The sequence below is a fragment of the Python bivittatus genome, unplaced genomic scaffold, assembly GCF_059951505.1.
Source record: "Python bivittatus isolate LINGU-HERP-01145 unplaced genomic scaffold, Pbiv_v1 ctg000680_np1212, whole genome shotgun sequence".
NCBI lineage: Eukaryota > Metazoa > Chordata > Lepidosauria > Squamata > Pythonidae > Python > Python bivittatus.
The window spans coordinates 6,126,071-6,267,517 of NW_028277095.1; the positions used below are offsets into that span (position 1 = coordinate 6,126,071).

At 45.6% G+C, this 141,447-nt stretch overlaps 2 protein-coding genes across 13 annotated transcripts; both read left to right on the forward strand.

Moving 5' to 3' along the window:
- Positions 1–15,694: 15,694 nt before the first annotated feature.
- Positions 15,695–121,684, forward strand: ANK1 (ankyrin 1). Of its 8 annotated transcripts, none has more exons than XM_088152105.1 (46): positions 15,711–15,785; positions 29,886–30,010; positions 38,936–39,037; positions 54,650–54,748; positions 55,301–55,399; positions 58,420–58,518; positions 59,948–60,133; positions 62,342–62,440; positions 63,100–63,198; positions 64,898–64,996; positions 66,260–66,457; positions 66,544–66,642; positions 68,930–69,028; positions 70,276–70,374; positions 71,380–71,577; positions 72,381–72,479; positions 72,575–72,673; positions 74,758–74,955; positions 77,958–78,056; positions 79,467–79,565; positions 81,106–81,204; positions 83,219–83,311; positions 83,406–83,478; positions 84,777–84,800; positions 86,855–86,951; positions 87,930–88,011; positions 88,470–88,567; positions 90,552–90,776; positions 91,621–91,775; positions 92,774–92,985; positions 93,865–94,069; positions 95,733–95,829; positions 96,258–96,486; positions 97,687–97,812; positions 99,265–99,384; positions 100,855–100,939; positions 102,400–102,480; positions 103,785–103,916; positions 104,737–104,883; positions 108,445–108,834; positions 108,928–109,000; positions 110,152–110,422; positions 112,286–112,369; positions 116,333–116,389; positions 116,660–116,787; positions 119,531–121,684. In XM_088152105.1, exons 2-45 carry the CDS (start codon positions 29,969–29,971, stop codon positions 116,756–116,758), a joined length of 5,565 nt encoding a protein of 1,854 aa, XP_088008231.1. In that variant the 5' UTR covers positions 15,711–15,785; positions 29,886–29,968; the 3' UTR covers positions 116,759–116,787; positions 119,531–121,684. The 8 variants fall into 8 exon arrangements, with proteins under 8 accessions (XP_025025463.1, XP_088008231.1, XP_088008232.1 ...); XM_088152106.1 differs by lacking the exon at positions 119,531–121,684 and adding an exon at positions 119,298–119,409; XM_025169695.2 differs by lacking the exon at positions 29,886–30,010 and having other exon boundaries at positions 15,695–15,785.
- A 2,874-nt stretch (positions 121,685–124,558) lies between these two features.
- Positions 124,559–136,353, forward strand: NKX6-3 (NK6 homeobox 3). 5 transcript variants are annotated; one of them, XM_088151992.1, is made up of 4 exons: positions 124,559–125,181; positions 129,205–129,374; positions 130,051–130,158; positions 132,453–136,353. In XM_088151992.1, exons 1-4 carry the CDS (start codon positions 124,800–124,802, stop codon positions 132,678–132,680), a joined length of 888 nt encoding a protein of 295 aa, XP_088008118.1. In that variant the 5' UTR covers positions 124,559–124,799; the 3' UTR covers positions 132,681–136,353. The 5 variants fall into 5 exon arrangements, with proteins under 5 accessions (XP_088008118.1, XP_088008120.1, XP_088008121.1 ...); XM_088151994.1 differs by lacking the exon at positions 132,453–136,353 and adding an exon at positions 131,157–132,446; XM_088151995.1 differs by lacking the exon at positions 132,453–136,353 and adding an exon at positions 131,157–132,446 and having other exon boundaries at positions 130,079–130,158.
- The last annotated feature ends 5,094 nt before the right edge of the window (positions 136,354–141,447 follow it).

Below are 141,447 nucleotides of genomic sequence, written 5' to 3' on the forward strand. Positions count from 1 at the left end.
TTGCCTCCAGTGTCCAGCTGCTGCAACTCTCCCCTCCTAGATCATGCAGCATCCTTTCTCCCAGCTCCTCCAGTGGCTTTGGTGCTCACAGCCTTCCATGTGAGGTGGGTTTTGCTGCTGCAGTTGAAGCAACCTTCCAGATCTCAGCCTGGACTTGGCTGCTGGTCCTGGCCCATCATGCCTGGAAGATGCGATCTAGCAAGAGTGATCCGTCTGGGGCAGTGGGCTGGCTGCAGCTGTTCGGTATGGAGAGCAGTCCTTCCCCACCCCCCACCCAGGAGGGCTGTTTTCAAATGCAGGATTCCCAATTTGCAGAAAGATGGCAGAAATGGGTGGCCGACAATAGGAGGGACAGAGATAGAGGTCCGTTACCTGGATCCCTCCAAAATGTCACTGAGTGGGGCCGGATGAATTCTCACAAGGTTGCCTTCACACAACCTGGTTCCTGAGTCAAACCATTTTCTGTATTCACTCAATGTCTTTATTTTTTAACCCCCCCCCGCCCCAAATGAGGTTCAGATGAACTGAGTCAAGCATCTTGTGTGAATGCATCTTCAGTGTCCTTAGCTGAGTAAATATGCTGTGTGAACCCAGCTAGGAGTCCTAACCTGAAGCATCTTGTGGTGGAAGCAGGCTGAAGTTTTTAGAAGACGCAGTTACAGGGGTAAGGTGAGTTTTTCAGCAGTTTATTTCCCCAAAGTCCTCTTAGGGGAAGTTAAAAATCTGCTTAGTCTATAAGAGAGAACTTGGGGGAGATATGATCGTGGTCTTCACATGTCTGAAGCGTTGTCATATAGTGTCCTATATATTCTCTGTTGCCCTAGAGGACAGGACCAGTGGACTGAAGTTACAAGGAATGAGGTTGGGCTAGACTTCTAAAGGAGTTCCCTGGGTATATGAGCTTTCAAACGTGATGTGGTCAGTTTGCTGGGGGTCTTCAAACAGAAGTTGGATGGTCATCTGCCAGATGTTTTTGTGAAAGTAGGTGATCTTTAAAATCCCTCAAACTCTCTGATTTCTCCCTCTATCACACCGTTGAATTGAAAAGACACTCAGGGTAAACAGGAGTTCAGTCCAAACCAGATCCTTGACCTGAATTCTTTTGCAGCAGCCTTTCATTGATGGTTCTCAGGAATCTAATAAACAAAATCTAAAATGTTCAAGCTCCTGTCTTTGATTATGGAAATAAACTCCATCCTCTTTAGAAACAACCATTACAAAAACAAAAGGGTTTCTCCAGAGTCCAGATAGTCTCTCCTTCCTGCTTGTTAAATGAGACACAGACGTACCCTGTGGCTGGGTTCACACGTACTTAGCTTTAATGTGGGCGCTTTAGTTTTGGGTTGGGACGTGGTGTGAATCTAGTGATTGTGGTTTGTAAATGTTGGTTTACAACAGGGACCTGTGCCATTTTCAAGGCTGAGGGCTGTGTGTGGCCTTTGTGTGGCTTACTGGATGAGTAAAGGATGAGGTCAGGACAAAAAAAATAAAGATTTCAGTTAAGTTTACATTTCATCAAAATTAAGTGTCGTTAATATGCAGTCATAGATAGGAGTGTGTTGGACTTTGAAGAAATAGGATAGAAAACGTATAGATGCCTTTGAACTTTAGTGTTGGAGAAGACTCCTGAAAATACCATGGGCAGTCAAGGAAACAAACAAATGGTTCATTGATAAATCAACCCAGGGTTTTCACTCAAGGCACATATGACCAGGCTCAGATTATCTTACTTTAGAGACATTATGTGAAGACCCAGCTCTCTGGAGAAGACTGTAATGCTGGGAAGGGTGGAAGGAAAGAGAAGAGGATGACCAGCAGCAAGGTGGAGGGACTCAGGTACAGTGGTGATGGGTGCACCATAGGAAGATCTGAAGGACCAGGTTGAAGACAGGTCCTCCTGGAGAAGGTCAGTCTATGTGGTTGCTAAGAGGCGATACTGACTTGTTGGCACATGATTGTCAATAGGAGTGAGGAGCCTTTGAAATTTGAAGGGAATTCTGGGAGTTGAAGTCCATACATCTTAAAGATGCCAAGTTTGAGAAACACTGAGTTAGAGGGACTGCGCATCCTTCTGCTTTAAGAATATATCACACCTGACACGAAAATTACAAACTCACCCACCTCTTTATCACAGCAATGTGGGTTTGCCAATACAGTTTGGAGGTTAGGAAAGCATATGCCAGCTGAGACATCAGCTAAGAGTGTGACAGTAAATAATTACATGGTAATTTTGCACTGTCCCAGAATTGCTGTTAATTCATCAAGCCTATAAACAAAATGCTGTTTGTCTTGTGAGCGTGGGGATGAGGCACTGAGCAAAATACCCGCTGCGTGGGATTGAATGACCTTCTTGGCACAACCTGGGTCCAATGGTCGGATAAGCATGTTGTGTGAATACTAAGACAGGAGGAGATTTGTTTTATCCTCACCCAGAAAGCTATTTGGAGAGAAAACCCTGAACCAGTAAAAAATGGGGCTGTTTTCAAAGCCTGCCCAAGAAAAAGAGTTAGCGGGACACAGCGGCTGCAAAAGGAAGCTCACCGTTACATTGCTGATGTTTGGGAGCACAAAATGGCCCTAGTTGCATCGGTGAAGCCATAGCTACTGCCGTCTGTTTAACTAATGGGGAAGGGGCTATCCATGCAGTGAAGTATTCTCCAGGAATAAGAGCTCAAGAGGAACCAGGCTCTTCCTGGGAAAAATTGGCAGAACTCTGGAAAACATGAATGGCCATCTTACCAGGCTTGGTGGACTTACAAAAAAGCTAGAAAGTGTTGGGTTCAAATACACACGGTAATACAAAGAATTTTAAAGACGAATATCCAACAGAAACTAGAGCTTTTCTTGCTGGGACTAATGGACAGACAGCTAGAAAAGACTTATGGATGATTGTTTCTGTACCTGGTAAGATTATTATATGCACAAAGGTGGAAAGACTCTGAAATAGCTATGATGGAGGAATGGTTGATGAAGACAGAATTTGCAGAGATGGCAAAATTGACCTGTTTAATTAGAGAAAGGACAATAACTACATTTTTCAGTGACTGGAAACCCTTTACTGTAGGGACTTTTTGCTGAAAACAGAAAAAAAAATGAACTTGTGATTTATGGATTTGACGATTAGAAAGGGTAAATTATGGAAAGAAGGGAGTTATGATGTGACCTTAGAGAGAGAGAGGATAAAATTTGAGTGCATTTGTAACTGCTGTAAGGAAGATCAGGAGCCACTTCTTTATATTTTATATTTTTTTCTTTTTTCTCTTTTATTTCTCTGTTCTTGATACATTTGCAGATCCTTTTCCGTACTTCTCTCTTTGCCTTTCTGGACCTTACTCTTACTTCTCCCTCTTTTCCACCTAACTTTAGGGTCTCGATTTATGGTGGTGCCAACTTACGGCAGAGACGGTCTGGTTATGCAGAACAACGTGGAGTGCTTTGAGATCCAGACTTGTATTTTGTGAAGGGCTTGCTTCCTTCATTTCGTGCGTGTGTGTGGGGATGATGGTGGTGGTGGTCTCCAGCTGTCTTGTGATCTTGGACTTGTGAACTTCCATGTCTTCCATATTTGTTTCTGATCATGGAAATTCCATTGAAAGTGGAAGAGCGATGCGATCTTTTTGACAATGCTAGGAGCTCCCGTCTAATGGCCCTCTATTGCTTCACCTGAGTGGGAGGCGGTGACCTCTGAGACAGTGGAATGCGGTCATTTTATTTTCTTATTTCCTTTCTGAGTTACATCTGCACAAAGGTTTCTAGGACTTTACCCCCCTAAATCCATAGGCCTTTTATTTAATTCAGCTAAACTTTGGACAAAAATAATCCCCATGCTCCAAAGTGGTTTGGGATGAGCCTGAAAGAGGTGTATTGGATGCTCTCTCTCTGGAGTAGAAGCTCTGTAATTTCACTAGAGCCTCAAGTACACGGAGGTCCTACTAAATCTGTCCACCACTCTCATTGCACTTTCATGGAAGGTGCTCGGCAAAGATTTGACAGGCCAAATAGTCAGTTATGGATCACAGCTGAAATTACTTTCAGATCACAGTGGTTGTATGAACCTTTCCAGTGGTGTTGTAAAGCGTGTCCCAGGATATGGTAAAAAAAGTGAAGATACTAATGCACATAAAAATAGGGAGAGCTTCAATTACATCATCATGGACACCATCTTGATGGTTTTGGCCATACCCCGCAGATGGTCCAGGGCCTTTCTCTCTGCACACTTTTGCTTGAGGCAGACTGGAAAAAATGCTTTGTTGGTATTTAATCACATCATGCAGAGTACTTTCTGTAGGAGAAAAGGACAGGTTCCTGCCCCAAGATCTTACAACCTTTCTTTAAATATGATACAGGAAAAGCAGAGAAAGTGAAAATGGGTGGACTTGGAAGTCAAATGAAGCTGTATTATTTGCATGTATTTTTCTCTTGGAGTTTAAATAAATGATACAAATTAATGCCCATTTTTAATAACTGTTGAGAAAACAAAGAGGGCTGGATTTCAGTATCCACATGTGTGTGTGTGTGTGGGGGGGGAGCCTAATTTTTCCCCCCCAAATTCCCGTGACTAAAAAATCTCTCCCCATTCAGGAACGGGGTCAGTAACAAAGAAATGAAGCGCTGATGGAATTTTTCCCCCAAACATTTGCAACTATAAACAGGGGATGAATTTTGATAAGCAAAAGACATGATCAGACTTCTGTACATTGTGATCCTGACTCAGATTGGGCCACCCTGAATAAGAAAAACCAGAAATGCAGCTGCGTGATATGTATTAAAAATACTGCTTAGCCCTCATTTGTTCAAGGCAACGTGGAAGGATTGCTGGGGGCTTGTGCCAAAGACATCACAGAAAAAAAGATGGGTTTTGACTTGAACCAAGAGCAAAGGCTGGTATTCTGGGAGGTTTCTTATTCAGATTGGTTACTGCTCTCCGTTGCCCTCCCTTGCCCAAACCAGCCAGCAATCCGAATTGTCTTTTTCTGGGTTACATGGTGGGACAATGGCTGGTTTCTTTCGTTTTGCTTCTGTATAGTAGTATGCTGGGAGCAAATGGCTCCATCCAGAAAGACCAGAATACATTGGACTGTGCTGGGGTCCCCCCTCCTTCCGAGAGCCTTGGTGCAGCTTGGGGCCCTGGAGTTCATCGGGGTCCAGCAAGAATAGAAATTGCTCCTGTCTTTGGCAAGGATGGTTGGAAGACGTCTGCAGAAGCAGGTGAAGGATTCTGATGGATGCAGAGAGAGAAGAGAAGCTCCGTTGGGTGGGGGACCTTTTCCCCTGAATAACATCTGCGCCGGGGGAGGGGGAGAATTATCTTCCAGAAAAATAGTGCTGAAACATCAGCCTTTCTCACCCTTTGATGCAGCAGACCATTAAAATGTTGAGTAACTGCCGTGCTGAAGCATTTAAACGCCTACCTCTAATTCATGAGCCATCCAGGGACCATTGCCTTCGTCCCTTCCCAACAGGGCCCGACCTCAAGTACATCTGGGGACTGGCAGTCTGTCTGTCTGTCTTCTGGATTTTATGAGTGGGGTTTTAAAGCCGTTTTGCTGATTACGACCCCTGGGCGAATGCCTATGACCCAGCCCAATTTCAAAAAACGTCTGCGAGGGAAAAGTTCACGCTCCCTGATGGACCTCAGAGAAAAGATGGGTGCCTTGCTTTCTTTTTCCTGCTTTCATTGATTGCTTTAGCCCCACGGCCCCCATGGGACCCCCAACCTATTATGCAAGAAGATGCAGTCCTCGATAGAAAAAAGGGTCCATTTGCTGCTTTGGACTTCCTCTGAGCCATCTCTGAGGTTTCTCTCTCTCTCTCTCTGTCTTCCTTCCTTCCCCCCATCATCCCCCATGTCTCTTCTGCAAAAGAATTTGCAAGCGGCCTGTCGCATCTCTTATTGGGGGGGGGGATGCTGAATCAGCTGCAGCTGTTGGGCAGGGGTCTGCCTATTGATTGGAAATAAATTGGATTGCTGATGGGCGCTTTCCAGCTCCTGATACCGCAGAGGACCCATTCCTCTGAACGATTCTAGAGGTAAGAGGGAGAAGGACAACAAGACCTGCAGGAACTTGGCCTGATATGAACGGTTATGGATTATGTCATACTTATTTCTTAGACTTAGATCCTGCCTTTATTCCAGGAGCTTAAGGCAGTATGCCTAGCCCTTCTGCCCCCATTTTCACCCCACAGCAACAACCCCATGAAGTAGCTGAATGAGTGGTCTGAAGTCACTGGCTGGGGTGGACTTAGAATCAGGATCAACCCTTCGGCTCATGGTTTGGCCTTTAAGGGGCAGTTGGAAGGAGAAAGTTATTCCTTCAATGCAGCTTTCCTGTGCCAGGAAAGAGCATGGTCTTGGAGGGAGTGAGAGGGCTGATTTTGGTAAGCTTAGCCAGGATATGTTTAAATATCACTTACTGGACCAACCATAGTTAGCTGGGTTCATACAACAAACCACCTCAGGGCTCAGCACAAGGCGTGAACCCACCATGAAAGAGCAAGAGAATTTTAGTTTGATTTAGGGCTTTAGTTTCACTACCAGTGAGCAGGAGACCCTCGCAGAAGGTTTGACCCAGATGCTGAAAGAAAGAAATCTGGGTTCGGTGCTCAGGGTCTGGGTTCACAGAAGAGCAAGGAACGGGCAAACCCCAAGGCAAAGTCTAAGTGGACTTGAAATGTATTGAAGGTAAACCCAGAGTGTTCAGTTCCAAAAGCTGAAATGCTAAAAAGTGTCAGATTTCGAATCTGAAGCTTGACTCAAGAATGATCAGGGGACGGAGAAGAATCCATCTTCCTGACATGCTAATTTCTATACCAAAGGATTGGTTTTGATGCAAGAATCTGTCCTTTGGCAGTCTGGATGGCTGAAATTTGGGAGAGCTTTTCTAAATTATGGGTCTCCAAAAGTGAACAGTTCCCATCGTTTAAGGCAGTGTTTCTCAACCTTGGCTGCTTGAAGTCCACACATCTTCAAGCGGCCAAGGTTGAGAAACACTAATCTAAGGAGTATGAAAACTTTAATTCAACCATATCTAGGTACTGAAGGTGGGATGTTGTAATACAGGTAGTCCGCGGGTTAAGAATGCCTGGTTTAAGGATGACCCATAATCAAGAACGGAGCTTATTGTAGCAAAATTTGAGTTAAATACATGATGATTCAAGTTAAATACACAATGGTTTGAGTTTATTACATAATACATTATAATATATAATATATATATTATATATATTACATAATACATTATATATACATAATTATTATTATATAATAATACTGCATACAAATTTGACTTAAGGACAGACCTTGGGAACAGGACTCGTTCTTAAATTGAGGACTCCCTGTATTTCAAGTTTGGATCTCTCCCTGTTACGCTTTCACTGTTTTCTTCTTGTCCTGCCTTCAGGCACTATGGAGAATAAATCCACTTTCTCTTTCCTGTGACATCCCTTCAACTATTGGAAGGCCGCTATCATGTCTCCTCTAAGCCTTCTCTTCTTTAAGTTCAACATAGCTAGTTCCTCTAACTGTTCTTCATAGAATTCAGCCTTTGAGCCCCTCAACCATCTTTGTTACTCTTCCTTGTGCCCTCCACTCTTGATAGTTTCCCTCAGTGCACAACTCTGTGGCTATCAGTCTCCAGCTGTTTGTGTCAGCCTTGCAACCCCAACAACTGATAGTTTGCATGCATTTATAAGTCAGCAGTCACTTTGAACAGCACTCTCCAACTATCCTTCCTTCCTTCCTTCCTTCCTTCCTTCCTTCCTTCCTTCCTTCCTTCCTTCCTTCCTTCCTTCCTTCCTTCCTTCCTTCCTTCCTTCCTTCCTTCCTTCCTTCCTTCCTTCCTTCCTTCCTTCCTTCCTTCCTTCCTTCCTCATGGATCAGTGCTAGGAGTTTGGTTATCCATGGGCAGAAATAAGGGTCTTGGCATGGCACCAGGCCTGGCAGCTAAAAGCAGAAACCTGCACTGTAAGCAGTAGTGAAGAAGCAATTTTGTCTGAGAAGAATTTCATTCTTAGAGCTGGAACTGTTCAGATGTGACCAAAGCTGAAGGCAGGGGAAGAGCAGAACAGCCCCAGAATGGTGAGAAACTGCCTGGACCTGCCACTGCAAACGTGGATGCTCTAGCAAGGTCTGTGTGTGAGATGTTGGTTCCATTCACAAGGCTCTGCACAGATCTCTGCTTTTCTGCTCTTCCTTTCTTGAGCTCTCCTGAACATTATGCAGCTTAATTGCATTTTATTTATGCCTGTCTGGGCAGATTCATAGCCAGTTAAATGGTTCTTAAGAGTTCTTTCTTATTTACTGAAGTGGACCCCAATGTCTTGTCTCCATGGTATGCAAGGCAGTTTAATATGGGTATGCAAGGCAGTTTGACAGACAACAATGGACAGAGCAAAGGTGGTTCTGAACTTCTGGGGTTTCAATATTAAACTCTCCCACATACCCAGTAGTCCGTAGAGCTCCTGCCGCAGCACAGAAGTGAGAAGTGGCCGACCCAAGCCAACCTTGGTCGATCTTGAAAAAAGCTAAGCAGGACTGAACCTGGTTGGTATTTGGATGGGAGGCTGTTGGCAAAATCCCAAAGCTGAGAAGTTGAGAAAACACCCCAGAAGAAGCGGTGCCAAACTAGTCCTGTACTGTTGGCTAGAAAACCACATGGCTAGGTCCCTGTAAGCACGAGGATCTGAGGAAGTCCTACTTACTCCTGTACTCAGTTCTTTTTTTGTTTCCCTGGCCTTGCATGCATGGGAATGGAATTTATCTGCGCTCCAGGACAGGTATGGATTCTACAACAGTTTAGGAATGTCTTGAAAGCCAGATGGTTCCATAGGCCTGGTCCGTGTGTACCCAGAAAGAGACAACTGTGGAGTCCTTGATGCTCTCTGAGCTTGGCTGTTGGCTTGCAGATGTTTCAGATGTTTATATACAGTAGCTTACCCTGCCAGTGTTGGTGGGGATGTGATTTTCTCCTTGGTAGTTCCTTGATTAGGGTATTGTTTTTGTATCAGGTTGAAACTGTGGTCGAAGTCTGTCCATGTGTTGTAAGATGAAGGGGTTTTCATTGTGTCTCTTGACTGCTAGTTGGTGTTCATGGATGCGCTCTGCTAGTTTTCTGCCTGTCTGTCCTACAGAATCAACCATAGTTTCAACTGGGAAACTGTGAGCATTTTAGACCAAGCCAAATCCAAAAAATGCTGGGGAATTCCTGGAAGTTTGGCATTCAGACAAATCAGCCATCAGTAGACACATAGCAATAAACCACATTTACACACTATCCAAAAGAGACAATAAAAAAGCTAAGAAGGAAACAAAGACCAGAAACATCCTCTCCAACAGCCAACACCCAGATAAGCAGGGATTAACACCAGACAAACAATCTAGCAGAAAACAATACCCTAATCAAGGAACTGCCAAGGAGAAAACCACATCTCAACCAACACTGGCATGGCAAACAACTGTATATAAACAGGGAACAAACCTCACACTCACCAGCACTTGATAATGTTACCTAGGTGGGTAATAAAATAAGCCAACAACCAAGCTCAGAGAGCACCAAGGGCCCCACAGTTCAACCCTGAGCTACACAGATTCTTTTCTATTGGAGAGGCAACAAGGAGTTCCTTCCAATTTTAACATCTACCCTTGGATTATATTTATTTTCTATTTATTTAGGATTATTTCATATGGTCATTTTAATTTATTTTAACGGCTTTGTAAACCGCCCGGAGTTGTTTCTTAACAAGATGGGCAATGACAAATTTGATAAATTAATAAATACATACATACTGTACATACTCTGGAGAGTAGGGAATGCTTGAAGGTTGGACCAAAGAGTGGAAAGCAAAGGCTTCGTTTAGTCCTTAGAACTTCAAGGAACTCCAGCTTGATACAGATGTGTAATCAGCAGCCGCCGCAGGTGGGGTCAACATTGCAAGATGGTGGGCGTGACATAATGTGATTATGGGATCATTATGACCGACCCTACCCCTTCTGCATGCACATGGGCCAACCCAAAATAGCTCCATGAAATGGAGACATGGGCCCAAGGTCACCACTGACTTCAGATGCCCTGTAAACATGGTAGCAGTACTGACTAGAACAGTGTTGTCCAAACTTCGCCACTTTAAGATGAATGGACTTCAACTCCCAGCTGGCTGGGGAATTCTGGGAGTTGAAGTCCACTCATCTTAAAGTGGCCAAGTTTGGACAACACTGGACTAGAACAATGGCTTGAATTAACTACAGTTGGCCTGAGTTCACAGAACGTGCTAAGTCTTCAACTATGTTTTACTAATGACGTAAGCCTTGGGTTGCTACGCCAAACTCAAACAATGCTTTAGGGCTTCGTTTGATCTGTGAACTAAGCTAGTTGTGGCTTATCCATCAATGCATAGTTAGGTAAACCATAGTGTAGCATGGTGCTTAACAGTTATAGTGAAGCATGATACATAAGCACAACAAAACATAGTGGTTACAGAGTTGGACAACGGGGGTTGAATTCCCCGGCTTTCACTGGGCAATATCGGGTGACCAGTCGCATTTTCAAATGATGGTTTAGTTTAAAATTTAAACCCTGCATTTTGTAAGAGGCAGCGTTTGAGGGTTTTTCATTTTGTGTTTAACCGTGATTATTTTAGGGATATAAAATAAAATAGCAACTTGTATTTCAAGATATAAAGCTCAAATTACAAAGCTCAAGTTACAAAGCTACACAGTTTGAACAATAACAAGCAATTTTCCAAACAGAAGATGGAAATTAAGACAACACTACCTGGGACTTGATACAAACACAAATGCTGAAATACGAAGAGTCTCATAAATTAAAAAGTCAAGTTACTTAATTGCTAAACTGCTAACTCTAAATGATAAAGTAGATAAAGCAAGCATTTCAGAGAAAAGGCTTAGGCAAAACAAATGCTCTTGGTTTTCTAGCAGCAGAGTTTTTACTGTATGGAGAACCATCGCGTGAGCTTCCAGCTGTTCGCTGTTGTGCAGTCCAAACCCAACTTTATCATCTCATCTGCTCTTGCAGATAGTCTTAATAGTCTTATGAGCTAAAAACCTATTTTGATTGTTGGATTTGAAGCAACAGATAACCCTCCCCCTCCCAGAAATCGGTTCTGCTCCCTGGTTCCACATCTGCCCTTTTCCATATTTGAACCCAGGCCCAGGATATGTGGCCTAACCATTCTGTCCTCAGATCCTTTAGGCCGGAGGTCCTGAATGTAATAAAGCTGAAGCTGCCATCTGTGTGATCTTGCAGACCTTGAATTTAGACATGTCTGTTGCTCTTTTCAAAATACGCAAAGATGACTTCAGAGACTTCCTTAAAATACAAGCCAGATTTGTGCGCAGAGCCGGTATCTCTCCCTCTCCCTCTCCTGAATAGCCGCCTGTGATCTGCCCTGCCCTGCATCGCTCTCCAAGAAAGGATGGCTGAGTAACTCAGAATGATTGAGGGAGATTTTGCTCCTTTCTCCGGCTCTGATAAGCAAGAAAGATGGAGTGAAAGAGGTGAGATGGAACGGGGCCAATCGATGGGTGAGAACAAGCAAGGGCTGTGATTAAAGGAGGAATGGAATTGACAGCAGAAGGCAAAACTCATCCCTCTGGGGTTGGCACCTCTGCCATGCTCGCCCAGCAAATAAAAACAATTAGTGATTCACGGAGGAGGCGAGTTGTTTCTCTGCACTGGGCTAGGAAGAAGGGCCAGACTGCAAAGGGTCAGAATTTGAGGGTTAAAGAAAAGGTGGGTCTTTTTTTTTTCATTGACATTCTGGAAGTACGGTATTCTGGTATCACAGAGCAGAGTATGATCTCAGTTCTGCTCGGATGGAATTGGAAGGAATGGTTTTTGAGCATCTGCAGGAGGGAGAGGGGGAAACAGATGCCTGCCTTCTTGTTAGACTAGGCTTCTGCTTGGGCGAATGACATTGGTTCGCTCCCTTGGCTTTCATTTCGCCTTTTTCAAGCTGGAATTTTGGGATATGAAACAGCAGCAGCAGCAGCAGCAAATTCTGACCTGCTCCAAGTCCGGAATAAGAACATTTAAAAAAAGAAAAGACATTTGTAACACCTGCTCAATAGGTTCAAATAAGTTATTTAGGGGAGGGAATTGGGGAGGGGGAGTATAAGTATCAGATGTTTCCTATCCCTTTTTAAACACCTCCAGGAGCAAAACATCCTTGAATAGTCACACCTCTGGGAGTTTACTGCTTCCCATTTTAGTCTTCGTGCCTCGGTGAATTATCCCCATTTAGGGAGGAAGAAAAATGGCCAGAAGTGAGATAAAGCAGAGACTAGTGACCGCCGCATTGTTGGGAAATGCTAGACTGCAGGATGACAAGAGTGTCTGCAGACACTCTTGAGTTGCTGTCACACACCATGCACACAAAAGCTGGGTTTGCACCATACATTTTGCTAAATTGACCCATTTTCCATGTCCACATAATACATTGAACTCTGCATTAATTGGACAGGCTGAGTTTGCTCCACTTGATAAGCCACAAAGAACTAACCAAGATTAGCCAAATGTATAAAGGCAGCTGTTAGACTTTTAATTGATCTGTTAAACAAGTTGGGTGAACAGAGTCGGGGATCCAACTAAACAATACAGTTTTCCTCTGTAATATCCTACAGATTCCTTTCCTTTGCTGCATCTTCCAGCTGTTTTAGACTTCAGCCATTTAGCCGTGGGTGTTAGGATCCGAATCCACTCCTCCCCCTTTAAAAGAAGGGTCTGTTTTGTCTGTGGTGAAGATTTTTCATATGATAAACTCACCATTCAAGCCTTTCCCCTCCTCCAAACTAAATATATCTACTTCTATTTTGCTTTTTACAGCATTCTGCTTTTAAAAAAACCTCAATATAGTTATTTCCCACTCCACAATCTGCTCTAGCAGAGAACCTTCTGGTGTTCGCTATGACGTTTTGTAGCTGTTTGGCAATAAGGATAAATATGGCGGGAGTGATGTTATAAATTTATATTTAGGGGTGCATCCAGGTCACCAAGCATATTTTCACTTAAATGGGTCTTCTAATTCTCATGAGAAACAAATCCTCCCCGTGTTTCTCTACAAACTTTAGGGACCCCGGGAAAGGAATTGGTGGCTTGAGAAGGACTTGCAAGATCAGAGTGTATTTTCTTTAGTCCTTCTTAATATGATGTGGGAGAAAGCATACCAGAAATATCTCTGATGTCACATCAACTGAGCATTCATGTCATGCAAGCTGTAATGGGAGCAGCGTGGTGTAGCATGAGGACTGAAAGGAGCCTGGTTTAAGAAAAACTCCCTGGGTTATGTTGTATTGGCCCAGCCAGCGTTATTAGGGAGATAAATGGAGTTGTTGGGTTCTTGGCTCCTTGTGTGATATGAATCCTAACATTGTGGTTTATAAACTGTGGTCTATAAGTTGTAGAATTAGAGTTGGAAGGAGCTATTTGGAGCATCAAGACCCATCCAAATCAAAAGTCTCCCTGATTGATGGCTGGGCAGCCTCCACCTCCAATCAAGGGGGATCCCACTGCCTCTCTGGGTCATGGGTTCCATTCTCCAATTGCTCTTACTCTTAGGAAGCTCTCCCAACCCCCAACGTCCAGTTGGAATTATCTGTTTTCCTGTCAGTTAAATTCATTATTTAGTGCTCCTCCCTTTGGAATAAGAGAAGAGGGCTTGACCTTCTTCTGTGGGACGTCCTTTCATCTATCTCTTCCTTCTCATCTCCAAGCTAAACATGGCCAGGTCCTCCACTAGTTTTCATAAGACTCGTTTTCTAATCCCCCGATCATCTTGGTTGCTCTTTTCTGAACCTGGTCCAGCTTGAGTCAGCTCCATCCCCTGCCCAGGGCAGGAATCCAAATCAAAACTTCCCCAAGGGTTGGCTGTCCAACCTGTGCTTGAACCCCTCCAAAGAAAGGGAGCTCACTAGTTCCTTAGGTCAATGGTTCCATCATTAGGAGGCTTTTTCTGATGTTTCAATGGAATTGGTCTTCCTGTAAAGTTAAGACATTATACTGGGTCTCTGTAATGGTATGTGGGAATGACCTTGGTAGACAGGAGGAAGAACCACAGACTGGACAAACATAATGGAAAAGGTATCTCAGCCCTCAGAAGGAAAAGGGGTGTGGGAAGCATTTCAGAAGGGACCCTCCCTAGTTTTTTGGAAAGTAAAAGGAGAGGAGGGGAGAAATGCTTTCAGACTTGTAAGATACTGTTACTGCAACCTCACAAAAAAGATAGTATTAGTACTCATGGTTTGTGTTTCTTGACTACCTTGAAGGGCCAACAGTCTTGTACACCATTACAATAAAACAGAGTCAGACCCACTTTCTGTATAATACCCGTTGGCTCCTTGAAAACTGGGTTTGTAGACCTCACTAGACCAGGTGAAAAGTGGAGTAGGTATTTGTGAACCTGCATATTCTGACCCCAGCTGTTGTCTTAGCATATTGTATAAACCAGGGCATCACATTAAACCATAATGGACTTTATTTCTTTGTAAATAGCATGTTATATGCATACAGCAGCTGTGTTTTGTTAACTCAAATTTAGCATGTTTTATTCCATGTCCAATCTTTCTGTGGGTCATCCTTTCAGGTCATTGAAGAGATAATTTTTCAGGTAATTTTCTCCTCTCTTTCCAAAGCTAAACCTTTCCGATTTCTTCAGCCTCTCTAGTTCCTTGATCAACCTTGCCATTCTGCTCTGAACCTCTTCCAGTTTGTAAGAAACCTTCTTACAGTGTGGGGCCTAGAACAGGATGCAATTCTTAAGATGAGGTCTGACCGACACAGAATAAATGTTTAAAAAGTAGGGAGCAGAAAGTTTTCTACTCGGGCAGAAATTATTGTTCAGTAAAACAAAACAAGCTTCAAAACAGTTGCTTCTTATGATGTGGGCTGTTTCTTTTTCTTTAAAAAGAAGGGTCTAGGATTCTGACACACCCTGGCGTGACCAAGGAACAAGATGTGCCTCTGTAGATAAGAGCAATCTCTACTCTCACTGGATCCTGTTGAATTCAGTAGTTACACAAAGGCTCTTGCAAGGAGGTGGGCTCCCAGCATTGCCCAGTGTGAATGGATGGAGCCATTTGCTGCACACAGAGAGACCAGCTTCACTGCCCCATCAATATCATGTAGAGGAAGAAAGATCCATGGTGCTGGTGAGGGCAATGGAGAGCAAGGACGAACATAAATATGAATGTTCCTAGAGCAGTGTCGTTCAACTTTGGCCACTTTAAGATGCGTGGACTACAACTCCCAGAATTCCCCAGCCAGCACGGCTGGCTGGGGAATTCTGAGAGTTGAAGTCCACGCATCTTAAAGTGGCCAAAGTTGAACGACACTGAGTATCAATTTGATTTACACATTTTAAAGCTGGATTAACCCTTTTTCTTAGCTGGCACAATAAATTGAGCCATAAACTAACAGGCCAGGTCCAACACTTCCACCCCACCCGCCCAAAATTAATGCTAACTCATGCTTGTAGGGGATGATGGACAGGCTTGGAGGAGGAGTGGCTGTTGCTGCTTAGGGAAAGCTGCTTCTTGCCAGCGTTTGAGCAACTTGTACTTTGGAGCAAGTCTGTGAGCTGTTGATCTTCTCTAATCTCAGGAGCCCAGAATTCAGGCTCCTCCCATCTTGGACCACCGGCATCTGCAGATAAAGGCTTGCCCCTGGTTGATGCAAAGGGTTTGGGTTAGTGGTGACTTTGCTCCTGTCAGTGTGCAAGCAGAAAGTGTGTGAGAGAAAGGGAACATGATGTCCAGCTTCAAGTGGCCCTGGACAGTAAGTATCTGGGTCATGGATGGTGGACTTCTGTTGGAGGTTTCTTCTGCCTTCACCAAAGCTTTATTTGAGGCCATTGTGGTTTGGTGGGCTTTGCCTTTGCCTTAACAGGTCTGAATTGGTGCAGTTAGCAAACCATGGTTTATAGAAAAATGTTTTGGGTGAAGCTAGCAAATTGCTGTCTTATCACAGTATTTTAACTCAGCCTTATTCAATCTTTTCCTCTTTTTTGTGGTAAGAAAAAGACAGAAGATAGGAAAAACACAGGAAAAGTACAAATACATAGTAAAAGTTGGTGAATGAGGGCATTACACAGAAAAGGCATTATTTTGCTTCTGGGTAGAAGTAGACAATGGCAGTTCAGTACTGCAAATTCTTGGGCCAGGTTTACATCTTGAATTAAACCAGTCTGAACTATGGTTTGTTGAATAATTCCCAAAGGCTCCATTTAGGCTCCCTATTCATTCTAAGCCAGAGATTACAAAACACGGTGCTTGTGCTCGGATTCCCAAATGTTAAGCCAAAACTAAAATAACTTTATTATGGTGCGAGTTGTATGAACTAGAAAGAGGTGGGCTTGGCTCTTACCTCACACTAAGTCATTATTTGAATCATGGCTTGCTGACTAAGCCACACTTGGTTGGACCCACATTACTAAACCATAATTCATGGTTTACAAACTACAGTTGCCAACTTTACAGGCTGCACTCAGGTTAAACTAAACCAACCTCTGTGTTTTGCTTCCATTAAGCTGAATAAACTGAGTTTATTAAACTAGGTTGGAATTAAAATGGCAGAAGGAGTAAATTCCAGAATGAATGGTATCCAACAATTTCAGTTTGTTTTGGCTTCTCTTCCAGGGTCCCTGATTGGTGAATAGTGTAAAAATGTGGGAGGCAGGAGTTGTCTGATAGAGCCTGTCCAGAGATACTTTGGAGAACAAGATGAAAAACCCAAATTGTTGCACCCTCTTCCCAGAGAGCTGGGTTCCATTTTCAGGGGACAAATAAGGGAAGTTTCTGAAAATAGCAGGGATACTGATGAGAAAATGAGATGGCTGTTGGGGCTGTTTTGTAATTGGGGAGCCAAGGACCTTAAGGGGCTTCTTCTCTTCATGTTCAGTCACTAAGTCGCTTCCAACTCTTCATTAACCCAATGGATGTCATTTAATCAAGATTCCCTGCCAATAATGGCTTTTTTGAGCTCTTATAAGCTCCTGCTAGTGTCATCATGAATAGTCTCTAGCCACCTTGTCATCTTTTGCTGTCTTTTTTGATTGCTAGTGACTCTTCTAAGCATGAGGATCTTCTCCAGTGACTCTTGCCTTTGAATTACGTGCCCAAAAGATTTACAGTTGAAATATACCAGGAGTAGGTGTATCCAATCCCAAGACACCCATTTATTCAAAAGCACTTTGTTGAGGTCACTCCTCGCCCCAACACGCTCCCTCTTCCCACCCCAGCTTGTCTTTGTCTTTCTTCCTGAGCTGGGGGGGCACACCTTCAAATAAAACCTTGGGATGAAGTCACCTACTGTTTTCATTTGTAAGAATGCCGGGAGGTCAGCTTGGGTCCTGGGGCACCTTTGGAAAATAAAGATGGTGCTGAGGTTTGGCTGCTGCTGGTGTATGGGTTTGCAACAGTTCAGCTTCCTATGCAAATTATCTTTGAAAGATGCTTTGACTTTTAAAATTAATAAGAATCGGGTGGGAGCAATGCCACACTGCCAGTAGCATGTTCTGCAGAAGAAGAGGCTGTCGCAAGGCTGTTTGTTTGCATGTTTGTTTATTTAATTTGTATGTTGTCCATGTCCAAGGCTCTGGGTGGATAACAATTAGAAACATTCTGTTGTTGGAGATATTTAAACAGTTCCTATCCATTAAGCTGAAGACTATATTAGATGACCATCGAGACACGTTGTAATTATGCTTCCTCAATCTGGCCAGACTGTGGAGTGACTGGCAGGGATGTCGATGGGTGAATGGGTGGTGGTGGTGTGGATAACAAAAGTCAACATGACACATGTAAGAAAGAGGTGGAGTTTTCTTGATCCCCCCCATAGATGGTAACAGGTCTTGCAGTCATGCTAGTAGAAGATGAGAGATGGAGCTACACTGGTTGAAAAGCCATGCTTTGAAATGTAATCAGCTCTTTGCTGCACACTTGACATAGAAGGAATAATTCTGAATGAAAAAAATGAGGTCGAACACCTAGTTTATTATAATGCTTTGTGTTTTTGGCAAGTGAGAACAAGCTTGGTTTTGACACCGTGGAAGTGGCAGATCTTTCTGGTTGTGCAGTTGATTCCTGCGAGACTGAGCTGTAATGTTGCAGGGCTGTTTTTTTGCTTTTGCTTTTCCAATTACCATTGTGGGTGTCTTACGTCTGAAAAATAAAGGTTGAGTCAAAGGAATCTTCCGTTAAGGGGATTGCATTTTATTTATTTATCCAATTCATATGACTGCCCATCTCGTGCAAGGTAACTCTGGGCGGTGTACAATAAAACCAACTATTAAAACCAATTATAAAAACCAACTAAAACAATTAAATAATGAACATAAGTAAAAACAAGATGCTGTTTCTGGGAGTCGAAGACCATGTATCTTAAAGTTGCCAAGGTTGAGAAACACTGGTTCAGATAATCAACCACTGAAGTCTTGTGAAGGTCCAGGGCTATTTCTATGAATGGGGGTAAGTTCATGGTGGGGTTCTACTTGTCCTGATGGAGTCCTGTTGAGGAGTGTTGCAGACGTGGGGTTGAGTATCTGTGGAGCATTGCTTGAGATGTCTTTGGCACGAAGCAGGCAAACCCATACGGCTGCCTAGCTCTGATGGTCCTTATCGGTGGCAGACAGCTGTCAACTTTTCTGAGAGGGTAGAGAGGCCCCAGCAAGGACACAGCTTATGCTGGGTAGGTCTTTAGAAGAATGCAACGCAACTGTATGTTACATTCTTCTAAAGACATACCCAGGTATGCTACTTCCAGTCGAGGGAGGAAAGAGCTTGCTCCAAAGGGATCACTCTGGATGATCATTTGAAGCTGTGAGAGGATGTGGTAGGCAAACTCATAAAATGGCATGTTTTCTCAGTCACTTCTTGGGGCAAAATACTCTGGATTGAGGTCCCCTCTCCTGCTAATGAATTCTACTAAGCCCCTTTGACAAGTGGGTCGGGCTTCACAGCTAACCGCTTGGGTTTTGGGGATGTTTCTCAGGGCAGAGGGGTGCAACCTGAATATCTAGGGCCCGCAAAGCCCTGGGTAGAGCCTTCTGAGAACTAAAAAAAACTTGCTAACAAATAGTGATTTGCAATGTGGAAGTTATTAAATATGGGAATAGAATAACAATAATTTTCATTCAATGGAAATGAAACTAAGTTAAATTTTTGTCCTGGCCCCAGACGCTACCTTTTTTGGAGTATGGCTCTTAGCAAGCTACTTGGAAGCTAAACAAGATCCTTGGCTTAGAAGAGCTTGCACAGCCGTGCAAGAGCATGGGTTGACAATACACTGACTGCATATGCCCTCCAAATCCAAGATTGCAGTGCTGAATAATTGAATTGTAATGGCAATTTCCCCCCAATTTTCAGTGGAAAAACTCTGAGTTTTCTAACAGTAAATGTCCTACAGGCTTAAATACTCTAAAATCCCCTCAAATTTCTGAAATGTGACAATTCCCCAGCCCCTAACTGCACTAAAAATCGGTGCTTTGATCACTTGGTTGTGGCCACAAATTTGATTTTTTTGATCCCCCCTTCCCTCTGAACAACCCAGTAATTTGCCTACCAGTTCTCATTCTGTTTGAAAAAGAAATACTTCCAAATTTTATTCCAAAGAAGCAGCACAGTTTGGTGAACTTTTTATGGGGGCGACGGGAGATTCCTGCGTTTATTTAGTGACGAGATGGCCAAAAGTCGTGCTTTCTGTCAGGATTTTCTTTCTCATGGGAAAGGATTCATCCCGTTATCTTTACAACAATAACAAATAATATTTTGACTACAGAGACCATGTGAAAAACACCTGTTATTGTGTGTTGTGTATTGTGCTATTTACTGCCACCTATTGGCGTGTGTATGCTAGTTACCCAGTGGGGGTGGCATAGAGCTATAATACAAGGGGAGGAAAATGTTCAGTCTTCTCTGAGTAGTTGTTAGTTGTTTTAGTGTTAGCCACTATGTAGGTTTTATGGGCTACTTAGTTGTAACAAAGTACCAAGTAGCGTACCTCTTCTCTAAGAGTTTGTAGCTAGAGATTTTGTTAAGCTTGTGTTGCTAATAAGTCTTGGATGCTACATTAAATGAGAAGATGTGTTTTTCTTTATATTTTGTATGATATTTGCATTGTATGGAATTTTGCATTTTTATCAATAAACACCAGTTAGTATATATTTTCTGACTGGATTTCTTTGGGAAACAAGAAATGGACATTGCATTGTGTTTGCTGTCATGGCTAATATTTTCCTGGAGTTTTTGCTGCGCTCTGCACAAACAGGAGTGTTTGTGATTATCACTCTGCCCGACACTTTCTTGGAGTCTTCCCCTCACCTGTGGTCTGTAGCCTCTCTGGCTTCCGTTAAATCCCAAAGGAAGGTCCTAGAGGAAGTCATCCCATACAGAGGCGTCCAGGAGAAGCCACAAAGACAAGATGTCTGTCATCCCGTATCATCAGGCAGTGCGAATGATGTAACTTGTATCAGTTGTATCATAATCCAAGATGCACATACATATTTTGCATCATTTGTGCAATGATGTCATGACTCGGGTTGCATTCATTCCCCAACATCTCCAGGCAAGGCTTGGAGAAATCTCCTTGGCCCTTATCGTGAAGAGCAGGAGAACTCACCACTTTGTGTGGTAGCCTGTTCCACTGGCTGACAGCTTGTACAGTCAGAAATGTCCTCTTAACTGCCAGTCTGAACCTACGTACTTATAGTTCTGACTCACTGGTCCTTATCCTGCCTCTCGGGCAACAGAGACTAAGTTTCTTCTGTGAGCTACTCCTTCAGATATTTAAGGATTGCTATCACATCTCTCTTTAGTCATTTCTTTTATAGGTTAAATGTACCCAGATCCTTCCACCATTCCCCTTAGGGTAATAAGATCCAAGATCTGGACTCGAAACAGATGGCTCCCAAAACAGCCAGTCGTGATTTATCCTCTGTAAGTTATATGTGGACAGCTGACTTTCCAAATGTATCGTGGTTCTTATTTTCAGCATCCAAATGAGAATATGAAGTGGGTTTTTTTGGGGGGGGGGGAATCCAGTTCCCCTGAAAATCCATTTGATGCTCAGCAGAGTCATTAAAACTTTCCATTTTGGAGATCATTTTATTTCTTAAGTAGGGGTTGGATCTGTTTATTTGTCTTAATTGTCCCTTTGTAATCCCTTTCCTGCACATGTATGTGCTGGTGGCATATTTAAAGGAAAAGCAACCTATTGCAACAGTTTTACACCATAAGAGCAAAGCTTTTCAATATTTAGGGGAGATAATTACGATCATCGGTTGCTCAAATGCTGTAATGCGGTGAATGAATTGGAAGAAGCCTTCTGATACCAGCTTTAAGTTTAAATTTAAACAAAATGATTAATATCGGTGACCAGAAAAGGCTTTTAAAAAATTATTTTGGTTGTCCGTATTCAGAATTCCAATCCTGTGTATGTCTTTCACCTAACCCCACATACATATGCACGCACGAAAAGCATTTTAGCACTCAATGAAAATATTAAAAATGGGTGGGCATCAGTGTCACCTGCCAAGGTTAGAACGAGCATCTTTTGAATGACACAAGGTTCAAATGCTAGATTCGTCCTGGTGGAGGTACAGAACTTTTGCTTCTCACAATTTATCCAGCTTTGGACGTGGCAAACTCAGACCGTTATAAGTTTACGGCCTTGAATTTAGTTGCGACTAACCTCATTTCGCCTCGTTCCTTGTGCTCCGGGAGCTGAACAAAATGAAGCATCTTCTGATTTTTATATTTTAAGGTCCTTGGGGAAGCTCTTCTTTTGATGGTTGCAGATACTCTGTTGAGTGCTAAATGCCGTGCTGTAGTAACTAACAGTAGTCCACCTTTTCTTGTTTAACCTAACACCCGCTCTGCTTTCTGCCCACCGGTAGTAAGCAGTCGTAATGCTTACTCCTTGCTGTGTAATTCAGGTTTCAGTCGCTGAAGAAAAAAGAGAACGGCACGCAGCTCACCTCCAGGAGGAAGGACGTGTGGAGCAGGATGCTATTAAAATCTTAGTCAGGGATGGTGGGGGGCGGGCGGGGGGGGGGGACAGGTTTTGTAATGCGACACTGAACTAAGAGCCAGAGCTAAAAACTGCTGGTGCCGTGAGTCTGTGTGGGCATTGGGGGGCAGTGTGGAACGTGTTTGGGCTTGGGGAAGATGGCACCGAGCTAAGCGCAGGAATTAACGCTGGAGGAGCCCGCTTGTACCCGGAATAGATGCAAGCTGTGTTTGTCTGGAAGCTGGACCCGGCAGCTTCTTTAGGGCTGAGCAGAAAATAATGTTAGGAGGCCACGTGCACGAAGCCTCTGGCAGCCAACCTTCTTGAGATGGGTCTAGGCCCAGGGGGCTGACGCCAGCATTCGCCAGAAGAGACATGTGCTTCAGGATGGAGGGAGATTATCTTTGAGAATGTGGTCTGGGTCGCTAAAGCAGGTTCATTTTTTTTTTTTGAAAAATGGTTTAAATAAAAGAGAGGGGGGAAAAAAGGGAAACTGGCTTGTTGAAAAGCAGAGCACCAGCCTCTATTTGCAAGAATGCCTTCGGGTTCCCCCAAAATCCCATGAGGATGGTAAAGCCTCTGAGGAACTTCTTGTCTTCTGGTGGTCACTAGGTGTTTGGTGATGGACCATGTCCAACATTTTGTGAGTGCATCCATTGCGTGCTCTCAAAATTCCCCAAAGGCCCCTGCTTAATATCTTTACATTTCATACATTTCAAAGCTATTACAGCCCCAAAGTACTAACATCTTGTAATGCATGTTGGATGAAGTCTTGGCTGGCTGGCTGGCTGGCTGGCTGGCTGGCTGGCTGGCTGGCTGGCTGGCTGATTGATTGAATGATTGATTGAATTTCCATGCCACCAGGCTTGGCTCCTTTTTGAAACACCTGGCACAACCTCCCTATATCTTAACACCAGTGGTTAGGTTTCCATGTCACACTAGGCCATGATTTAACCTTGTTTTGTTGAAGAAACCAATATGGAGTCCTTGAGGTTCTCTGAGCTTGGTTGTTTGCTTGCAGACATTTTGTTATCCATCTAGGTGACATCTTCAGTGCTAGAAGGGAACATTGTGCTAGCACTGAAGATGTTACCTAGCTGGGTAACGAAACATCTGCAAGAAAACCACCAAGCTCAGAGAACCCCAAGGACTCCACAGTTCGACCCTGAGCTACAGGGATTCTCTTCTATTGAAACCAATACGGGCTAGGTTGTCACAGCACACTAAGCTTTAAAGCCTGGTAGTCAGACAAGAGCGTCTCTATCTAAACAACATGCCTAGTCAAAACCAAACATGTTGCATTCCAGCTGAACATGTGAGGACCTGGACTTTCTATGGAGGCTTCTTTTTGGTTCAGTGGTGGCTGCTGCTGCTGCTGCTGCATGCTAGGAAAAAGGAGCAAAAACCATCTTCCAGCTCAGTTGTCCTGGCTGTCTCCAATGGAGTGGAACTGCATTGGGTTGAGAGCTTCTGAAATCCCCAGAGTTGTATATGGGAGCATTTGCATTTTGCAGCAGCCTCAGAGCGGAGAGGTGGTAGGGATTCTGGAGCATAGCACCACGCCTCTGGTGACTGAGAAATGTGTCGTTTCTGCTGTCTGTTCTTGACTCTGTGCAAAGTCTGAGATCTTGGTGGAGAATGGCAGGCTTGCTTTTCTCTGTCTGTCATCTCCTGGGAAACCCAGGGCATCATCAGTTGGAGCTTAAAAAGATAAAGGTGTGCTAAGCGCATAGACCAGTGTTTGTCAACTTTAGCAACTTTAAGATATGTGGACTTCAACTCTCAGAATGGCTGGCTGGGGAATTCTGGGAGTTGAAGTCCACATATCTTAAAGTTGCTAAGATTGACAAACACTGGTCTATGCACTTGCAATTCTTGTTCAGTTTGATTGAGAGATAAATGGTTTTTGAAGTTTTTTTCTAAAGAGGAAAGCATTTTGGTTAAATTCTTCTGTTAGGAGGCGTGATGTTCTTTGCACTTAGCGGACTGGACTCACACAACAAGCAAACCTTTAAACTCGGGATAAGAAAACACAGACACTTTGCTAATAGGTGATTAGCCAACCCATGAACTATGACTTCACCTTATGGCCCAACTCATGCACCATGCTAAGAAAAGAGCTGGGTTCCTCCAACAATGAACCACAAACTACCCAACCTGATTTGAAGCTAGCATGTAGGGTGAAGCCAGCTATCATAAGATAGGTAAGGGCTGTGTGTGGGAATGTCCTGTCTTTCACTGTATAGTCATCTCCCCAATGGTCTATAGTCCTTTGCTTCAATACTATATGGATTTTGGATTGATTTTTGTGGATGAATAGCTGGCTGGGTCTCAGCAGAGGGCAGCACGTGCCTGACCTTCTCTGGGCTGGGAAGGGAAGTTGGGTAAGCCCAAAGAAAGCAAGAATAAAGCAGTTTTACACTGTTGCTGAGAAGATGATGTGGATGTATCAGTAGTCCTTGGTTAACAACGGTAATTGGGATTGGAGTTTCTATTGCTAAGCAATGCAGTCATAACGTGTGATGTCACATGACCATGCTGCTTAGTGACAGCAGTTCTGGCACTTCCAGCTGCCATCGTTAAGTGCAATGTCACATGGTCACCCTTTGCGACCTCCTGCCGGCTTCCCCATTGATCTTGCTTGTCAGAAGCCAGCAGTGAAGGTTGCAAATGATGATTGTGTGACTGTGGGATGCTGCAACATTGTAATTGTGAGCCGGTTGCCAAGCAACCGGTTCACAATCATGTGACCTCGGGGACACTGCAGCAGCCGCAACTATGAGGAGCAGTTATACGTTCAAATGGTCGCTGAAAGAGTGATTGTTAAGTGAGGATTACCTGTATCTATGAAGCCACCAGCAGTTGATTTGAAGAAGATGACTTCAGCTGGAGTCTCTACAAGAGGCAGTACATAGTGAACCTTGGCTGATCCCTCCAAAAGCCAATAATGCTAGGGCAGTAGACTAAATGGGTAAATATGGAAAAATCCCAAAAGAGGACAGCAGCAAACCTCTTCTGTATCTCCATTCAGAAAATGATGTGTCACGTGTATATAGGTATCAGGCATTCAGGTCAACGTGAGGGATTCATTCCCTTTTAGCTCTTTGGACATATGGCAGAACATTTGACTGAGTTTATTTCATTTTCCCACTCGTGGCTCTGTCCATACAGTTCTCTTGGCCACAGTAGAGAAGTGGCTTGGCCTTGCCTTCTTTGGGTTTGATTCTGTGGTTCCATTGCCTCGGTGGTCTCTTGCCTGCAGGGCCCTCTCGACCTTACATCCACTGTGGATTACCCTTAGTTTCTCCGCTCTCCATTTCCAACCTGGTGATCCTGCCAGGAGCTCGTACTCCCAACAGCCTTTCTGTCAAGGTCACCGGAGCTTATTGAGCACTGCCAGAACACCCAGGTGGTAATTCCCAGAGAAGATTCAGGACCATAGAACTGAGCCTGTCATTTACTGACTTGCAGTGCACATGGTTAGCAGGTCAGTTCATTCCTTCATAGAGATTCCTGATTTAAGGAATGAAGTGGCAGTAATACTCAAGAAGGACATCACTAGATATGCACTCAGTCCAATAAACAACAGGATCGTATCTATTAGAATTAATAGAATTAATTAAGGTGGAAAATGATAGAATCATTGAGTTGGAAGGGACCTTGGAAGTAATGTCATCCAATCCTCTGCTCAGTGTGGATGTAATGGAAGGCACGTGCAAGGAGGATACTGGAATGGAGGACCAAGGTTATCAGGAGGGAGGGGGAGCATTCCTGAGCAAGCGCTTCCTCAGCCCGCAGCAGGACCGCGAGAATAGGAAGAAGCTGAGGCTGGCCCCTCCCTGGAGTCTCACGGGGTATATCCACTAGTTGCTTTAGCGTAGGTTTAGTCTGGAGAGATTCTGTCTGTTAGGTGCGAGCTAATAAAGGAACTATACTGGACTGGACCATTCTTGGGCTGGGCCTGACAGTGGGATCCACCAGAACATCTCTGATAGATGATCACCCAGCTTCTGTTTGAAGGGCTCTAGTGAAGGAGAACTCACAGCGTAATGTAGTAGTCTGTTCCACTGGCTGAGAGCTTGTGTAGTCGGGAAGTATCTTCTCATGTCTAGACTGAACCTCTTTCCTTGAAGTTTTGGCCCATCGGTTCTGGTCCTGCCCTCTGGGGCAGTAAAGGGTAAGTTCACTCGCTGTGACAACCTCTCAGATGGTTGAAGATTGCTGTTGTATTGCCATTGTAGCTTCTGTTCTGTAGGCTAAACATATCTGTATCCTTTGGCTATTCCTTATAGGGCTTGATTTCCAGATTCTTCACTATCTTAGTAGTCTTCCTCTGAGGGCTTTTTGAACTGTGGTGCAGGATGGAGTAGTGTGGGACAATTACTTCCCATGATCTGGACTTTATTCTCTTGTTAATGCACCCCAAGATAGCATTTGACTTTTTAGCAGCTGTTCCACACTGTTGGCTCATGTTTCACTTGTGATTGACAAGGACACTCAGGTCCCTACCACGTGCACTACTGCCATGCCAGGTCTCCCCCATCCTATACTTGCACCTTATATTTTTCCTACCAGATGCAATGTTGCATTCCATTCTGTCTGTCTGTCTGTCTATCTCCAGATGCAATACACACACACAGACAACATATACATTCACACACACAAGGAATCACTACTGAACTTAAGCTAAAAATGAGTAACAAAGACCCTGGTCAACCAATTATAAATCATTGAATGAAATTGTGCACTGTAGTTAAGTTCAGTTCATATTACTAAAAATCTGTTCCGATTTAGGTATTTCATAAAATTGAAATATAGATTCTACTCATAAATAAACCCACATTTTGGATGTGGTATGTTTTAGATTGTAATAGAAGAACGGATCTCAGTTTGAGCTGAAATCTAATGAGCTCTTGTTTGATAAGATCATTCAGCCAATGGTGAGTCTACCTAACAGCGGGGTTACCTAGCCTATATTTTACCATTTTATAAAAGAGAATTATCACGAGGCAGTCTGATGAAAGCTCTGTGGAGGTCCTCGTGTGCTGTGACTATGGCATTCTCCTGATCTACAAAGCTAATAACTCTATCAAAGGGGATAAATTTAGTTAGGTATGATTTTGTTACCAACCAATGCTGGCTCCTGTTAACTGCAGCACGCTTACCCAGGTACTCACAAACATGCTGCTTGATAATCAGTGTTATACAAATGTATGCACTAATTAAAGAGATAATGAAGGAAAACATTAAGGAATTGCATGATAAATTAATAAATAGCAACTTCTAGAAAGCATGTGATACTACCAGTAGGTGATTGGAATGCGAAAGTTAGAGAAATGGAGCAACCTGGAATCAGAGGAAGGTTAGGATTGAGTAAATGCAATAACACTTGATTTTTGTAAAGAGAATTCTTTACTGCCAATGCTTGCTTTAAGCAAGATAAAAACAGGTTCTACAAATAGTCATCACCGGATGGACATTGTAGGAAACAAATCAATTAAAAAGAACAAGAGGCAGAAATGCAATCTAATCAACCAGGACCCTTCCAGCTGATTGTACAACAGACCACAAATTATTGGTGTCAAATGTGCAGGCCAAACAGACTAGTTGCCCACATACCTGCTTAATATTTATGGTTGTGATGGAATGGACTTATAAAGGCCAGGCTCAGGGAGATAAGCGTGTTCTTAGCCCCCAGCAGGAGTGTGGAAGTTCAAGAAGATGAGGCTGGGACCTCCCTAAGGAATTCACGGTGTTGTGGCTGGCTGGCTTGGGAACTTGGGTTCAGTCTGGGGAGATTTTCTGTCTGGAGGTTGTAGCTAATAAACGCAACAGAACTGTACTTGCATTGTCTCTTGGAGTTCTTTGGGCTGAATCTGACAATGGTGAATGTATTGTAAGGACAATAATATTAGAAGGCATGACAGTTGCAACCAAGTTGGAAGTCAGCATTCTAGCAACTTGGCATATGCAGATGACACCAGTATGCCAGCCAAAAGTTAAAAAAAAAAGATTTAGAAGGGATGGTTGTGAAAATAAAGGATGGAAAATTAAAAATCCAATTTAATGTTCAGTATTAGGAAGACAAAGGTAATGTTAGCTTTATACCTAGTGAACTTCCAGATGACTGCAAAAAAGTGAAGGTAGATTAGTTCTGTAGGCTTGGGCTGAAGAATTAAGATGGATAGGGTGCTGGAGAAGTGATGAGGAAATTAATTCTGGAAAAGAAGACATACATAGACATGAACATGAAGGATAAGGATATTTCTGTGCCACAGAGATCAGGATAATTAAAGTATTATTCTAGTAAGGTAAAGTGGTAACATAGAGCTATGAAAGCAGGATGTTGTGAAGGAGCCAGGAAAAGAAAATAATCTGTCAAGTTACAGATTTGAAGATGGTTACTAGGAGTATGGTGGTTTGCAAGAATAACCAATCAATCAGTTCTGGACCAAATCAAGGTTGAGTTGTTCCACTGGTGATTGATGTTCAGCAAATAGAAAGCCACATGAGCAGATGAGGGACAAAGTAAAATAACTCTTTTTGACAGCTTTCCTATGATCCAGAGAGGGGACAGGTCTCAGACTAATCCTGGCACTGTTCACTTTGCACCAGCATCCCACTCACTGCCTATGCCCCTCATTCTTCCCCAAAATATTAGTCCTGTCTCTGCTGTAATCGCTACACTGATCAGGGCAACATAGGGGCTGCACTGCTCTGATTCTGTTCTGTTCCCCCCCCCTTATCTCCCCAAATGCTGAGATTTGATAAAGTTCCAAATAGCCCATCTTAAGGTGCAGGAAAAAAGGCTCAAACCACTTCAGATCTCTGAGAAAACAGCCTGAACAGCTAGTATTATATAATGTCATTCTGGCCTTTGCTGCCCCCGGCTACCCAAAATAGTATTTTTTCCAAAGTATGGTTCACAGCCACAAACCAGTTGTCAATTCCTCTGGTGCTACATCATCCTGGGCCTCCATCTTCACCTTCCTCCAAGCTCTTTCTTCCCAAATAATTTTAGATCCTTTCCTGGTGCTGCCCAACGGGACAGTGATTTTTAAAATGAAAATTGGCAGCATGTGTGCCCAGAGTATGTTCTGTGCTGAACACGTAAGTGTTCCCATCGCATCTAAGCCTTAATTGCTTCCATTACTGGTCTCTGGGGCCACCTTAGATCAAAGCAAGCTGCCCTGAGGATCCAGGGCCGTGAGGTGGCATGGCTGTGGTCCTCTTGGCCAGTTGCTGTCTCTTCTCCCTGGAGTTGTGGAAGATGGGACTGCTCGGGGCAGAGGCCAGAACAACTGTGTGGTGTAGTCTTGGCCACATGCTGAGCGTAGCCCAAAGGAGCCACATGACGTCTGGCTCTGAGGTTGAAAGCAGGCTGCTGGGCCAGGCCGTTCAGCGGGAGTCCCCAAAGTCCAGGTGGTGGTCATGGCCGTGCAATCGAGCCTTACTTTCTTTACATCTGTTGCCTCCTTGCCACTGCCGCGCATGAGCAAACCATGGCTCGCTGCAGAAGAGCCCACTGGGGCCACTCAAGCACGTTGCCTTTTCACCCTTGTTAGTGGAAGGAGCTGGACCAGGCTGGCCAATCTCTTGGGCCAGCCCTGGTGTTGATGGCAAAGTTCCCTGCCCTGCCCTGTGCGCCCTTCCCCTGTGGCACTGGCACCTGCCCCTCCCCCAGCAGTTTGTTGCTGAGATGTAGGGAGCTATTAAATATCCCTCCTGACATAATGATGGGGCGAGAGAGAAAAGAACACAATCCATTAGCATCTGGCTCACCCTGCTGCAGCAGCGGTGGTGGTGGTGGCTGGAGGAAAGGCGCTTGTATTTTTAGATAGGATGCAATGCAACTTTCTGGCTCTCCTGAAGGTGGGGAATAGCGAAGGACGGACGGACGGAAGGAAGGAAGGAAGGAGAGGGGCTGATCGGTTTTCAGCTCAAGCCACTGGGCTATGGCAGCGCGACAGAGCAAGTCCTATCCAGACACTGCTGTTGTGAGTATCCACCAGGCTTCTTCTCTGTGATAGCCCCCCACGCCTTGTCCTTCATTTGGGAGCACTGTCTTGCCTTTCCAAAAGCTTCTGCTCTTGGCAAGCAACTTCTTGTCCCATCCGGAGAGCCCTTTGAGTTCAGCATGCACAAGAACGTGTGGGCACGGGTGTTGTCTTTGTGTTTATGTCATTCTGGGTCTCTTACGGGCAGGAGAAGCTCACTGGGCTGGCTGAGGGCAGAAGGGATCTGGGGGCCTGCGTGTGTTTGTGTGTGAAGAGCCAGAACTCGGAGGAGGCTCTTTCTATGTTGTTGATGGCCTCTCCCTGACCTCAGGTGAAGAATTCCTCCTGAGATGTTCCCAGCGGTGGAACCCCAGAGCAACAGTTCAGGTTCCAGGTCCTGGCAGGAGACTGCAGAGCTTGGGAGTGGCAGTGCAATGCCATCCTTCAGAGCTCCTAAATTGATTGCTGCTCAGAATGAAAAACCCACCTTCTGGGCCTTTCCCCCCATCAATTTTGGGGAGCTGGGCATTTAATTTCCAAGGTCCTCCTCTCGCTTCCCCTCTCAGCATCCTGTACTTACCTGTGGAAGGCCACCCTTTCCATTCTGAACAGAACCCCCAGTGCTACTAGGCAGCCTGGGTTCTTGGCTGTAAAATCCTGATGTCGTATGGGACGCAGATCCCTCAATGGCCCGGGTTTGCCAGCCACTTTGGCTGTGGCTAGGTAGCACGTTTGCCCAGCCTGAAAGGAGAGATACTCCCTCCGTCACCATCTCCATTTTTTTTTTTTTACTTGAAACCTTCCCCCCAACTTTGCTGGCACACCCAGACACCTCTGGAAAAGGTGTGGTGGGTCTCTGTCTTCATGCCAGGGTTGGATGCATGTTCCCACAGCTTTGCCCTACCATTGCAGCCAGGGATGAAAGGGGAGGCTGGCTTTTGGATGTGGGTCAGAGAGTTGGGCTGAGTTGGGTGGAGCCAATGGCCAACCCCAGAAGGAGCTGTTCAGGCCAGGCAAATTGTAGGGATCAATCTGTCTTGTGGGAAGATGGAGGAAGACATCTTTTATTAGGTCGGTGCTGTGTCTGGATTCTTGCCCTGAAGAGGAGTTGTGCCCAGTGGTCGAAAGGAGCTGGCTAGGGAATTCTGGGAGTTGAAGTCCACATATCTTAAAGTTGCTAAGGTTGACAAACACTGGTCTATGCACTTAGCACGCCTTCATCTTTTTAAGCTCCAACTGCTGATGCCCTGGGTTTCCCAGGAGATGACAGACAGTTAGAGAAAAGCAAGCCTGCCATTCTCCACCAAGATCTCAGACTCTTAAAGTTGCTCAGGTTGAGAAACGCTGGTCTCTTGCAACCTGCGGCTCTCAGGCTCAGTTGTCAGAATGCTCAAGTGTCGTTGGGTCATAGGAGATTCAGTAGATTGTGGGGAAAACCAGCTGTTGCCTTGGTAGCTGGGCTGTCACAGGAAGGCATCAAGTGGTGGATTTATTTAGGTGTAGAATGTTCTGTGAACCAGTCATGGTGTTTTGTTGACTCGGGTTGAGGGTTAACCCAGTGTCTAGAACAGCCTTCCTCAGGTGGCTACCAGGTGCTTTGGAACTACAATTTCTCAACATGAGGGAACTTGCCCACAAACATGTTATAACTGGTATTTGGGGTACATCTAGGGACTCTCACCCCCACGCCTCTATTTGGGCACTCCTTCCCCCCTAAGTTGCTGAGAGAACATTGGTTCTCTGCAGGCAGGAAGCTTTGCTGCAATGCTTTATCATGGGTAATTTATTGCAAGAATTCGGGTGTAAAACAATGAAAATTGCCTTCTAGCAAGGTGCATGAATCTGAGTCACGTGTATTTGTGTATGTAGGTGAGGGGGAAGTCGCCCTTTTTGCCTTGTGCCCAGGGTCCCAACCTAAATCTCTTTGTGCCCCCACCTCGGAGGCTCCTGCTTGATTCCGTTCACCCAACACATTCAGCCGAGACATGTATACGACCAGTGACTGAATTTGCACATGCTCATCTTGGTTAGCTTTAATTGCATTGTTTTTGTATGGTTACAAAAGTGTCCACCAGAAGGGAGGGGCAAAAAAGTGGGGCGATGACTATACAGAAGCAGCTGCCATCTTGCCTTTTTTGATCCCCCACCCACCCCCCATGGATACCCCTGTTCAGTGTTTTGGATAAACCCAGCCCACTGTTTATTGACGTGCTGGCTGAACCAAGAAGATCTGGTTCACCAAATGAAGCGTGTGCCCATAGACCTCTTGCGTTGGGGCTAGTTTACTAAGCAGACCCCCTGCATGTTGTTTTTAGAAACATTAATTAATAGAATCACAAGAGAAGCTGGGATGTTTATGGAAGAACAGCTCCCATTTTTCAACCTGGCGCCCTTTGCTGGCTCAGTACGCAGTTCTGAGGTTGGGACATTAAGTGGTTGTCCTCGCTAATGAAAGGGTGAGTGCATTAGCAAACGGTCTTTCAGACAGCATCTCTAAGTGTCTCAGAAAAGAAAGTGAAATAGGGACTGAATACAAAACCAGGCCCCATCTTCAAGAACCAGGAGCAACTGTAGTTGTTCGTGTGCAAGGACGTTCGGCGATGGTTTTTCTGACATAGTGAGAAAGCTGGTCTGCCATTGCTCTGATTGAAACGGTCCAGCCATCTTCGACCTGGTTGCCTATCCAGAAAAGTGAGGCTATAGCTTCCCAAACCCTCAGCCAGCATGGCATTGAAGGATAAATTCCTGTATTATCACCCAAGAGGTAAAAATATTAAAAGAAGAACCAGGCAGTCTGGAATCCCCTTTCTGCATTTTTTTCTCTCTTCTTGGCCAGCTTAAGAGTGTTAAATTATAACTGGATATGCTATTGTTCTAATGCTTATGATTGTGTAGCATCAATATTTATAATTACAGACAAAGATCATAACAATGATTTGGGAACGTGCTTTGACACGTTCTAACCTATCAGGCCGTTGCAGCAAAACCAGCAAAATCTTGCGGTATCTAAGAATCCCAAAGATGTATTGCAGCCTCAGCTTTTGCAGACTTCCCAGGCTGGTGTCTTCCAAACAGGTTGATCAATGACTGAGCAGCTGGGGATGATGGGAACTGTCTAGTACCTAAGAGCAGGGCTCCTGAAGATGCTCCCCTTTTTGCTGGACATAGGAATATGGGGCAGGATTGTTTGCTCTGATTGACAGGGGATCCATCAGAGGTTGGTGGTTTAGCATGAAAAAAAGATCTCTGATTTTGGTCCTCAGGAAAGGTTGAGAAAACTTCTCATCTGGAGTTCTGTAGATTAAGGTCTGAGTCACTCAAAGCCTGCTTTGTTCTGGTTTCTACCTCAGGACACAGATGGACAACACACGGGTGTGGCTTACATACGCCCCCATCTTCCCAGCCTTCCGTGTTCACACCCTCAGCTATGAGGGAAAGAAATTCCAGAGTATGGCACTGTTTTTGAATTGAAGGTGCCAGGCATTGAAGCGGGAGACTTTCTGCATGCCAAAGAGATGCTCTGCTACTAACTTCTGTTCCTTATTCAAAGCAGGGAGGCTGTTCTGGACCATTGGTTTTGGGACGGGTGTAGTGTTTTAAGGACTGTGCTCTCTACCTGCATTTAGATGAGAACTTGCCTTTGCTTTACTTCACTCGATCGTTCACCCTGAGCGGGCAGGAAAAAGGCGATACTTCTTTGTCCAGACTTTTAGAGTTGAAAGTCTTCTGGACCAGTTCCATGGGCTTGGTGTCTTCAGGCATACTTTGGATATATAAGCTGAGTCAGGGTAGGCAGACTTTTGGGGACCCAGGAGCACATTTCGACTTTTGGGAACATGTTGTAGATGCACCACAAAATGGTTATCATGGTTGGTACGGCCTGTTGCAACCCACCCATTTACCAGAAGGCCAGCTACCCTCCCAGAAACCCCCAGGGTGTTTTCTACCATCTCAGTGGGTCTTTGTGGAGCTCAAAGGCCTTGCTATAGACAAATATATGGTTCTTGCTTTGCAGCAGACCAGTAACCAAACTCCTTAACTGCAGAGCAGGATCTGGGAAGCCAGATTTGCTCAAACGTGAATGAATTTGAATGCCAAGAATAAGGGTTAGAGAAGAGAATTTGGAGAACTGAGATAGGAGCCTTCCGGCCCTCCTTTATTAGTGACTTCACTAAGGTGGGGTTTCTTTGAAGCTTTTGAATTTCCTTTTCCCCTGCTGTGTACATGATGGACTAAGAAACTGTTTCTTGGATAAGCTAGTAATGATCTCCTGATTGTTTATGTGTAGAGATATCCCCCCTTTTCTCTCAGTTTCTGCCCAATCTTGCAGATCAGCTTTCTATTTTTGTTGTTGTTGTTGTTGAAAGATGGGGCTGGGAGCCAGCTAGGTGCCAAGAGAGATGTTGGGCAGCCCTGCCCCAAAGCTACCCTAATGGGAAGAGACCCATTGAGAATTTCCCAGCCTTCTCTGGAAGTGGAAGGAATGGAACCTTTTGAATGCAAGGTGAACTGTCTACTAGTGAGACTGACACTTTCCTTGTGTTGACTTAGCAGTTTAGGAAAGTTGTTCCAAATGCTTTGAGGTTGTGTGAGGTCACTGCCCATTCACAAATCTCTCTCCTTGTTTACTGCCAGCTTTTCCTATCCATCTATTCTTTCTTTCCCTTCTCCTGGAGGCCTCTGTACTTTGGACCTGGATCTGACATAGGAAGTGCGTGGCTAAATATAGCGGTGGCCTCTTGGTTACCTCCTCTTTTTGGAGATCTGGCTGCTCCATTTTCTTTTTGGAAATGTTAAAAGAAGAGATGAGTTTCTATTTCTGATGGCTTGTGCAAGGGGCCAGATCCAGTCTGTTTGTCTTGGGCTGAAGAGCAGAGGATTTACCCATGCCAGTTTTCAGGACTAAGTCAATGCCAGCTGCCTTGGCTACAAAGTCTGTTCCCAAAACTGGCAGTTCCTACTTTTGCAAATAATCCAAAATGATTTAAGAAAGAGTCATTGCTCCATGTTCTTAGACAGCACATTACTTGTAGCCCACTCTTTCTGTTCAAACATTTTTGCAAGCCGCTAGACCTCTGCAGATGTGTTGAAGTTCATTCCTATCTTCCCCAGCCAGCCTGGATGCTTCCTTTAGCAACCCTTAAAGCCAGCCTGACTTTAGGATGATGGGAATTACAGTCAAACCCCATGAGAAGGTGCAGGATTGGAGGAAGGCCGGACTGAACAAAGGCCAAAGGAAACCCAGACTCTCTCTATATGGCAGAATTCTCATCAAGGAGAACATCTCCCTTAAAGATTGCTTCAGTTTTGTACAAGGATCCTCTTTAGCTATTGCTGAGGATTTCGAATGAGAATTGTAGTTCATCACATCTGGAAGTTGGCTGGTTGGATCTGTCATAGAATTTAATTCAAAGTAAAAACCATTCCTGGACTATACTTTTAATACATGGATTTGTACACCATCCAAACTTTGGGTGCTTTTATGTATAGAGTTCATACTTCAACTTCATGTGATATTTAAAGCAGAATAGATTTTCAATTTTAACTTTTTGTAGCTTATAATTTTATGGGGTGATTTATACTGGGTTGGCCATGGCCATATTTGCACTTGCTTAAAGCTGAATAATGATCTTAGTCATTTAAAGTAATATGCTTAATCTTTCACAATTTATCAATATGATAACCTCCTTGGCATTTTTTAGATCCCTTGATTACTCATTTGTGCTTTGTTTTATTTTCTGTATCTGCTTTCTATTTGTGTTTGTTTATATACTTTCTCTAAAAAGTTAAAAATAAAAAAAAGATGCTCAGTTGGGGCCATGGACCACTCTGGTTTTCAACTACTAGTATTATTTTCCCATTTACAGAAACATATAGACACATACATCTTACTTTTGTTAACAGACTGTCAGGCACCGCTACCTGGTCTCCAACCGCTGATGGTCATTCTCATTAAATAATTCTTGGCCACCAGTGGTTGGAGACCAGGCAGGTGTATGGAGCCATGCAGGTGACCTTGGAGAAGCTATCCAGAGGCTGTTAGGACAACAACAGGTGCAGAAGCAGATGCTGAGCCCAGGGAGGTGGGAAGGTATTAGAAGGTGACTTAGACTGGCTCCCCTCTAACTGTCTAGAATATAAAGGGAAGGGAAGGAAAACATAATCAGACTTGCAAGATTTTGTTACTGTAGCCCAGTGTAGTTCAAACTTGGCCACTTTAAGATGCGTGGACGTCAACTCCCAGAATTCTCCAGCCAGTATGCTGGCTGGGGAATTCTGGGAGTTGTAGTCCACACATCTTAAAGTGGCCAAAGTTGAACGACACTGCTCTAGGAACATTCATATTTATGTTCGTCCTTGCTCTCCATTGCCCTCACCAGCACTATGAATCTTTCTTCCTTTACATGATGTTGATGGGGCAGTGAAGCTGGTCTCTCTGTGTGCAGCAAATGGCTCCATTCATTCACACTGGAAAAAGGAATCCGTTGGGCAACGCTGGGACCCCACCTCCTTCCAATAAACTAGGCTTCTGGTCAATGGATTTCCAGCATTCTTATGGAGTCAGTTTCCTGATCTGGTCTACCTCAGCAGGGTGTCCATAGGGTATGGTCAGAAAAGTCAACAGGCAAAGCTTCCATCACACCATCACTGCCACCATCTTGACTTTATTGACCATGCCCTGCAGGCACCTGCACACTAGAATCTGGCATGCTTGTTCTTTCCATCAACCCAGAGAAACACGCCATGGCAGAGGAACATCGAAAGGGGTATAGAGAGGAAGGAAGATGACCTTGATGGAGTTATGCAGGATCCGTTCCCTAGGCAAAAGGAGCTGACACGTTTTTTAAGTCCAGAATGTCCAGATAGTGTTCAGAAGCAGCTCAGGCAGACACCTCCCTAATTCACTGGAGTATAAGAAGGGGGAGAGGTCCAGCACAATCAGACTTGCAAGATTCTCTTGTTATAGCCAGTTTCAGTAAAAGTAGTTTTAGCCTTCCTGTGGAGTTGGTTTCCTAGTCTGGTCTAGCTGGTAGAGCTGGCAAACAGCCATCAGATGTTCAAATTTAGGGGCAAACATCGATTTTCTCTTTTTCTGAGCCTAATTTTTGGCATCTTCTTCCTACCCTCCCTCTCGCTCACTGTTGCCCTGTCTTCCTCCTCACATAGCAGACAGCCAAGAGAGACAGAGGGTTCTTGCCAGAGATCTGAACGGATCCCTTGAAAAAGGCTCCTGGAATTAGGCCAAAGACCTCACACCGCTATAGGGCAGCCACTTACCCACCCCTCCTGTAGTGAAAGATTCACTTGGCAATTTGTTTTTGGCAATATGGAAGAAAAGCCATGTCTGCTGTGACTTGTGTATTAAGTGAGTCTTCCCTTCTGAAATGTGTACAGAAGTAACTTTAGTGCGGTGAGGTCTCCTGCTCCTCTCCTTACTCTCATGATACCTTTATTAGAACCAGAATGAATTTTAGTTGGAAACGTTAACTTCCAAGAAACGCAGAGAACTTGGGGGGGGGGGGGCACTACTTTTCTGCTATTTTTGGAGGATCTGGGGGAAAAGTTTAAAGTATTAAGTAGACGTGTTAAGCTTTGGAAACTATTTTTGCACAATTAAATTCAAACCAAATGGAAGGCGTATTTTGCACACACACACACACCCCAATTTGGCAGTTTTATTGCTTAATGGCAACTCTGTGATTTTGGGGTTCCTCTGGGGAACCGCAGAAGGAAGACTGGAGTCTGCAGTTATTTATCCTCAAAATAAGTAAATAATGACCTTGAGGTGTCAACCTAGAACATTTGATGTTCCGTGTCAGCCTACATTGATTAGGATGAGCTTCATCATCAAAACATGACTTTGCAAGTTTTAAGATTGTCAGACTTCAGGAAGATATTAGAATATGCAGACAGGAGTTGAGAGCCAGGCAGGGGAAGGCTGAAGAAAAAGCATAATATAAATCTAACAAAAGCTGGGTTGAAGTTGAAGTGCGCATGGCCAGATGCATGAAAGGAGAGTGGGAGGAAGCTGCCAACATTCAAACTAGGCCCTGTAGCAATATTTACTTCAGAGTTTTCAGAATTGACGTTACAGGTTTTTGCTTTTTTATAAGCATCTGCTGCAGTTTAACCAGTTTTGAAATGATAAAAAAAACGTTCGAAACATTAAACGTAAACTTCGAAATGTTATCAGACTATGACTTGGTTCACTGGTAGTCTAGATAATGGTTTGTTTAACTGTGGTTTATTGAACAAGCACGCTAAAGAGAGATACTCAACTGCCATCAGCCTGAGGTCCACACCAGGCGTGAGGCAGGGAAGTTCAAGAGTAGTATTAAGACACAGATTTTAACCCCCCCAATGCCCCCGAGAGGGAAGAAACATCCAGAGGTTTAGCTCCACCTGAAAGAGGGATGGGATGCTAAAGGACTGTATTATCTCCCAGGCTGTGATTTTGTATCTCGACACTTAGCCACAGTAGTTAGGTCCACCAGCATGCTAAGCCAAAACCAACCAACCAACCAATCACATTATGGCTTACCATCTTGTGAGAAACGTGCTGGAGGAAGGAACCAGATTTGTTTAGGTGGTGTTACAGATCATGAGGAACACAAGACCCTGCTAAAAAGAACAGCCCCTTATCAGGGTCAACATCATGGATGGTCCACTAATTTCCAAAGGAGGACCAAACTGTAATCTTGTCCCTATATGCTGGTCTTTGACCATAATACAGATGTGATTTGATTTGTCCCTGACAGGCTCAATTTTTACAGGTAAGGGAATTCTATTTAGAACACACACACATTAGGTAAACCTGCAGTTGGAGCTTGACATGGGCTAATTGAGCTTCAGCTTAAAAATCTCAGCAAGATTCAGGCCTTGCTTATTTAACCAGCTAACCATTTCTTTCCCTTGCTCTCCAAGGCTGATGCTGCAACCAGCTTCCTCCGAGCAGCACGATCGGGGAACCTGGACAAAGCTCTAGACCATCTCAGGAATGGTGTGGATATTAATACCTGCAATCAGGTAGGTCTTCACTTGCATTGATCTTGTCTGGGCCGGTTAGTGGAGATTTGCATTTGGTCCTTCGTGCGACTCAAAATTGTTTGGGTCTCACCTAGCATGTGTTGAGCCAGGATGCTGAAGAGGAGCCAGGAACACAGAACAGCCCTCTCATTTCTAAAAGCTACTGCTTCCTGGTATTTTATCTCATGGGACATTTTAATCCCATAAATTTTAATTTTTCCATTGGGTACCAGAGGGGATTTTGTTTCTCAGAAGCCTGTGAAGTTACAATAAAGAAGAATGTTGCTCTGAATAAACCCAGCCGCTTCTGTACAGTTAGCGCACATCTGTAGGGTTGTAGTCTGGGGGATTTTTAGGTGTCAGGTCAGCAAAGAGGGCATTGTCTCCTGCAAGTTGAGAGTTTCCTTTCTACAAAAGGTTCCCATATGGAAGTTGCACCATTTAATCAGGAATGAGGGAGGGTGTGATATCTTCAGCAAAGCCTATATTAGAACACTGGATCTGTTGCTATTGCATGGAAGAAGATGAGACTGAGTTCAGAATTCAACTTCTTTATTTCCTTAAAAAATCCAAACTGCTTTTCTAGTGTGAGGAGCCACCAGGGCTAGAAGTCAGAGATGTTAGATCTGCTGCACCAACTTGGAGGGATGTACCTCCAGGCCTGTGAAAAGAAGGGCCCATGTGACTGGTTTCGAGAGGACCTTATCTGCTTCCTTGTTCTAGAAGGGACTGTAAAACAGTCTGCAAAAGAGAGTTGTATGTGCTTAGACCAGTGTTTCTCAACCTTGGCCACTGGAAGATGTGTGGACTTCAACTCCCAGAATTCCCCAGCCAGTGTTTGAGAAACACTGGCCTAGACACTAAGAGGAGCTACTGCCTCCTTTCCAAAGTTACCAGCCATTGGTTATTTTTTAATATGATATTTTAATATGATGGAAGGAGAAAGGCATTAAATGCAGAGCAAGGAATTAGGTTTATACATTTAATTATCCTAAGTCAGCATTTGTTTCTGTTTTGAATCTGTCCACTTCAGGATATATGGTCCCAAAAAATTGTCAAGGGGCAAGTGTGGGCTCAGAGCCAGATGTAGGCATATCTAAACAAACTATAGCTTAGAGCCTCGCTGTCTAAAAGAGGCCTCTCAAAATGTTCATTTTTGTAATTTGTTATGGTTTTATTACAATTTCATATAAGAAAGTCTCCATAAATGATTGATTATGTGCCATCAAGTAGTTTTTGACTCCTAGTGACTGCATAGATAATGTTTTCTCCATGATGATCTGTCTCCAACCTGGTCTTTCAGGTCTTCCAATGATACTTCCATCACCACCTTAACTGAGTTCATCTACCTTGTTGCTGGTCATCCTCTTCTCTTTCCTTCCACCTTTCCCAACATCAGAGCCTTCTCTAGCAAGATAGGTCTTTACATAATGTGTTCAAAATAGGATAATTTGAGCCTGGTCATTTGTGCCTTGAGGGAAAACTCTGAGTTGATTTGTTCAATGGGCCACCGATTTGTTTTCTTGGCTGTCCACAGTATTCTCCAGGGTCTTCTCCAACACCAAAGTTGGAGGCGTCAATACTCTTCCTATCCTACTTCTTCAGAGTCCAACTTTTGCTTCCATAGAGCGTCACACTGAAAATTATACCCTCCTGTTAGCTTACATGACCCTCATTCATTAAGATGGGCTTTGTTTTTGTGTGTTTTGGCACCTTCTGCTCAAGGAGGACCCTTCCCTGTTCATCATGAGTTGATGATGCATTTTGGTGGCCAAGTTCACTTGTTACACAACTTTTTTTTCTCTTTTAGCACCTGCTAAATAGAGCCTCTACAGCTTTCCATAACGTAGGGCCTCTTCTTGTCTAAACTGGCCCCATGCGGTCCATGGGTTATAGCCTCTCACTGGGCTTGGTTTGAACATCGATAATTAAAAGATAAAGATGCCGTCAAGTTGCTTAGCAACAACACAGTAGTGGCGTGCCAGTGTCTTTTTCCAAGATAGAGTGCCTTGGAATTTCCTGGAAGTCTCCCATCTCAAATGCTAACCAGATCCAATTCTACTTAGCTTAGCCTCAGTATAAACAGTAGCATTTCCCAGTGGCAGAAAGTGACTATTGTTAGTGATTGATTATGTGCCATCAAGTTGGTGTCAAGTCCTAGCGACCACATAGATTTTCTCTGTGATAATTTGTCCCTAACCTGACTATTGTGAGTGAGCGGGCCTAAAAATTGGCTCTTTTTTAAAAAAAAATGTTTTGGACACGACTTTTCTCTCTGTTCCCCCCCACTGGATCAAGCCAATGTCCTCTTTGTCCAGGATTCTGAACTGGAGAATGCTTGCTCCCTTCCACTGTTTTTCTCTAGCAGCTAAAATTTAAAATATGCTGCTTGTGATTCAGGAGGCAGTAAATATCCATCGAGATTTATAGCTGTTGATGGACTTATCTTCTGTGAATTTGCCCAGTCCTCCTTCCAGATTGATAGCCATCCCCCCTGAATTCCATTGTTTATGTTGAGCAAAGATGTAGTTCCTTTAATTGGTCCCAAATCTCCCTGCATTAAGTTTCAGTGCATTTATTTAACCTCATTTTTCATACCATACATGATTTTATACGTTCCCTAAAAAGCTGCAATCCCTAATTGTTTGGGTTGCCCTTTTGGTGTACCCTTTCAAGCTTCCTAGTCACCTTCTTGAGAAGGTAGCCTCCATGAATTGGCCTTGCCCCTTTGAAACCCTTTAAACTGGGATCCATCATCTCCACTTCAGTGGGACAGGGACTTTTATCATTCACCTAAGTGTTGCTGAAAGAACTGCAGAGAAATGGAGAGAACAGAGCTCCAGTTTGGAGAAGAAGGCAGGACAGAGCCTGTGTCCTTCAGTCTTCATTTGTATTCAGTGCTGGTGCTGCTCATAAGTGAGGCTGGAGGTGGGGAATGCCTGTGCCATCAGACAGTGACTCACCTTGCTCTTCCCAATGCAGAATGTGAAACTTTGGAGCCACCAAGAAGTGGATGACCAGCTAAAGCAGCTGCGTTTTATTCCCTCCATGTTCACCCCATGGAGGCTCACCCAGCCTACTCTCTCAGCTGAAAACAGGCAACTTGAGATGAGAAGTAGCTGCAGCAGACAAGCCTGGTGGACAAGGACAGCCTTGAGGTTTAATTCCACAAGAGGCTTTCCAGACCACCTGTGGCTTGGGGAGAATTTGTAATACAGTGGTAGAGTCTCTTGGCTTGCAACATCTTGGTCTGTTTTCAACCCTCAGCACAGTAGACCAAGGAGACCCTTCTCCAACTATGTGCCTTGGAGATGACTTGGGCTGCAGTTTTGCATCTGGGTTCACACATCATGCACAGCTGTAAACCTGGTTTAAGAAAGCTAAAAAACTAAGAAAACACTCTTGCAGTGTTCATATCATATTCGGTTCCCCAAAGCATCAACCAGATTATGATGTATTTGATGGCTGGCTTTTGCATCCAGCATATGTAATGCCAAACTAGAATAATAAAACATATTTGCTGGATTCCTAGACATGCCATGCCCACCATACATTGGCTTAATGTGAGGGGGTGATTCATAGAATGTGCTAAGACAATTGTTGACTTCCACCATCATGATGAACCACCCTGTTTTGGTCTAGTCTAGTGTGCTGTGGCAATCCAATCTGAGTTAGAAAGGGCTATTTGGACCACCAGGTGCAATGCTTCCTCAGTTCAGGAATCTAAATAAGGCAAAGGTACAGGAATAACTTTTCCTGTGGGAGATGGAACAGCTGAGGGTCCAGCTAATGTGCAGGCATTCTCTAGTAAAAATTTAGGGAGCCACAGCTCAACCTGCCAACCCTCTGTAGACCTCAGGAGACTGTCTGAAGATGCTTCTTCTCACCAGAATAGACCAAGGCTGGTTTGGCCTGTTTTGGGCGCTCTTATCTTCCCTCAACACTTAAAACGATGCAGAGCTGCGCTTTATTCAGCCACTTTTAAACCAAATTTTGTCAGCCTAATCTGAGGATTTTGCAAACGCAGTGTGAGGGGGCAAGGAATTATTCACTTCCACTTGCAGCTTGGCCTGAACCTTCTTGCTTATCTGATGTAATGCATGATATGCATTACCATTCTCTGGCTGCATTCACACAACACAAACCTGGATCCTGAATTAGGCCATTTTCTGGATTCACCCAAACAGTGAACCATAAACTAACCAAACGGATTGGGTTCCTATATTATAGTAAGCAACAAAAAACAGGTGGAAACTAATCCTGACCCAGTTTAGGATGTTACACAAATACAGGTGCTGGGTCTTTAACTGACCCAAGTAAATGTTGTGTGAATGGAAGTACTGTTTAAGATTCCCTTCCCCAAATCCTTGGAGTAGTGTTTCCTAACCTTGGCCACTTTAAGATGTGTGGACTTCTGGCTGTCCTACATGGCTGGCTGGGGAATTCTGGGAGTTGAAGTCCACACATTTTAAAGTGGCCGAGGTTGAGAAACACCGCCTTGGAGATTCACTGCTGCTATGTGAGAGAGACAAGCAAGCATTTCACACCTCTGATATGTAATTAATCTGCTTCTCAATCTGTAGGTGGCAAATTATATCACTCCCCTTGACCTTTACTTGAGGACCTTGGTCATCCCTGGTTGTTGTAGTGTATACTGTGAGCTGCTCCAGACTGTCTTCCTTCCAGAGGGCAGCACTTGCATCTAAGCAATGAAACGATTGTGCCAAGAAGATTTGAGGAAAGCCCAAGTCCACAAATCTTTCTTCCTATGGAGAAAACTGGCCAGTGGCCAGATAGACAATCCAAACAGCATCTCTCCATATCACACCTTAGCCTGAGGCACAGAGGTTTTTTGTGTATCTTGGACATGGCCTGCTTCAGGCGGCACCAGAGGAAGCAGAATAGATAAAGGCAAGGAATGATGTCTGAACACTGCAGCAGGGCTTAAAAATGTTGGCTGCCTTGGACTAAACCTTGGTTTATTTCTAGGGGTCTGACTTAGCAGAAGGCCCGCATCTGGTGGTGTTTCTGTGGGTGTTCAGCCTTGCAAGGTCGTCCAGAGACAAAGCACATCCAGAAGTACTAGCTCTAACTTTATTACAAGGTTATATTAACAGAATCTTGCGAGTCTGAAAGTACATCTCTCCCCCCTCACCTTTATACTCCAAGATACCAGGGAGGGTCCCTTCTGAGATGTTTGCCATGCCCCCATTCCTTCTGCAGCCTCAGCTGCCTCTTATCTGACCGTTGTCTAGTCTGTGGCTCTTCCTCCTGTCTCCCAAGGTCATTCCCACAGACCATTACAGTGGGGTTGGTTGTCTTCCCCTTAGACGTTCCTGATCACGTGCCAGAAGCCATCAGAATCCAGCTCTGGGATCTAACCTTCTTTACATGAACTTCCTGTGTCGAGAGCTTGGCTGGATCAAGCCAAATGCCCACCATGTCAGCATCTTGCATCGGGGCATTTCTGATAAGTCTAGTCAGGAGTGTTATCACCCACTGTAGTTGTCCACAAGGGGAGTCAGCAAAGTCAAGATGGCAGTCAAGACACACTTGTACCAAAGGGTTCGAGCTTCCATGACCACATTGTGACTGCCATCTTGTGTTTTTTGATACACATACACACATACCCATGAATGCCACAGCAGCTGGTATCTGTGTTACGATGCCTGGCATTCAGTGGATAGTAAACCATCTGAAGGCTTCTGACCAGTAGTATTTGTCTCCCGTGAATTTGTCCACCCTCTTGAAATCCATCCAAATTGCTGGTCATTGCCTCTGACAGCTTTCAATTTTACAGGTGAGCACTGTGGATCCTTTTATTGGTTCTGAATCCGCTACATTTAAATTCAGCCAAAACTCACCGTGAAAGGAGAAAATCCTTGTGTCACACAGGTTTTTGCCGCCTCTTGCCCAGCCCTGCTCTAAGCAGACCCTCTCAATTCTGTGGCCTTCTCTCCTAGAGGAGCTGGTCTGGCCCCCCAATCATTTGATGCTCAACACGAACCTCTTGGCGTGGTTTGGGCCTGTTTATCTGCAGCCAGAGCGGTGTCCAAAGAGCCTCTCTCTCCAGCTTGCATGCAAGTTCAGATCCAGCCCTGGGCTGAAGGCAGTGCTGTTCATTCATCCTTGGGAAAATGTGATTTATTAAGGGAAAGCACAAGCGGAGAGCCATGCTTTCAGATGAGTCAAGCAAGCAAGGGAGGCCTTGCGGGAACAGTTCTTGCAATGCTTCCTGGATGGATTTCCTTGTCTAGTAGTCATTCAAAGCAGTCATGATCAGAACAGGGAGAAAAGAAGAGTGTGGGGGAGTTTATGCTCATGAAAAATACCAGGATGTAGATATGCCAAGACTTTCTGACTTTAGGGAGCCAGCTCTAAACTGTAGGGTCTGACGAGATATGTCCAGACTTAGCAAAATGATGTCCTCGACAGTGTGCTACAAAGAGTGTGAGGGGCAAAAAGCCAAAAACTCAGAAGGCGGGTCTGGAAGGGAGAGAAAAGAGACTGGGAAGGAGGAATAATTGCTGTGGACATTTTGCTTTGGAAAAGGGGCTTCCAGGTGATTTGCACAAGGATGTAAACATGTGTGTGTGTTTTGAAAGGGGGAAAAAAGGGCATGGGGAGTTTTGCAGCAAACAGCAGAAGGAGAAATTTCATGGGGTCGCATTAATCTTTCTTGTGAAACATGCAAACTGTTGCAAAAAAATCAGAAAGTGTTTTTTGCCTTTGGGGTAAAATTTATTAGTTGGAAATGCTATCAGACTCCTGATTTTTTGGTACCAGAGACTAACATCGTTCTTCTCCTAGAAGGTATATTTCTCCTTTGAAAGCTCCCCGGGATGCTGTTCACTGAAGGAGCACCTACTTTGACCCCAGTTCATTGGAAAATTACAGTTTAGAACAGTTTCTCAACCTTGGCAACTTTTAAGATGCTGGCTGGGGAATTCTGGAAATTGAAGTCCACACATCTTAAAAGTTGCCAAGGTTGAGAAACACTGGTATGGGACGCAACAGCACCAGCATCATCAAAGTGGTCTCTCACTCTTTGTAGCACACAATCAAGGGCATCATTTTGCTACGTCTGGACATACCTTGTCAGACTCTACAGTTTAGAACTGGCTCCCTAAAGTCAGAAAGTCTTGGCATATCTACATCCTGGTATTTTTCATGAGCCTAAACTGGTTGACCTTGAGGGCTGGCCGGCCTTTTCATTTTTCCTCAGTAGCCTTGGAAACTCTTGCTCTCCGGGAGCTGGAAGAATAAAGAGGATCAGCTTTAATGGCTCAGAGTTAGGAATGAAGCACCTATTACCTAACCATCTATTTTATGGTCCCCAAGGCCCTCCCAGATTCAGCAGCAAACACCCCGATTTTTAGCGCTGTGATCCCCCCCCCCCCCGTTTCTCCCATCCCTCCAAACCAAATCGAATTGTTTGGCTGTGACAACTCCATGGCATTCCTTGCACGGTGGTTATAACCCCTGAGGCCAAAAATTGTCCCAAAGTAAAAGGATGCCCAGCCCTGGTTTCAGGGGTGGCTGGCGATTCTCCCATTCCAGAACGAAAACAGCATCGCTCTGGTTGCCAACCATTGATATCTTTCACGTTGCAGCCAGGATGATCTTGCTTTTTAAAAGAATTATTTATTTATTTGTATCTCAAATTTATAGGGGCACCCATCTCACAAAAAGTGACTCTGGGCGGTGTACAGCAAGAGTATAAAACAATAAACCTATCAAAAATCAAAAGTTTTTAAAAAACCGTAAGGCATACAAGAGATTAGATGTTAACAGCCCTAATGGAGCCACCTCAAGATCTCATCAGTGCCCTGGGATCCCCCAGGCCTGATGACCTAACGAGGCCTTGAGGGACTTCCAGAAAATAAGGAGGGGTGGAGATGACCTCACTTTGGGGGGGAGGATGTTCCATAAGGCGGGCGCCATGGTTCCGGAACATGGAAGATGCTTAATCAATGGGCATGAAAAGAGATTCTTTGTGGAACTCCCCATCGGTGCTTTCTGGACCCCACTGCCCAGAGCCAGGAAGAGCTCAGGAGGTATCCAGCTATTGATCTGTTCCTGGCCCAGGCTTCCAGCTGCATTAGGCACTCTTCCCGGAAAGTTCATTTATGCCTTGATGGGAAAGGGTTCCTTTGGCTAACAAGCCTGGCCTCTCTGTCGTTTCTGCTGCCACGTTTAAGGCATCGTTGTTGCCAATGACACCATCCTGTTGGCTGAGCCCGCTGGGGAGAGCCTCACCGAGGGAGGTGGGACTGGAATTCCCAACGCGCCCAGCCAGAAGTGCTGCCCCTTCCCCACGTGCGTAGGCCTTGGCAAAAGCCGTTCCGGAAACTGAACGGTAGCAAAATCCTTATTTTGGTTCCCCGATTGACTGAATGTAATGAAAACAATTAATTGAGCAATTTCAGTTGATTAATTCAATTCAGTTATTTATTCATTAGTTTGATATCTTGATTTTCCTCCAAGAGTATAAGCCGCATAACTAGCACCCCCTCTCCTTATTACCCTCCAACAACCACGTTGCGAGCAACAGCACCGAAGGTTGGTGCTGCTTTTTCATGCCACTGCACCGCCGTGTTGCTGGCTCCATATGTGTGATGTCACGGTGCACATACAAAAGGGGTGGGGCTTACATTGCGATGCTGTAATGCTGCTTGTGTCATTCCACCCTCCTTTGTCCTCTCCCCATGCTCACTGCTGCTTGGAGGTGGGTTGGGCTGAGAGAGAGGGGCCTGCCCCACATTGCCTGCTAGGTTTTTGCAACAGATTTGAACCTGAATCTTCTCCAACCTAGTCCAACACCTGAACCGATATGTCATCCTGACTCCCAGCAATTTCATCCTTCCACATTGTTTGCAGTATGAAAAGATTGTGCCTAAGATTAGAGTTCAAGGCTTCAGCGGTGTCCCTTGTTCACTCTCCTCACTGGTGTAGCGGTGAAGGCACCAGGCTGGAAACCAGGAGATGGTCAGTTCTAGTCCCACCTTAGGCACAAAGCCAGCTGGGTGACTTTGGGCCAGTCCCTCTCTCCCAGCCCTAGGAAGAAGGAGGCCAGGGCAAACCTCTTCTGAAATCTTGCCAAGAAAACTGCAGAGACTTGTCAGGCAGTTGCCAGGAGTCAATGCTGTCTTCAAGGGACCAAAACAACAACAACAGAACACTACCCTAATGAAGAGATCTGTAAACTAAAAAAGCTTGCTCCCTATTTTGTGACATTCTGTTTGTCCTGATAAAGCAATGAATTTTGAAACACTTCTACATAATTAGTCAAAGTAGGCTGCATTACTCCAACTGCTGCTCCTCAAATTCTGACCCTGCAACTATTTTGACATTTCCCCCACCCCGTCTTAGATGTACTTTCTTAAATCGTAAGAGTTAGTAATGTAGTAGTAAAAAAATGCCATTTTCAAGAAATAGAATTCTGTGCCCAGTGCCAATTTGCAACTTAGCAAACTCTTCTTCAGGGCCTGGAACTGAAAAAATAGCTTCTGGAGTGAAGGTTGGATGAAAATGGTGCCAGAAAGAGGGAGGAATCAAGGAAAAATCTGGGGTCTAGAGCAATAACTCTAGAATACTTGCATTCCACTACATTTTTCACTTTCTAATTCCTCAGAAGCAGCCTGAAGCCAATTTGTGGTTTGATGCATTGATGCAGGCCCTAAAATGCAAAGAAAACCAAGCTTACTATGAGTCCTTCTTCCAGCTGACCAATCGAAGAATGTAACCCTCTCCCCCATTCAGTAGTGTGTTGTCCATTCATTTCTTCATTTCATGTTGTGTGCATTTTTCTGTTGAATTCTGAGAAAAAAAATCAAAGCAGTTGTGGTGCAGGGAAGATGCAGAGCTGCTAAGACACCATTCCTCTGCTGTATCTAAAATTCCTGTGATATAATAGCAAGTAGCAAAATGCAATGGTGGCTGAATCTCTTCTGAGAGGGATTAAGAAGCTGGGAGGTGGGATGGAAGGAGAGGTCTTGCCAATAGCAAATCAGCCTGGCCCCAAGTTTTCCAGAGCTCTAGCATCTCAAAAGGGTAATCGTTGTGATTGTGATTTGAGATGCCTTGCAGCTGAACTGGAAGCTCAGCTAACGAGTGTAGATGGCAGCGTGAGATCAACCACCATGGAAACAGTAGAAAGACTGTACGCCTAGGAGCATAATGTTAGATCATGTATTGAATTCTGCATGGGATTGACTGCTCACCAGTTCTGGGAAATTCTCAAGCGTGTTTTGTGAAGACCTCAGTGCCTTTGCATGGTCAACTTTTCCCATCGTTCCTCCATAGTTCGATTGCATCTTTGTCTTTTCTACCCTGGGGCATGTCACACTTGTGGTCAAGGTCCAACCTCATGTGTCCTGTATGCAATGAAAGTGGGATGCATGTGGTCAGACCTAGACCACAAGGCCAGTGGCCTCCACCCTACCATCTGACCATCATTGCCATCTGCACCAATCTTGATTCCATCCTCATCACTGCCAGAGAAACAAGCGTCGGGCATCTTTCATCTGTCGTGGGCGGCTTTAGATGTTCGACAGTAAAGGAAAAAAGAAAACATGGATTGCCAGAGGACTTTTCTGCATAACAAAATGGAAATGGGAATCTCTGCATGTGTATGTGTAAAGGGTGGCAGATTGGTTGGGTTCACACAGCACATTAGACTCGAGTACAACGGGGCTGACTAACTTCAGTGAAAAGAAATCACAGTCATGCAAATAAAATGAGTTTGGAGATCAATAGAGGCTCGGGGTGTGTCGCCAAAGAATTGGCTGGCTGTTGCATATGGGTCCCTTGATTTCTACAACAAATGTAGCACTAAACCAGATTAATAAAACATAGTTGTGTTCACTGAGCATTTTGTGCTCAGAAAAGTAAACCATATTTTGGCTTAACTTATCCGTTTCATGCTAAGATAATGGCATGACAGGTAACGTCTAGTTTCCGGTAAGATGTTGAACCACCAACTACCCAACCTCATTCTATCTTGATTAATGTGTTGTGTGAACCTAACCAATCTGGGCACTTTCCTCTGTGACACCTCTTATCCATGACTCTCAATTCTGCCTCTTCTCACTGCTTTTTTCTACTCAGCTCTTCTGTTTCTCAATCTTCTCTGCCATTTGCTCTTCCAACCATCCTTCACTAAACCTTCCTCTTAAGAGTCCCTCAGACAATGGACTTCCCAGACGACCTGCTGCTTCCCCTTCTGGACCCTGGCTTCTTTTCTATAAGATGTCTCCATTGAGAAGTCAGGCAGAAGCTTTGGTTGCAATCCTGCAAAAGTGATTATTAACTTATAATTTTTAATGTGGAAAAAAGGGAAAATTGCCTAAGACATGACTGAAATCATGGTAATACTATTTGAGAATTTATTCAGTGTAAAATAAATTAAATCTGAATAGGTTTTGACCTGGCTATACCTGTTGGTTTTTAGTCTTTCCAACCCAAATTATGTAATGGGGATTGGGACTGTCTATCTGCCTATTCACCAGCAAGAGAACTCTGAAAATTTAACAGAATGGGATCAGATTTCAAGGGGGAGAAAAAGCTGGGGAAAGAAAGATTGAGTTTGAAAATATAAAAACCAGTCTTCAGTGGTCATAAGCAAACAGCCTAGAACCAAAGTAGTCCTTTATAAAAATAGAAGGCACACGAAAATGGTTCCTCCCACCCAGAAGAGAAATGGCTTCATAGTTGTTACCCTATGCAGGTGGGAGAAAGAAGTACAAGAACCTGAAACTTGATTTCATTATAAATAAGGCTTGTGTTTAATACCTAGAAGTTAATGGAATTCTTTCATAATGGCTCCATAGCTTTGCTACAATAAATCTTCTTATCAAAGCTCTGTCTTGGAAATCTGTTTATGTCAATTTCTTGCCTAGATTGTTAAAAGAAGCCTAAAAATGGATTGGATCAGGCCAGGGGCTATGGAGAAAAACATTACCCAATGCATTCTTATGGAAGGGTCAGTTGGGCAGCAGCTTGGAAATTTGCCAACTCTTCCATTCTTCATCCCCTACTTCCTAGTCACATGACCCAGAGCAGCGCTATTATTAAAGGTGCAGAAAGAATTTCAGAAGCCATATTCTGCAGGATTTTCATTCCTTGTTTACAGTGACAGCCCATTATTCAGCCTTATGTGCAAATTTCCCATAATGACCTAGGATAAATGCTACCTCTAAAACATTGTAGGAAATCAACTTGGCAGATTCCAGTCTCAGTTGGGAGCTACCTAAAAATGTGATATGCTCAGCTTGGACCTGCTTGTGTTCTGCTGTTCCCTGAAGCCCAGTGTCAGGGTCATCATCTTTCTCCATCAGCTCAGTCAGGATATATGGCACTTCCTAGTTTCCCTTCCCAGCATCAACTATAACAGCCCTATGACTGGGCTTAAGAGTCCCCCCAGGGAGCTTAGTGGTGGAGGGGGACTACAACCTGGCACCTCCTGCTTCCACTCCAGCCCTTTCACCACTACACCACCATGGGCTCTTGGGTGTGAGGGAGGAACTGGTCCAAAGCCTCTCAGGGAGCTTCTAAGGCGTATGTTGGACTTGAACCTCTCCAGTCCTGGTCTAACATGTGTACTACAGTACCACACTGGGACTCATGGGGAGGGTCTTGCTGCCAAGGAGGCCACCTTGGTATTCTTGATGTTGAGCAATCTCCTCATTTGCAACTTGCACTTCCCAAGATCACATGGATAAAGCTACTATGGTGTGCAGTCATGATGGTTATGTTTTGAGACCAGTGTTAGAGGCAGTGCGTCATGGAGCACCAGTTGCTGGAGAACAAGTACAAGAAGATGCTGCTCCACTTGAGTTGTTCTTGCAGGCATCTCATTAACCTTTCTTGTTCACAAGGAGTGTAGAATGCTGAATTCGATAGATCTACCACAAGAATACAGTTTCTTCTTTTTTTTCAAATAATCTTATTAAGAATTATAAATGAAAAGAATAAAAGCCAATACAAAATACAAAAAATATGAACAGAAAAATACAAAAGGAAAAAAAAAGGAAAAGAAAAAAAATAAAATAACTTCACCCTTCATCTTAGCAAGTAAAGGCAATTTTATAGTCTCTCACCATCTCTAAATACAACAAAATCTCTCTCCGTAGCTCATCTCTTAAGTGAAAAAACAAAATCCAAATACTTCATTGATTGTTCTTCATCAGCAAAAATCCAATAAGGGCAACCAGATGTAACTATTTTCCTCTTTTAGCCCTGATCGAACAAACCAACCTTGTATTCCTTCCCAGAGTTTTTAAAAATATTCTTTAACCCCTTCAAAGAGAGTCCCAGAGATAGTTTGCTGGTCATCTGTGTTTCAAGGCAAAAATCTTTAAAAGCTTTAACAAGTTTCTTTTGAATATTCAGTAAGTAGAGTTTATCCTTTTGCTTGTCACTTGTAATAAAGTCCTTCAAAACCTTAACAGAGCTCTTTTGTATATCCAGTAAGAAAAAATTATCCAAATTAATTTCCTGGTTTGGTGTCCTTTAGGGAATAAGTCATCCATCAGATCCATCTGTGTTACATTTAAGTCCCTCTTCCAAGTCAATTCATAGGTATCCGTTGCAATTTGTTCTTGTTCTATAACTTCATTACAACACGCTCTGTCCATCTTATCAAGCAATTGATCCATTCTATTAAGTTTAATAGATATTCAAAAGTTTGCAATATAGATTTCTGCTCCATATTTTCTATCCTCTAGCGCCCTCTAATGTCCAACCCTCAAGGTCTCCTTAACACACAAAAAGCCAAAACAGTCTCCTTACCATTAAAAAAAAACACCACCATTTTCACATGAGAAATTATCTTCTAATTAATTCAAAGCTATAATTCCAAATCCCTCTGGCCCCTTAATCCATTGTTAACTTTACAAAATCTATATACTAAGCACCCTTTTCCTGCGTAGTCCGAAAAATCATAGATTTTCAAAACTTTTAAAATCGAATTTACACCATCGTCTTCTAAGGAGGAGGAAACTCACCCGATGAATACACTAAAACCTTAATCTCTCCAGTAAACAAACAAACAAAAAAATTAATAATGCAAAAAAGTGATTAAGAAAGGAGGCTCGGTCGAGCTTAATGCCCATGAAAAGCTGCTTTGCGAGTGTGAGTTTGATGAAATCATGACTTCCAGCCACCCCACTCATAAGCTGACTGCAAAATGGCAGTTTCCGCACTCTGCTCATGGGTAACGGCTGTCTGGAGTCACAGGGATTATCTCAACGATTTCTCCTCCTTCCGGAGAAATTTCGCCAGTCTGGATCCAGCATCCAGCTGCGATTCCCCTCGCAAAGCTGTCCTGCTAACGAGCAGGACATCAGCTCACCATGGTGCTTAAAGGAAGCAAGTCCACGAGAATACAGTTTCAACAGAATAGAGTTATAAAACAAACCATTATTAGAGGCCTCTGGTATTAGAATCAAGCAGCATGCTGGGTTCCAAAAAATCTGGCCATCTTCAGAAATGGAGGAAGAGCAAGGCAGAAGGAAAATACCAACCTTGGAAGGCGGGGGGGATGTTGTCAAGAAGGAGGGTTTGTGCTAGGGGACTGCCTTCCCCAACCGGGTGCCCTCCAATTACATATCCCCTCTCATCTAGAAGGCATCCGGTTGAGAAGGCCATGATGCGAAGAGTCAGATTTAGGTAGCAGTGAGTACCAGACATTGGTTGGCTTGGCCTAAGTATTAAGAAGCAATTCAGGTATATGGTTGACAAATTCCTTGGTACGATGAGGGCGTGATGGGAAGCCAAGGCGCGCATGCGGGGGGAGGCGATGGTGATTCTTCTCTGTGTAACTCTATGAAAGTATAGCACGTGTGTATGGTATGACCCGAGGCATGTAAAAATGGGCCAGGGTGTCAGTCGCACCACATGTGGCCACAGTCTAGACTTTTTGACACCCCCCCCCCCTTTGCAGGTGCCACTATTCAAAATGCAGCTTCTCACAACAGTTGTGATGGTTTGACGGTCATATAAATTGCAGGAATATAGTAGCACATTTAAAGCCGGTTCCCCATCTCCCTTCCCACCCCGTATTCACTCAGAGCCCTTAATCTGGTGACGGAAGTGATCCATTTTCTGGATTTGCCCAATAGATGGAACAAACTAATAAAATGGGTTGGGTTTGCAAACATGCTACTCTCCCAAACAGCGAGCTGAAGTTAAAACATTGCCCAAATTTAGCATGTTGTGTGAACATAGCCTTTCTCTCTTTCTCTTTCTCTCTCTTGTCTCACACACAGGCTGTGTTTGCACAACAGGTTTACCCAGACTTAGCAGCTGCATGCGTACAGTAAGCTAAGCTTAGTTTTAACCTTGGCTTTGTGTGTGTGTATGTGTGTGTTGCAGTACAACATAGTGTTTTGTACAAACCCAGCCTGTTTGGTTAGTTTATGATTTAGTGTATTGCATGATTTCAGAAAATAGTTTAATTCGGTAACCAAGTTCAGTGTGCTGTGTGAATGCAACCACTGTGTTTTTTATTGTTTTTCCTCCACCTCCCACCCTTAACCCACCCTGGCTGAATCTGTTGCGTAGCACAGTGAGCTGATCGCCTTCGTTTAATGCCCTGTCTCCTTTTTCCAGAATGGGTTGAACGCTTTACATCTGGCCTCCAAGGAGGGGCACGTGAAGATGGTGGCTGAGCTGTTGCACAAGGAAATTGTGTTGGAAACCACCACCAAGGTAAGGGTTCCAGAGCAGCAGGACTAAAGACATGGTGCTGGAGCTAGAACCTGCGAAGCAACGAGTGTCTGATCTGATTCATTAGAAAGGTTTCGATCCAGTGGATTTGTCCCAGGACAAACTCCCAGAATTCTCAGCGGTCCTACTGGCAGGGGAATCCTGGGAATTAAAATCCATTCATTCGTCACTCTAGGAAGAAGACAGAAGGCCTTAATCTTTGAACGTTCTCAGCATTCTAGAAAATCCTGGAGGTGACCGAGCTGGCCAAGGATCTTGACCAGCAGCTTCTCCCCCAAATGTCCAAGACTCTTTGAAGGACATGATGTCAGTGAAACCAGGATACGATTACTCAGAATTGTAGATATATTCAGGAGCGGAGTTCATGCAACATGCCAGGCTAGGCTGAAAACAGTTGCGAGAATGAGCTTTTCAGTATAGAAGTCCAGTTGCTGTACTGGCTTCGTCAGATTCGTTGTTTCTGTTTTTTGCTTTTAAAAAAGGGTTTCTTTTCTAGGTTGGCTATAACTGTGATCTTCCTCCTGGCTTTTTCAGAAAGGGAATACCGCTTTACACATCGCTGCCTTGGCAGGGCAAGAAGACGTTGTGCGGGAGCTGGTGAACTTTGGGGCAAACGTCAACGCACAATCACAGGTGAGGAGGAGCCATCCCCGACAAGCAGTGGTTGACTGTTCTGAAAGTAGGGTGCCACAGCAGAAAGGGCACTGCGAAGAAAAGAGACCTGCAGTGACCAACCCACATCTACGTTTGCAGAGGGAGAAGGACAATTAAACTAAGCAGTAACTCTGGAGGGCTGTGTTCACAAGATCACCAAACCATGAATTAGCCGCCTCTACTTTATCCTACACCAGGCAAACCCAGATCCCATCGCCATAGTTTAGAGTGGCATGCAAACCCGAGAAATGGGGGTATGGAGTAAACCCTTCTTACGTTAACTACAGTCATGTATGCCGAGGGAATGCAGCTGGAAAGTCCTACGAGTCTGCCCAGTTGGTGTCCCTCCAACTACACTTAGTTTACTAAGGCTTTAATAATGGGGATATTACCAAGAAGGAGTTAACCAGAATCTCAGCATAGCTGGTGAATTCTTTGGGCTGTCTATTGGACGGATTACTCGTATGGTTCACCAAGGGATCAGCTTCTAATACTGAGATGAAAAAAATCGGCTCCCCACTTTCCGATTAGCCAATCAGTCAATAAGATAAAAAGCAATATGAAACATATTAATAAATATGAGCATTTCCACTGCTTGAGGTAGTTAACTACTGGCTTTTTAACCAATTGGTCCAGTTTCTATATTATTCTCCTAGCCCTCAACACGGGCCCTGTTATAAGACAGTTTTAGACATGTGAGTTCATTTCCATATATTTGATCCAAGAATATCCCCTTCATTGTTGGAGGGGAGTTTATCATTCATAATTTCCTTTCCCACTTGCTACTGTAGTACTATATGAGATGAGGATAACCAAAAGGAAAAAAAATGTCCTTATTTAGAAGACGCTTCAGTTATTCTTTTTAACATCTTTTAAAAAATGCACGCTAAGCCTTAAAACCTTCGTTGAGCACAAAGCTGGGTTCCAAACAGGAGGTGGGGAGAGAGCAAAGTGCCAGGACAGTAACGAAATTGGATTTGATTCCACTTAAATTTACATTTAAATTCAATTAACGCTATACTCAATTAATTAAGCCAAAGTGGTATGTCTCAGTGCGTTGAATAATTTTCCTCTTCTGCCACCTGAAAAATCACATGCAGCAACCCCTTTTGAACACTGGGGATGCTCCCAAGGCTTTTAGGGGCCCGCATCCAGCAGAGATAAGCAGTCTGGTCCCCTGCAGAGCTGTGGACTTCAACTCCCATCAGCTTCTACCAGCAGAGCCAAGAGCAAGGAACTTTGGGAGTGGTAGTTCACAAACTTTCTGCAGGGGCCCAGCTTAGCTCTCTCATGCCCTAGTGCAGTGTTTCTCTCTCAATCTTGGCAACTTTAAGATGTGTAGACTTCAACTCCCAGAATTCCCCAGCCAGTGTGAGAAACCTGCTTGAAATCGAGCAATGAAAATTTGGTTGATTGTTCTGTGGACTGAAGGCTTGCACACAGACATAAGCCTCCATAGAATTTAAGTCTGACTAGGTTTACTTTTCCATTTTCCACACACACCCCTTTGTTTTTTGCTTGGAGTCAGCATCATTTGTAGATCCAGAGCCTTCCAGGGCCTCTGTCCAGCATTCTCCTTGCATCCCGCTGGTGCTTTTGAGAAGCCCCAGCTGTTCTCAGCCAACCTTGCCAGCATCGCTTGCTTTCTGCGAGTTAGCCAACCAGCAGAGCTGGGAGAACAGTCAAAAGCTTTCCTGTGCCTCTTAGATGGACGGCGAGAAGATGAGTCTGTCAGGCTGGTGGTGACCAGGATGGAGAACAAGCACAAGCGCCCTCTGCTGGTTCCTGAGCAGCATAGTCTCAGTGTAACCATCTGGGCTTGAGCATTTTTGGGTTACATAAGCTGATATCTGAAGGTCAGATAAATATTGGGGAGAAATAAGGTTGGGAGGCTGTGAGACAGCTGGTGGAAAAATGCAGAATGGCAAGCTTAGGGGGACCAGAAACAGGTTCTCTGTCTTCAGAGGTACCATAGTTGGATGTCGATCGTTCTTGGCTGAGATCAGCAAGCAAATGTCCTTCCAGCACCTCCCCCCCCCCCCAGCAATCTTTTCAATCCTGGTTGCAAGTCACACTTGTGAGTCATTTTCCAAAAAGGAGAGCAAGAGGGCTTGCATTTGGCTGCAAAAACACGAAAGTCCCAGTTGGATTTCCAGCTCTTAAAACAAACTTTCAGCACCTCTGGAGAAGTTGGTGATACATTTTGCTAAGCAGATGAGTAAAGAGCGGTGATTCCAGTCGCTTGATTTCATCGTCTACTCAGAACTGTGTTTTTTTTTGCATGAGAGCTGTTGTAGTTTCTTTCCTTCTCTTTCTTTCCCCTTTGCTGAGCCGGATCATAATTGAAGTTGAAATTTGTGGAACGTTTATCAAGAAGCCCCAGTTACATTTTTCTGCATTGACCACCAACTTTCTCTTACCTACCAAACCCTTCCTTGCCTTCAGTCCTATTCCAGCCCCACATTATCTCCTTCCCTATTTGCCGTGGGTGATCTGTGACACTGAAGTGTCTGAGCTGAGAGATTATTTGAAGATATGTAATCTAGTGTACTCAATTGCACTCTTCCTTTGTTTAAGCCTCCCTTGAAACAAACAGGATCTCTTGCTGTGAACGGCTAGATCTAATAAATCCTGTTTATCCAGCGGTGTCCCCAGCTGGAATGTATTCTAGTCAAGTTCTCCTTTTTAAAATTTTATCCCAGATTGTAACCTCCTCATGAAGGTCAGCAGGCGCCACTGACACTTCAGCCTACTTTTGTACTCCGATTTTCCTAGATCACAACGGAATGTGACTTAGAATCACCGTCCTGATATGCTTTCTATTTATTATAGCAGCTGGGTTGCTGATGGCCTTGTTCTTCACAACCTGCCCAATTCGTGCCCTTCATCCCCTGGCTAGACAACCCATTCATCTCTCTGTGCCTCTCCTCATCTGCTTCTGCAGCGATTGCCTTATTTGTGTGGAGCTTGAGGTCAAATGGCTGATTCTCTCTTTGCAGAAAGGCTTCACGCCCCTGTATATGGCCGCACAAGAGAATCACCTGGAAGTTGTCAAGTTCCTCCTGGAGAATGGAGCCAACCAAAACGTGGCCACAGAAGTGAGTATCTTCCCCAAAGGTCACGTCGCCTGTCAGAATTCACTAACAGCAGTCAGGATCGGAAATGAACATTCAAGTCTTTCTGGATTCTGATTAGTAAGATTTATAGGACTCTCTTGAGTGCCTTTCAGATGCGAACGTTACATATAGACAATTCAAACCCACTCGCTTCTTGCTTCTTTCTCTCACCTGTTCAAAGAAGAGCAGAAGGAAGCTTTTGAGAAGGTGGGCTAACCTGGATCTTGTTTATCTATAGTCTGATTGTTAGCAGGGAGATCCATTCTAACATCATCCAGTGTTTCTCTGCTCAGTTCAGATGTGGGAATGGAATCAGGCAAGCCCAAGTTCAGGTGCCCCCTCTGGCTCAAAGGGTTGTGTTTGTGAGCATAAAAATAAAATAGCTCTTTGTAGCAACGGTGTGCAACTGTTTGCTTGGAGGCTCTAAGAGGTCATACAGCAATGGCATGAAGGAAATGTACTGGAGATTTTGGAAAGTGTCAGTACGCCTTCTCCTCGTTTAGTAACTGGGTTCCATTCCAATCACTTGGTCGTTAAGCGAAATGGTCGCTTAGTGAACACGTGACAGAGAGAGAGACGCTGCAAAGATTGCTGGTTGCTACTGTCTCATTCAGATAAAATTCTCCTGTACAATGTCCTGTGCCTGACCTGTTTTTTTTTTCCTTTTTTTGCCCCCTCGCAGGGCGGAGAGATTGCTTAAACAAGCTATCTCTTCCTGAGCTACTTTTCTCTGCAGTGCAGAGGGTCCCTAAAAAGTACTAAGGGTTCTGTTACCTTAGTTGATTAAAACCCTCCTGCTGCTTGCACTGCTGCCTGAAACTGACCAGACCTAATCAGTTTCACACTGCAGAGGTTGGCTGTCAGGCACACAAACTTTGCTCCTAAATGGCTGCATTGACTGGAAAATGAATTTTTTATTACTGTTTATTACTGTCGTAATTGTGAATGGTAGCTAGCCAAGGTAGTCGCTAAACGAGGAGTGGCTGTATGTTTATCCCCAGAGGCCTCCCTCTGAGATTTTCACCCTTATTTTCATGTTTTTGCCCTGAAAATCATGTCAGTGAAATATTGTATTTGAAAAAGAGGGTGGTCTTCTCCCTACCCCAGGATACCTATAGCTCTTTCTCCAGCGGAAACAAACACTTGCTATTTTGGTGAAGGATGAGGAAAACGAGCAATTCTTATCCTATTCTTATCCTTACATGACATACCTGAATTTTTGGTCTCCAAAATTATTGTGGTGATGTTGGGGTGCTTTGGGTGTTGTAAATAAGGTGCTGAAAGGCCCGTGTTGCTCCCGCTGCCTTCCAGGAGCGGCAAGAAATAGATGTTAAATCTGTGAGTATCTTGGAATGATCTACCCCTGCCAGTTTTCTTACCTTCTGTCGTCCTTTCTCTCAACCTTTGGCAGGATGGCTTCACCCCCTTGGCAGTGGCTCTACAGCAGGGCCATGAAAATGTGGTGGCCCACTTGATTAACTACGGGACAAAGGGGAAGGTGCGCCTTCCGGCGTTGCACATAGCCGCCCGCAACGATGACACGCGAACAGCTGCCGTGCTTTTGCAAAATGACCCCAATGCAGACGTCCTTTCCAAGGTCTGCTGTCCATGCTCAAGGAGATCCTGGGTCAGGGTGGTAAGGGGAGGATCCTGGTCCTCTAGGGTGCCTGGCTTTAATGCTTGAAATAGTTCACATTGTCAGTCAGTCAGTCTTTATTATGGTCTAGGACCAGGTATGTGATATTTCACAGAGGAATGAAGAAAGGAATTCTGTGGTCTTGCCTGGAGCCAAGAGGCTTAGCATAGCACAGAGGGAGGAAATCTCTGGTTTTTTGGAGGGTTCTGGAGGACCACTTTCATCAAGCCCAGACACCGTGATGCATCATCAAGGATGGGGCAACCTGTGCAGAATCACGGGTTCCCCACTCCGGATTGACGCAGCAGATGGAGTGTCAGAAACGGCCTTGAGAGATGGAGGAGTGTTCACCTCAGGCCAGAATGGCATGGGAAGATGTTTGAGGTAGTCACTGTCTTTCAGATGAATCTACTCTCAGGGTTGTTGTGAGGATAACTGGAGGAGGAGGAAGCTTATCAACACCACCTTAGCTCTTGGGAAGAAGGGTGTGATCAAAATAAAAAGCAGAAATGCCCTTCTCTTGAGTGAGACTCCTGGAGGCATGCAGTTTTCTTGGCATCAGTGTGAAAGTGATTGGCCACCACCTACTTTGGGGATTTATAAAAAATATCCGTAGTTTAGCCTATACCAGGGTTTCTCAACCTTGTCAACTTTAAGACGGGTGGACTTCAATTCCCAGAAGAAGCTGGCTGGGGAATTCTGGGAGTTGAAGTCCACCCGTCTTAAAGTTGTCAAGGCTGAGGAACCCTGGCCTATACAGTACAGTAGTCCTGTGTTTCTGGCAGGTTTTCCATTTCTCCCTTTCAAGTTGCAGCCAGAGTTAACCCTGCTTAGCTTCTGAGATCAGCTGAGATTGGTCAGCTGGTGCCATTAGCTGTTAAAGGCAATACAAAATGGAGCAAAACTTGGCTGCTGGTACCCCACCTCCCTTGCTAAAACAGTAGGGAGTTTGCACTTTGGGGTTTTTACTGCAGGGGGAAAGAAGACCCCCATTCTTAATCCCACCTCAAAAAGGGGACTCCCCTTGTGCTATCTGAGAAGGATTGTGAAGTTCTGCACAAGAGTTGGCTCACCTGCTGAATTGGACCATAAGCAGGAAAGTTGCCTATGAGCAAAGCGTAAGACCGGTGTGACAAAGGCACAACTTGCTAAGTTAGGCTCAAATGCGATTGGATCATTTGGGGTTCAGTTGTGAGAATCCACCCGTTGGTCTTAGCCTATTGTGTGAACAGACTCACATGAAATTTCATCACATGAAATCAGAATATGGATTACTGTGATGGTCAGAGCATGTTAAGCAAAACAGTTCTGTTTTGTTAGTCTGGGCTCAGGGTAAGTGTCTCATATAAATTCAGCCAAATTACACTGTAGCTTAAGGGAATATTGAAATAAGGCCTGGTGTTTTATAGTAAAATTTAGTTTAATGGATCACTTGGGGGAGAGGAGATCTGTTAAATCTGAATGCGCGTCTTTGGAGGTCGGTTTACATCATTCACGTAATTATGTCATTAACGTAAGTGGTATCATTTGCAGTAAAATCTTACTTTAATGGACAAAACCTTGATTTAATGGCCATTAGCCTGTTGAATGGGGAGGTGGTTCAAATGAAAAATGTGTTTGTTGTTTCCCAAGTCTGCTAAACAGATTAAACCAAGGGTTTACTATATTTCTGTTTTTTAGACTGTAGAGTTGAGAAACTGGGCAGTGGAAGGGAACAGCAGTATCCGTGGGTATGTTAAAATCTGCAAGATGGCAGACGCAGCATCATGATTCAAACCCTGCTCATGTTTCATTTGTCAAAGCACATGCATGTACAAAAGGGATGGGGCTTGGAACATGATGGTGCATCTGTCGCCTTGCATATGTTGACCTACCCTGATGGAAAAGAGGATTTCTCAGTGTGAGATTTGGTGTAGTGGATTTTCATTATAGTATGCCTCAAAACTGCACATGGGTCCTTTGTCTAAAATAGTCACTAATAAAGAAAAGCCCTTAGCATGTTATGCTCCAGTGTAGCAAGAGGTCCTTCTCCTGAGCTGGTTCAGCCTGTTGTGTGAATGGGATGACCGTGTGTCTGGCAAGAGGACAGTTTGGAAATCCTCCCTGGATTTCCTATTGAGTGGGGTGCCTGGAATGTTTGATTGTTCCCCCTCCATTCTTCTCCTGCAGACCGGCTTCACCCCTCTTCACATCGCAGCCCATTATGAGAATCTCAACGTGGCCCAGCTTCTGCTCAACCGGGGAGCAAGTGTCAATTTCACCCCCCAGGTAGGTGCAGAGCCCATGTGGATGCTGTAGAACAGGGTTCCTCAACCTTGGCAACTTTAAGACGGGTGGACTTCAACTCCCAGAATTCCCCAGTCCCCAGTTGAAGTCCACCCGTCTTAAAGTTGCCAAGGTTGAGGAACCCTACTGTAGAAGATGCTTGGGACCTTATGCTCACGTGGGGTGGGGAGAAGCCAAGCCCAGAGCAGGACACCAGGAGGAACTCTCTTCTGAAATAAAATAAATCCCTAAATTAAAAAAAGTAGTAAATAAGGCCCTATGGGCAGAGAAACAGCTTCCCCACTCTTTGGACTGCAAAGGCCATAGTGCACGTAAGACATCTGAATGAGCAAGGCTACTGTTTTCAGACCTTGTGTTGATTTTTGGAGATTTTGGTTTGGTCGGGTTGAAGCAGGAAAGGCTTAAGGCACCTGTTTGGCTCCTAAATGGGAAAAAATGGGCCTTATTTATTTGGAGGGGGCAAGCTGAGTGTTTTTTTAAAAAGTCAAAAGCCTCTGCAGGGACTAAGGTACCACTTGGGTTGCAGAAAAACCAGCATGCCACCCCAAACTCACTGTGGTCCTTGAAATGATGGGATCAGGGCTTTGCAGTCTCCTGGGCAGAAGGCCGCCTCATTTCTTCCCCGCTCTCTACCCATGTAGAATGGCATCACCCCATTGCACATTGCCTCCCGTCGCGGCAACATCATAATGGTGCGCCTGCTGCTTGACCGGGGAGCCCACATTGAGGTTCGCACCAAGGTAAGTCTGCCACCAGGTGGGTAGTGTGGAGGAGGATGGAGCCAGGGGAAGCTGCGAAGAAGCACAGCAGCACATCCCTTCACGAAGATGTCTGCAGGGGAGATTAAGAGGGACAATTGAGGAAGTCACATCTCCTGTTATGCTATTTGTATGTGCGTTGGGATGCTGTCCATTGGTACAAAAGGGGCAGAGCTTGTGTGGCAACTGTGTGATGCTGCTTTCGTTATGGGGGTTGAAGGCCTTGGATTCTGCAGCTGCTTCACGCCAAATCCAGGGATGGGTTGCTACCAAAACGGATGGTCTATTCACAAGAGGTCTCGAAGCGTCTCCTGAATCAGGAGCCTCCATCTTTTTAGAGACCTCTTGTGCATAATGCATTCCAAAGATTTTAGGGAAGACATTCACCAGGGTTGCTTATAGAAAGTGCTTTAAAGAAAGATCTTTAGGAGAAATTACTTGCCATGTGCTTTTCTCTCTGGCTTACAGTTTGAGATAGTGAAACCTTGATTTAATGCAGTGTTTTTCAACCTTGACTGCTTTACATTGGGTGGACTTCACCTCCCAGAATTCCCCAGCCAGCATGTTGAAGTCCACACATCTTGAAGTGGCCAAGGTTGAGAAACACTGATTTAACGGATCAGTTGTGGAGAGGGGAGATGTCTGTTGTTCCTGACTGTCCGTTAAATCAAAGCGTAGATCTCCTTCCTTACTTTATTATCTTGCTGGTACATGACCAAACATCAGTTTACAAACTCAGAAAATATACACTATACAAATAGCCAGACCATAGTTTACATTACATGGGACGAAGATGGCTTCTAAGAGTCAATGCCACGGGCGTATCTCGCCACCGTCTCAGAGATATTGACGGATTGATCGCTAAATAGCATGGCTATAACCTCAGTCCTACAAATAAGAATCAAATAATCAATGCTATTAGTTCCATATGCCCCTGAACATAAAGTGGGCAGTAAAGTAAAATAGGTAGGCAGATTTGACTTTGGGATCTGAACATAACCAAGTATAACATACATGAGGAAGATCAGCATATATGCCTTTCGTCATCCTAATGTCGAATTGCGCCAATGGGAAAAGTTTCCTCTATGGGGCATAGAAATATTATAAAAATATTTGTGGATGGTACAAAGCAGAGGGACAAATCTGCAGTAGCTAAGATGTATATCATAATAGTTTGCATAATAGGCTGCCGCAGGAGTTTAAACCATGGTGTGCAAAGTCTGCTGTGTCAAGAACCGTAAATCAAGGTTTCACTGTACAAACATATGACGCAATTAGCTATTACAATTCTATGGGAATTGCCTGATTTATTTTGCCAGCGATGGAACCTAGTCCAATGTAAAAGACGCCCTCTAGTTGGGTTTGACTCCTGGTGACTTCATGACAGATCCCTAGAGTTTTCTTGGCAACAACGGGGAAATAGCTTGCCATTGCCTTTTCTCTGGAATGTATTTTCTCCTTTCCAGTCTAGCCCGCACTTTGGGGTTTTCTTGAGGTCTTCCATCCGAGTAAAACTGACCCAGCTAAACTGTTTTGGGGTTTGGTCAAGGTTGGCGAGGTGTTTCCAACAGTGCTCAGCTGGTGTACTAATCACAGCGTTGCCCGGTATAAACCCTGCATAATATGTCTTTACTGTTTCCTACGCTCTGCACACATTTTAACGGGGCTATCATTTCTACAGGATGAGCTGACCCCATTGCACTGTGCTGCTAGGAATGGCCATGTGCGAATTGCTGAAATCTTGCTGGACCACGGAGCGCCCATCCAAGCAAAGACCAAGGTGAGGAGGCTGGAGAAACACTTATTTTTATTTATGTAATTTACTTCACTTTCTTACGGTCACAAGCCAGCACATCCGCCTAAAATCCATTATGATTTCTAGACTCAGCAGTAGCAAAGAGGCAATGAAAAATGATCGCTAGCAAGGTTAAAAATGTTTGAAAGTTTTAAAAGGGCTCAGCCCTGTCGGATAGTACGTGTTGCCGCCCTCTCTTAATTGCTAGGCAAAATGGGCCCATGTGCCTGTGATCTGCCAGAAGAAAAGAGGCCCACCTTTTCTCATCCCTCTAGGTTGCCATGGATAAAGCCCTTCGTGGCATAGGGCCTACCTATGATAGCTTCTGCTGGGCTGGTACGTGCTGGCAGAGTTGGATCCCTTTGATTAAGCAGTGTCATTCATTGGAATCCAGGAAGTGTGTCTTCTCTGGAATTCACCAAAGTATAAGAAGAGGGAAGAGGTCCAGCACGTTCAGACTTGCAAGATTCTGTTGTTATAGCCAATCTCAGTAAAAGGTAGTTTTAGCCTTCCTGTGGAGTTGATTTCCTGCTCTGGTCTACCGAGTGGGGCTGTGTCAGGTTCAGCCCAAAGAACTCCACGAGGCAGTACAGTTACGGTTCTACTGTGTTTATTAGCTTCCACCTACAAGACAGAATCTTGCCAGACTGAATCTAAACTTCCCAAGCCAGCAAGCAACACTGCGAATTCCTTAGGGTGGTGCCAGCCTCATCCTCTTCACCTTCCCACGCTCATTCTGGGGGCTAAGGAAATACTTATCTCCCCGAGCGCGGCCTTCGCCATACCATTCCATCACAGGAACGCCCACCTCAGACTCAAGTGACCAAGAGGTGCTAGGCGTTCCCATCTCATAGGGGTCACCTGGCTATGATCTTGACCAAACAGTTGGTGAAGCGCCTCAGATTGCTCCCACAACAAAACTGCTGCGACTTCTTGCCCGCTTAAAGGGAGCTTTATCAGAACAGCTGAGAATATCTTGAAGCTGCCTCAGGTATGGATTGGAGATGAGGGGAAGGCAACGTGATGAAGACATGTCAAAAAAAGAGGTTGCCAGGATAAGTTTATGCCATGGTTAGGTGCATGTGGGGGAAGGTCCTAATCCCAACTTGCAGAGGGAACATCATTGCCTCCAGCATGGTCTGACGCTGCTCCGCCACAGGGCTCCAGGTAACAGCATCCACCTGGCTGCCTGTTCCTTAAGTATCCCTAGTCAGGATAAGATTCTCATGCTCTCTTTCCTTGTTATAGAATGGCCTCTCCCCCATCCACATGGCCTCCCAAGGTGACCACTTGGACTGTGTGCGGCTTCTGCTGCAGTATAACGCTGACATTGATGACATCACATTGGATCACTTGACCCCACTGCATGTGGCTGCCCACTGTGGCCACCACCGGGTGGCCAAGATCCTGCTCGATAAGGGAGCCAAGCCTAATGCGCGGGCACTGGTGAGTTGAGGCCACTGAAATAAGGTGGAGCCAGGCGGTTACCTGCACTGCACAGCTGATTGGGTCTCCTTTTCCTGTCTCTGCAGAACGGCTTCACTCCATTGCACATTGCTTGTAAGAAGAACCACATCCGGGTGATGGAGCTTCTTCTGAAGATGGGGGCCTCCATTGAGGCCGTCACGGAGGTAACTTGGAGCATTGTGCATTCAGGACGGCACATTCGTGGTTGGACACGGGATGGAGTTTGCCATGGTTTCCCCATTGACATGGATGGATGTGGGCAAATATAAGCAAGGTTTAATGAAGTGATAGAAGAGTTTTAAAGAAAAGACAGTTCAGATTAAGATGGTAGAACTATTATTGTCCCATTATGCCAAGAGTAGCATCTCAGCCATGTAAGTAATCCTACCAAATGTGGATTTCCCTCCACATGTGCTATTGAATACATTCTTGTCCACTGCCCAGCTGTGGCGGATTGCAGCAGAGGGCAAGGCTATCAGGAAGGAGGGGGTGCATTCCAGGAAGGGCAAGGAGACAAAAGACAACACAGTCCGGAGATAGAGCGTGGGAAACGAAAGATAGCCAACTCCCTAGAATCTCCCAGGGTATACCCACTAGTTGCAATAGTATAGATGTAGTCTGGCAAGATTCTGTCTATAAGGTGTAAGCAAATAAAGAAACTGAACTCAATTAGACTGTTTCCACCATTGTTCTTGGGCTGGGCCAACCAGTGGTGCCATGTTGTAAGCAGCAAAATTTTCCACTTCTCTACCATCTTTCTGCTACACTTCGTTTCTTCAATGGAGGGACTGCATGTCTGTCTGACCTCTGTCTCTCAGTTCCCATGTGATGCAGTGAAAGAGAGCTCCCAAACCTTTGCAATCTGCAGTTGGTGAGGACAAAGTGAAGGAAAACCAGGTTACATTTCTGGCGCTTGAACATCGAATGGGTTGTAAGGTGGCTTATGGAGCTTCTCCAGAAGACAAATTTCCCAGAAGGCATTTCAAAGATATCTAAATTTAATGACCTGAAAAGAAGTAGAGCCCTTTTTCCACAAAGCACTTGGGCCATCTTCTAGTTGATGGCTAAATTGGGTTGAGGCAAAGAGACTACCCCAAGGTCACCCAGTGGGTTTCCATAGCTGAAGGTGGACTTGAACCTGGATCTCCCAGCTCCTAGAACAGCACTTTTACCACTGTGCCACATTGCCTATATTCAGGGCTGAGCCTAACTAACTTGGCTAGCTTCAGGCAGACCAAATATTAGAGCTTGTTGGCCGTGCTCAATGGCAGTGGAAGGGGAAGAGTAGAAGCTTCACTAGGATCGAAATGCCTGTCTAAAGCAGCTTTCCCAAAATAATACTCTCTAGAGCAGCGTTTCTCAACCTTGACCACTTTAAGATGTGTGGACTTCCACTCCCAGAATTCCCCAGCCAGCCATGCTGGCTGGGGAATTCTGGGAGTGGAAGTCCACACATCTTCAAGTCGCCAAGGTTGAGGAACCCTGCGTTACAGCATTTTCAGTTGCTTCATTATCTGAACTTTAATTTAAAAATTAAATTATGAATCCCTTGCCTCCTGGATTGTAAAAATTATTATGGGGGGCTTTGTATAGGACAGAAAAATATCAGAGGGACAAACTGGATCAGGCCAAGGGTCTATCTCAACTTTGAGCATTTGATACCTTCCAGATGTTGGATACCAATTCTTCTGGTCCCCAGTTGCAAAGTCCGTGGTAATTGAGAATTTTGGAAGCTGAACTCCACCAAATCTGTTAGGGGAAACTCGTATATTAATTCAGGATACAAATAGGACCAGGAATTCCACAAGGAAAGCTAAAAGTCAATAGCTGTTTCCATTGTGGTGGTGTTAATATTCAGAGACAGAACCAGTGAGGTGTGATGGTTAAGCTGTAGGACTAGTTGCTGGAAGAAGCATGGAAGCCCCCAGAATGACTTTGGGACAATCTCTCTCAGCCAAGCCTACCTCACAGGGTTGTTGTGGAGTAAAATTGGAAGAAAGCATGCCAGGTTTTGCCACTTGGAGTTCTTTAAAAAAAAGTTAGGACACAAATCAAGCGAAAAGCAAGTTTACCCTGAACAAGAGTATTCTGCTTAAACATCCAGGTTAATAGCATCAGAAGACCTTTCAGCTTTCGTGAATGGTTAACGGTGCATTCAGATATCTTAAATTTGTTCTAAATCAGAATTACCCATTCTGGGAGCCATTTCTGACCCGATCTCCCGATCAGTACTTTGTATGACGTTGAAGGAAAAATGAGGCGGCATATAAAGAATCTTACAACCGAAATCTTTGAGGTTTTCTTGGCTGGTTTCCTTTCAGTTCCTTTGGAAGGCATTGGAAAGGCATCCCTTTCCTAACTACAGCATGCAGAAAAATGGGCATACAAATACCGAATTAGAATTCATGTATTTATGCATTCATTTTCTCTCTTTTTCTCTGCAATCGACAGTCGGGCCTCACGCCTCTTCACGTGGCCTCCTTCATGGGAAACCTTTCCGTTGTCAAGATCCTGCTCCAACGTGGAGCCTCCCCCAACGTTTCCAATGTGGTGAGCCAAGAGTAAAAAAAATCTCCAGAAGTGTTGAGACCACGGAGGAAATTAGGAGCGTCTAAGCAAGATTTGTTTTAGCGCAGAAATGTTTTAGCAATGGTTCCCCCCTTCGCCCACTATCTCTGAATCTCTCCAAGAAGTAGTTTTTGGAACTGCTCAATCTTCCTGTTGGAAAAGGCACCCTTAGGGTTAGGATGCAAAGATCCAGCAAGGGGATTGTCTGCTTTTTTCTGCCTAACATTTTCATCTCAGAAAGCTGCACAGCCTGCTTAGGACCTGGATGGGAGACCACCAGGGAATGTCAGAGTTGGGGATTAGGCTGGGAAATCAAAAAAACATTCCAGAAGAAAGCAATGGCAAATTATCGCTGTATTTTTGGCAAGAAACTGCATGGAGGTGGTTGTGAAGTTCCCTAAGGGTCAATTTGAGGGAAATGTTACTTTTTTACCGGAACCCAGCAGATAGATAAAAGTTAGATTAGAAAGGGAAGAAAGTGGAAGGAATGTATAACTCCTTCAATATCTAAGCTTAATTATTTGCTGGGTACCAATGTCCCTGGTCTAGAGCGTTTCAAATGGTGGTGTCTTTGGTCTCACACAAAGTATTCAGAGTAATGAATATCAGTGGTGGTGCTGCATTCAAGCAACACACTTCACTGCCCGGTTGTTTAAAAACTTTAGCAGTTGTGTTTTCACAACAAGCTGAGTTTGGTTACAGTTAACCTTCGTTCGGCTTCTTGTGGCTTGGCGTGTCATATAAATCCAGCCCGTTTGATTAGTTTACCTGTCAAAATATTGTGTCATCCAGAAAATGGGTTAATTCAAGATAAGTGGGTTGTATGATAACAACTGGGAATATAGTTCTAATCTAACTTTTATCTATCTGCTGGGTTCCTGTAAAAAAGTAACATTTCCCTCAAATTGACCCTTGGGGAACTTCCCAACTACATCCGTATAGTTTCTTGCCAAAAATACAGTGGCAATTTGCCATTGCTTTCTTCTGGAATGTTTTTTTGATTTCCCAGTCTAATCCCCAACTCTGAAATTCCCTGGTGGTCTCCCATCCAGGCCCTAAGCAGGTCGGACCCTGTGCAGCTTCCTGAGATGAAAATGTTAGGCAGAAAAAAGCAGACAATCCCCTTGCGGGATCTTTGCAACTTTGAATTCTGATGGAGGCTGATGGGAATTTTTCTCAGCTACAGATGTTCTCTGGAACGGCTTTTTCTTCTTCTTTTCTTTGCGCAGAAAGTAGAGACGCCCCTCCACATGGCAGCTCGAGCCGGGCATAGTGAGGTAGCTAAATATCTGCTCCAGAACAAAGCCAAGGTCAATGCCACAGCTAAGGTGGGTACCTGTCTGTCTTTGAGGTCAGTAAGTCACAGCCTCAACACCAGTGAATGGATGGCTTCGTCCTTCTCGGTGTGGCAACGTCGCCCAATTCAGGCCTGCGGGAAACCAAGTGGAATTGGTATTCTCGTTAAGTCTTTGTTTTAACTTTTAATTAAACGACAAAAGCCAAGCTTCCAACTTTTGTCTTTGCTGGAAGGGGGAAAAAAAGGGAGAGCAGAAACTTGTGGGTTTTGGTGGGAGGCAACTCCAGTGTTATGAGATAGATTAGGTAACAGTCATACGTAAAACCTGACTTCCTCTCCCTAATTTATGTTATTGGCTATATTAGGAGTTTTAACCTGAAGGGCGATTTCAAGCTCGCCTGTTCGAACTCCTGTTCTGTGCAAGGGCAGAAACTCACAGCATTGAATTAGGCATTCTGAAAAATTAACCTTCCCTTATTAAAAGGAGGGGGGGGAAGGTCTGCATTATGATTCTGATCCTTAAGGCTATGCAGATTGGCGTAAGAGCCCGTGAAAATGGTGCTAGGCATTCCAGGCTGCAGTCATACAGTGAGGCGCACTGATCTGTGTGGCAGGCTGATGCAGGGTAAATGTGCAGAGAGTATGGATCCATAAAATGTGCAGTCTGCTGAGTTGAGGAGCTGAGTACACACAGCATACTAGGCGCAGTTAACCAAGTGCCGTTGCTGCATTCATAAAATAAGTAACCTTACGGAATAATGCAATGGCCTGATTTGCACGACATACTCAGATAAAGTTATTGCTGTGTTCCTGGAACCTGCTGGATCAAAACCAACCCAGTCCCTAGCCTGGCGCATTGCATAAACCCAGCCAGCTTATCACCGTTTGGCGCGTGGGTTCTCTTGGGCAGAATCTCGACCTTCATTGTGCAAGACAGGCCCACAGCCTCCTTTGGGGCAGTGTGGAAAAAATAGGCCTTTTCAGGCAGTGCCGCGCAACGAGCTGGGACAAGAGATGCGTGTCTTTCCCATTTCAGGATGATCAGACGCCCTTGCACTGCGCCAGCCGCCTTGGGCACTGTGCCATGGTGAAGCTGCTCCTGGAGAGTGGTGCTGACCCTGACCTCTCCACAACCGCCGGACACACGCCACTGCACATCACAGCCCGCGAGGGGCACCTGGACTGTGTTTGTGCCCTCCTGGACAAAGAGGCATCCCAGACTGCCATGACCAAGGTTGAGAAAGAAGGCTTTGTTGCCCCTTCCCTTCCCTTCCCTTCCCTTCCCTTCCCTTCCCTTCCCTTCCCTTCCCTTCCCTTCCCTTCCCTTCCCTTCCCTTCCCTTCCCTTCCCTTCCCTTCCCTTCCCTTCCCTTCCCTTCCCTTCCCTTCCCTTCCCTTCCCTTCCCTTCCCTTCCCTTCCCTTCCCTTCCCTTCCCTTCCTTCCTTCCTTCCTTCCTTCCTTCCTTCCTTCCTTCCTTCCTTCCTTCCTTCCTTCCTTCCTTCCTTCCTTCCTTCCTTCCTTCCTTCCTTCCTTCCTCTTCCTCTTCCTTCCCCTTTACCTTCTTCATCCATTTATCACCTTCCCCTTCTTATTACAGGAGAAATTGTGCTTATTCCTTTAATTGCTGAAGTTCTGCTCAGAGATCTTCTAAACCAGTTCTCATTCAATTTAGTGAAAAAGAATTGACTTGCTTGTTAACTTACAGTGGGGCCAAAGGTCCGCCCTGTGCCCTGCCAAGGGAGAGCCCTGCCCTGCAAAATAGTGGGGGACATTCTCCATCCCTGACAGACTTTGGGGAAACTGTGCACCCAGTTTCCCTGCTGGCCACCTGAATGAAGATTTTTGAAAGGCTGCTTGGGCTCTGTTCCTTGTTTTCCCACCACTGCATTTTTGTTTCGGCTTTTCACTTCTTCCTGGAAGGCAGAGGCTGCGGTTGGGGGTCCCTGGGTGAGCAGAGAGGTCTGGGCCAGAGTGAGGCTGCCCAGAGAAGGGGCCTCCCTGTGCCCCCAGCTGCTGACACTCCCTCTTTCTCCCCAGAAAGGATTTACCCCTCTCCACGTTGCTTCCAAATACGGGAAAGTAGATGTTGCTGAGGTTCTGCTACAGCACAACAGCCAGCCCAACGCGGCAGGGAAGGTGGGTATACGGGCCTGGCCTTGCGGTGGGTGGGAGGTGCCCCTGCCCTCGGTGGGCCCTGCCACTCATCTGCCTTTTTTCTGCCTCCTCTCCAGAACGGCCTGACGCCTCTGCACGTTGCCGTCCACCACAACAATTTGGATATAGTCAAAGTGTTGCTCCCCAAGGGAGCATCCCCACACAGCGTGGCTTGGGTAAGACACATCTCTTCCCAAAGGCTCCCTCCTGGCTGGGGTTGGAGGGGTCTGCAAGGGTGCATGGAGGGCAGTCCTGAGAGTGCCCTGTCCTGCCTGTCCCCCCGCAGCATGGGGCAACCGCCTAAAACAACGGTGAGAACCGCATGGGCCATACACAGCCAACCCCCAGCCCTCCGGTTGCAGCCGTGGGATTCTGTTGTCTGATGTGGGTTAGCAAAAATGAGAGAGTGTTAGATGTCCAGTTTGTGCTGTTAACAGGCATTGCCTAGTTATGGGATCTGTTACATTCTCCCTTTTTAAGTTCTTGGCATCCCCTGAACAAACAGCAGCAGTCTGGAGAGGGGGGCCTTCTCCACCAGGGAAGAGGAATGTCCCATAAGCTGCTGAGTGTCCACCGCTGTCTGGAAATCTCATCCCAAAGAGTTGTAAGAGTTATATCGACCTTGAGCAGTGTTTCTCATCCTTGGCAGCTCTAAGATGTGTGGACTTCAACTCCCAGAAAACCACATCGAGGAGAGTCGGTGCCACCAGGCAATGGAAAATGGGGTTAGACCCCAAGGTGCCTGGAAATGCTGACTGATAGAAATGTTCCTTATTGCAGGGTTCCTCAACCTTGGCAACTTTAAGACGGGGGACTTCAACTCCCAGAATTCCCTTGCTGGCTGGGGAATTCTGGAAGTTGAAGTCCCCCGTCTTAAAGTTGCCAAGGTTGAGGAACCCTGCCTTACTGGAATGTTACACAAAAATGAGATGATAACATCCAATTCAACATCAAATATGATGACATAAATCAATTTCCTGATTAGAGCATGGATCCAAGAAAACCCTTTTTAAATGAAGCTAGAGTGAAGACCCCCGAGCAGGAGTATCTGCAGGGGGAATCAAAGAAATCCAGAGGGCACCATGGCTGTGTAATCAACACCTTTTAAAGATGCATTGCATAATATATGTAAAAAGGAGCAAGCCTTGGATCACGCGGTCATGGCTGTCCTCTTGACTCTTTGGGTTCCCCCACCACACCCCTGCCCCAGTGCTACTTGGAAATCTTTTTCAAATCTTTTTTTTTTTGCTATGCCAGCAATAGCCATGTTCCCAGGATAAGGAATGGCATAATCTCTCTTCTGATCCATTGCCGGACTACAAGTGACATCACAGGAAGGAGCAAATCTGAAGGGGGGGGAATTTTTTTTGGTGTTTTGGGGGGGTGAAGGGAGGGAATTGAAGCCAGAGGCCACTGGGAGCCCTCTCTCCAAAAAACCCCACAGCCCCCCAATGGCCCAAAATTTCACCACCGCAATTTGGTGCAAAAGGACTGAACGTCGGGGGTGCAATTTCAGGCTCTGTTGGGGTTTGGTTTCATTTTTTAAAGCATGGAAGTGGCAAAAGAAAAACAGCGAGAAGATGCCCACCTAAAAACTTTCCGAGGGGCAGGTGCCCTCAAGAGGGCGATGAGCAAGCAGCTTTCCATCTAACCTCTCTGATTGTTATGATTTTTTTTTCTTTTTAATTTACTATGCTTATTCCTATGTACTTTTAATTTACTTTTTATACCCTGTAACTCCTGGGAGGCCACCTGTCTGCTTCAGCGACAACTCAGTAAAATTTAGGATAGGACTCAAGAACGGGAAAAGGGAAGAAGAGACAGCCAGTGCTTGGAAGTGGAGAAGCTGGTTAAGGGCAAAGGACTCAGACGCATTAGGGACATCATAGCTGGGACTGCAGTTCTGAGACTGGCAAAGCCTGGCCGAATGAGCAGGGATGGACAAGGCTAGGAAATGTCCAGGAGACTAGCATGGAAAGCAGAGAGGGGTGCAGTCCAGGAGCCCAGCAGCATAGATTACTGCTCATCCTGGGACTATTCTCCAAGTGCTGGAAACCTAAGAGCTGATCAGAGGCAGGGTGGAGGAACGACACCCCTGGGCTCTCCAGAGTTTGGAATCCGCCTCCTGCAGTTCTCTCCTGGCCCCAGCAGCCCTGGTGGACCACAAACGGGCTCGGTTCTAGCTCCGCAGGACCAAAGGCTTGGAGGCGTGTGACCTTCTGATGTCTCTGCAACTTTCCTGATGGTCTCTCTCTGACAGAACGGATACACCCCTTTGCACATCGCAGCCAGGCAGAACCAGATGGAGGTGGCCTGCAGCCTGCTGCAGTATGGTGCTTCTGCCAATGCCGAATCCACGCAAGGAGTGACCCCGCTACACCTGGCGGCCCAGGAGGGCCACGCGGACATGGTGGTGCTGCTCCTCTCCAAGCAGGCGAATGGCAACTTTGGGAACAAGGTGAGTAGACCTTCTTCTTGGTTGTCCCCTCAGAAGGATGGTGGGGACTTGGGGAAGGGCTGAGAGGACCGTGAAGGTCTCCATCTCTTCTGATCAGGATAAGGTGAGAAGCTGTTTTATTCTGTTCTCATGGAGGAGAAGTTTTTCAGCAGGAATTAATCAGGAAAGCTATAATGCACCTTCCAGGTTCAGGAACGGCATATTTTTTTAGAAAGGGATGATGGGGGAATAAGAAAGAAATTGCCTAGTATGGAATAACTTAGTTCGTTGCAGTCTATCCTGATTGGCAGGGGTTCTTCTAAGCATACCTCAAGATTCCCAGGACAATTTGAACCTTCTGCATGTAAAGACTCAAACTAACCTCTCCGTGATCATGTTCTTCTCATGAGCATCTAAATGGCCCTTGGAGGAGTTAGAATGTGGGATCAACTGGAGCTTCATTCTGGCTTATTTGGGTTAGGACATGGCCCACAAGGCTCTACTATTAATATTTTTTTTCCAGGAGGATTTATTTCTGCAAAGGGTCATTAGAGGACATTGTTATGTTTTGCAACACTTCCTCTAATGGGAAGAGGGATTGCTGAAAAACAGTTCTATCATACAATTAAAATACAGGTAGTTCTCGACTTGCAACCGTTCATTTAATGACTGTTTGAAGTTATAATGGTGCTGAAAAAAGTGACTTATGACCAGTCCACTACACTTGCATTGCAGTATTCCCCCATAGGCCCGTGATCAAAATTTGGGCACTTGGCAACTGGCATGTATTTATGACAGTTGCAGCGTCCCAGGGTCACATGATTGCCATTTGTGACCTTTCCAGAGGGCTTCTGACAAGCAAAGTCAATGGGGGGAGAAGGATTCCCTTAATGACCACGACAAAAAAGGTCGTAAAATTGGGTGCGATTCACTTAATAACTGCATCACTTAGCAAGGGAGGTTTTGGTCGCAATTGTGGTTGTAACTCAAGGATTACTACAGGTAATGTTCAGAATGCAATCTCTAAGAGAATTACTACAGATTTCTAAGAGATAATTCAATTAAATAAATGCAAATTCAGAGTAGTCCAGTTCTCATTATCCTGTTGTTTCTGCTTATTTGATAATTTTTTTTTCTCCCCACCAGTCCTATGGGGAAGAAAAAATTGGGGTGGCCCCTCACTGCCATTGTCACCTTTTTCATTCTCTAGTCCAGTGTTTCTCAACCTCAGCAACTTTAAGATGCGTGGATGTCTACTCCCAGAATTCCCCAGCCAGCATGCTTGCTGGGGAATTCTGGGAATTGACGTCCATACTTCTTCAAGCATGCTGGCTGGGGATTCTGGAAGCTGATGTCCACCCATCTTAAAGCATGCTGGCTGAGGAATTCTGGGAGCAGACTGTTCAAGTTAGGGTTAGGGTTAAAGTTACGCGTGAAAGTTGCTGAGGTTGAGAAACACTGCTCTAGTCAGGTTTGCAAATATCTAAGAACCAAATCTAGTCAATTTCGTAACCCTTCCACAGTTTCATACTAAGTAAGACACACTGACTTCACTTTCCTTGCCTCTACAAGTGCCAAATGCCTTTCTCTAACAGCATCCTATGAATACAGCTGATAGTGTCACAACAGAAACACATTGGCAATTGCCCCAAAGACCTCTTGTAAAAGTAGTACGGGGAAAAAGATTTTTGAGAGAGAGAAAACAGTCAGGAGGATGGGTTAAAGCATGCATCAGATGTCCAATGAGTGAGGCAGTCATCGCACCAGTGATATTGCTGAACATCTTTCCCTGCTTTAAGGCATGTGCTTTGGATGACCCAATGGAGGGAATTCGTTGCTTTATTGCTCTTTATTTGTGGGTTTTCTATAAACATCATCTTTTTGGCCACTGTTGGAGGAGATCAAATTCTCTTCTCAACAGCAGCGTTCCTCTTCAGTTCATGTGCCGCCAGTTTATACTAAAAACAAAGATTTGCCATAGAGCCCCTTTTCATTAAAAATAAAATGAAATCGAGTGAAGAAGCAGCATCTGTACTACGTCTCTTTAGTCCAAGTCCAACGCCCAAACTACTGTATCGCATTGGTGACAACTTGTTAAAATGCCCGTTCATTCCTAGATTCTCTTAGCAGCTCTCAGAGAGCAGAGGGGACTCGTGGCTGCATTGGGGCCATATTTGATGGCTTGGAAATTGGCTTGCATTTGTGGGATCCTGGAGAAAACCTCTGCACATAAGGGATTTCTCAGAGCCCGGGAAGGAGAATGGCGATTGGCAAAATGTATCTGGGCAGGAAAATCTGCCCATTCCTGCCATATGAGTGAAGTGAGTAGGAATCTCCCCTTCAAGAGCTGGTCAGAAAGAAGAGCGAAGAATCTGCACCTCAAGAAACTAATGATAAATGAGGTGCTACAGTAGACATGGCAGGTTTCCAAGATTCTGTAAGAAGAGTCTAGGATGGTGTTGTCCAAACTTGGCCACTTTAAGATGAGTGGACTTCAACTCCCAGAATTCCCCAGCCAGCCATGCTGGCTGGGGAATTCTGGGAGTTGAAGTCCACTCATCTTAAAGTGGCCAAGTTTGGACAACACTGGTCTAGGATGGCAAAAAAATCAGGAGTCTGGTAGCGCTTTTTCCAGCTAATAAGTGTTATTTAAAAGCCTACGCTTTTGGGAGTTCCAGCTCGCTTCCTCAGATCCTACATCAGTTTAGCCACCCTGTCCATCTGATAAAATTTGGTAGTTGGAAAAGGGGCTATTTTCCCTCTTTTCTTCCAAGGTACTATAACACAATACCTGTTTTCCTTTCCATGCATCTGGTTAATAAGACCCTGTGAAAATGTAGCCTTTTGGCTGTGAGTGGCTAGTAGGGACTTGATAGGCCCAGTCGTTTCGGCTGCACCTGGAACAGCTGACGTTCCACAAAGCTTTGGTTGGGTGGCACGCAGTGAGGAAGCACGCCAAGAATCGTCATGACAGCCATTTCCGGAGTCCTCCTTGTGCAACTTGGATTTGTTTTTCATTGCAGAGCGGCCTCACCCCCCTCCACCTGGCGGCACAGGAGGGACACGTCCAGGTGGCAGACAACCTGCTGAGGCATGGAGTCCAAGTGGATGCAACGACTCGGGTGAGTCCCCTTGGTCTCCCCAAGGCCAGCCCCCCTGGGGGAGGAGCCAGAAAACTGTTAGCATGGGGCCAAAATATGTGGGTGAAGGCAGAGAGGCAGGGAGTGTAATGAGCTGAGATGGGATAGCTGGTCCTGATAGTTTACACTCCACTCTTGCAAGGATGGGAGAGAAGAATATCTCCCATCTTGACATTACTCTTGGTTCCATCACTTCTGCCCATAAGTTGGGCATTTTTTTCACAACTGGGAGGATCCATTTCTAACCCCCACCCCCATTTTGGTTGGTTTCAAGAGCCAGAGGGGCAGAAATCTGGGGCAACAATTAAGGGACCAAATGAGTGCCTTAAATCTTGCAGAGGCTTAAGGTACCTGTTTCATGCCTTGTCTTCCCCCAGAACTTGGAAAAAATCATGCTGCTGAAAGTTCGTGTTTTCAGCAGTGCTTTCTGGGGGCAAAGTGACTGAAGGGGGAGTTGTCAAAAAAAGTCAAGATGGTGTCAGTGACCCTATGATCGAAGGCTTGCTCCTTTTTGCATGGATTGCGATGCAATAAAAAAGAGTGGGGCTTTAATTCCACAGGAGCAGGGCTCAAGTCACACAGTTGCAGCTACCATCTTGACTTTTTTGACCCCCCCACCCCATGGATGCCTCTGCAGGGAGCTGCAAAAATTGAACACAGGCTACAGGCTGCCCACGCCTGTTTTTGGATAAGTAAGGGGAGGAGAACATCCTCTAATCCCTTGACATTTTGCATGTCAGCCAATCTATAGAATTAGGAGCAAGAACGTGCCAGGATACAAATTGTTGGACTTCACCAAGTTGGGTTAGTTTTATGCTGGGGATGTGTTCACCTATCGCCCTCGGCCTTGTGGAAGAATTAGCCGATTTTCGAGGTTCACAAAACACATAAACTAACCAGATGGGCTATAAGCCACATCCACACCCACCCATCCAAATCCTAACAAGGTTAACCCTAAGCAAGCTTAGCATTCTTTTTTTTTATTTATGCAATTTGTCTACTGCCTCAATACAGTCAGTGGTGTACAGATACTAATGGCAAAAATACAGCGATAATAAAATGAATAGAATAGAACAGAACAGAACAGAACAGAATAGGAGATACAATACAATTAAAACTAATATTGGTATTGATGGCTCTGTTTCCCTGTTATGTGAATCCATCACCAGAGCCTCGACTAATCAGGTTAAGCATGTTGTGGGAACGTGTTCCCCTTGTGTTTTCCTAAATGTGAGAAGGGGCATGTTCCATTGTCAAAACCACACCTAATGTTTGCCTCAACTAGTCTGGATTAGTTCTGGAGCGGGTTATGGTGGCAGAGAAAAAAGGTGGAGAGGCTGTGAGGCCCAACGGTGGTTGTGAGAACCTGCCCTGTTTACCTCTGCCTTCCAGATGGGCTACACGCCGCTGCACGTGGCTTCTCATTACGGGAATATCAAGCTGGTGAAATTTCTCCTGCAGCATCAGGCTGATGTCAATGCCAAAACCAAGGTATGGAACAGGAATGTCCACGGGGGTAGGTGGAGAGAGGTGGGTCAAAAAAGTCAAGGTGGCAGCAACAACCAGGCGATTGAAGTCCCACCCCTTTGGAAGGGTGTTGCAACCCCTGTAGAAGTGTGGTCTTTTCCTAAGCAGAAATGTCATTTGATGGACAAGGAGGCTAAGCAGTGCGTGATAGAAGGGAGCGCAAGATAATGCAAAAGGCATAATGCCTGGATCATTAGTAGGCCATGATGTGCAACTTTTCTTAGGCTGAGGATCACACTTGGCCTTCCCCCCCCTTTTTTTATTATGTTGTTATAAATCTCGATACATCATGTTGTTTCAGTACGGTAAAGTGCATACAATATTAATTGAAGATTATTGACATTCTATTATTTAGATAGCTTAGAGGGCTGAAATAAAGAGGAAAAGAAGTATTCTGTCCATATTAATTACAATGTAGGATGACCATATTACAAGCATAACATTATTTGACTTTTTCATCCAAAGTTAGCCTTTCAGTGGGGGGGATTCCCAAGAGTTGGGAGGGAGGGGCTAGATAAATAAAAGTGGGTGGGACAGGAGAAAAGGTGCATGCCAAGGATTCTAGAAACTTTTAGAGGCATGAAACCTGTTTCTCCCAACTTCTGGACATCTAAATGTTCTTCAGTATAAATGCCAACATGGCCAACCTTGGCCAAGGTGGCTTTTGCTTATGGACAATTAGAGCTTATAGGCAATTAAATAGCCATAGATTCCCCACCCCTAATTTATTCTATTGTCCTACGGAAGTCTTTCTAATCCCTTTAATATTTGGCTTGCTTTTTGGATGAGACATTTATTCTCCCCAAAGTCTTCCAAGTTTGCAGCACTCCTCGTATAAAATCAAAACAGAATGAAAGCAAAAATGAATTAAATCAGCTCTGTTGGTTGATTTAATAGACAAGTATCCTGTCATCAGGATGTGTCCCTCCCCAAACTTTGGAAATCGGTTGGAAGAACAACGCAATGATATCAGTACAAGTGATCACACCACTCCTATAGTAAATAATCACGTTAACTAATAACAGTAGTTGAAACTCTTGTTAAAATGTGAGACCGTAAGATCATCTCAAATGGGAACGATTAAAAAAAAATTGTAGAAGACACTGAAAAGCCTGCACAAAGGGTGCTGTAGATATTTGTATTCCCCTAAGACAGTTTTGTCCAAATGTGGCCACTTTAAGATGAGTGGACTTCAACTCCCAGAATTCCCCAGCCAGCCATGCTGGCTGGGGAATTCTGGGAGTTGAAGTCCACTTATCTTAAAGTGGCCACGTTTGGACAACACTGCCCTAAGAAAAGGCCACGATCCTGCCTACTTGTCCATCTAAATGTCTTTGCAGATGGACTTAATTTCTATGCCCTTTCAGGTTATCCCAGAAACACCTTGCAATGCAAAGCAACTTGCCTGAACAAGTGTCCTGGGGCAGTTGTGTGCAATGATGGGAACTTCTCCATGACTTTGGCTTGTTGACTGCACTGGTCTTTCTCTCTCTCCCCCTTGCAGCTGGGTTACACTCCTCTCCACCAAGCAGCCCAGCAAGGCCACACCGACATAGTCACCCTTTTGCTGAAGCACGGGGCCTCACCCAATGAAATCAGTTCGGTGAGTGTGCAAATCCAAGGGGCCAAGCGACCAGGCAGCCACTCACCTGCTTGCCCTGCTTTTGTTCCCCATTCCTCGCCCATGGATTGTCCATTTTTCACTGTCCTCTCTGCTTAGCTCATGCATAGCTGAGACATGTGAGTAGAAACCACCCAGAAGCATGGCGCTTGGGCAGGATGAGGGCAAAATGGAAGGTCTGCCTCAGGCATTAAGAGGGGTGCTGTTCTCAGCACGGGGCACCCAGGGATGCCTGTGCAAAGAAAAAGGGATGGAGGGCAGTTTGGCCTGGTTTCAAATTCAGAAGTAACCTGGCTTTGCTGCTGTCTGCATGGCCCCAGTATTGCTGGGCCTGGAGCCTTGCCCTGAGTGGGTGGGCTAACCCAACTTAAGAAATTCAGGTTAGCAATGTGTAAATCTCTGATCTCCATATCCCGTGCTAGCCCAAACCTATAAACTATGTTATGTCTTGACATGCTAGCCTGAATCAAACAATGGGTTAAGACAACAACTGGGCGCCAAACCATAACCTAGTTCCATTGTAGCCTGGTTTTAATGTGTTGGGCAGATGAATCATAAAAATTTGTCTAGGGTTAGGGTTAGGCATTGCCATAGTACACAAACCAACAAAAGCTCTCCAAAACATCTTAAGTAAACCAAAAGACCCAGTAGCCCAAGAACAAAAAACAGGAGTCATCTACCGCATACAGTGTAAGGACTGTAACAGCCACTATGTAGGACAGAAGGCAGAAGACTAGCAGAGCGCGTCCATGAACACCAACTAGCAGTCAGAAGACACGATGAAAAATCCTTAATCTCACAACACATGGACAGACTCAACCATAGTTTCAACTGGGAAACTGTGAGCATCCTAGACCAAGCTAAATCCAAAAACACGGGGGAATTTTTGGAAGCTCGGCATTCAGACAAATCAGCCACCAATAGACACATAGAGATAAACCATATTTACACACCATTCAAAAGAGAAAATAAAAAAGCTAAGAAGGAAACAAAAGAACCAGAACACATCCTCTCCAGCAGCCAACACCCAGATAAGCAGGGATTGACACCAGATGAACAATCAAGCAGAAAACAGTGCTCTAATCAAGGAACTACCAAGGAGAAAACTCACCCCCAGCAACACTGGCAAGGCAAGCTACTGTATATAAACAGGGAGCAAAGCCCACGCTCACTAGCACTGGTGACATTACCTAGTTGGGCAATGAAATGTCTGCAAGAAAACAACCCAGCTCAGAGAGCACCAAGGACTTCACAGTTCAACACTGGACTACAGACATTCTCTTCTATTGGAATCATAAATTAATCAAGCAGGTTGTGTTCACATAATGTGAATGCCACAGAAAAACCTAGCTGAGGGTAAAATGTTCTGCAAATGCAGCTGCTAGGTCCTTGAGTCAGTCAGCCTATTATTAGTCAATTCACCCAGTCACTCCACACATGACTAGAAGCGGTGTATTTCAGATTTAGTCCAGATTCTACTAGCAAATTGATTGATTGATTATGTGCCATCAAGTTGGTGTTGACTGTTAGTGACCACACAGATAGATTTTCCCCAGGAGGATCTGTCTTCAACCTGGTCCTTCAGGACTTCCAACGGTGCACCGCAACTGAGTCCATCCCCCACCTTCCTGCTGGTCTCCCTCTTCTCTTTCTTTCCACCTTTCCCAATATTGTGGATTTCTCAAGGGAGCTGGGTCTTTGCATAATGTGTCCAAAATACGATAATCTAACCCTGGTCATTAGTGTCTCGAGTGAGAATACTAGGCAAGTAGTGAATCGGTCACTGAAACATTTCACCATTGCCAGCGTGTTGATCAGTGTGTGGTTGCTCTGATTTCAACAAGAGATTTGTGCACACCGGTCTGATTTAAGCAGGCTCCCAAATTCAGGTTCGGTGCAGAATTTGGAATGCTTTTTTGAACAGCGGTTGACACACAATCCTGAACAGGGTTGGCGTAAGTGTGAATAAGGAGCACCTTTTTCTGTCTCTCCGCAGAATGGTGCTACACCTTTGGCCATCGCCAAGCGGCTCGGCTACATTTCCGTAACTGACGTGCTGAAAGTGGTCACCGATGAGACCAGCTTCCTGGTGAGTTCCAAACTCAAGCCCTGCCCGGGGGGTGGGGTGGGGGGCTTACAACTTTGGAGGCTTCCCCTCCCACCTGACCTGTTGCTTCTTGCAGTCATTAAGTGACAAGCATCGGATGAGTTTTCCAGAGACGGTGGATGAGACTCTGGATGTGTCTGAGGATGAAGGTGAGGTCTAGAGGGGGTTGCGTTGACTTGCTCCATGTACTGGGTGGGCAAGAGCATCACTGACAGCTGCCTCCCTTTTTGGGGAAGGAGGGAATCCCTTAATGGTGTTGACGATGACCTACTATTTACAAGTATTTTCTGCCCTTCATCCTCATTGGACGGGAAAGAGGACAAATGTAACTGAATTGATCTTCCTTTTCCTGCTTGATTAAAAAAAGTCCAACCCTTGTTCCATTCTGGTCCCCTTTCTGCAACATTCATTCTTCAGACTGGCTTTGGCTATCGCAGTGTTTCCCAACCTCGGCGGCTTTAAGATGTGTGGACTTCAACTCCCAGAATTCCCCAGCCAGCCATGCTGGCTGGGGAATTCTGGGAGTTGAAGTCCACACATCTTAAAGCCGCCGAGGTTGAGAAACACTGGTCTATAGGATAGGGTCAGAATTCCAGTTCTTTGCACTCAGTGGGGTGGGTTCCCCCTTCCTTCCGTCGAACAAAATATTCCAGTTTTGCAGCGGAACAATTCCCATACCTGCATAACAACGAAGCATGAACATGAGCCCCATGCTTGCCAGGGCATGTAAAAAGTTTAGGATAGGGGGCCAGATCCATTCTCTTTCTGAGAATTTCCACTTACAATTCAACAAAACAATTCCTAGCCTCCAGCAAGGAAATGATACGTTCGGACAGGTTTCGGCAAGATCTGCTGAAACCCCGAAGCGAGGCAGAAGCTGTGCAAGATTTTCAGTGTTCAGAAACTGGGATCTTTGTTCCCTGAAGACCTTCTGCCCCTGGCATGGAGGCCTCCACAGAAGGAGGACAAATGACCAAAGCAGTGTGGCAGGGTTGTGATGCAAGTTCTGCCCCCCCCCCTTTTGTTTTTCCTCGTTTTCTTTTTTATTGTAATGTTATCCATCATGATACCTTGTATTATTTCAAGGCAGACATCAGTGCAGTGATGTTTGTATGATAGGGTTCAAAATGATTAACCTCCTGTTATTTTTCTGCCCCTTTCGTACGTGCGTTACGACATTGCAGTACAACGAGGGGGAGCTCACATTCCCGTGGCGCAATGTGGCTTTCTTCGTTTCGAGGAAAGGCTTTGATCCTGTGAACGCCTCTCCCCTGCCACAATTGCGCCCAACCCGTAGCCATCTTGAAAGATAACTAGAAAAAGGCTTGCTCGCTTTCCCTCCCCCCCAGTTTTGACCCCAGATGCAGCAGTCCCTGGACCTAGGGCAACTGGGTCCGCTGCCTTCAACCAACGTTACAAACCTGCTTTGTTTTCTCTTGCTTTGCAGGCACGGCTCACGTAACTCTCCTGGGTATGGACTATGTGTTGTTGTGGGTTTGGCTCACCTGCCCGTCCCATCGACCCCATTCCACCCCACATGGGGCCCACTCAGCCTTACATGCCTCCATTCCATGCCACCCGTGGCTTCCAGGGGGCCAGCTCGCCCAGCTGCCTGTCCATTGTGTCTGTGGCTAAAGGGGTGGGTGGAGAAGGGAGACGGTCTGAGCAAACCATCATTTCATCACTGCAGGTCCTTTGGTTTATGCTGGATTGCAATCGGAACTGAAAGGAGGTGGAGGCATTGCTAGAGGTTTATTTGACTCTTCTAGGCAGGAGCCTGGATGGGACTTCATTCCACCCAGAATCACTTTATGAGAGATGGGTGGCTATATAAATACAATCAGTCAATTCCCCAGAACAGTGTTTCTAAAACTTAGCAAGATGTGTGGACTTCAACTCCCAGAATTCCCCAGCCAGCATGAGTTGAAGTCCTCAATCTTAGAACACGGCCCTAGAATAACCCAGCCTCTTTTACTACTTGACTTGGCTTTGCTTTTCTTGACTCCTCTTTGCTTTTCACCAGCGCCGTGCAGAAGAATTCTCTTCCATCTTTTCCCCTAGCAGTTCCTATTCAATTTGAGAGCAGAGCATTTGACCTAAAATGTATTTAAGGATGAAGAGAATTTTGGTGCAGTTCTGACAGATGTGGTGCTCTTCTTACTTAGTGATTAGGCAGCCAAGGTGTGAAAGTATTGCCTTTCATTCTACCATCTTCTCTTCTCCTACATTTTGTGACAAGATAACATGAAGGAACAGTACCCAGGGGCTTCATTAGACTGGGAGGTGTCAGCAGCCAGGGAAGCTTTCAAGAGCTGGAACAGGGGGTCAAAGAAACCAGCAACCCCATCAAGAGCCTTTTCAGTAAGCTCAAAATAGCAGCAAGGGAAAATTGAAAATAAATTAATAAATAAAAACAAACATTGATTTGACTTCTCCCTCATTCCTTAACTGCTGCCTTCCATTTCCACATGTACCATCACCTTCCTTCCCATTCATATCTCTTCCTAGGATCTGAGCCAACTTTCCCCCGTCATTTTCCAAAGACTTGAGCCACTCCCTTTCCCGTGATTTCCCAAGAATCTAAGTTCTTTCCCCATCCCGTTTTCTTGTTCAAGCAGGGAGTAGTTTTTTTTCTCGCCTACCTATCACCTAAAAAAAAGAAAAAGAACACTGTTTTGCCAGCTTAACCAACACGTAGCCACTGATGATCTTCAAAAATAGGGTCAACTGCTGTTTGTCAGAATTCAAGGTGGTTTGAAAAAGGATTTGCTACGCAGAATGGGAATACCCATCCCATTTTTGAAGCAGATTTTGCAGTCATATTCTAAATCATTTTGAGCCAGTGATGAAATTGGGACCAAAAAAAAAGAAAGGTGTTACTCAAAGCCTTTTTCCAAAGCTCTGTGAAAAATATCAATCTACCCTTCTAAACCCCTCTTTGATATATTAATAGCGTAGTAGTTTGTTCTGTTGCATCCCTGTCATTTGTCATTATTGATTGCAGCCTGAGGATGGAGTCACATGAAACCCCAAGACTCTGTGCATATTATTCAAGAAGACATGCACGCCTGGATTAAATATAAGTCACAGGAGGAGGCCACCTTCATTACATTGGTGGGCTTCTATAGGATTCAGCCAACAAGCTAGCATTTGCCAGCCTTGCTCAACCTGTGTTGGGAGGTCCAGTATGGAATTCTGGGAGTTGTGGTCCAACTGCATCTGCAACATGTTTGGTTGGATGAGGCTGGCAGATGAACAAGGCTGCTGTAATGGCCCATGGAAATGGATACCCTAGTCCCCCTTCCTAGCCTAGATTCTAGGCTACAGAAGGGTTCATTTTCCTCTGTTGCCCTTAAAGGGCAACAACAGCTCTGCTTTTCTTTTCTTTTCTTTTCTTTTCTTTTCTTTTCTTTTCTTTTCTTTTCTTTTCTTTTCTTTTCTTTTCTTTTCTTTTCTTTTCTTTTCTTTTCTTTTCTTTGTTTCAGCTCTGAGTGCACCACATTTTCATCACTGTCTCTTTTGTAGGAGAGGAACTGCCAGGTGCCAAGATGCAGAAGCGGGAACTTCAATATCAGGAAGATGAGAGAGAAATTGTGGAATTTGTCCCCAAATTGGATCACACGTAAGATATGGAGAGGGTGCTTTTTGTCCAATTTGCAGCCTTTCACCATCATAGAGCACAAATTCTCCAGACCAAGTTCTTCTAAAGCAAACCAGAGATGATCCAGCATCTTCCTGGAATATTCATGGGTCATATATCAAAAGTACCATCATCTCTGTTTCCTACGCCCATATAGACATCTGTTCTTAACCACAGGGATGCCAAAACGCCAAGAAATGCATTGTGATATCATTATGCATACTCTGCACTCTCATACTTGCATTGCAATGTTGCAATGCAATGTTATATGTACAGATAGTCCTTGTTTAATGACTGTTCGTTTAATGATGATTCGGAGTTATGACAGCCTTGGGAAAAGTACTTTATGACCCCTGTGATCACGTGATCACAATTTGCGACCTTTTTTACAACGGTTGTTAAGCGAGTCACATGGTTAAGTGAGTCGTGTGGTTGTTAAGCAAATCACATAGTCGTTAAGCGAATTCTGGCAAAAAGCATCCATTGGGGAAGCTGGATTTGCCTAAAGACCATGTGATTCGCTTAACAGCCACGTGACTCACTTAATGACTGCAGTGATTTGCTTAACGACTGTCGTAAAAAAGGTTCTAAAATTAGCTCCAATTCACTTAATGACCAAATCACTTAGCAACCAAAATTCTGGTCCCTATTGTGGTTGGATAGTGAGGACTACCTGTAATATAACTTTGCAATACAGTGTTGTATGTAAGGGGCAGAGAGTGCATTGTGAAGTTGCAGTGCCTGTTTTGTCAGTTGCACCCCATGCTCCCCCTGTGGATAGCTCTGTGCACATGTATACATAGATGGATCCATGTTGGTTGAGCAACACAAGACCATACTGAGCTCTTGTGGCCAAAGTCAGGCATGTTGCTAAGCCCTTGGAGGTAGAATTCTCAATGAAGGCCAGACTGCACCCTGTTTTCCCAACACCCTTCTCCCTTTTTTTTTTGCGCAACACAGAAGGGAGGAATCACCAGCTATCCCACGAATCCCTTGTGTCACGCCTGAGACGGTCCTCATCCGGCCTGAGGAGCCAGAGCAGGTGGGTGCCAGCCCATCGAGGCTAAGTTGTGGGCAGGAGCTGAAGGCACTCCACAGGAGCCTTGTTGACCATGACCTGTTAGACTAAACTTGAATGGCATGCTTAGCGTACCCCATTCCAATTTTTTTCCCCACCCCAGCAACCTAATGTGGTGAAACTTGGTTTAAGAATGTTTTTGCTCCCTCCCCTCTAAGAACCTTCAGTGAGCCACTCTAGTTCTGAGAATAAGGGAAAATGATCCTGTGGGATGGGAGCACCCATTTGGCAGAGTTGTGTCCAGAACCTCTGGATTGAAGGATGACAATATGAAGAGTTGGCATGAAGTGGAGTTAAGATAAAGAGTGTTTGTAGTGGCAAGTGGCATCTGAGGGAAGGGGGTCAAGGCCATTGAGAACCTGGCATGGCTTGGCAGGGCCTAGACCTACATTTAACAAGAGCTCCATTTCTGTCTCATCTAGCCTTCCAAGGAGTTTGATGAAGAGTCCCTCATCCCAAGCAGTCCTGCCACAGAGACCTCTGACAACATCAGTCCAGTAGCCAGCCCTGTCCACACAGGGTGAGTCATCTCTTCCACCTCATCCCAATTCCCCATAGGAGCACAACCCCTTATGAAGTTGTAGGAAGGTTCTCATGTAATCATGACAAGATCATTGCCTGTAGTCTTTTGATGAGTCTTTTGGTGGTATGTTTGCTTGTTTTTCTAGATGGGGGAATTCAGGGTGAAGCTGGAAGCAGATTGTCTTCTGGAGACCTTCCATTTCCATTTGCAACTTTGTCCCAAAAATTGGCAGCACCACTTTTGATGATACCACTGGGTCAGCAAATGGCCTTTTGTGGCCTTCCAGCTGATCAGGATGATGAATTGTGGGGCCCTTTGGAAGTTGCTCTCCCCATCCCACCTGATCTATACTTTTCTAAAGGAATATAGAGTTGGCCTTGGGGAAGTGAGTCATTAAGGGGAAATGTAGAGAAAAAATTAATTGTTCCTGAGAAGGAGAGAGGTATAAGAAACTCAAAATAACCCCACCCTGATTTTGTTTAGTGTAAAATGGGACAGAAAGAAACTTAGACAGGCTTTCAAGTTGGTGTTACTATACCCTGCAACAATAAAGTAGCATTTCTCACTTACCTGGAAGGGCTGACAGATAGATTATAGATGGTAGGTAGGTAGGTAGGTAAGTAGATGAATATACTGTAGACAGATAGACAGATAGACAAATAGATAAATAGATAAATAGATAGATATAGATAGATATAGATAGATATAGATAGATGATTGGTAGATAGATGCTTTATTACATTTGTATACTGCCTGATTCCAATTACTTTGGGCAGTTCACAAGTAAAAACAGTAAAAAAGAATAAAACAGTACAATAATAAATAAGGACAGAGGAATAAAAGATGACAAATAGGACAGGAGCGAAAAAAGACAACTTAAAAGGGGGCTTCAATTATACTCGCTGAAGAACTGGGCAAAGAGCCAGGTCTTCAAGGCCTTTCGAAACACCAAAAGGATCGGGGCCAACCAGATCTCGGGGAGAACTTCATTCCAGTGGGCAGGTAGCATGACAGAGAAGGCATGTTTCCAGGGTCCCAAGAGATGGCATTGTTTAATCGAAGGAATCCAGAGCACGCCAGCTCTGTAAGATTGGATCAGCTGGGCAGGTGCTATGGGAGACAGGCGGTTCCTCAATCACCAGGCTCTATGCCATGTATGGCTTTATAGGTAATGACCAGCACCTTGGATCGCACCTGGAAGCAAACTGGGAACCAGTGCAGGTCATGAACCAGGGGTGTTACATGGGCATCCTGAGGCATGCCTATAACTGCCTGCACCACTGAGAGAGAGAGAGAGAGAGGATGGATGGATGGATGAGTGGGTGGGCGGGCGGATGGATGGATGGATGGATGGATGGATGGAAAGTGAGTGAGTGGGTGAGTGAGTGAGTAAAGGAATTTAGAGCTGACTTTGAGGAAGGTATGAATGAGCTGTTAAAGAAGGAGGGACTTCAACAAGAAATTACACAGTCCAAAGAAAGAAGGAAGCATGAGGAAAAAACTCAAAATGATCCCCATGATTTTATTTAGTATAAGATGAGCAGAGAGAAACTGTTGGGTCCTTGGTGTTCTCTGAGCTTGATGGTTTTCCTGCAGATGTTTGGTTACCAGCCTAGGTAACATCATCAGCCATAGGAGAGTGGAGGTTGCTGGTTGCTTACATATAGCAGCCTGTCCTGGTCAGGCATATTTCCTTCCTTGCCGGTTCCTTGATTAACATTTATCTGGTGCTGTCTCCTGCTCATCTGGCTGTTGGCTGCCAGGGAGGATGTGTTCTGTGCTGTTTGTTTCCATCCTCGATTATCTCTTTTCAGTGGCAGGAGGATGGGGTTTATCTCTTGGGCAGGCTTTCAAGATGCTGTAATTTTACCCTATGGTGCTCAAGAAAATTCCTGGAATCCCTGCCATGCCTGTTTCTTGAAGGCTCTCTTGAAGGGCTGACATTTTTTATGACTATATCTGGCTCCTTCCCCCTTCCCAGGTTCCTTGTAAGTTTCATGGTGGATGCCCGTGGCGGGTCCATGCGGGGCAGCAGGCACAATGGCCTTCGCGTCATCATTCCACCCAGGACGTGTGCAGCACCAACTCGCATCACCTGCCGCCTGGTCAAGCCCCAGAAGTTGCCAGCTCCACCCCCTCTGGCAGAGGAAGAAGGACTGGCCAGCAGAATTATTGCTCTGGGCCCTGCTGGAGCACAGTTCCTCAGGTGAAAGCTTCCCTTCCAGTTGGTCAAGGCCTCCGTGCAGATGTCCCACTTCCTGGGCCACATTGTTGTCGTCACATATGAGACTCCTGCACTGATGTGTTTCTTAGATGCCAGTGATGAAGGAGACCCCTCCCTCCCTCTTTCCCATACATAGGTTTCAGAGAACAGATTTCACACAGACGTTACAGTCCTCTCTTTCTGACTGCTGTATTAAAAAGATATTGAAAGAGGGCTGTTGGTTCTCTGGTCTAGAAAGATCTCAGACATAGGCTAGCTTCACATTTTGCACTAACCACAGTTTGCTTACCTTTGGTTTGTGGTTTACATCAGAACTGGCTGGGTTCTCTCAAGATAATTTCACAGTTTGGTTGTAGGTGTTCTGTGAATTGTCTCAGTGTAAGACTTCCTGCATAAAGGTGTCACTGGGTTTTCTACTATATTTCCTAATACAAACAGGAGGGCTTTTACTGTAAAGATACAGCCTTCTTCAGACTGGTGCACTCCAGATGTGTTGAATAATAGCTTCCAAAACTTTGAGCCAGCATGGACTTACTTCTATGACTGACTCTGCAGTCAGTCTGGCTGTTGATCTGGAAATCTGACCATGGATTTCAATTCTCCTTCAGACAAAACTAAACATTTCTAAGACATGGGCCATTGGAATTGAAAATTGGTGAAGTGGAGGCTTTAGTGGGGAAGCATTCCTTGTAGATGACAGGATGCAGATGTTGTCCCAATGCCTCAGACTCTGGACAGTCTTGGCAGTGGGAGAGTCTTAGTTTTCAACTGTTGGTGGAACACAATGGCCATCTGCATTGGCTTCTTACACTCAACTCTCCCGTAGCCCTGTGATTGTGGAAATCCCTCATTTTGCCTCACATGGCCGTGGTGACCGGGAGTTGGTGGTCCTGCGCAGTGAGAATGGGTCTGTGTGGAAGGAGCACCGCAGCCACTACGCCGAAAGTTACTTGGACCAGGTCCTCAATGGGATGGATGAAGGTAGGGTCATCGACCTGGAAGAGATCAGCTTGGGTAGAGACCCAGATGAGATTCAAAGACTGAGGAGCTGTGAGAAAGTGACGGGACTGTCACAACTGCATGCCTGAACCCCAACCTCTTCTGAATCTGTCTCACGGCTGGGGTTTCTCAGCCTCGGCAACTTGAAGACGTGTGGACTTCAACTCCCAGAATTCCCCAGCCAGAAAATTGAAGTCCACACGTCTTCAGGTTGCCAAGATTGAGAATTGCTGCTTTAGGGAATTACACAGCCTTTCTCCAACGGAGTTTAGAAGGTGGGAAGAATTGTCTGTGAAGTTTATGTGGCAATTCCAAACCTGCTGCAAACTTGGAGGTGGGAAGACTTTGGATTGTTCAGTAGTTTCTGGCTAACCAAAAATTGCAGGCTGTTGGACATGAAACTGGGAGGAATACAGCATGGGACCTTTCTAGCAGCTTTTATTTTTTCTTATTTTTTTCTGGGGTTTGTTTTTTTTTGCATTTTTATGAAGTGGGACTTTTTGCCTTGAAAGGGCCATTCTTTTCTCCTCTTGGTGATTTCTGCTGCATTGTTGAAGCATTTTATTCGAAGAGAACTTAACATTTTGCTGAAGCTTGTCCGCTTCTTGCCACTTTAATGAAGCCTAGGACTGTCTTTGCTGAAATCTGCATCCTTTGCTGCAGTGGTTTAGGGTGTTACGACACTTTGGGTTTTTGCATTTAGTCCAGTTTAGGCTCAGTTTACTGGTCATTCTTCTGCAAAGAAAATGCTTTTGCATTGCAAGAACCTGAAGTCAGAAGAAACCTTGAACATATGAAGTGGCTTTCTACTGAGTCAGCCTTTGACTCCGTAGAGTGCGATGTTCTGAGCCTTTAGTTGATCATATTACTACGTTGTTGCTACTATTTTTATTGCTGTCCTGATCTCTTTCTTACAGTGCACTAGACCCTGGTTCTCTTGTGATCTGCAGATTCTAAAACTCTTCAGTTAATCTTTACAGAATTGGAAAGTCTGGAAGAATTGGAGAAGAAGAGGATTTGCCGGATCATCACGACCGACTTCCCCCTGTACTTTGTGGTCATGTCCCGGGTGTGCCAGGACTGCGAGTTGATTGGCCCAGAAGGTGGCTGTCTCCAAAGCTCCTTGGTGCCCATGGTCCAAGCCACGTTTCCAGAAACAGCAGTCACCAAGAAGGTCAAGCTAGCTCTGCAGGTACCAAATGACGGCAAGGCCAGAGTTGGATCTTGTGGCGGCTTTCATGAAACCCCCTTGACTCAGTTACTGAACTGATTCATTTTCTGGGTTTGAGCAATATTTTTGAACCCTACGTTTACTAAATGGGATGGATTTATAACATGCTAAGCCAACCCCCACCCCCACCCCAAATCCCGATCAAGGTTCAAGCTGATCAAGCTCTGCATATTTTGTGAATGAAACCGTTAGGTTTATACCTGACTTGGTTAAGTGTGCTGTTAGTGATGCATACCGTGTTTGTAAAGGTGTCCAGGTGTGCGTGCGTGCATGGAAGTGATGAAAGCTCCATCGGGCTGAGATGATGCAAGCTCTGAGCCTTTTGTATGTGTGTGGTGCAATTTATTTATTTTAATTTTTTTATTTATTTGAATGCATTGTTTATTGAATTTATCTGAATTTCTTTTCTTACCTGAATTTGAATTTATCTGAATTTATTTGAAATTATCTGAATTTGAATTTATTTGATTTTATCAGAATGTATTATTGATGATGATGATGATGATGATGATGATGCGATGTTGGTGTTGCCATATTGATGAAAGTTCAGGATCCTTTGTCTCCGTGTATACACGTATTTGTTCAGGCGTTTGTGTGTACAAGGCTGGTGAGCCTAGGAAAACAACACCCAGTCCATCATACAGACATTGTGTACATTGAATCAATTACTTACAGCCCTGGTTGTATTTTCTGCTCATTCTTCAAGCCTGAGGGTTTCTGTCTGAATCCTGCCAGTTCTGCAGCCACCTTGCAATGTCTGCCCACTGCTCTCTGCATTGCCCTCGATGCCAAAAGCGGTCTCTCTCAGGACCTTTCTGGGTGTTGCTCTTTCTTCTGCAGGCTCAGCCAGTGCCCGACGAGCTGGTGACAAAACTGCTGGGCAACCAGGCAACCTTCAGCCCGATTGTGACGGTGGAGCCACGCCGCAGGAAGTTTCACCGACCCATTGGGTTACGCATCCCCTTGCCCCCCTCCTGGAGAGAGAATCCCCGAGACAGCGGGGAAGGTGATACCACCAGCCTGCGCCTTCTCTGCAGCGTTATAGGTGAGCGGAGACTTCTGGGGGTGTCTAAGTGTGAGCATCCCTTCCCATGTTGTCCCTTCATTGCAAAGTTGGGGAGGACTTCAGGATTTGGAAGCTGCACTATGGATAAAACTTTCCTGGACCTTGGTCTTCTCCCGCTTTTACCTCCAACCCATGATTTTCCACTAAACTGAGGACAGAAACACTGCTGCCCCTAGTAAGCATCTTCAGAATAATGTCATATGATGTCAGTCCTTGTTGTTGTTGATGTCTTGTGTGAGATGCTTTCTCAAATTACATTTCTGCTCTGGACTCAGGTTTCTTTTATCTGACTACAGGTAGTCCTTGCCTAATGACCGCAATTGGGACTGGCAACTTCATTGCTAAGCAGTGCGGTTGTTAAGCAAGTCATCATGTGACTGTGATTGTGATGGAATGGAATTATGAAGGCCAAGCTCAGGGAGATAAACATTTTCTTAGCTCGCCAGAACCGTGTGGAGGAACAAGAGGATGAGACTGGCACCTCCCTGACGAATTCACACCGTTGTGGCTGGAGGACTTTGGGAACTGGGGTTTGAGTCTGGGAAGATTCTTGCTAGAGGTTGTAGCTAATAAACGTAGCTGGACTGAATTGGCATTGTTTCTTGGAGTTCCTTGGGCTGGGCCTGACATCAGTCTTCCCAGACTCAAACCCCAGTTCCCAAAGTCTTCCAGCCACAACAGTGTGAATTCCTCAGGGAGGTGCCAGTCTCATCCTCTTGTTCCTTCCACGTGGTTCTGGCGAGCTAAGAAAATGTTTATCTTCCTGAGCTTGGCCTTCATAATTCCATTCCATCACAGTGATGGACTTAAAACCTCACTTCTGCCATGGCCATTAAGTAAATCACCTGAGGTTGTTAAGCAAGACATCACATGACCACAACTTGCAATTTTACTGCTGGCTTCTCCATTGACTCTACTTGTCGAAAGCCGACTGTGAAGTGCGCAAATGGCGATCACATGACCGTGGGACGCTGTGATGGTCATAAATGCCTGCTGGTTGCAAAGCACCCAAATCTCAACCACGTGACTGTGGGGATGCTGGGATGGTCATAAGTGTGAGGACCAGTCTTAAAGTTATTTTTCAGCACCGTTGTAACTTTGAACAGTCGCTAAACAGGGCAGCTGTTAAGTGAGGACTACCTGTATTGTCTTGATAGCAGCTCTTCCTCCTGTTCCTCAAGGTTATTCCTTCTTCCCATTACATACGATAACATCATTCAGTGGTATTATTGAGAGCAATGTTTTCTACCGGGGAGGGGGAAATCACAAGAGGGAAATGGCAGCTGGCAGGTAGCTGAAGATTCAAGAGGGATGCTACCACCAGAAGCTGAAACCAGATGATTGACTCACGTGAGCCAGATAGAAGCTTCAGTATCTCTCCCCATCTTGCCCCATCATCTTCCAATTTTAGCACTTGGTTTTTCCTCAGATTGGCTGCCCTTTCGAGACAGTTCAAGAGGAATATTTTTTCTTTCATTGTCCAGTTGCATCAAGGACAAAACAGGCAACTCTTAGTAACATCACGAAGGGCTAGCCAACTGGCATCATGCACAGCTGAGCTTCTGCATCAAATTTCTGGAATCAGATTGGGAATTGAATGCATTCAGTCAGTTCTGTTCGTATTTCCACTTTCTTTTCTCAGGAGGAACTGCACCAGCACAATGGGAGGACATCACCGGGACCACAAAATTAGTTTATGCCAACGAGTGTGCAAATTTCACCACCAATGTATCTGCCAGGTGAATTGGAGGGAAGGTTTGGGAGAACGTGTTGGGTGGCATCTCAAGAACAGGTGCTCGATCTCACATGGCCACAGGGAATGCAACGTACAGCTTCTCACTGAATGGTCAAGATTACTTTGACCAGCCTTCCAGATGTGTTGGACTACAACTCTCATCATCCCAGCATGGTGTAGTCCCAGATGTTTGGAGGGCATTGGGTTGGGGAAGGAAGCCCTAAAAAACCCAGAGAGAGTGATAAATGTTATACCACCTGATTATGGTACATAACTAGGTAGTGTCACCATTGAGTCAAACTTGACTCCTGGTGATTCCCTAGAAATGTCCACGTAGTTTTCTTGGCAGCTCCACAGAGGTTGTTTGCCACCGCTCAGCCCTTGGATTTCCTGGTGGTCTCCCATCCTAGCCTCACCTTTTCTGCCACCCAGGTTCTGGCTTGCAGACTGCCCGCGCACAGCCGAAGCTGTCCATTTTGCCACTCTGTTGTACAAGGAGCTGGCAGCTGTGCCTTACATGGCGAAGTTTGTGGTATTTGCCAAAATGAACGACGGGCGGGAAGGACGCCTGCGCTGCTACTGCATGACCGACGATAAGGTGGACAAGACGCTGGAGCAGCACGAAAACTTCACCGAAGTGGCACGCAGCCGGGACATCGAGGTAGCTCCTGGGTCACCTACTGGCTGCCAGTCTCTTTAGTTTAACGCCCCCGCCCCCTGCCTGCCATCTTGGGTCCACAGACAGTGTTGCTTTGCAGGTTTTTTTCATTCCGGGAGAGTCACAATTGGAATTTTCTGAAACAGTTATTTATTTTGTGATTTGATTTGGTTTGGTTTTGGTGCCACCCAACTCCAAACTGACCCTGGGTGGCTCACAATAAAAAGAGAACAAGATAAAACCTACTTTGAATTATTGCAACAGGGAGACCTTGCTTTCCATAGGCCCCTCCATTTCCTTCCACCTAATCCAGCTGTGGGGTAGGGGTGGGGACAAAGCGGCCAGAGGGCGGTTGTGCCCTCTGGCCTTTCTTTGACACCCCTGTGGATGCTGCTGCCAGCCATTTAAGGTTTGCAAGTTTCTAAAACGTGTTTCTGTGTCATTCTATATTTTAATGTTTTAATATTTTTATGCTTCTGTTTTCAAAACCTTGTAATCCTATTTACCCAAAGCAGTTATAAGCTGAGCACACATTTAATGGACAACGATGCCTCCCTGTTCTCAGGGGAATTAAATGGGGATTGCATGTATCCTACATTTAATTTTCCTTTCTTTTTTTTTGGGTGGGGATGGTGGAAGGGCCAAGTCGCTCCTTTTGGCGAAGCAAGATGGTTTTTTTCTTTTTGACGTTTTGAAGGGGAGAGGAGGTGTCATTTCACTGTTAGGCCCACATTACAGCTTCCAGTTCTGTTTTTGTATGTTTCCACCATAGGAAAACTGCTGAGGTGTAATAGAATGGAGTATTTGTTTCTTTGTCATGTTTATATAGCCGCCCATCTCACAGAAAGAAACTCTGAGCGTGGGGTCTTCGAAACATGTTTTGGGGGAATCTTTTAACTGTGGATGAGTTCAAATGATCACACTGAACCTTCTTGTAGGATGCTCACCTAGGTCATGGCGAAGCCATGGTGACACCACATCCATCATGACATCATTACAAATGCCAGATTTGTGTGATGATGTCATGATGCACCTGACATCACTTCCTCCCCCAGATATCTGTGGTGGTTCACTTTTATAGGGGTTATGATTCCTATCTCCAGAAGCTACCAAGAATCTACGGGGAATGGGTGAGGTGGAACACAAGCGATTAAAATGGTAAGAAATAAATTGCCCAGGGAACCTTACAGTTGCCTTTTGCAGGTGGCTGAAGCCATGCCACTCCACATGGAGCTTTCTGGGAACCTGCTGCCGATCAAGAAGGCTGCCCAGCAACGTAGTTTCTTGTTCCGGTCATTCCACGAGAACCGCCTCATCATCCCAGTTAAGGTAATCAGTGCAAAGTTTTGGAAACAAGACACTGGGGCTGTCTCTGGTTGTTCTGGCCTGGCTGTCTTCCCAGGTAAGGATGCCAGCGGAGTCTACAACCATCTCTTTGCAGTCTTGCAAAGAGAATGGAGAGTGGTCTTGGCTTGGTTAGGCTTCCACTTCACCTCCCCACTGTTCTACTTGCAGTTACTCCTGTAAGTAGATCTTTCAGAAAGAAGACCTCAGCTTGAGTCACTTCAGTTGAAGAGTTTCCTTGACCTTGCCCAGGGAAGGGCAGAGATCCCACGGTTACTTTACTCTTGAAGCTCAGGACTTGTTTGGAGCTAAAGTCAGGGCCAGGAACTTGGTTTAAGAAGGATTAAATGTTCCAAGAAGAGCAATGACAATGAGCAGGAGATTGAAATCTGTGTTCTGCAAGGGGAGACCCAAGGAGGTTTAGTCTAGAGCAGTGTTTCTCAACCTTGGCCACTTTAAGATATGTGGACTTCCACTCCCAGAATTCCCCAGGCAGCCATGGGAGTGGAAGTCCACACATCTTAAAATGGCCAAGGTTGAGAAACACTGCTCTAGAGGGAAGACAACTGAAGAGAAGATGATAACACTCTTCAAGTACCTGAGGGAACGTCACCCAGAAGAAGAACACAAGCTTTTTCCAGTTGTCCAAGAATACAGGGCATGAATAATGGTCTTAATATTGGCAAAAGCAACTCCAGAGTGGAACCAATTATTGAAGGAATTAGTGAGGGACCCTTCTTCACTGGGTGTGTTCAAGCAGAGGCTGGGGAATCATTTGCACAGGAGCCTTAGTCTGGATTCCTCCAGAGAGCAGAGGCTGGACTTGACAGTGTCAAGCTCTTAACAGCAGCTTAGAACCAAGAAAACTAGGTTTTCACAGAAGCTCATTAGTCCAGTTTATTGCAAGGAAAACAGTGACAGAATTTTGGGAACTAGGGATGTGTGCTTTAGTTCTCATTCATCATAAAGTATGTTGAGGCAGGGCCTCCTTGATGCCTTTGATCCTCTTGCTGTCCTGTGACTCAAGTGGGAGATTGATACCTGTTTAGAAAATACAAAAGTAATGTCCTTCTGTTCTTGCCCCTGCAATATTTTTTGAAATGTCCTTTCCCGTTTCCTGGCTCAGAGAATTCCATTACAATGGCTCCTTCCAACTCTAGATCCCTTGATTCTTTGAAGGATTACAAGCCAGCTTTGAGCTGAAATGGATTTCCAGGAATTTATCTCCCACTCTCATGAAAGAAAGAAAAATTAATAAATAACTTGCTTTGTTCCTGAGTGTCTTTCTGACAATGCCAACAAGGAAGGCAAAATTAAAAAGACTGGGCTGATGGCGAATCAAAGGAGGGTTGTGGAACACAGCTGATATTTGGACCTGCTTCTTGAAGAAGGCTGAGCTTGGCTTCCATTTGTCCCCTCTTGTGTTCTGAAATGTAGGTGAGGGACAGTAGTCGGGAAGCCAGTGGGTCGTTGTCCTTCCTCCGCAAGCCCATGAAGTATGAAGAGCTTCAGCATGTGCTGTGCCACCTGAATGTCACAATGCCACCCTGCTCCAAGGTGAGTAAGTCCAGGTGGGCCACTGCAGACCTTCACGTGTCCTATCCTGTCCACATTCCATTTGCCTTTTGGCTCACAGCAGAGCAGGCTTGGGAGTAGCTTCAGGATTCAATCCCATTGCAAGCTTGCAAGATGCAGTTTCTGCAACACACCTAAGCTGTGTATATCGACAATATTTAAATGATTCCTTGATTCTATTATCAAAACATCTGTGTTAGGACAGAAAGAAATAGCATTCAGGTAGAAAAAGAACGCAGTTGTTTATGATTTCCTCAAAATAATTTGTATTGGTCAAACTTTGGCCAAAGCCAACAGGAATGTCAGGGATGAGGGAGCCAAAGGTCAAGATGGTCGCCATGGTTTGGTGTCAGAGCTCCACCTTGATTTGTCTGGTCCCCTCACTGTGGCTGCTCCTGATGACTAACCCAGGCAGAAACAAAATATTACATTAGTATGACATAATATATTGGAAATTTGCCATTAGATTAATACTTAATGCTGAGAATCTCTGTTCTTCAAATGGAAGGGCTAGATTTTCTGTGAGAAAATTTCCCTTCCCCCCCATACATATTGCTAGAAACCTTACTTGGTTTCCCCATTCTAGCTTCTGAAACTGTATTGCCCACCAACTTTCATAAGGCCTAGAAATCTGCTTTTCAGCTAATAAAATAAAAACACAGGCCAGCTGCTATCTAGCCAAATGAATCTGTGAGGACAAGCATGCTCAGTTAGCACAGAATGAAGGCTGGAGGGAAGGAAAAATGGAGTATTCTGGAGAAGGAAATGGCTGTCTGAAATGGAACAAAAATATCAGGAGAGTGTAATGTTTAATTATTATTTGGGAAAGGTATGTGGAGAATTTACTATTGTAGGAAAAGAAAGTGCTAGAGAATCCCAGGACATTCTCGTTCTCCTCTAGATCACAATGATTCAGCAGTTCTGAGGGTGATCCAGCTGTTTTCCAGTAATCACCTTTCTGAATAGAAAGCAGTTTATGGTGTTCTGGACATGGTCCATCCTCAAAACAGGCCTCTGAAGCACCATATCTGGAACACCATGAATTACCTTTGTTTTGGGAGATTTAACTTCTGGAAAATTGAGGAACCACCCCTGGAATGGGATTGATGTGGCCTGGAGAAGAAATGGAACATTCTAGAGATCTCTGGACCATTCCTTTTAAGAATGGTAGGCTTTGCCCAGGCCTGTTCCAGATCACCACATGAGGCCTGCAGTGAACTTCAGCATTCCTCAGCAAACAAGCCATGCCATACGTTACGGAGCAAGGAAGCAAAGGAACACTATGGATATCTCCCAGATAAATGTTCTGAGTTTGGGCTGAGATCCTTGGTTATGAGATATCCCAGGCTGGTAGCAGAGGTGGGAGAGTGTTTGGGTTTTGAGTGTCCCAGCTCAGGGAGTATTTGTTAGGTGGTTGCTCCTCCCCACTTTGCCTTCCCTTGTTGTCCCCAGACATCTGGCAGTGAAGAGCGAAGGAGGACCTTGACACCACTTGCCCTGAGGGAGAGATACAGCCTGCTCAATGACAGCACTCTGGGTAAGAGGACAAGACCCCAGCAATGCAGGTTGGACGGAGCATAGAACCTTCTTCCTCTCTGCTAGACCCTTAGCATTTAATTGTGTCAAGTGAGGATGCCAGTTTGTAAGCTGGAAAGCATAGCACAATGCATGATGTGCCACCAGTGATGGGTGATGTCAGTACAAAGGTAGATGTTTTCTCTGCAATGGCTCCCTATATCCCAAACAACAGAAATCTCCAGCAAAAAGGCTCAGCAGGTTTGCCAACATTTTCCTTGACGTGCTAGCTGTCCACAACAGGGAGTTAGAATGTGCTTCTGCCTCAAAAGTCCCTTGACTGTCCTACCCCATGGTGCCCAGTCTGTGATCTGGGGGGGGGGCGGGATGCCAGATGGTTGGCAGCACAGCCCTCTCTCTCCTTCATCTTTCTTTTTTGAAGAGTAGTCTGTGGAAATAGTTGGGTGATTTCACTTTAAAAAACGAAGAACGCCGATAGCTTTGTGCCTCTGAGTTTCACTGCCCCCGGCAAAGGATCTGTTCAGAAAAATAATGTGGCCAGATGCTTTTAAATTTATTTTTAGAAAAATATTTGCAAAATGTACACACACACACACACACACAACAAACCATTCAAGGAACAATAGGAAAACCATACTTGAATTGTTTGTTTATTTATTTATTTAATTTCGGTCATGGACCAACATAAAACTAATAATATATCAGTCACTCTAAAGTAGAAGTAAAAGTTTAAAAAAATCATATTGATAGAATAAAATAAGGTAAAAATAAAATTATTAATGTAAAATTACAAAGTACTGTACAGGAATTAAAACCCAGGAGAAAGCTATAAAATTATAATTTTACAATCAATAGTCAGAATGCAATAGATAACTAAGATAGATAACTATAAAAGGACATAAGTAGTACAAGGATTTGTAAAACCCCACGAGAATGTAAAGCTTTGCTAATTTTTATTGAGTCTGACACTTGCTGAAGCCTTGCTAGGATTTGTCGGGATTATGACGATTATGATCCAACCAGCTACAATGAAGAAATAGCAAAATAAAATAAAATATAGGGCACAACTTCTGTTTTTAAATCTCTATCAATTCAGCCTTTTTGATCATAAAGATTTCATGACATATCTCCTGAGAAAGGTTCTGTTTCATAATGTGATTGTAGAATAATTCTGCTCTGATTACTTTTTGAAAGCCAGCAAGGCAAAGGACAGAGCATTGCTCATGAGACAAGAGAGGTTCTGTCTTCTCAGTTTGCAAACCTCAGATAATTTCTCTTCCAGGAACAAACTTACAGGGGCAGACTCAGTGTAGACATGGCCTTCCCTATTCTTTTAAAAGAGAAATCACCCAAATGATGAAAGTTGCTGCTTCTCCTCCTTCCCAGTTGAGGAGCTGAGAAAAACTCCAGCAATACCGAGGGTGGAGATGGTTGAGTTTACCTTTGCTCCTCCCCTTTCAGGATCCCTTAACAGCACAGAGAAAGAGAGAACCAACATGAAGTTGGCAATTGTTGCAGAACACCTGGGTCTCAGTTGGGCTGGTAAGTATCACTGAACTGGGGGTAAGGAGGGAACCAAGCCATGTAAAATGGCAGACTTGGAGCGCAGGATAGAAGGAAATGTTAGTTAAGGTTGAATTGCCCACTGTTGTTTGGACTCTGGAGGAAGAACATTGTTCTTCTGAGATTGGATGTAGCATACAGATAATCCTTGCTTAACGACCATTCCTTTCACAACGCTTTGAAGTTACAATGGCCTTGGAAAAAGTGCTTTACGACCTGTACTTGCACTTACAACCATCACAAACCACTGCACCACCCCCAGCGGTTACATGATAGCGATTTGTGACCATTTTTAACAATGGTCATTAAGCAAATCACGGTCATTAAGTGAATTCTGGCAAAAAGGCCCATTGGGGAAGCTGGATTCGCTTAACAACCATTGTAAAAATGGTTGTAAAATTGGGTCCAGTCCCATGGTGACTTGCTTAACAACCAATTTTTCTGGTCCCTAATGTCGTTAACCAAGGGCTACCTGTAATAAACTCCCTGCACTTGACTTCTGTGGTCTTCTCTGTGGGAAATCAAGAGGTGCGATCTCAGCTTTGATAACCAACAAGTTACATCAGAGGTGGGCAACCTGTAGTCCTAAGGCTGCACAAGGTCCCCTTTTGTTGGCCCACTGTCAACTAGATTAGGTCAAGAAACAAACACTGCAGGGATCCCAGAAATGCTACTTTAGAGTATATTAACAGACTCTTGAAAGCCTGTTCATGTTCTTCTCTGTCCTTTCTTACACTAAACAAAATCAAAGTGGAGCTACTTTGACTTTTTTTCTTACACTTCCTTCTGTCTCTGAACTATGTAATATCTTGTCCCCTTCCCTTCTTTAATGGCTCATTCTTTCCTTCTTCCATTAATGGCCTTTTCATACTTTCCCCAAGGTTAGCTCTAAATTCTTTTACACCCATACTGCTCCCTCTATTTACGAATACTGAAAACTGAATGCCAGCTTAAGGTGGGAAACATGAGAACTGTGCTGTAAGCCCTACAGCTTACCGTAATCAAAAAACAAAAACCCTGTCCTGTCTACTTGTGATGTAGCTCTATCTACTTTGTTCCCCCCAGCCTCCCACTGAAGGCCCCGACCAGGTATCCCAGGTGCCAGGTCAATGGAGCAATCCCATTTTGCCTCTTTGCATCAACATAATGTTTAATCCTATCTCCCACCTCAAGTTTGGCTTTGTTGATCTTGGGCTACTTGAATGCAGACTGGTTGCAAGGCCCTGATTCCATCCTTGCCTGATGATTGAGCTGGCTCATCTATTCTCCCCAACTCCCTGCAGAGCTGGCCCGGGAACTTCAATTTGGAGTGGATGACATCAACAGAATCCGAGTTGAGAATCCAAACTCCCTCCTGGAGCAGAGCATGGCCCTGTTGAATCTTTGGACCAGCCGTGGTGGCCAGAATGACAACAGTGAGTATTAATGGTAGTGCTGGAAATGGGGGCTTCCTCTTTTGCATATCAGAGAGATGCTTTAGATTCTCTCCAGGGACTTTTTAAAATCAGTTCATGCCATCAAAAGTCTTTGGGTTACATCCTGCACAACAATGAAAGGATGCACCCAGACCCATGCTGTTAGGACTTTCATATCAAATTAATGCAACATAGAATCTGCCTCTTGCCATCCTGGACATTCCTCAGTGATGGGGACTGAGTTAAGGCTGGATGGAGAAGGCTGACAGATTTGTTGAGAGTCTCTCTTAAGTTTCCTATTTCTTGTCCCACTTACTGTATGAATACGAGCAATGAAAAATAACCTTGCTGTTGGCATTCTACCATATCAAAAAATAGTGAAGGTGACTCCAAGGCCCTTTGTCAATATTTTGGTCAATGAATTGAGCACCCATTCCTCACTTGCTGCTTTGCCCAATGCTATAACCTGTCCCTTATTTTACAAAAGTAGCAGATGTTCAAAACTAGGGGCAAGCTAAGATGATAAGAACTGTAGAAAGATATGTGGATCGTAAGAAATGAGAGCAAGGATCCCTTGCTTTTCATTCTTTTTTCTTCTTTGCATGTTTATATCTCATTGAATCCCTTTACCAAGCAAGGACAAAAAGTGTAAGGGTTGACCCAAAAGAAGGTGACCATTCTGATTAAAGGACTGAATGAAATCAAACTATGTACATTTGAGTTGGTGTTTTCCACTATGGTTCGGGCAAGACTCCACTTGATTTTAGGTCTGGCATTGACTTCCTGTTCCTAACACGTTCTTCTTCCTCTTTCCTTGCAGTGGAAAGCCTTTATACAGCCCTGCGCAACATTGACCGTGGCGAAATTATCAACATGCTGGAAGGCTCGGTGCGGCAGAGCCACAGCCTGAAGGGTGACAAGCGCTACCGGCACAGAGACTATTCTGGATCTCCCTCCCAGATAAATGGTGAGTCCCAGATCTGCTCTATTGTACTAACTTCAGATCTTTCCTGGCTGCCTTCTGTGGTCACAGCTGTACCTTTCCTCTTCACTCTGGATCTCTGCTGTTCTTTTGGCTAGTCTGAAGGTTCTTGAGATGAACTTGACGATTGGCTTTTGGCTGTTAGTTCTCCCTTTTGTCAACTGCTCCCTCATTTGATACCCTCATCAAGAACTGACTATTATTGGGCTCACAACCTGGTGAGAGCCAAGATACCCACAAAATCTGTAATATGATTGGGTACAGCAATGTGGTTGAGCATCTTGTATGAGTCAGGAAGTGGAAAAGAGTGCTGTAGCTAAGGGTGGCAGAATGGTTGGTTGACTAGATGAGTCCTGGAGACTTGGTGCCAAACTGGATATAAAGTTGTTCATGCAATTACCAATTGCACAACTATTTAAGAAATAAATAATAGATGCCAGATAGAGGAACAATTATATTGACCAGCAGGAGGCAGTGTGTGACTCAGTTCATCCTTCTTAGGAATTGTCAGATGTACATAGCCAGATGTTATTCTATGGGGTTCAACCCCTCTTTCTCCCTTAGAGCTTAAGGGAACATAGACTAGATACACACTTCTGATAGACAGAAGAACAGAGACTCTGGCATCAAAACCAGGTGATTGGCCAGGAGTTTTGACATTCTTCTTGGGCTTGAAAAGTATGTGGATATTGCTCTCCAAGGGATTTGAGTTGCTCACCCTGCTTCAGAACAGAGCTTGTCAATCATTGTGATGATGAGATGTTCTGTGAATAGCTGTTGGACCCTGAAGGTCTGCTGGTGATAAACCACTGATAGGGTCCAAGCCTTGGATAGTTTAAGTTGAGATGTAAGCAGCTCATGTTGCTCATGTTGGAGGCGTTATGGAGGGGCCTGGCTTGAGTTGCAGTCCAACTGTCACTTTGAAGAACGGGGCCTCCAATAACTTGCACAAGAGAAGGTGAGAATAGGATGTGGTTTAGTGTGTGCTGGAGACCAGATGCAGCCCGCAAGGCTCTGATGCGTTTGAGAGGGGTGCACACAGCTTCTCTACTGCACAGTCATTCTTTCTCTGCCTCCCTCCCTCTTCCTCCCCAGTACGATCTGCACCCTTCCACTTTCTCTCCTGCCAGAGGGGGTGCTGGTTGTTCCAAGCTGGCTGGCGGGAGGTGCCTGGCATGGCACCCGTGGCTTCATCCTGGTTTCTCTCTCTTCTTCCTCCTTCTCTTCTTCCTCTACAACCTGTCTCCACTGTCTCGGTCTGTCTTTTCCTCTCTTGTGTGACCTGAGCCATACGAGAGCTGTTGCTTTGCTGGCCGGTGCACGATTTGCCCAGCTTGACCTGGCAAGGCCTTTCTGTGCAGCCCCAGCACGATCTCCCCTTTGCACATTCCTGCTAGCCCCCCTTGCCCCCCCTGCTGCCGCTTTCCTTCCTTGCCTTGCAGCTGCTTACAGTGAATGCCTGAGCTCACCTGGACAGATCAAGTCTGGCTGCAGTTGGGCAGCTGTGTCCTGGCTGCATGGAACAATCGTCACACTCACACTGAATCCTTGGGAGAAGGGATGTGCAAGTTCTTTTGCTTCCCTGCATTTACTAGATGTCAGCCCTTTGAGGTAGGCAAGGACAAGGAACAGGCATGGCAGGGATTCCAGGAGGGTAGGGTAGAATAACAGAACCTTGAAAACCTCTCCGAATTTCTCTCTGCAACTTCTTGTACCAAGCAAAATCAAGGCGGGGTTGTTTTGGGTTTCTTTCTCACACATTCCTCCTACTCAGGACTACGTGACCTTTTCTGAAAGTCCACCCGTAATAATTTGCTCATCCCTTCCCCTTTCCCAAGGTGAGAGCTACCTTCCTCTGACCACTTCACCTTCCTTTTAGTTTGGGTTGAAATAGTGCCATGATTGGACAGGATCATTTTAGAGAAGCTTTCCCCAGTGCCTTCTGGATGGTCCTATAATTTTCTGCATCATAGCCCTCTTGGCTATGGAAATGGATGGTCCAGCGATTCTGCCAAAAACAAGTTGCAAATAAGACCCCGAGAGATGGACCATCTCAATTCTGATAGAAGGAGCCAGATAAAAGAAAGAAGAATGAGAACCCAGCAAGCAGTGAATTGAGAGCAATGATGTAGGAGCTGCCCAATCAGCGTGATAGGGATCCCCAACTTCTCCTCTTGTAGACTCACATCAACCTTCTTGGCCAGTAAACAGCCATTGATTGTGAGAGGTGGAGGTGTGTCTTGTGCTTCATTGAATGTTTCCTGCTAGCCATAATCCAGAATGCTCAGGGGGCTTCTGTTTCTGTTGTACATCACAAGTAATCAGTTGCTGGGCAGCTCATGGCTGCAACCCAGAGGGCACATCTGAAAAAGGTAAATGCCACGTGGCTGACGTCTTCCCTCTCCTGCCTTACCTGATCAAGGCCAGCGGCATTTTTGGAGAGTAGCGTGGCATTCACTTAGAGCAGCGTCTCTCAGCCTCATCAACTTTAAGACACCCTGGGAAAAAAGCAATTGCCCAGTTTTAAGATGCTACCCACCTTTTATGGGGGCCAGATGGTGTAGGGAAGAGCAAGGTCCACATACTTTCTGAGAAAGATGAGGGATGTAGGGACATTTTTTCAGCAGTCCTCCCTTCCTCCTTTTTTGGAAGGTAGGAAAGAATAGTTTCTGGCAAAGCAATAGCTTGAATTCCCCTCCCCCGCAAGTCTTAAATAAATAAATAAATAAATAAATAAAATATAATGCGGCAAGCGTGTCATCATGTTCCATAGCCACCTTTCAGAGAAGTTATTTTATTTTCACGCATTTTCACCACGTAAAATATGGTGAAATGCTGCGCCCTGGATTGTTGTCTTATTAAAAACACAAAGGAACTTCTCAGATGTAAGGCTTAAACCTTTAGGTTTATTCTGGTTGCAGTGGAGTTGGGAATGCAGATGGAAAATGTATTTCTGCATTTCAAAGGGCCTTTAGCATTCATGAAGTCATTTCCATAGAGGGAGCAAGAGGCATCCATGGGATTTGAACATTGAAAGGACCCAGGGGCAATTTTTCCCCTTCTTCTTCCCACTTCCAAACTTGATTGCATTCCCCAAGAAACAAGGGCAAAATGCTTTCATTTTTGCCTTAACAGGGTCCTCTACACAGAGCCAACTTCCCCAACGCTGTTTCCATTCCCCATGTGGAGGCTTTGTCCCAGAATTCTCAGCCTGCAAGGCCCCTCCTAAGAATTTTGGGCCTTGAAGTCCACCCAACCCAGATTGGGAAGGTTTCGTGTTAGAGTTAAATCAAAGTTAGCATGAGACCCACCTTGCATTCCTGGTCCCCATTGGAAAGCAGGCGGTCTCTGAAGGACAGCAAGTGCTCCTCCCCTCTCCTCCCCTCCATGATCCTGGGTCCAGGAAGTGCTAATGAAGCTGGTTGGGATGGAGACCCCATGGTGCACATAGTAGGCTCCCTACCCCAGACGGGCAGGCCTGAACATCCTGTCCCCTGCACCCCCAGGTCAGTGTGTCAGTCTGTCGTCCTCTGTCTGCCTACGTAGGTTATGCTTCGCTGCAGGACGAGCTGCTCTCCCCCGCCTCCATGCACTACGCTCTGCCTTCCCCGCTGTGTGCTGACCAATACTGGAATGAGGTGGCCATCCTGGAAGCCATTCCCATGGCTGCCAGCGAGCAGGATGCCCTCCTGGAGATGTCGGACATGCAGGTGTGGTCTTCGGGGCTGACGCCCTCGCTGGTGACTGCCGAAGACTCCTCCCTGGAGTGCAGCAAGGCTGAGGACTCGGACGCCACAAGTGAAGGGCGGTTCCCGGGGCAGCTCCTGGAGGACGTGCATGGCCCTGACCCCCTTGGCTCCATGGACCTGGTGGAGGACGACACAGTGGATTCAGACGCCATGAATGGCCTGATGGACATGCTAGAGCAGGAGGAAGGTCAGAGGTCAGAGGGGAGAAGGCCAGATGGCGAGCACTGGGGGGGCTGCTTGGGGGGTCAGGGTTCCCACTGTGACCTCTTTCTCATTCCAGGCCAGCAGAGAGTGCAGGTGGGCATCACGGAGTCACCCACCGTTAGCCGGGTGATAGACAAGAGCAAGGACAGGTAAGGCAATGCCCGGCTGACGGGGCAGGGTTTGGGGAACTCTAGAGGTGGGCTAGCCTGGGAAATTGAGAAGACGACATCCTGGACCAGTTCTGTATTGTCCCCAAGAAAATGTCATGTCTGTGTCTGGCAAAAGCAGACTTATTTGGTCAGAAAGGGCACAAATTCTTCCATGTTTATTGTGGGAAGTACGATTTAAAATGTCACTGCCACCATTCCAAAATGAGCAATGTAGAGTTCATATACTTGGGCTGTCTTCTCGTTGATAGTTCTTTCCTAGTAGCATAATAGTTTGTGGTTTCAGGTGTAATTACTATTACTTTTCTCTCCTTAACTCAGAGGATCAATTGTTTATGAAGAGTTAAACATTTATTTAACAATGAAGGTCATGCAGGATTGTGGGGGGGTATAAATGGAATGAATGAATGAAACAATAACATTTTATGGGAAGATAATGTGGAATATTGTATGAATTATTTCTTCTTAGAAGTACAAAATTCTGTGGTTCTTTAAATAAAATATGTTATTTTTTCACAAGGGCCACCAGAGTCTTGTCTTGTCTTCTCCTCTCCTCTCCCCTCTAGTATCTGAGCTGCAGAAACAAAACCAGTTTCTGCATATCTTTAATTTCATACGGATTTTTCCTGTCCAAATGTCTTAATTATGTCTTAATGGATTACTATCCCTATCTTTTCACCCTTTTTTCTCAGCCCAGCTCTTAACGGCCCTTCTCCTGGTTCTTCACACCTTTCTCTACCTTCTTCTAGCTTCCACCCCACCTTCCTTATAACAAAGGTCCTACTTAACCCTTTCCTTACTTTAGTAGAATGCAAGCGATCTACCATTTTGTCACACTGTCGGTTAAGTTATCACACACTGAATTCAACTTCTGGGAGATTTTATCTGAGCTTTCATCGCAGGGTGGTTAAGAGATGGAACAGGTATCTTAAGCCTGGCAGGTGCTTAAGGTACCCATTTCACCCTTTAAAACTCCTGAAACCCACTCCCCAAATGGTCCCTGGCCCCATCAAATTTTGGAAACGTGGCCATGAAAATGCCAGACTAAATTTGGTGCTGTCCTCAAGCTCTGGATTTTGTGTTTCTTGCCTTGGGAATGAAAAAAACCCCTCTCTTTCTGTCTTTGACCCCAGGCCTGGTGCGTTGGTGGTCGAGGGCTCCTTCATCTCCAGCTTGACAGACTTGGCCAAAGGGGTGTCCCTGAGCCCCCCACTCCTGCGACAAGGGGTATCTTACAAAGTGCGTGGCCGGGAGCGGGAAAGGCTGGAGCACATGCGGATCGACTCATCGGAAGAGCGGGAAAGCCCCCTCTTCCAGAGGGACTGGGGGCTCCAGCCTGGGAGGCAGCAAGGGTTAGCCAAGTGGCTGGAGGAGTCTGATAGCAGCTGCTTTGCACAAATGCAGGTAGGCGTGCAAAACTGTATCGCAGGCGTTGGTTTCTGGTATGGGGTCTACCATACTGCCTCTCCTACTACCATCCCCCCCTACCATAACTACCTCTCTTGGAGGTGAGCTTAGCTCCAGTTAGGAGGCAGAATAGGATTATTTGTAGTGAACAAATATATGGAAAGTAAATAATTGAAATCCTCAATGAGAGCAAAAGGAGAGAGGAGGGGAGGAATACTTTGAGTCTTGCACGATTCTGTTAATGTAACCTTACAATAAAGGTAGTTAGTCCTCATGGTTGGTGCTTCTTGTCTGAACTAGCTCAAAGGGCTGACATCAATCTTGCAAGACTTCTATTTCTCCTCCTTTCCTTTTACTTTCCAAAAAACTAGAGAGGGCCTCTCCTGAGACGCTTTCCACATCTCCTCCCCTCTGTGGGCTGAAATAGCTTTTGCATGACAGTTGCCTCGGCTGTGGCTCTTCCTCCTGTCTCCCAAGGTCATTCCCACAGATCGTTCACTTGCTTGCATGTCTGCATGGGTTCTCGCTCAGGACAGAAATAAATTAATACCCCAACATTAACACTGCTTGTTGGGGAAGTGCAAGAAGCAAACACTGCAGCAGTGAAAGCCTTTGCAAAATGTTCATCTCCGGATCAGTTGCAGCCCCAGACCTCTGGTGTTCTGTTTAACTGTCCAGGTTGGTTCCTTCTCCTTTATCCCGGGATGATGGTGCTGTTGACGTTGTTCCTGTGGTTGGCTTTCCGCAAGCCAGCCTATAGCCACAGTCAGCTGGGAAACGAAGGGTAGTGAAACCTGCTTAATAGGTTGGATAGTTGCACGCTCAACAGTCAGGGCTGCTGAACCAGCAGATGGTGCTCTCCTCCACTCCTGCTTTTGCTGAGCAAAGGAGCTTCTGTGCTCTATTTATATCTGCCTGATGAGCTCCTTTGCTCACTTCCTAATTGGGTAGCACCAAGGTCTTGCTTAGGGCAGGCCCAGCAGGCCCAGGAATAGAGCTGCTCCACATGCCAGTGGCTGGGCTGGGCTGGGCTGAGACAGGTACCCCAACCTGGCTTAAGACTGGCACAGCACATTCACAGCCGCTCCGCTCCGCACATTCACAGCCCCCCTCCCCGAGCGTAAGCCAGGGTGACTTTGATAAAGCTGCTCCTAGGAGAAGGCAGGGGGGCGGGAAGGCTTGGCCAAGTGCCTCCAAGCAGCTGCTCAGGGCCAGGCTAAAATTACAGCCGCCTCCCTGTCTCCCACCTCCTAGTTCGGAGGGAGAGGCTGCTCCGGCCACCAGCCCAGAGGGTGCCCTCTGGCCATGACAGCAGACAGGCGCTAGGGCTCAAGCTGTGACCAGCCACCCGGCCGCTCCTCCGGGATCATGTGGGGCTTCCTGACCCAGCTCTTCATCAGTGTGGTCCTCCTGGGCTTCTTTCTGGTCAGTTGCCAGAACCTCTTGCACATCGCCCAGGGCTCCGTCCACTTCGTGCTGAAGCACATCCACCAGGAGCTGGACAAGGAGCTGGGGGAGAGCGAGGGACTGAGTGACGATGAGGAGGCGGCTTCCACCCGCGTGGTGCGCAGGCGTGTCTTTGTCCAGGTAGCCCTTTGCTCGGTGGGCAGACGTAGACATGGGGCAATGGTGCCCAAGCGGATGGGGAGTTCTGCTTGTTCTGCTTAGCTTCTGGGTGCCAGTCCAAGACACCGTAGCTCTGCTGAGCTGGCCACCTGGTGAAAGAGCGTCGTTGGACAGGGAATCTGGCATGGACTAGGCTTCAGGGCATAAGTGGAAGAGCCCAGCTGTGTACAGAGGAGGGGAGGGAGGAAAGGATGGCCCGTTCCCAAGCAGATCTCTGTTTTTCTTTTTGTCCAGGGTAACGAAATATTGGATATTCCTGGGGAACAAGTGACCGAAGAGCAATTCACTGATGAGCAAGGCAACATTATCACCAAGAAGGTGAGCCTATGGCAAGAAGGCGGCCACACCGGGATCCCTTAACAGCGACCTTAACACTGGCTACAACCAGAGGTGTCCATAAGATCTAACACTTTCGCCAAAGTGACAAAGGCAGCGTTGCGCTGTTGCATCGCAGGTTCCGCTTCTTTTGCACTTGTGACGTCATGACGCGGATACAAAACGTGTTTGTGTCATCTGCCCCACTCAATCCCCACCTCTTGGATGGCTCTGGTTACATCTCCCAACCCCGGGACTGAGGACTCTAATGGCAACGAAACATATTGAAGCCCCACATCCAGTCCTTCTCTTTGGTGCCAGACCCCCCCTTCCCCCCCCCACCCTGCCCTGGAGGTCCCAGATCACGCTCCCAAAATTTGAGAGCAAAATGAGGGAATTCGGCAGTGTGATTTGTCATCCTCGTTGGGTAAAAACGTCAAGCAGAATGTTTGTGGTTAAACCTTTGCTAGATAATGTACGGGGAAACAACCCAACCTTATAAATAAAACAAAAATTGTGGGTCAAAAAATTTTAGTTTTCCCCATTAGCTCTCTAGGGAGCTATTATATATATATAAAAAAAATTCAGTTCCTTTCTATATGTCAGCTCCACTAGGTAGACCAGATCAGGAAATCAACTGTACAGGAAGGCTAAACATTTTATTGAGATCGGCTGTAATAACAGCATCTTGCAAGTCTGATTGGGCCTCCTCCCCCTTCTTATACGCCAGTGAGTTAGGGAGATATCTGTCTGAATTGCTTCTGAATGTTACCTGGATGCTCTGGACTTAAAAAATGCTTCAGCCCTTTTGCCTAAGCAACAGTTCTCTCAAGGTCATTTTCCTTATTCTTTCCATTACGAAAAGGTGGTCCACTCCTGGCTTAGGAGAAGAGGTAGATCATCTGGGGAACACCTTACCTTCAGGATATTTTCTGGCTATTCTGAGCTGTTCTGGCTATTAAGGTGTGTTAGACTACACCTGGCTGGGGGAGATGGGAGTTGTAGTCTGACCTATCTGGAGAGACGCCTGGGTTGCTGCAACGAGAATTTTGCCATGCTAAATGTATTTGACTCGTTTTTTAGCCTTCTGCCAATCCTGGATCTTTTCAAATCAGCCTGGGTTCATATAAAGCTCTTAACCTGTTGAATTTCCGGAGTTTGCCCAATAATTGAACCCTTAACTTGCTGAAAAGAGGCGCTGGGCAGTTTGTGGTCCTGCAAATGTGGTGGTATTACGGCTCCCAACATCCCTCACTCTTTGTCTTGCTGGAGAGAGATAATAGGAGTTGGCCTTCAAGAACAGGAGAATCACAGGGTGTCCAAGCCTGCGGAATCCTATCTCATGATAACCTCTCAGTCTCCCCTTTCCCGAAACTCTTCCATGCAGCTTCTCTACTCCTTATCCCATATTAAGTTCCCATCAGACAAATTAGTTTGTGGCTTTCCTGTGACGAGCCAGCAGAAGAAATCAGCACAGGAATTCATTCTTGTTCGGCTTTGGCATGTGTAGGGATACAAGATGAGGTGCCTTGGTTCACGATATAAAGAGGAGTTTGGCTGGAGTCATTTGGAAATTGGTAGGTGTTCGGGTTGGGGAGGTGAGCTGGGAGCAGGTTCACGCAGCTCTTAAATGCACTTTTGCGCTTGCTGCCAGAACATCAAGTTTGTGCAACAAAAATATTTGGAAAGGACGTAAATAGAAGAGGGTGAAGTGAGCGCAAAAGAGAAAGGGAGAGAAATTCTGGTGTAAGTTGGACCATGCTAGGCTTGATTTTCTTGTATCTATTCCCTGCTTTTCAGAGACGTTCTGTGTAGGTTTGTTTCCCCAGATCAGCCCCCTTTCTCTCCCCCTCCAATCCCACTGGACACTAGGCAGCCTTTATCCTGATTCCGCTTCTGGATCAGCCCAGCTGGCCTTTTGCACCCAAAGACCCGGCTGTGGGAATTGGCAGGAGCAGAGTGAACCTGTTGCAATAGCAGCTGCAGGGTGGCAAAGCCAGCGTGAGGCTGTCCTCCGGGTCCTAAAGTGAGCCGAGTTCAATCCGAGCTTTGAAAAACCTGCAGAGGGCAGGGTGAATATATTGGTTTAACATGTATTAACCTGTATGCTGCCCTTCCAGAAAAAGTCGCCTCACCCCAAGTGGCTTGCCAGCCATCACAGTAGAAAAAGAGTTCCGTGATTTTCGCCAAGCTGGTACCCTTCTGCTTAGGCGTGATGGGCGTTATAATCTATCTGGGTGGGAACCAGGTTGGAGAAGGTCCTCTTATCCCCTGAAACGTCCTCCTATGCCAAACGCTGAATTGCTTTGTTGTGAGTAATGTTGACCTTGCAAGAGATTCGGAGGAGGAAGCTAGTGGAGAAGATCCAGGGCTCTCCCATTTCTTAGTGAGCAAGTGAAGCCCGAGAAAACATCCTGCCAGCTGAAGAAAGGAGATGGCAGAACCCAAGTTTTCATAGCCATCATCGGCTGGTTCACCCAGCTAGGTCAATTTCAAATCGCCATGCAGCATATGACCAGCTCGAGTCCTTGTTGGCCTTTCTGGATGAGCGTGTTGGGTGAAACCAACCTGTTTAGCTTAGATCACGGTTCAGTGTATGGTCTGAAAATGGCATAATCCAACAGCCAGCTAAGGGGGTTGTGGGAGCAGAACCATTGCATGGAGGAGAAGGAGTTAATTGTCCTACTATCAAGGTAGAGGTTTACGCCTTGCCTCAAAGGTCTTGCAGCCTGAACAGCTGACGCAATGCAATGGCTGATGTTGAAACTCTGCCCGTACATCCATAGCTTTATTACATTCATTGGAGTTTATTCCCAGGCAAGTAAACACAGGATCACCGTTGAAAAGCTTGAACTAGGAAGCTTCTGGCTCAAATTTTACCTTTCCTCTGAACAGATAGCTGTCCCCCGTAATGCAGAGATTATAATAATGTTTTTTTTTTTAATTCAAACAAAACCATCACCCAAAAATGTATGTCTGTTTTAGCCCGTAGTTTGGCCTTCTCCAAGCTGGGTGACCTCCATGTGAGTAGATTTCAGTCCCCAGAATTCCCAGTGGTGGCTCTGCTGGCAGGGAATTCTGGGGGTTGAAGTCAGAGGCCTGGAGGGCACTTCATTTGGGGAATGCCTTTGCAAAATTTTAGAAAATGGGGACTGTTTATTGATTATTATGATTAACTATAAATATGGGAGAGGAAAACAAGGGTGGCAGGAGGCTAGAAAGAGAAATGAGTAGATACGAGTAAAATGTGAATATTAAGAGTTGATTTGGGTTAGGAACTAGAACTCAGGATTTAAGCCAGTGTTGTCCAAACTTGGCCACTTTAAGATGAGTGGACTTCAACTCCCAGAATTCCCCAGCCAGCCATGCTCTCACCCCATTTTACGAGGGATTCACCAGGGAATTCTGGGAGTTGAAGTCCACTCATCTTAAAGTGGCCAAGTTTGGACAACACTGATTTAAGCCAAAGACCTTTGGAAGAAGACATCAAGAGGCAACCTCTTTTAAGTCAGGGTGAGCGGGCTTTTTTGGGGGTAGGTGGGTGGGGACAATCCCTGACTCCTCTCTGACCTGACTCCTGAATTTGGAGGCAAATCCTCCAAGAATCAGTAGGGCCATTTCAGATCATGTTTACAACTATTTTAAGCCTTAGAAGAAGCTTAAAACTTTACAATAATCTGATCCAACTTCCAAAAAAAAAAAAAAAACAGCTTTAAAAACATTAGAGAAAACCTGGAAAAAAAAAAAAACTAATTTCCACGTCTCGGCCGGATCCATTTGGTTCTTTGAGACAAAAAAAAGAACAAGAAAATGGGAGCATCTTTCTGGCCAGGAGACAGTTTTCTGCCTTGTCTTTAAAAAATGGGAGAAGGGTGCCCGGCGGATGTAGGGACAGATTCCTGCCAGAGTGTCCAATGACCAGAGGTTCCCTGCTGCCCCCCTTGACGTCTCCCTTTGCTATTACAGATTATTCGGAAAGTGGTGCGGCGACTGGACACGGAAGACGGGCGGCCGCAGGAAGAGGTGATTGTCGTGAGTCCCCCCCCTCTCCCAGCTTGGGGAACTGGATGCTCAAGCTGGTTTCCCACTATGCCATTTGGTGGCTGGAGAGGATGAGCAGCCCTGAGCAAGTAGCAGCCTTGCTCCTTTGCCCAGTCCAGATTCCCGATTCACCCGGTGCCCTCTGACACCCTTCTCCTTCTGTCTCTCTGCCTGTTTCTCTACCCGTCTGTCGCCTGTGGGTTTGCTGGTGATGGGCTCCTGCTTGGCTCCCTCTTGCTGGTGCTCCCCCAGGACGAGGATCAAGGGAGTGTCCCAAGATCGGAACTGCTTGGGGGCAGGATGGGGGCTCAGATAGTGAAACGAGCCAGCCTGAAAAGGGGGAAACAGTGATGCCCGACCCTCCAGTGGCCTCTTTGGAGGTAAATCACCCCTTCGCTCTTCATACTGGCCGGGAGGGGAGGGCAGTGTTTGACCTAGGGATGCACAATGAGGGGGGGGGAGACCAGGGGCCCCGCTAGCTTCCAGCGTCATGTAGGGAGAGCCAGATATAGAAAAAGCAAGTTGAATTTAAGTAGTTTGCACTTACACTGAATGGAACTTCAAAATAAAAATAGATTTACTCTCCCAGCATAGATTTAAATGTTTTTCTCCTTTGGTCATGCTCAAATTATGGTTGGCCTTTAGACTCAGGAGGCCATCTGCTCTGGAGAACGAGGAAACAGACACTTTATTTATTTCCCCTTTCCTTAGCCAGGACGCTGAATGGAAGTGTGGACTTCAGCTCCCAGGATTCTCCTGCAAGCATGCTGATTGCTGAGAATTCTGGGAGTAGAACAGGACACAGCTGATAGGCCCCCTCAGCTGTGTCCAGTTCTGCTTCAGGGATGATCGGCAGTTGTCCCACTGGTTGGAGGATTCTGGGAATGGAAAGTCGACACTTCTGGACAATTTGGGAAAAGGGTTTATTCAAGTTAACTTTTTGTCTTTTCCTCTCTCTCATGATTCAGAAACGACCCATGGTAAGAGGAGCATATTAAGAGCCAAATATTTGATCTGAACTGGAGTCAGAGTTTTGGGAGGGGGGACTTTTTCCTTCTTCCTTTGAGCTGGTAGCTGCCATCCTTTCTTTCCCCCCCCACCAAGAATAAAAATATTCTGTACACTTTGGGGAAGCAGAAGTGTCAGTCATAGATTCAGGTGGAGGTGCTCCTCAAAATTCAATCTGGTGGTGCAGTTTTTAACCCCCCCGCCCCAAGCTTAAGGCTAAAATAGGCGTGCTAACTCTGTGCTAGGCTTAACATGCTTTTCTCTCTGCTTGCAAACTTTGACCCAATATTTGGGTTTTGCATGCAAAGCTGCCCTGCCAAACCGATCTAGAAATGGCACTTCCCAAAGCTATCCTGCTTCCAGCAACTCTGCCAGAGCTGATACTGGTATTCTGTCTTTGGTTCATTGGGCAAGAGAACTGGCATTCCTGGGGTGTCTTTCTCTTGCTACCATCTGAAAGGGTCCTTGGGGTTTGGGGGTTTCCTTCAATGTAGACACGCATCATCCTCCTGCTTCTAAGGCTGAAGCTGTTCTGGCTAATCTTCCCCCTCCCTGAAAAGCCCTGAATGAGCTTCCTAGATTTGGTTGGGAATTCCCAGTGCCTTTTCGGGGCTTGGAGACATGTCTGTATCTGTGCTGCGTTGGGTCCCTGGGGTATTCTCATTGCTGCTTCCAACGGACTCATAAATTGGGGCTTGTCCTGAACAGAAGAAACTCCTCCTTTGGCTGCCTAAGACATGGACCCCAGTATCTGTGGGGCCTGCCAGAGATCTGTCTCCTTTTTTGCATTGCTGGCCTTTGACTGTGTTCACACAACGTGTGTAATCGGGCCAATTGAAAACCAAGTCGATGCATTCGTATAGCACACAAAAGCCTCCGTAGTGTCGCTCTGGCACAGTGATGTTTTGGAGGGCCGGTGTGTAGGGTGAACCCAGCCTGTTTGGTTATGGTGGTTCTCATGCACTGTGAAAACCCAGAAAATGGGCTCCTGGTTTTGAATGCAGCCTTCAATTCTGCTGTGAGCATTGGGTCGTGGGCGGTGGGGGTCCTGTTTGCCTTGGGGGCCTTGATAGAGATCATATGACATCACCAGAAGATGACACAGTTGGACTTTTTTTTTACTTGCAAGGCTACAGGACTGTCCTAGGCCTTGCAAAGACTTGAGGTCCTCTCCAAGGAAAGGATCTGCCCCATTTGCTTGAAGAGGTACCTTAAGCATGCAGAAGGCACCCTCAACCATCTCAACCCCCAAAAGGCATAAAAAGGGAGAGAGTCCAAAATGTACAGTCCCACCTGCTTGGAGGGGGTTCTGGGGCCTGCAGATGGAGTGCTGGGTGGGGGCTGGTCTAGGCTGTGTTCAGGGTACAGGGTGCACACCCTGTGTAGGGGAGGGCAGCATTCTGGGAAAGCACGGTCAGCCTCAAGGCCTCGAAGTTCATCCTGAGACGTTCAGGAAGCTTGAATTCTGCACCCAAAGCAGCGTTGCATTTTTGCAAATGCATGGCAGCAGCAGGCAGCCTTTCAGGACTTCCTCAAGCCGTGGCCTGGTTGTTTTTAAAAAGAAGAACTGTCGAGATGGCTAGGAAGAGAGGAAGGGGTAGGCCTCCCCTCCCTCCAGGACTTCCTTCCATCCTTCTGGCTGAGGTTGAGCCATAAGTAAAGGCAGAGAGCTCTGATCCCTAAGACGTTTTGTCAGTCTTGCTAGATGTGGCTTGGCTCCCCTTGGCATTCCCAGTGCGCAGCTCCCCCTTTCCCTCCAAGGGTGCAAAGCACATGGAACATCCTTTCCCATCGTTGCCCAAGCCTGTTGTCCAGGTTGGGGCCTTTAAGGTTTGCCTTTGATTCCATCCTTGGTTGATCCACGACTTGATCTCATCCGCAGGGATGGCAGCCATCAGCCAGCTAGGAGGCACACCCGGTTTCAGCTCCGGTTTTACAGGGGTGCCTTTCCCCGAAGCATCCTGGGAACTGTACTGGGGCGAAGGAGGCTGGGTGCTTTCCATGCGCTCCCTCTAGAGACCGGCTTTCTGGGAATGGCTGAGAGAAGTAGATGTGGTGGTGCGCCCCATGTGAACGTCGGTGCCAAGCTCTTCTCTTTCTTCCTTCTGCCCCCAGGGCCTCACCTCGACACCCATCCACTAACCTCCACTCTCCTCGTTCCTCTCCGCGTGGCCAGGCGAGTGGAGCGACGTGCTTCCAGAGGCAGGGCTGTCTGCCTGCGGCTCTTTAGGTTAATGGCATGATTTCCGTAAGAGACATAACTTTACCGTCTTAATCCGCATGACCGACCGACTGCCGACGCATGAGCTACTGCTCGTTCTCCTGACTTCGAAAGCCGGGGCCAGGACAATTCCCCAGGAGAAGGAGGAACGATGCAATTGTGTTTGTGTGTGTGTGCGTGCGTGCGTGTGGCGGGGCCTTCTTTCCAGAGCCCCTTCTTGACGCGGTGCCTTGGCCTCCTGGGGAAGGAGTAAGCTGGACGGAGTTCACCTGCCATCCCATCCTCCCTGGCTCAGCCTTCGGGTTGGCTCTGCGCAGCCCTCCTCCATCCGTCTCGAACCCCAGAAGGTTCTGCCTGAGCTTTTCCGGCCACTCCTCCCAGTTGTTCTTCCCGGGCTCGGATGGAAAGCGTGGCTCGGATAGTTGCTGAGGTCTTGTCTTTAGAACACGAACAGATACTTACTATGCAAACACCGGCAGAGGCGTTCGGCAGAACTGTACTGGCCTGATTCCTTGGAAACATCCACCGGCGGCCGGCCCTTGGGGAAACCGAGGTGGGGAGAACTAGAAGGTCTTCTGGTCCGAAGGTCTCCCGAGCTCCTCCCAGTCTCCTTCGAACCCATACACACATGCACACAGGCGTGCCCAGACCCACCCACACCCACACACGCGGGGGGTGGTGAGAGACAGGTGGGAAAGGAAGGAGAGGTAGAAGGGCTAGCACGTGAGCCTCTGCCAATACACACCACCAAGTGTGTGCGTTGCGGTGCCTTCCCGCAATTTGGCCCCGGGCTGGAAGTGTGCAGCCACCCGTGTGTGCCGATGCTTGGCTCCACCCAGCACAATCTGTTGCTCAGGAGAAGGGCAGCATTGTCCCCTTACCTGCACTTCCATACGGGAGGACCCCAAGGGCCTCCTCACTCAGCACAGACGTGGCATCTGCCAACACTTCTTGGACCAGTCCTAGCTGGGGGGAGCTGAATTCCTTCCCTCTGCTCCCCTCCCAGCAACTTCCATGATCAGCCATGGCAGGGAGGGAGTGGTGCTCCTCCTCCTCCTCCTCCTCCTCCTCCTTTTTTTTCCGTCCCCCACAATCAGGATTGGCTGCCCCCAATGCTTGGGAAAACCCGTTCTCCACCCACTTCTCCTCCAACAAGCTACACTCTTAAGGTAACTACCGTGAGCAATAGGTGGGTCCTCTGACTTCTGCTTCCATCTTTGGAGATCCCCAAGGGGTGCAGGGGCAGGGGGGCCCACAGGGTATGGCCCCCAAAGTCAAGACGATGGCCAAGAGGAGGCGGTTGATTGACTGTCACGGCCACCATCTTGGATGTCGTCACCATCCCCTGTGGTCGCCCCTGGCAGCGTGGCACTCCTCCCTGACCGCAGCACCACTTTCTCGGCCTCTGTCCCTGGGACCCTGCCCCCCTGGTCTCCTGCTGCTGCTGCTGCTGCTGCTGCTGCTGCTGCTTCCCAGGTAGAAAAAGCAAGGAAAGGAGGAAGTGTTGGGGGGGCGGGGGGGAAGAAGGGGAGTGGAAGTTGAGGAAAGGCCGAAAGCCGTGCCCGGCATCTCCCCAGGGAGAAGAACTGTCTGGATGCAGACGTGGAAGGAACAGAGCCTTGAGCTTTGTCTCCCCCATCCCTCGACTCCGTGATTTGCAGCCTGTATGGCCTCTCCGCCCCACCAAATTGCTGACACGGCATTGCCCTAGAATCCGGCGTGGGCCTCCCCCATGCTTCGGCCTCCTGTAGTGCGTAGAACAAAAAAAATGAGCTGTGAACTGCGCCCCTCTCACCTGCCTGCGGGGCGCCGCTTTGCCCGCTGATCGCTAGTAGGAGCTGCAAGGGAGGGTGATGCCTAGAGAATGCTGCCGACTGCACTCTAGAAGCTTTTTAGAAGTTTTGAAATTACTTTTACTTTCTTTTTTATTGTTATGGAAATTCGAGCCTTGTGGCTCCTCTTGTTTTCCCTCCATCCCCCCCTCCAATGTATAGAACATCCCCCCTTGTCCACCAGCTACCAGAATCCAAGTTAATAAATAAATCAACACCACTCAACGTAGTCTCTGCGGCTGCTTTTTCTTCCCCGGTTGTCTGCTGTGTTTCTAAAGGTGTAGCCAAGCTGGGATGCCCTGTTAGGGCACTAATCATTGTGGCCACATTAAGGGGCGCGGGGCAAGGAGAAGCACCATGAGGTTGGGATCAAAAGCTCTGCTGGCACAGACTTGGCTAGGAGTGAATGCAGGGTGGTGGTGGTGGTGGGGAGGTTGGCAGAGGTGTCTTAATGATACCTTTTTCAGAGAGGAATGAAGTCCTGGTAGGGCTCCTCTTTTTTTAAAAAGAGGCTTAGAGGTCTGGGGTGCTTTAGGATTGTGTCAAATCTTGAAAGCTTTAGCTGTCAAGAAGCTTCATTTCCTCACAGCACTGGGGTGTTTCTCATCCCAGGAATGTACCTCCAGGAGCGGTCTCTGGTCTGATCAAGTGAACACTCAACATGGACGATCATGACTGTAGGGAGTCCCCGGGGTAAGAACGCCCGGGTTACAGACAACTCATAGTTAAGAATGGAGCCTATGGTAGCAAAATTCGAGTTACATACACAATGGTTCGAGATAAATGCACAATGGTTTGAATTCATTACACAATACTACTATACAATAATACCGTTCCAGCTTACCTACGAACTTGACTAAAGGACAGACCTTGGGAATGGAACTCGTTCTTAAACTGGGGACTCCCTGTACTTCATACATCAAAAAGAGTCCAGTCACTATCTCCCCTAAACTATCTGGTTATTTTTTGCTTAGACCTGTCCATCCATCCATCCTCAATGTGGGGGGAAAGTTTGGAAGCAGAAATACACACACACACACACATACATACACACACACATATACAGAAAATTGCCCTAAAGAGGGGAACACACACACACACACACACATATACACACATAGACAATTACTACATGTCTGTTGCTTTTGAAGACTTGGCTGCTTCTGGTCCACTGTGAAGCGAATATCCCCACTAGCCTTGGGCTGAACTGATGTGGTGCTATGGAATGCTGGTGAACATTCCAGATGCTCAGAAGCTTCAAAATGGCCAGCACATTTGGCCCAGGGACTGGAAAAGTGACACGTTGTCGAGATGAGTCGGAACTATGAGAAGGTTGTAAGTGAATGGTGTGTCAATGGTGAACGTATGGTTTGTAATTTGAGTAGTGTGTGAAAGGGACGATAAACACAGGAAATGTCAGCTAACTGCTGGCTGGCAGTTGAGGGCAGTTGTAATTGAATGAATCTGAAGAGCACTGGGTTAGGGAGGATAGATCTATGAAATGGAGCATGCATTTAGCAAAATCATCTCAGTGACACGCTCTTGGGATTGGTTCCCTTTCAGTGTGCTACATGAAGAATATGAAGGATTAAGAGTGAATGTGATCGCACACTTCAGCGGGGTTCACATAATATGCTAAACTTGGGTTAACAAGACATAGCAACTGTGTTCACGTAACATGCTATTTCCACAGAAATGAAGTACATTATGGCTTACTGTGTTGTCCTGGTTTGCACAATATGCTAAGACAATGGCTAGGGTCCAGGATATGCAGGTTTATAAATACCCACCCCTCTTTTCACCTGGTCTAGTTAGGGCTACAAACCCAGTTTTCAAGGAAGGTCTGACTCTGTTTTATTGTAGCAGCATACGAGGCCCAGTATAATGGTCTTAAAGTGCAGGAAGGCTGATTCCAGTGGAACATCAGAAAAGACTTCCTAATTGTGAGAGGAGTTCAGCGATGGAACCATTGACCTAAGGAACTAGTGAGCTCCCTTTCTTTGGAGGGGTCCAAGCAGAGGTTGAACAGCCATCCCTTGGGAAAGTTTTGATCTGGATTCCTGCCCTGGGCAGGCGTTTGGATTTGATGGTTTCAAGAACTGTTTTGGGTGTTTCTTGGCTTTTATTTTTGAAGGAAGGGGTTGGAGTTCAGTCATTTTTGTTGTGTCCAGTGGTTGTACTCGGTGCCAAGTCTGAGCATTTCTCACCAAACTAAACACAGTATTCATCAGATGGTTAGCTCCATCCAGCATGACTTTTTCTTAAAAATTGTAGCTGCAACTAAAGGTGAACCAGATCCAGACTCTGGTGAGGTGGAAATGGAAAAGCGATCAAGATGGTTAGTTTTGTCTAAGTGTCCTCAACACAGTCCCTCTGGCCAAAAAAATGTTGACTGACCACCCCATGCTATGGCTATTAGCCCAGCCTAAGATACCCCCTTTTTACCCATTCCACAGACAAATCTACTAGTTATTCCCCCCTTCCCCCCTCCACCCCCTCAGCTTCCCAAGAATAAACGTGAAGGTTGACTTGAGACACCAACTCCAACTAATTAACTTCTGGTGCAATTCACTGGGTACAGGCAGGATTTCTTCTCCTTTCCTCAGCCTCCTCCTGGAGGGCTGGAGCCCCAAGGATCCCACTTCTCTGTTCCCCAAACTCCTGCAACCTCAGCTGGCTTTATTTAAAAATGCATCTGTATTTCCTATCCCAGGACCTTCTCTTACAGGCACTATGTTCAGAGGTTGTCTGCTACGAAGCTGTAGAGTTGGGCTCTCTGTCTAGATTTCCCTTGATTGCTCTCTCTCTCTCTCTCTCACACACACACACACACACACACCCTCCCATTCCATCCATCTATCCTTTTCTCCTCCCTCCCGCCAGCATTAGCCATGTGTTAAGGTTCTGGTGTTGACCGTGAAGCTCTCAAAGGGCAATTTATCTCAGCGCAGCCAATCCAGGTCCTGCACTCAAACAGCCCAATGAGAGATGGAAGACCCAAGGTCTCAGCCTATCAGAGGACCGGTATTCTAATAAGCCCAGTCTTTTAACAGAGGGAAGGGAGCTTCCTTGAAGTTAAGTGTGGTGGCCAGTCTGTCAGCCTTGGTTTCGGCATTTCTAGGAACCTCATGGACTTGGGCTACTGTTGCCTCGGCCAGCAGTGCAGCTCCAGGGTCCCGCCTGACTTGGTCCTAGCGAAAGGGCTTCCCCAAAAGAGCGGCAGGTGGACATTCCTGGGGTCTCGGGATGACATTGCCAATGTGCCAAGTGCCTTGGGAAGCCTAGAAGCTACACTCCTCTGTAGGCACCTTTGCCAGCAAGCAGTTGAGCTATGGACTCCAACCTGCAGGGGACATTTCTCCTCAGCAACCCTTCTCTGCCCCCATTCCCGGAAGTGAAAGCCCCCATGTGCCAGTATTCGGTGCAAAATTCCTTTTACAAGCTCAATCCTCCTGGGCTGAGTGCCCAGTTGGCGTCCGGCACACCGCACGGCATCAGTGACATCCTCAGCAGACCGGTGGCTCCTCCAAACAACAGCCTCCTGTCCGGCTACTCCCATGTGGGGGGATTCAATGGACTGGGCACCCAGAGCATTTACTATGGCCCCCAAATGGGCAGTTTTGCCAAGACGGGAAGCGAATATGGAGCCAGGGGCAGGAGCTGCTGGGCAGACCCAGGCCCGGAGTGGCATGAAGGTCGAGTATGTGGCAATTGTAAGTAACAAACTAGGCATGGGGAGGGCTGCATGGCATGGGGACATGGTTGTTGATCTGGCTGGCTAGAGGACTCTGTAGGGGAAGCCGTTGGTCTCAGATGGTGAAGGAAACTTGGCAAAACTTAATCGGAGCTGGAAGTTGGTCCCAGAATATGTGCAGTCATTCCAATGACTTATTAGGGGTGCTGGTTCAAATGTGTGGTGTTTTCCCAGGTCACATGGGCAGACCCACCTCCAAAGCGCTTACAACCTAGTTCCCACAGAGAAGATACCAGAGTGGAAAAAATGAAGCAAAAGGGGTGTACAAGAAAGGATAATTTGCAGTTTAACGTGAATTATTGTTGGAACTGGAGGCTGAGTTAAGTTGGGAAGAATTAGAAAGTGGGGTGATCAGAGTATGGTTCTGGAGGGATGAGGAGGGCTATTTTTCTGTAGAGTCGCTGGTGAAGATAGGACTTGATAGAACCATCTATACGCTGAAGAATATACAAACTCAGTTTCAGGAATGTTGCAAAGCAGGGAAAGAGATACCAAGAACAAGCAGATGATGAAGCATGTGCAGAGTTTCTGCCACTGTTCTGTCACTCCCAGGTGGCCCTTTCCTTTCTGGAGTTCAGTCAGGCCTTCCTTCTACCTCAAGTCCCTGTACTCACTTTTGTGCCAAAATTCAGCATCACAAAGAAGGGGTTTTATGGTCTTCTAAGAAGCCAACCCAGGGGAGGAAAGTGTTTCTTGAACCTTCCGGTCTGCTCTTTTTCCTGGTCAAAGGCAGAAGTCCTCTGAATCTCAGGTGCAACCAAAGTGCCCCTTGGAATGACAAATGGTGCCAAGGAGCCCAGGGTTGCTGATATGAGGCTCAATTAAGAACGAAGAAAGAGGCAAGGAGCAACTCATTAGAAGCAAAGACAGGGCAAATGTTGACGCTGAGTTTTTATCATGAGGAAAGGGACTCTCTGTCTCCCCCATTGTCTGGAGAGGAGGTGGGGCCGCTGAACCCAAAGGCATCATTGCATTCTTGGGTAGACTCTCCTTGCCATTCAGACCATAGTAGAACGCAACAAGGACTTGATAGAGAAAGACCAGGAAGATATTCCATAATGGAACTCATCCGGCAGAGAAACAGCATAGGGTGCAGGAACACACTCCCCACCCCACCCCACCCCACCCCGGAGCATGCTCAAAAGTTACCACCTTTTTCAATGGTGCTTGCTTCTGTGCAGCCTGATTATTTATATGTATGTATGCATGTATGTAGTTAATCTCTCCATGTCCTCCAGAAGCACACACCAAGAGGTAAAGGGTAAAGAATAGCTTCAACTATTAAAGTTCCATGTATTGGCCTGATGGAAAGGGGCAGGGCCGGTGGGAAAACGTCGCCCCCCCCATTAGCAAAGATGGTAGCATGTGATAAGTAAAGTGCCACCCTGCAAATGGGGAAGACCACTCAACTTTAATCATCGCCATCCATTTGTGGTGGGGGCTATCTGGCCAGCCCTTCACTTTAAACTGCCACAGTTTCTTCCTAACATTCATAGAGACACCAGCACACACACAGGCACACACACACATCAATAAAGCAGAGAATAAGAAAAGCAATCGGTTCTTTTGGTCCACAAGTCTCTTGGGGCATAAAAAAGGAGACATGCAGCCATAGGAAGTCTCCATTTAGGTGAGAAAAATACAAAGCAGAAGTGCAGAGTTGAGAGCGATATGCGCTAGACAGCAAGCAAACCCCTACCAAAAACACCCTCAACCCCATTAAAGAAACAAAGAGAAAAAAACCAAAACAGGAGAAAGCAAACGGGAGAGTTTTAGTAGCTATTGGGCAAAAATGAGAAGCAAGCAATGTGGCTTCCTTGCCAGACCAGGACCTCTGGACACTTCAACATGGAGCAGATTCTCAGCAGCGGGGAAAGGTGGCTGGTCAGCATCGGGCAGGCCGTCCGGAGTGGAGACGAGCTGCGCCTTAAAAAGGCTTCAATCATGTGGTCACGGGGCTATTGAGATTTTTTTGACCCCCACCGTGCAAGACACCCCTGCTTAGCATTCTGGCTCCCGGGGCAAACTTGCTCCTTCCTTCTGCCTTCAATAGCTTGTTTTGTGGAAAGCAAGTTGGTGGAGATTCACACACAATGCATGTGCGTGCCCACAGAGACACATTTCAAGCAAGACTTCAATTAAAAGACAAACCGTCTTCAGCAATGTTAAAACGCCATCAGAGCTCGCTGTCTTCTTGCAGATCAGGGGCACAAAACCAGAATATGAGACCTGCTTTCCTGAAAGTTCATTCTTCAGCTCAGCTAAATGCATGAAGGGCTGGTGCCGCTGGGGAGAAGGCAAAATTTTGGCCAACTCTTGAGGTTCACCTCACTTGTGGGTTCCAGAGATAAAATGGCAGGCCTGTAATCAGGACTGCAAAACGAAACAAAGAACCAGTTCTGATTGTTTTGGCTGTCCTGTGTAAAGGCGGATGAATAATTGGAAGTTATAGTATGAGTTTCAGGCTGAGTGGAGGGAACACTCTGGAAGCTCCTTGCTTCATTCAAGAGTAACAGAAGGGGAAATTGGTGTCTAAAGTAGGGGTTGCAAATCAGCAGGGCGCACATCTGAATTTGCCGTTTGCTCTGAATGTTTGAACCGATTCAGATTTGGAAGTCAAATAGATATAGCAATGCAACGATTTCGGGGAATAAACATATGCATGATTAAAAGTATGGTGGAAGATGGGATTGATCTGAAGGCATCTGATTCAGTCGGGCCACCTGATTTGAAAAGCTGATTCAAAGAGGCAAATGGATGGAGCTGAATCTTCAGACTGAATCTGCAGATCGCAGTGGCACACAGCCCTAATGGGGGCCTCCTTTCCTTCCTCGGTTAGAGATCTGTGCCCCTGTGTTCAGGAGCTTTTTAGGAAGGCCCTGGCACTTGAGCTGGGCATCCCACAGGTGGTACCACAGACCCAGGAGGGCAAAGGCTGAGGTCTTGCAGATCAACCCCTTTCACTGCTGTTCCATTTCATTCTGTGAAGGGAAAAGCTTTGGGCACCAATAGAAATGTCCCCACACAGAAAAAACGGGATGCCATGGGAAAAGATGATAAAGAGAAGCTTTATTTTTTAATGGAGGTACACTGACTTCTGGGAATGCCTGCCAGTGGCTTCAAATGCTAAAGTTTGGGCCCGAATCTTTCTCCCTTTCTCTCTCTCTTTAGCATTTGAAGCCACTAGCAGAGATTCACACACACACACACACACACACACACACACATATACGTACATACATATACGTACATACATACAGTACACACACATACATATGTATGTATGAAATATATTTTATTTAATAAATAATTTAATATTTAATAAATACATTTGATTAAATATATTTATATTTCAAAGAGCAGTTATGAGCCAGGAACTCAGTTTCGACCATCTGTAATGTGCAAGAGAGAGAATGGGTTAAATCTTTTCTCCAACAATACCAGGGCAATAAATGAAGAGAAGGTTTGGGCTAGATGTGGCTTTCTGGTTGGACCACTGTCCAAGAGAAACCACTTCTGTTCTCCAAACTACCCCATTCCAGATTTACACACACACACACACACACACACACACACACACACACAGAGGTTATTTTAAAATATAATGCAGATATAGGAAAATGTATTTTGGTTCATATTTATTTTGTATGACTGTGGGGCAGGCAGAAGTTAAGTTGGTTTGTTTGCAGTGCCCCGCCAAAAGAGGACTTTGGGGCACACAGCTAGGGTCTCAATTACTGGTCAGCAAGTCCTGGTCAGCCCCTTCCCATCTAGAGAGACTCATCAGGAGATGATGTCGTCCAGCCTATTCAGCGTCAGTAAGCTCATCAATGTCCAACACTGGGAAGGATTAATCCCTAGAGAGCCATCCTGCCCAGAAGCTGGGGCTCAAAACACTAGTTAGCTTTGGGTACCCTGCCACTATTTTCCAGGGAAGCTGGATGCCAGTCAGTGACCATGCTGCCCATCTCCCTCCACACAGCCACAGGGCACGTAGGTGACGGCCTCCACAAGAAGAAACATACGCGGCCAACCTTCACAGGGCACCAGATCTTTGCACTGGAGAAAACCTTTGAGCAGACCAAATACTTGGCTGGGCCTGAGCGGGCACGACTGGCATATTCCCTGGGCATGAGTGAATCCCAGGTGAAGGTGAGTTTCCCATACTCAAACTTTGGAGCATGGGGCAGCTAGGGCATCCATGGTGACCTCCACAAATTTAGTGCTACAGGGTCTACAGGGTCTACAGGGGTTGGTAAATGTCAGCTTCTTAGAAAATCCAACCTCTAAGCTTGATGTATTAGCAGGACCCAAGTTACCGATCTAGAGAGGAAGGAGATATTTGGAGAGGTGACTGTGGCAACCTAATTAAGTTCTAAAGATCATTATGGGGAGGCGAATGAGATGTTGACCCATGATAATGAGATGTTCAGATCCATTCCCCAAATAGCTAATTCCTGACTAATTGCAAAGAAATATCAAGATAGATGATGTAGGTGTGGTTGGTATGACTTCATTCATATCAGCAATGCTGCATTTGCAGTAGTGGCCAGGGAGTCCTCAAAACATTGAGGAATGTTTTATGGGGGCTATCTTGTAGTTAAGGCGTCTTTTTCTAAAAAGACACCTGGGGAATTTGTGGCAGCCTGCAGAGTATTTGATCACCTACGGGATCTCTGAGCACATCTGAAGTTTTGAGAACATGTCAGAGGTCTTCTCACAAAATGACTGCCATGAAGTAGGGTGCTAGAGTAGGCAGGGCTAATCACAGAATAATTTTTTTATCAAAAGTCAGACTGATCATATTATTGCTCGTCACCCCTTCAAGCGCTCTAAGATGTTCCCTACTCCCTCAGCTGACATCTGGCTCCCAACCCAAGCATCCACCACTTCAGTTTCCAAGGATTCATCTGAAGTATATGTGGACACCAGAGAGGTATTGACATCAAAATCAGTGCTAGAGGCTGGTGCTTCGCTCTCTAGAATCTCTCTCTTTCTCTCTCCATCCATCCATCTTTTGGGAGTGCCTACAAAGCCCCTATTTTCAAATTGTGAAAGCAGTTGCATCTTGTTTTAGAAGTAGGTGTCTGCTTTGGAAGCTGCTCTTTCTTATCTCTGATTTAAAAACAGCTGCTTTGCAGGCGTCCCACATATTCTGAGGCAGCTCTTTTGAAGGGCTTTTACAGCTTATCTATTTATCTGCCTGTCTATATCAACTCTATCATCCATCCATCCATCCATCCATCCATCCATCCATCCATCCATCCATCCAATCCATCATCTCTATCATCTATCATCTGTCATCATCTACCTATATCATCTATATCTATCACCTATCTCTCATCTATCTATCTTTCATCCATCCATCCACTTTCCTATCTAGTCAGCCAGCCATTCAGCAGCATCTACAGGGCCCTGCTGCTTTTGTCATTGTGATGCACTGCCTTCATCAGTCTGTTCTTCTTGTCCCTCTTACAGATGTTGCTCTATCTCTCTATCTTGCTATCTTGCTCTCTCGCTCTCTCTCTAATCTCTCTCTATTATTCTATCTATCTATCTATCTATCTATCTATCTATCTATCTATCTATCTATCTATCTATCTATCTATCTATCTACCAACCAACCAACCTAGGGCAAGGAACCTAGTGGGTGCCATGAAAAGCGTGCATGGGCATCTAGGTGGCATGGGCAATACAGTGCCTGTCCCTGCCTTGGGATAAAAACAAAAGAATTCACATCTCCTCTTATGGAGCAGACTAGGACTCTGAGATTGTGTCCTCTTCCTCAGCTGAACAGGTTAGGAAGCTAAATCTACTTCAGAATCCTGACTGGCCTACACATGTCTATGAAGGACATGGACATTATGACACATGCAATGCAATGTTGTCTTCAGTTGAAGGCATCCAACCCAAGGGACTTTCTTTTGCTTTTAGGGTTGCCAGCTTGCCATGAAGAGAAAGCTGATCTTCTTGCCAAAAAGATACCTCCAAGTTAAGTTTGGCCTTTGCCAGAATCCCACGACTAGAAGCTGCCTGTTTATTTTCTAAAATTCAGCCTTCATTTCAAAATGATGGCCGCCTATCCTAGCAGAGTATGTGACAGATTGACAGGCCGATTTTGGTTCTGAAGTAGGGTATGATGAATTGAAGTGTTGAGGACAACTATACCCAATCTGGCAATTTCCACATCTGCTGAGGCTACATCTTGTTGAGTTTCCAGCAAACTCTCTATAGAGCTTTGAACATGCCGGCAGAGAATTCAGAGGCTGACAGTCTTATCCAGGGGTGTCCTCAGAGATAAGGACAAAAAAGTCAAGATGGCAATCACAACCATGCAATTGGAGCCCTGACTTTTTTTAATGTGACACACATAAAATGACCCATCTCTGTGGACACTCCTGGTCCTATCATGCTTGGAAAGGGCCAATCTGGGAATGGCTCTTTAAAAGTTCAGGAGTTAATCGCTTTGATGTCTTGGTTATTCCTTTTTGAACCTTGTTCTTTCTTCCTTTCTTTTTTCAAAAAAAAAATGTGGTTATGGATTGCCTCTAAATTAATAATTAAAAACTATTGCCCATCTCAACCCATTAATGCAGCCACCCCATTAAAGTAAGTTCAGTCAATTAATTTTGTGAGCTTGTCAGCAGATTAATTATGTGATTACATCTTCATAAATATGAGCAGAAATTAACTGTTCTGAAGTGGGGAAAAACAGACTTTGGTTTCAAATAATACGTGCATCGCTGCCTTAGGAAAAGCACCTTCTTCCATGTGAGAACAAGGAAAATGTTTAAAAGTGCTTTTTATTTTTAAAGATGTCTGTTGCCCAGTGAGGTGGAAAACATTTCTTGATATTTTGCTTTGGCCCTCCAAAGGTTTTAAACCAAGGGATCAAATCAATGAATTAATTGTACCACATTTTGCCAGATCTTTGTCCTCAGAAGCAAGGTGGCAATCACAGATTTATCTTCCTGATGGCCACCGCTCTCTTTCTTTGCTCCCTCTGGCAACCATTTTCCTCCCCCCACAGCAGTCTCTCTGGGGAGGGTCCATCCCATTGGCCCAATATTTGGACTACTTGCTTGTCAAGACGGGGCCAAGGGGCATATGTCTCAGGTGCTGTAGATGGCCCACCCCGAGCTCAAAGCAGAAGGTTGGCAAGTCTAGGGAACAGATGTTCTTGTGACCCAGGGAGCCCTGATGGCCTTGCCTCCCACCCCTCCTTCCCAGGTGTGGTTCCAGAACCGGCGCACCAAATGGAGGAAGAAGAGTGCTCTGGAGCCTTCCTCCTCTTCCCCACGGGCAGGAGCTGGACCAGGAGAACGCGCCATCTCTGACGAGGATGATGAGTACAACAAGCCCTTGGACCCAGACTCCGATGACGAGAAGATCCGTCTCCTGCTGCGCAAACATCGGGCCACCTTCTCTGTCCTCGGTCTAGGCTCCCACAGTGGCTGAGGGCCAGTGGGTTGGCTGGTGCCTGCAGCTTCCAGGGGCAGAGGCCGGATTCAGCAGGATGGACTTGGGGGTGTCGATGGTGGGGGGGGAGGCCTTTCCCCAAGAGGAGGAGGGTGTGGAGGTTTCAACTTGACTTAGTGCAGATGGGGAACTGCTACGGCTGCACGCAAGCCTGGGGCGGGAGGCCAAGGGAGGAGGCTGACTCGTATCCAGCTTGCCCCTTGGACCCAAGGCTTGCCTGCAGCCTTGTTGGAAAAGAGGTGGGCTTTCATCAGTCACTGTATTTTTAATCACAATACCAAGAGGCAAAACTTTTCAAACCATCTGCAAAATGGCCCCAAGGATCGCTAGAGTAGCATGTTGGGGATGTTACAGGCATCGGCCAGTAGGTCCTTTCAGAGCGTCTTCTCCCTGGTTTAAAATGAGCAATGTTGGAAATCTGGCAGGGAATTGGGGTTTTTTTTTGCGGGGGGGTAGACATAGTTGGAAACCAAAAGGGGGGCTTCCTGCAGAGTTCCTTTTTTCATCCACATACTTTTACAAGAGAGTCTAGATCAGTGTCTCTCAACTTTGGCAACTTTAAGAGGTGTGGACTTCAACTGCCAGAATTCCCCAGCCAGCCATGCTGGCGGGGGAATTCTGGCAGTTGAAGTCCACACCTCTTAAAGTTGCCAAAGTTGAGAGACACTGGTCTAGATAATGCTGCCCTTCACTTGTAAGCTCCTTTCCCTGCTTCTTCTCCCATCATTTTTCTTTCCAGGGATAATATGTGAAGGGGAGAACAGATGGAAGACCTGCAAATGTCTTTTGCCCATAATTACAGCTCTTCAAGGATCTCCAGAGTCCCCTGGACTTGGGCAGCCAATAGATTTAAGTAAATAAATGATTAAATAATGATGTCAATCATGAAGAAGAGGGCCTCTGGAGATAAACAAAGGGCTCATCCTCGTCCTAAGGAATTGCTGTTTTATCCACCCTCAATCACGGGAGTTGGGGAGGGGGCAAAGACTCCAAAAAGTCAACATGGTGGTCATGAGTGAAGCCCACCCCTTTTTATGGACACTATGCATGTAACTCGTATTAAAAGGGGGCAGCACTTTAATTGCATGTTGGCAACCACCTTTGTGACTTTCTTTGACCCCCCCTTGCGGACATTCGTGCTGAACCTGGAATCGATAGATGAAGATGAAGAATAGCGCAGAATCAGGGCACTTTACTTAGTTTAATTCTCTTGCTCTTTTTGCAGAGGAGCCCAAATGGCTTCTCCAATTGTTTGCAGTTTTGTCAAAGTTCTTTGTAATGCACAGCTATATAGAAATAAAAAATAACCTACAACTCCTAGGTTAGGGGAAAGACATGAAGTAGCTAATATATACTTGCAACATACTGTCGGATGGATAAATTAAGATCTAGCAGCCTTGCTGGGAGAATTTTGACTAACACAACTTCCATGTCAGGATTTTAGTGACAAAAGAAAGGACACCTCGGGCACTGTTTTAAAAATCTAATTTTAAAATAGGCACTGAATCCTGCTGCATAGGAAAGGGAGTTGGAATATATATTTCATCAAGCTTTTTCAAAAGCTGCATTCCCTAATTTCAGTGTGCAATTACAGGGAATCCTCCTTTAACGGCCCCAGTTGGGACTGGCCACTCAGTTGTAAAGCAAAGCGGTCGCTAAGTGAAACATCACTATTTTATGACCTTCCTTCAGCTTTCCTTTGCTTTACAGACCTGTAAAGGTCATCAGTGCAAGGATCGGTCACCAAGTGACTTTTTCATCACTGTTGTGACTGTGAAAGGTGGCTAAATGAGGCAGTTGCGAAACAAGATCATTAAACGAAGCAGCTGCGAAACGAAGGCAGCCTATACGTTCCTTCTAGCTTAAAAATATGTCATATAACTATGAAGTCCAGGATTTTCTTCTTCTGCCCTAAAGTACATATTTTTAAATCAAGACTGGGAAAACTGCTGATAGTGGGTTCCTAGCAGCTTCAGTTGAGCATGGCTATGGGAGAAAAACTGAGTGTGGACATCAAATTCTAGTAGTCTTTGGATACAAAAGATGCAGTTCAATCTTTCCCCAACACCGTCCCTATGAAGTCAGGATTCATTTTGCTCCAGCATCCATGGAGGGATGGGCGGGGGTGGGTAGATGTTGCTTTTTGGGGGTTTAGTTGGTGTAACTCCATTTTTCCAATTTGCACATGCTGTCAGAAGATTATTGGAATTGCCTCCTTGTAACTGGAGAGAACCAGAGTGAAAAAGGTTGTTTGAAAACTGTTTTTCTTTTTATTTCCTTCTAGTGTTTTCTCTCCTGGTTTAATTTATTGTCACAAAGGCTGCCTTCTGATGGCTTGTTTGACATGGTGTATAGTTTTGCTGACCCTGGGAATCAAAAAGGTGCATAATTTGAAATGAGGAAAGGAAGGGCATTCAACTCTTCTCAACTGCCTATTTTTTCACCCCTGTTTCCCAGCCTTGGCAAGTGAGAGTCTGGGGCTCTGGCAGGTGAAATGCAGCTAGAGAAGGAGATGCAAGAGGGGTTATTTTGTGGGTGGAGAAAGGGCTGCACTTTTGTGCATCCATGCCCAGGAGTTGGGAATCTGGTTTTGCATTTCTGGAATCCATCTTTGCACCCCTCTGTAGCTATCACCTGAATTCACAGGCTTCTGAGTTGTGCAATGCGGCCCTCCAGTTTTTGAAAATTGCATTAGAAAAAATCTGTACAAATATGCATATATTCATGAAGATAATGTACAAGAAGCATTATAGAATTCACAATAAATGTGTACAATCATGTTCAGAGAAATGTGCACCCAAATGTATGCAGTGTAAGTGTAAGCTTTGAAAAAAAATACATTCTCATGCTTGATGTAGTTGCGAAAATGAGAAAAAAACTGAACTTGTCCTATTTGCAAAAAGGAAGAAACTCCAATCTGTAGATTCCCACAAATGAGGAACCAAAAGGAACAGATCCCCTCATCCCTTCTGCTCATACAGGCACATCTCTCTCAGCTTCTGCTTCTTTCTTCTTAAAAGTATGGCAGGGCAATTCCAAAGGTCTGGAGCAATAGACAGAAACCTTGTAAAGGATTCGGTTTGCTCTCCCGGAGGTGAACACCCAGGTCTTCTGGGAGGCAGGAGAGAGAACAGAAAGAAAACCAGATTGACTTGGTTCTTCCTGCAGGAGGAGACGTGAAAGTCTCCATAGGAAGAAGAGGCCTTATTATAAGATGATCCCTTAATCATCGAGAGCTTCACTTGTTCTGTGTCTGTCGTCGTGGATGTTTTGAGTAACATTGTGCGCATTGAGCTAGGTCCAATCTTCTCTTTCTTCTCACAGCTAGTTATTCTTATACCTGCAAACTTGTTAGAAAGGACAGAATGCCAGGGGCCCGTGTGGAGACTTCTTTGTGGCTTAACTTAGCCCAGGCCCTTCACCATATCACTGAGACTCAGAGGCAAAGCTTCCTCTTGCAAGGGAGAATCTGCAAAACTGGGAACCAGCAAAACCCAAACTGAATCTTCCAGGGGTTTCTCCTTTTGGCCCCTTCAGCCCCACTGCTCTGCCCGCTGCTGCACTCAGCTTGGTTATAGCTGCTGAATGGCAGAAGTATCTTTTGAGACCTTGGTGTGGGTGGGCGTGTGCGTGGGGGTGGGGGTGGGGAGATAGGGTTAAGTGCATGGGGTGATGGATGTGCTGGGGGGGTGAGCTGTACATACAGGTTCCAGACAAATTCCTCAATAAAAACCATAACTTTGATGTGCTTCTGGTGCTGTTCTTTCACACAGAAGAGATCAGAAGAGGGACTTCTGCCAAGGGAAGAATCAGTAAGGGGGTGATCCCAAATCATGTTGGCTTTGGAAGGAAGGAAGGAAGGAAGGAAGGAAGGAAGGAAGGAAGGAAGGAAGGAAGGAAGGAAGGAAGGAAGGAAGGAAGGAAGGAAATATCTAAGCAAGAGTCAACTTTTACAGGGATATTACTAATATGAAATGGCAAAAAGAAGGGAAGATAAAACATGGTGTGATCTTCACCTTGATCATTCTATGTGCCACAATAATGACAGAGTTCATTGCTTTAGGTCTCAGCAAGTGGTAGAACCTGGGGAATGTTGGCTGATTTTGAAGGAAGTTAAGCAAGGATGGCCCTGGTTTGAACTTGGATGGGAGATCATCATAAAATCCCTGGGCTGAGGAATAGGCTGGAAAATTGAAAAATCATCCTGGAACAAAAAAAGACTTTGTGGTGTTGCCAAGAAAATACTATAGAAATGTCTTTGTTATTACTGGAGATTGAGCCCAACTCAGTGGAAGCTGTATTTAGAACAACCTTCCGCAAAAATCATCCTGGAACAAAAGAAAATATAGAAATGTCTTTGTTATTACCAGAAATTGAGCCCAACTCAATGGAAGCTTTATTTAGAACAATCTTTTGCAATGACTAGGGCTTCCAGATTTGGGGGGTGGGGTGGGGGGGCAGGGGGGGCCAAAAATTACCAGGATAACGTTACAATCTCAGTATCCTTCGTCTTTCATCCTGCTCACATCCTTCTCTTGTCTCTTGCCATCTGGGTAACTATTTGCAAAACAACATTGTACAGATTTCCTTGGCCTGCGCGCTGCTTGCTAAGGGAAACATCGGCTTTGCACAGCGTTAATAGCATGTTTCTGCCTCTCGTGCCCCTTTGCTTGTGCCGGAAGGAACTTCTGAGCACCTCCATCCTGAAGGGGAGCGACTGGCGATTGGCACCGACAGGGTTATGCTGCGTCAGTGAGATAATATGGTCTTTAGGCATGCTTTAGGTACAAGTAATGTATAGATAATAATTGTTACCGATGCAATCTGGGAAAGATCTTAATGTTTTAAGGATTGCGTTTTGGACAACTTTTTTTAACATCAGTTTTAGCAGTTACATTTTATTAGTTAAGGTCATCCTGTTTTTGTTTTATGCATAGCAGCTCTGTGTGTGTGTGTGTGCGTGCGCACGTGCGCGCGTGTGTATAAGTGTGTGTGTGTCTATATGCGTGCATGTGTGTATATATATATATATGTGTATGTGTGCATGTATATATATATGCATATATATGTGTGTGTATATATAAATGTGTGTATGTGTTTGTGTGTCTATATGTGTGCATGTGTATATATATATGTATATGTATATGTGGGCGTGTGTATATAGATGCATATGTGTGTGTTTGTGTGTATATGCATATATGTGTATGTATATATTTATGTGTATATATATATATATATATGTGTGTGTGTGTGTGTGTGTGTGTGTATATATATATATGATTATTTTCACAGAAATTGCAATCCCCGAGTGACTTAGAAGGAAGTGATTAATATTAGAGGACTTAAAATTAAGGTGGGGGGTAATAAAATCACACTAGTGATTCTGTGACGTGTCTTTCAATGTAAAAGAGATCAGCAGATATCGGTCCTCTGGCCACGTGAAATGCCAGCCTTTCGCCTCTCCTTTATTTGCGAGAATAACACTTGTCAGGACTGCAGGGCCTCCAGTAATAGCTCCACCGGCATTTTTAAGAAATCAAAATGATGGGTAGCGTTTTCTTTTGTGCCCAGAAAAAAAGACTGGTAAATGGGAGTGAAAGAAAACCCCTTAGATCAGTGTTTCTCAACCTTGGCAACTTTAAGACACGTGGACTTCAACTCCCAGAATTCCCCAGCCAGCATGGGAGTTGAAGTCCACGTGTCTTAAAGTTGCCAAGGTTGAGAAACACTGATCTAAGGGGTTTTCTTTTAGGTCTGGGGTCTTCAAATGGCCCAGAGACATGAGTTCTACTTGCTGTAACTCAGTTCTGCTTATAGCTGGAAAAAGAGGGCAATTTCTTTACCACTGGCCCTTGCACTCTTTTCCTTCCTTCCTTCCTTCCTTCCTTCCTTCCTTCCTTCCTTCCTTCCTTCCTTCCTTCCTTCCTTCCTTCCTTCCTTCCTTCCTTCCTTCCTTCCTTCCTTCCTTCCTTCCTTCCTTCCGTCCTTCCTTCCTTCCTTCCTTCCTTCCTTCCTTCCTTCCTTCCTTCCTTCCTTCCTTCCTCCCTCCCTCCCTCCCTCCCTCCCTCCCTCCCTTTCTTTCTTTCTTTCTTTCTTTCTTTCTTTCTTTCTTTCTTTCGAGTCTTGCAAGAACACCCAGAGTGTCAGTTCAAAAGTCGCTCATTAGACCTCTCGCTGGAACATATTAGCACACAATCAATCTCAATTTATCTTGGCCCGACCAGCAAACACCTATTGAGCTGTCAGAGTGGCAGAATTGATGCTGTGTCAATAGCTCCTGTTTGCTCCCACTTCTGCCCCACTGGTGAGGCCGTGCCTATTCTTGTGTGCGCAGCCGGTCACATGCTGAAGTCTAAAGGGCTGGGCCCTGAGCCCCAGTTCCCAGATTAGAGCCCTCCAGAAGCACAGGCGCTATGAAAGCCAGAACTTGCAACTGGTTGGACCAAAAGTTGGGGAAAGCAATTGGATAGGGGGAAAATGTAGTAGGGTATCTAGACCAAAAGGGAGTTTGTTGCAAGGGACTGACGCAGAGTTCCTGAATGATGGCATATGACAGGTGTTTCTTCAGAAAGTTTTAGGGTGTTTACCCCAGTGACTTTTCTGTCTGTACATCTGACAAAGAACTATTATAGTTCACATTAGACATATAATTCACCAGAACAAGAAAATGTATGCTAATCTCTATCTCTACCTCTATCATTTCTCTCTTTCTCTCTCCATATCCTATATCCTATATCCTATATCCTATATCCTATATCCTATATCCTATATCCTATATCCTATATCATCTATCTATCTATCTATCTATCTATCTATCTATCTATCTATCTATCTATCTATCTATCTATCTATCTATCTATCTATCTATCTATCTATCTATCTATCTATCTATCTATCTATCTATCTCATCGATCTCTCACCTACCTACCTACCTACCTACCTACCTACCTACCTACCTACCTACCTAATCATCTCTCTCTCTCTCTCTCTCCACCATCTCTCTCCTTTTATGCACGGGCATACTGCATTAAAAAAGATACTATCTTTTTAGCAAATTGTACACAAGGATTTACTTTATTGAGATACACAAATAAATAAATTAGCAACCTTTATATCATGAAAAATAAAAACCAAACCCAAATGACTAGGCTGGCACCTCCTTTTGATCAGCATTAAAATTCCCACTTTTTTCATATAAACATTTAATTCTACCAGGGAAAAAAGGGGAGGCAATTTTTAAAAAAAATCTGATTAAAGCCCTGTCCTTACATATCAGACCCAAACTGAGTTTGAAGCAAGATAGAAAGCACAAGGAAGAAGGGAAAAAAACCCATGCAGGACTACAATTTGATGATAAAATTACAGCGATGCTTTGTACAAAATGGAACTTGATGGAGAAGTTCTGGCCAGTTCAGAGGCCCCAACTCCCATATCCTGTCTTCCTGCATAGTTGATGAACCTGCAACTTCTGCTTTGTTTAACAACTGGGAAAAAGTCCCCCACAGATTAGTAAATGGGCGCATTTCTACACAGTAACATACGCATGTCCTGTTTGTCCTAGAACTCTTAAGTGACGCACGGCCATTTGTAAGGGACTTTCCTGTAACTTGGCCCCCTTTTCAAGAGCGCAGCTCCCTGGTGGAATTCCTCCCTTCTAGGGGCTAGAAGTGAGATTGCTAACCGCCCCCTCCCTGCCTCCCAGGGACAGGGCAAACCATGACTCCATCCATCCAAGGGCGAAGAGATGGCAGCTGGCTGGAAGCAAACACAGCTGCAGTATCGGGTGAGTAAGAAAATCAATGGGAGATAAGGTCCATCAGGCAGCGATTAATAAAGTGTCGGAGTAGCCAAATGCAGCAACGGGGGCACAAGCATTTGGGGCAGTTGCCCATCCCTAACCTCGCTTTCATGAGCCTTCCCTTCCAAGCTGTAAGGTCAATCCCATCTCGGCCCACCTCATCCCCCAGGGACGCCGGCAGGAAGGAGGTTAAAAATACAACAAAATTGATGGCCACAATCCTTCGCTCAAAGCCCGGTGCTCAAAGTCACAACACACGTACAAACATCGCAGGGCTTGGTTGTGACTGCTGTCTTGACTTTGTTGACTGACACCCCTGTGGTCAACCCGGCCTTTTGAAAACAGTAGACATTCTAATAAGGAATGGCAAATACGGCTTATGTTTTGTGACTGTAGACAGTGCTGTGTGGTCCTTCAAGGCCAGTTTTTCTGATCCAGTTCCATAATACTTCCTTACTTTTCATGAGACCCCTCTGTGACAACCAGTTGCTGGTCATGATGGCCCTGATAAGTTTGACAAGTTTAATTGCCTGCCAGCAGAGATCGGTGCTCTGGCTGAAGCTGTGCTGCACCCGGAATGGAAGCTTCACCCTCCATTCACCATCTTCGCCAGCCTCGGATTGAGGAAGAGAGGAGGGGTAGCAGAGCTGGCCAGGAACAAGCCTCAAACAAGAGCACTTACTCTTTGTGTCAGCTGCATGGACAAAATTGTAGTTAAGACATACATGTGAAGGAAAAAAAGGATCAGGAAGAAGTAGAATGAGTTTCTGAGGCTTAAGATAGGGAACATAGAATTGTTCTTCTAGACTTCTAGAAGATGTTTTAGAATTTCATTGCCTGCCTGCCTGCCTGCCTGCCTGCCTTCCTTCCTTCCTTCCTTCCTTCCTTCCTTCCTTCCTTCCTTCCTTCCTTCCTTCCTTCCTTCCTTCCTTCCTTCCTTCCTTCCTT

Bases quoted from the DNA above. Each gene is read 5' to 3' on its own strand.
- NKX6-3 (XM_088151992.1), top strand. From the start codon at position 124,800: ATGGACTCCAACCTGCAGGGGACATTTCTCCTCAGCAACCCTTCTCTG. The intron at 125,182-129,204 runs GTAAGTAACAAA...CCCTCCACACAG, and splicing joins AGGTCGAGTATGTGGCAATT to CCACAGGGCACGTAGGTGAC. The intron at 129,375-130,050 runs GTGAGTTTCCCA...CACCCCTTCAAG, and splicing joins TGAGTGAATCCCAGGTGAAG to CGCTCTAAGATGTTCCCTAC.
- ANK1 (XM_088152105.1), top strand. From the start codon at position 29,969: ATGGCAGCGCGACAGAGCAAGTCCTATCCAGACACTGCTGTT. The intron at 69,029-70,275 runs GTGAGCCAAGAG...TTCTTTGCGCAG, and splicing joins CCCCCAACGTTTCCAATGTG to AAAGTAGAGACGCCCCTCCA. The intron at 94,070-95,732 runs GTGAGCGGAGAC...TTCTTTTCTCAG, and splicing joins CCTTCTCTGCAGCGTTATAG to GAGGAACTGCACCAGCACAA.